We start from the raw sequence: 121896 nt of genomic DNA, 5'->3' as shown, positions 1-121896 counted from the left end.
CCTGTAAGATCTTCATTCACTTTATGTTGCCTTTCAAGGACAGGAAGGAAAAGGAAATCAATGGAACACCAACAGTAATACAAAGAAATTACAAGGAGGGTTTAACCAGTGCCTACTCTATCCAAAACAAACAAAAATAAACTGGGCTGTGTAGTCTGCTTAGATGTTAAGAAGCTGATCGTGTTTCCTAGCAGGGGTGTCTGGATCACAGGACGGGCTGAAAAAATGTAGAAATCCATTGACTATATCAGGGGTCTCTGAACTAATGCCTGTGGGCCACATCCAGCTCGCAACTAGGGTCAGTGGCATATCATCAATGTGCACTGATTGATGATTAAGGTCAGCACAGACTGCCTATGATCTACACTTTGGATGTAAGGAGAGGACCTGATGTAAGGGCAACACTGAAGGAGGATTCTGATGGGGACTCTGATGTAAGGGCAACACTGAAGGAGGATTCTGATGGGGACTCTGATGTAAGGGCAAAACTGAAGGAAGATTCTGATGGGGACCCTAATGTAATGGGGGACTGTTATGGGACCCTGATGCAAGAGGTCTGGGGACTCTGATGTAGGGGGGCACTGATAGAAGGGCAGCCTCTGATGTAAGGGGAACTCTGTTGGGGACCCTGATGTAAGGGGGGGAATCTGATAGGGACCCTGGTGTAAGGGGAGACTTTGATGGGGATACTGATGTAAGGGGATTCTGATATAAGGGGGTAATCTGTTGTACGGGGAACTGTGATGGGTCCCTGATGTAAGGGGGGACTTTGATGGTGACTTAAATGTATGTGGGGACTCTGATGGTAACCTTGATGTAAGAGGTGACTTTGATGGAAACTCTGATGTAGGGGGAACGCTGATATACTGTAGGGACGGACTCTGATGTAAGGGAGACTCTGATGGGGACCCTGATGTAAGGGGGGGGGGACCCTGATAGGGACCCTGACGTAAGGGGATACTGTGATGGTGATTCTGATGTAGGGGGGACCCTCATATAAGGGGGAGAATCTGTTGTATGAGTATCTGTAATGGGGACCCTTTTGTAAGGGGGAACTGTGATGGGTCCCTGATTTAAGGGGGGACTTTGATGGGGACTCTAATGTATGTGGGGACTTGAATGGAGACCTTGATGTAAGAGGTGACTTTGATAAGAACTCTAATGTAGGGGGAACGCTGATATAAGGGTGGACTCTGATGTAATGTAGACTCTGATGGGGACCCTGACATAAGAGGATACTTTGAAGGGGACTCTGATGTAGGAGGGACCCTCATTTAAGGGGGGAATCTGTTGTATGGGGAACTGTGATGGGGACCCTTTTGTAAGGGGGAACTTTGATGGGGACTGTAATGTATGTGGGGACTCTGATGGAGACCTTGATGTACGAGGTACCTTTGATGTAGACTCTGATGTAGAGGGGACACTAATGTAAGGGCAACCCCTAATATAAGAGTACCTCTGATGGGGACTCTAATGTGTGTGGTCACTCTGATGGGGTCCCTGATGTAAGGGGGGACTTTGATGGGGACCCTGATGTAGGGGGGACCTCATATAAGGGGAGAATCTGTTGTAAAGAGAACTGTGTGTGTATGTGGTGACTCTAAAGGGGTCCTTGATGTAAAGGGAGACTTTGATGGGGACCCTGGTGTAGGGGGCACCCTGATAGGGACACTGTTGTAAGGGGGGGAACTCTGATGGAGCATCTGATGTAGTAGGAACTCTGATGGGGGACCCTGATGTAGGGGGGGAATCTGATAGGGACTCTGGGAGACTTTGATGGGCATGTAGGGCGGACCCTGATATATGTGGGGAATCTGTTGTATGGGGAACTGTGATGGGGACCCTTTTGTAAGGGGGGACTTTGATGGGGACCCTGATGTAAGGGGATACTTTGATGGGGATTCTGATGTAGAGGGGACACTGATATACGTGATATAATGTGTGTGGCAACTTTGATGGGGACCCTGATGTAAGGGGATACTTTGATGGGGATTCTGATGTAGAGGGGCCCCCTATATAAATGGCAAATCTGTTGTAAGGTGACCTGTGTGTGTATGTGGGGACTCTGATGGGGTCCCTCATGTAAAGGGGGACTTTGATGGGGACCCTGGTGTAAGGGGGAGATACTAATGTAGGAGGAACTCAGATGGAGACTCTGATGTAAGGGGGGACTTTGATGGGTGCTCTGATGTAAAGGGGACCTCTGAAAGAGACCCCTACATAAGCAGGACTCTGATGGGAATTTGTTTCAGCCTGTGAATGTTTGTAAAATTCCCAATGTGGCCCTCTCCCTGCCTTAGTTGATGCTCTGAATTGTATTTCAATGTATATTCAGCTGTTTATCTGGAGTTGAGTCGTCTGCAGTATTGCTGTAGTCGCTGTGTATATGATGACAATTCTCTATAAATGGCTGAATGCTCTCATTAGAAGCAGCCCGCACCCCTCCCTTGGTGGAGAAGTGTCAGCAATGCTCAGTGTTTCCTGTGTGCAGATTGTGTCATAGCTGGTGAGGAAACACTTCCGGCCACACAAGCTGTGATGTAGAGCTCTCTGGATTTATAATAGGTGTAACCTGCTAAAAATACAGCAAACGCATGGCACCATGCTGAATGCACGGCTATGGACCACTGTGTCCATGCATCCCATAATCCCACTCAGAACCATGGAACGTGTCCAGGGAAGCCGGCTCTACTGTCTTCTATAGTTGTGTTGTATTGGTATGATTGTTATATTTACTTTACATAGAAAATAAAGGCAGAGAAAAGACCAAGTAGCCCATTGAGTCTGCCCCATTTGTTTTTTTTTTTGTTATTTTGTTAACTTTTTAGTCTGAAAATAGATCTCTGATGTCTGAATCCACTTACTGTTGACTGACTCAGTGCCTGGACTGGAAGTCTATTCTAAGTATCAACCACTTTTTCATCAAAATAAAACTTTCTAAGTTTAGCGTCGCTTGAAAAAAAAAATTCTAGAAAAAAGGAATTGGTCTTTAAACTATACGTTGCATTAATGCAATGCTTTTGTGTGCACTAAAGAAGCCCATTCATTGTGAGGGTACCATACCTCACCAATTTTGCATCAAGGAAATGAGCAGCACCAAAAGGTACGGTACGAAAATGAATTTCAAGGAAGGTTCACATCTACGCAGGTTGTGGTTGATGAGTTTTTCTTGCACATTTTGTGATGCATTTTTGATGCATTTTGCTTTTTTTTTTTTTTCTCTGGCCAGTAGGAAAGTATTTCAGTTCTGTTTATGTAGTGCAACTTTGATGCTACTTTGATGCTACTTAAGAGCCAGAGAATGTAAAGTCGGATCAAAGTTGCATCAAAGTCATACTTTCTTATTAGTTAAAAAAACATCCATCAAATACGCAACTCTTGAGTTTTTGGTGCGGATCCATTGAAGTCTAATACACGCAAAACCGAATCTGCTGCGGGAAAAAAAAAATCCCTGACCCTTTCCTAAGAATCCCTCGGCTCAAAAAGCACAGATGTGAACTAGATCCATAGGAAAGCATAGTCAGTGTTAACTGAGAGGGTGGAGCTCCACTTTAAGATGGACCTTTTATATCAGTGCAATGCATTTCAGGAGCTTCAAAATCAAAGGTGTTCAAAGTCTCAGAGTTCATTTTATTTAGAAAGCAGCCACAGCCTAAGTAAAAAAAGCCTGTCATCTGCCAGCATGCTACAGGGAAGGTTCCTTTGTATCTGCAAAATCTAACAGGTATGAGAGAAAATCTCCATAATGGGACCACAGACAGAAACAAATGCTTCACATTTTTAACTTTGAACTCTGTACCTCTCTGTTAATCAAAATAAGTTGTGCAGAAGCTAAGCTGACTATACATTGTGCAAATGTCAGCCAGCTCCTAATGAATAGGAAACATTTTACTAGGAGGGTGACCTTATCAGCCACCTCCTGCCCAACATCCTTTGATTAAATATCCAAACGCATTGAACACTATTGTTGGCCAAGCAGCAGCTACATCTAATCAGATGCAACCACTGTTTGGGTACAGTGAAGGAAATAAGTATTTGATCTCCTGCTGATTTTGAATGTTTGCTCACTCACAAAGTAATGATCAGTCTAAAAATCGAATGGTAGGTGTATTGTAACACAGAGAGACAGAATAGCAACAAAAAACATTCAAAAGAAATGCATGTCTAACAAATGATGCACTGATTTGCATGTTCATGAGGGAAAGAAGTATTTGATCTCCTATCATTCAGCAGGATTTCTGGCTACCAAGTGTCTTTCATACAGGTAACAAGCTGAGATTAGAAGCAGTCTCTTAAAGGGAGTGCTGCTAATCTCATTTTGTTACTTGTAGAAGAGACACCTGTCCACAGGAGCAATCAAACAATCAGATTCCAAACTCTCCACCATGGCAAAGACCAAAGAGCTGTCCAAGGATGTCAGGGACAAGATTTTCTTTGTGAGTGGGCAAACATTAAAATCAGCAGGGGATCAAATACTTATTTCCTTCATTGTATCTTGACACCTAGTCTGGCCGACTGTTAAAATACAAAAGCCGCAGTAGGAGATCCATCTATTCACACTGTATAGTGTGGATGGAGGAACTGATTACATTATTTTTTTGTTCAACCCGCAGGCTGAACCAAAAATGTTATCAGTGTATTACCAGCTTTAGCCCTCATGCACACGGGATGTTTTGATAATGCTGGTAATGTTAGCTGTTTTTCGGCTTTTTTTTAGCATTTTTGCATTAGCGTTTAGCGGCATTTTGCTGTGTTTAGCAGCGTTTTTCCAAGTTTGCATTATTTAATGTATTTATTTACAAAAAAAAATATTTTTTTTTGGTCCAAAAAAGTCCAAAAACGTTGGTTTGCTGCGTTTTACGTTTTGCCCCGTTTTTCAGCGTTTCTAGATATTTCCTAGTCCTGGGTTTTTTTTCCAGCCCAAAAATTTTTGATCACAGTCTATGTGTGCATGGATACGTGGGATAACATGCTGGGGGGTTTACTGGCTGTAGAAAAAATATCAAAAGCCAACTGTAAAACTGGACTGTAAAAATGTCCAGTGTGCATGAGGACTTAGGGTCCAAGCAGACTGGTTTAAAAAAAATGCTGCTCCCAGAGGAGTTTAGCGTTTTGCCTATAGAAGCAGCTAGTATTATCCTATGTGTCCATGCACATTAGGTCGTTTAGGGGCATGAGCTCAGCGTTTACAGGCAGAAGAAATAAAAACTTCCTGTTTTTTGTTTTTGAGAGTGTTTTCTGACAGAAAAAAAAAACGCTAAGTCTAGGTTCACACAAGGGGCGGACTGACCATTTGGAAACTCGGGCACTGCCCGAAGTCAGTAGGGGGCCCCATGAGATGCCCCTGGTATCTTTTTCATAGGCTTTTTTGAGTTTGGGCAAGGACACAGGGGCCCCATGATCCCCTATTGTCCGGGGACCCCATGAATTGTCAGTCCGCCCCTGGTTCACACCTATGTGTTTTCCGTTGCGTTTTCCAAAAACACACAGCAGTCCATTTAACATGACTTCCTATGGGACACATTCACATCCTGTTTTCACCCGATGCATTTTTTGGAACGGGACAGGGACTTTTTTAAACGCAAAACGTTGCGTTTTTGGTTCAATATACTTCAATGGAAAGGCTGCAGAAATGCATGTAGCACATTTTTAATGCGATTTGCGTTTTGATCTGCCCAGCAATAAGTTATAACAAAAAAGAAAACAAAAAAACGCATCAAAAATGCATGTGCAAAAGCGCACTGCAGAAACGGATCAAACGGAAACTGCATAGGTTGTGAACCCAGCCTTAATGCTCCTAAACATTGCCAAATGCTCTAAAGGCTAGTACAAAAACGCTCAAAATTTGCATTTTTTTCCTGCCAAGAGCACTGGCGGTTTTTTAAATCAGTGTGCATGGACCCTTAGACCTCATTCATACGGGCATGCCTATCTGTACACCCAAGTAAAGAGCCGTCTTTACCTGCACAGGATGCATAGGTGTTCCATAAATCAAGTGCTGGCAGTCCCATTCATGTCTATCGGGACTCGGACAAAGCCACTGCATCCCAATCTGACAGTACGGGTTTGTAGCCCCAAACACAGATGTATGTTATGGGACATACACTGGCATGGATGTCAAAGTGGGACCAGCAGCTGTGCATCTCATGCGGTCAAAGAGGGCCCTTTGTATGGGTGTAGGGAGATGAGGCCTTAAGCTTTAAAGAAGAATTATGGGCAAAAAATGTTCCTCCCATGCAGTGGAGCTGTGCCCGCAGTTAACTGTCTGTTTTTGTCTAGGGCAGGGGTAGGCAATCTGCGACTCTCCAGCTCTTGCAGGACTACAAGTTCCATCATGCCTCTGCAAGTCATAGCTGTAACTGTCAGTTTTGTAATGTTGCAATGCCACATGGGAAATGTAGTTCCACAACAGCTAGAGAGCCGCAGGTTGCCTACCCCTGGTCTAGGGGATATCAGAACGAAGGTATACACTCACCGGCCACTTTATTAGGTACACCTGTTTAATTGCTTGGTAACACAAATTGATAATCAGCCAATCACATGGTAGCAACTCAATGCATTTAGGCATCTACACGTGGTGAAGATGACTTTCTGAAGTTCAAACCGAGCATCAAAATGGGGAAGAGAGGGGATTTAAGTGACTTTGACTCTGTTGGTGCCAGGCTGGATGGTCTGAGTATTTCAAAAACTGCTGATCTACTGGGACTTTCAAGCACAACCATCTCTAGGGTTTACAGAGAATGATCCGAAAAAGAGAAAATATTTAGTGAGTGGCAGTTGTGTAGATGAAAATGCCTTGATGATGTCAGAGGTCAAAGGAGAATGAGCAGACTGGTTCGAGATGATAGAAAGGCAACAGTATCTCATGTCATTATGGACCAAAATCTCTGAGGAATGTTTCCAACACCTTGTTGAATCTATTCCACGAAGAATGATGGAAGTTCTGAAGGCAAATTGGGATCCAACCCGGTACTAGCAAAGTGTACCTAATAAAGTGGCCACTGAATTTACTTACCTAATCTGCCAATCCTCCAAGTGCAAGACCAGTCCCTGATGCTTCTGCCCCTGCATGCTAGTGCTCTTCTGAATGGACTGTTCCTGACGTCATCACGTCCATAGACTGGATCTGGATATGAGGGCGACAAGGTGTGGACATGGGGGAGCGCATTTATTTCCAGAGGATCAAAGGATCAGGTAAGTATAGCCTACACAAAACGAAAAGTTAACCCATGCAGTGCAGGCCCAGCCCTACTGCATGGGAGTTTTGCTTTAAGTTAGGCATTAATTCCACATATCTGACGTTTTGTAGGGGTGTGGGAATTTTACATGCGTATTTGTGAATGGCATAATAGGCTCTCTTACATAAAACTAACTAGTATTTAATTTTTTTTCCTGGGCCTTTATGGAAAGATGTTGGGCTGGTTGGTTTACTTATCCTGCTTAGCAGGTTATCTATAATTAATTCGATAATTAAAATCCCAGCACACACCTGTTATGGGAATTTAACTCTTGATGGTAATAGTTGAACAAATTCCATACAATATACAGACCACTAGGAATCAGAGAGTGTCTAGGCCCATTTATCTGCATCTTGGTAGCTCCGTGTATCCATGAATGACTGTCTGGCATTGTCATGTCCTGTCATAGTCTGTCTCCTCGCTGTCTGCCACCGTGTTCAGCATCAGTGACAGAGTTATTAAGGCGTTTCCATTTGTCACTCACATATGGTTTGGCTTTAGATTCCAAGCAAGTGAACCTCATTTTCCCAGCTAGAGTACAACAGACTTTCAGAATGAGTGTCAACTTTATAAGCCACAGTTATTGCTTATGTGAGATTGATGAATAGTAAGAGTCGGGAAGAGAAGGTGGAGTATTGCAGGTTGATCATGTCTAGTGTGAGAATGATTTCCTTCTATTCCATCTACAGTATTTCATTTTCAGCTCTTCTGTCAGAGAACTTCAGGAGGGAATGATGAGGAGGATGTGAACTGAGAAAATGAAGTTTATGGAAAAAGAAGAACTAAATTCTTTCTCAGCTGTCAGTTAAGGGATGATTGGAGAGACGGGTCTGTAGACCATCCAAACAAAACCAAAAGAACGCAAAACACAAGATTTCTAAAAGAAATGAACATTCTGTTGAGACAGTGAGACTCATCTGCTTGCGGTGAGTGGAGACCCTTCTTTACAGCCCAGGACATGAACTTTGCAGGGGTGGTTGGGGCAATGCCAAGAAGATACCATGCAGAGGAATGCTACCTGACTGCTCTCTGCCACTCAACCTGGAGGGGATGTAAGAGCCACCCAATGAATTCACCAGAATTGGCCCAGTTTTGCATTCGGCTCAGGAAAGTAGACCAGAAGCTGCAAGAGATGAGAGCCATCTACCAGGGGTCAGGTGAGAGAGTCGGGGAGACACTGGAGTGGTCCACTGTACATGATCATCAGAGCCATGCAGTACATACAGTAGTTCAATTTCAATAGCCAGTGGAAGGCTTTGACACAGGACAGTTGAATAACACAGCAATTTCTTTATATTTCTTGGGAACTTTGGTGCTGAGATTGTTGATTTTGGATTCCCAAGTTTTGCCATCATTCACAGAGGTTTAAAAAGAGTCTCACTCATCCTGTAAAATTACTAATTTATTTTATATTATGTAGAATGTAATGGGAGGAGGATGACTCCCAAACAGGAAAGGAGAGTTAATACTAAGTGAAAGAAGGAACCTGAGGTGTTGATTCTGCTTTTCATGTACTAAAATGAAATGTTAAGATTAAGGTGCATGTAAAGGCAATTCTTTTTAGTTTTGATCAGAGTTCAGTATCAAAAGTTTCCATTGCTATCTGTGTCCTTGCTGGGGAGATTCACCCTTCTATTTTTGTATATAAATAATAGACAGTGCCAGTGGATGTGTATATATGCAGAAGGGGGGAGGAAAATGAGCAGTTATTTAATCCTTGGAAACCAAGGTGATATATAAAGGTGAATAATTAATTAGAACAGCGCTCCTCACCAAACTATCTCATACATGCGCAAACCCTCTTTGTAATCAAAAATATATCTACATCATTATTAGTGCAAAAATACTCTGCTGTTTAAAATGTGTAGTGACCATCAATAATTTGGAAAAAATTAAATCTATACTCTGTGCAAACCTAATTATTATTTTGATGTTAGATCTCTCCATTTACAATCACAACAATCTCATAATTTATCATAATCATGTAAAATAATTCATACATATATAATCATACTAGTGTAAGTAAGTGACTATATAAAAAAAAAAAAAAAAAACTTCTGATATAGTCCCTTACTTACACTAGTATGATTATATATGTATGAATTATTTTACATGATTATGATAAATTATGAGATTGTTGTGATGGTGGATGGAGAGATCTAACAGCATAATAATAATTAGGTTTGCACAGAGTATAGATTTCATTTTTTCCAAATTATTGATGGTCGCTACACATTTTGTACAGCAGAGTATTTTTGCACTAATAATGATGTAGATATATTTTTAATTACAAAGCGGGTTTGCACATGTATGAGATAGTTTGGTGAGCAGCCCTGTTCTAAGTAATTATTCACCTTTATATATTACATAGTTACATAGCTAGTCTGACTGAAAAAAGACAAAATTCCATCCAGTTCAACCATAGAAAAAAAAAAGTTATGATCCTATACCCACAGTTGATCCAGAAAAAGGCAAAAAGAAAAACCGCAAAGCATGATCCAATTTGCTCCCTCTGGGAAAAAAATTCCTTCCTGATCCCCCAAGAGGCCATCGGATATTCCCTGGATCAACTTTACCTATAAATGTTAGTATCCAGTTATATTCTGTGTACCTAGGAAACAATCCAGGACTTTTTTGAAGCAATCCACTGAGCTAGCTGAACCCATGAGGGAGTCTATTCCACATTTTCACAGCTCTCATTGTGATTACCCTTCTATTTGTCCTGGTGACCATTGTCAATGATCCTGAAAATGTTGGGAAATCCTCCAATTGCAACAGCTGGCCATGCACTAATAGAAATTTGGCTGGTTTAGTAGGACCAAGCAAAATTTCAATCATTGTGTAGCTAACCCCACTCAACAGAAGCCAATGTTTTGCTTGACTCTTGTCAGTGGGACATGTTGGAAAATTCTCCTTGATCAGTGGCTGCAGCAAATCAGCTGCAGCCACTGATCAGTGAACTCTGACAGTGGAGAGTATCAGTCAGTATACAATGTCGCAATGGAGGGGAGGGATTTGTGTGAATGGAGAAATGTGCAATTGGCTGAACAAAAATAAAAACTAATTCTGTATGGCCAGAGAAATTTCCAGTCATATATGTTGTATCTTCAGGACAGGAAATGAGGGAAAATCTCCTTATTCCAGCATAGCCCTAACAACTCTTAAGGCTCGTTCACACCATGTTTCAGAGATGTCAGTTTTTCTGCACGCGTTCTGAAAGGGCACAACAAAATCATTTGTTCTCTATGTGCCCTGTCCACACTACAATACTAGTATCACTTGCAGATTTTCTGTGCAGGAATCTGCAATGTATGTAAAACTCATTGAAGCGCACATGAGAATTTATGTAAACTGATGTCTCTGCAAGTAAAATCTGTGTGTCAGTTTCCGTCGGTTTTTCTGCACGTATGGTGTGAACAAGGCCTGAAAAAGGCTCCGTCTAACAGCTATGCTTACTATTCTGAGTTAGGCCTAATTTAGACTTGCAGTTGGGGGACAGCAAAAAAGTGTGGTTGAGCTGCGTTTTTGCTGCCTGCCAACCACCCCCCAATCCTTTTCACAGTGAGAAAGACTGATCCTGTTACACAAAGACTGTCCAACAAGTAGAAATATTTCTGGCAGCACTAATGATCATTTCTGATTTTGGAAATAACCCCTAGAGCAGGGGTAGGCAACCTGAGAGCCGCAGGACTACAAGTTCCATCATGCCTCTGCAAGTCATAGCTGTAACTGTCAGTTTTGTAATCTTTGCAATGCCTCATGGGAAATGTAGTTCCACAACAGCTAGAGAGCTGCAGGTTGCCTACCCCTGCCCTAGGGTATCCCAACACTCCCCAGTGCTCCCTGAGGCATTGTGTTGGATGTCAATATAGGAGAGGGATTGGGCTGTTTGTGGCCATTCTTGGAATGCTAATGTACGATTGCCAATGCACACATTCCTGAAGAAATGGCTAAGCAGGCGCTACATTGACCATCGTCTGGAACCGAAGGCATAGCAACATTCATCAGGGGTCTTTTTCATGCCGCAGCCACAATACCCGCAACAAAGTTGACCCAACATGTAGTGCTCAGCGGGTGGCAAGCTCCCCAAATCCTACACATTCAAGCAAATGGGAAAGCACCGCAAATGCCCTGCAAACAAAGGCAATCCATGTAGCAAAAATGGGGTTAAAACAAAGTATAAATAGGCATCGCATTGTTTCTTTACTGCCTGTCAGTAGCCTCTGAAGTGTGATCTGAATGCAGATGGGACTTCGGAGGCAAGGGAGCTTTAGACGCACGTGTAAATCTACCCTAAGAATGATGCAATAGGCAGAGTACTTACCTATTTTCAGGACTCTCTGGTCTGGTCATGGGAAATGGCTCCCCTGTATCGTCCAGCATGGCTGCAAGCAAGAGGAGGGAGCGCTGGCAACAGATGGGCTATTGAAGCCTATATGTAGCCGTTGTTGGAATGCTTTCTTCTCTCTCCTGCAGCCGCCACTAGCTTACATAGGTGAGATCACATAACTGGACTGAAGCAGGCTGACAATAGGTAAATAAATAGATGTACATCTTTCTTCAAATCACATTCGGCTCAGCAGGGACCGGCTGAGATTCGATCCATCTGTGGGCAGGCTGATTGTACTGATCCATTGATCGACTTGGGTAAAACCAGCATGTTGGATTTTTCGCATGAGATTATTGGCACTGGCTATAGCCACTAGCAATAATCATTGGGTTCTCCCTGGGGTGAAAACACAATAGTTCTGTGGGAGGGATTCTCCCCCAACACTGACTGTGTTGATAGGAGGATCGAGCGATTTTCTTTACTGCAACCCCAGAAAGAAAATCGCATAGTCTATGGTCTGGCTTACACCGCTTAGTAAGCATAGGTGTTAGGAGGGTGGAGGGGACATTTTTAAGAGTAGTTAAGGTTAAGCTGGAATTCCACTTTAACTTTTCTCTACTCTGTCAAAAACATACAAAAATAATTTGACTTTGCATACAATTGAAAAAAGCTGAATAAAAACAGAAAATGGGAAAAATCACCATTGTGACTAATTATGTTTTTAGCTATTATCCTCTGGGTAAATTAAGGACTGCATCTCTTACCTGTCTATGGGAAACAACTCACTTTTGTTGCAGTTTTATTTTCTCAAATTTTGTAAAAAATAGAACCAGATTGTTTTTGTTGGCCTGACCCTTCAAAAAGTGGGACACCGAGAATTAAAACCAGCTTCCCTTTTTCAAAAATGGTCAGGGATTTTAAATGTTTGACTTCCACGCTGTCCTTGATAAAGAACATCTACACAGAAGCATTGATTTTTATTAAAGGTCTTATTGTCCATCTGTTGTTGAGGTCCTTAGACTTCATCATTTGGGGGTTCCAAAATATTACAAATTTAGGGCCTGTTTTGACGGACTTCAATGGGCAAATGCAGCACACTTTTGACATTGACCTAAGGGCCTGGATAGATGGGCTTTAGTTCGCTTTAGTTTATTTCAATATAAGTCTATGAGAATGCAAAGCCGCCTTGAATCAGGTCAAATGCAACCCAGAAGAGGGTTAACTGCACTTGTTAGTGAATTCTGGAGGATCTCCGAACCATCTCAATCCAATTGATGCAATTGGCATAAGTCCAAAATGCATCTACATAGACCATTAAAAACTTCTGAGATCATTCAGAATTTGTTGAAGATGAGAAGTAGTTCTGAAGCAAACAAAAAACCAGCTGACACAGGCCCGAGGATGGCCATAGATTGACAGATGCCTTAGTATGAATGAAGTGTTTGAGAGATCTGCCTATATTGCAGTGTTTCTCAACTCCAGTCCTCATGGACCCCCAACAGGTCATGTTTTCAGGATTTCCATTATTTTGCACAGGTGATTTGATCAGTTTCACTGCCTTAGTAATTACCACAGCTGTTTCATCTGAGGGAAATCCTGAAAACATGACCTGTTGGGGGTCCATGAGGACTGGAGTTGAGAAACACTGCTATATTGCAACATATAGGAGCGCTGGGTCTTGCTGTAATAGAAACATAGAAGAGTGATGGCAGAAAAAAACCAAGTGGTCTATTTAGTCTGCCCCATTTTTTTTTTTTAACCTTTTTGTTTGGGTATTGTATAGTGTCGTATAGTATATGTTTAGACAATTGTGACACTAGCAGTAGGAAATAATACTCTTCTATACTTTTTGCCGAAGGGAAGGATCAGTGCCTGATCACGCAGAGACTTTCCAGTGACAGCTGAGGGGTACCACTAGGGCCCTATTAATGTAAGCCATGCTTGAATAGCAAGCACTTCTTGCAGAAAAAAGAGGTTTTAATAACTCCCTAGCTCTTAGTACTGTTTTATTATTAAACCATGATATCCCAGCCAAAAAAGGGTTTAACAAATCTGTTCTAGACCACAATTTAACAACAAATGGCTGTCCATTGACTAATAAGGCATATTGGGATTTATAGTTCCTTGGCGCCAAGTTGCCAGCCGACAATGACCTTTACTTAGTAAAAAAAATAGGTTACACACAGCAATCAGAATATTTTTAGTCTGACAGCTGTATGCAGTAGATTAATGCTGTAAGTTACACTACATTCTTTGGCATGGCAAAGGCATTTATTACTCACATGTATTACTTAGTGCACATGAACTATGCACGGGCATTTAGTCCAATCTTAAAATATAAGATTTGTCCTTACACACTTCTGAAAATGTGCAACTGCTATCATAACTGAATGTTAATTCTGAAACATGAAAAAAAAGTTTAGAAAAAAGCAAGATTTGTAGAGATCATGATAAAAAGATGGGCTGCATTCAAAGAATGTCACCAGCATACCATGGATCTCCAGAATGGGTCCAAAGCTTTATTCAGTGGTCACATTATTACAGCGGAAATAATGTTTCGGAGCTTCACAGGACCCCCGATGAATGTTGCTATGTCTTCGGTTCCAGCCGATGGTCACTGTAGCACCTGCTTAGCCATTTCTTCAGGAATGTGTACATTCGTAATCGTACATTAGCATTAGAGTGGCCACAAACAGCCCAATGCCACCCCTGTATTGACATCCAATACAATGCCTCAGGGAGCACTGGGGGATGTTGGGATACCCTAGGGGTTTTTTCCAAAATCAGAAATGAACTCTAGTGCTGCAAGAAATATTTCTACTTGTTGGAAAATCTTTGTGTAACAGGATCAGTCTTCCTCACTGTGAAGAGGATTGGAAGGTATTGATCATATGTACATTGCTCTGGTCTATAGGGTGAATAGCAGAAGAAGCAGCAGCTGGTCCCAGTCATCTCAAGTTATGCCTTCTGAATTGAAAACAAGTGCTTCCAATGTGTGCATTTTATAATGCACATTATAATATATAGCATGCTTCTAGCGAATTGATTCTGGTGATATCAAGTATGGAGGGTCAATGCAAACAGGTATAATGGTGCTGCTAACTTCTTCCAATCCTCAGCTCCACCTGGTGCTCAGCCTGAAAGACTGCTGATGCCTCTATGTACTGTGAACCACTGGAGGGGCAATCGGCAATATCCTTTATTGAAATGACATGAAACAGCTGTAAAACAGCCAACACTAAGCCATGACTAAGGCCTGATGGCCGAAACGCGTTGGCTGTTTTACAGCTGTTTCATGTCATTTCAATAAAGGATATTGCCATTTGATGTTTACCCGAGTGCCGACTGTCCCTCCAGTGGTGAAGTATGGAGGGTTCCTACAAAAACCAAAGTCTATTGAGGTTAACTTCAAAGTGGCCTAAAATATGGGATAACATAGCCCAGCTGAGAAATTAAAATGGTAATAGCATTCTTCAAAGCATTTCACATATGAACATATACCATACATGCACTCATTCGATATATTATACAAGGGTGAGCAAATGTATAACATGCTTTCTTTCTTCCCCCTTCTCTCCAATGTCGCACCACCTTATCAGGTCTTTTCTCCTGTGACCAGTCTGAACTCAAGCTATCGGAACTGCTCCAGTCAGTTGTATTCCTCCTTTTCAAATACCCAGCTCTCAAAACCCACTGTGTTCAAGAAGCCATGACCAACCTGATCAACAGAGTGCGAGGTATGCCTCTACACCCTGCTATCAAAAGAAAAATATAAACTCAAGTATAAGTAAAATAACAAGCTATAGTGTATGGCTGTATTGATACTATAGTGTATGCTTTCATATGGGTGAGCTAGTGAACTGGATCCGTCCATCTCACAAAAAACGTTCATTAGTCAGATAGGCAGCGCTCACAATAGCGAGTGTACCATCATGTTGTTTGCACAAATCTACAGGTATATTTACATGATAATGTATAACTTGTACAATCTTGACCAGTGTTTTTTCTTTTATGGCAAGAGCAGGGCTCTTTTCAGCGGAAATGCAGTTCCGGCACCTCCAGCACTGAATGCATGTGATGGCACAGGGGTGTGCTGGATGGTGTATTGATGGTGGCTGCTGGGGGATCTTTTGTCACTGGAGGGGATCTATTTTTGCATGATGGTCTATTGTTGCTGGAGAGGTCTATTTTTGCTGGAGAGAGATCTATTGTTGCTGGGAAGTCAATTGTTGCTGGAAAGGATCTACTGTTGAGGGAGGTGTCTACTGTTGCTTGCTGATTGGAGATCTGTTGTTGCTGCTAGGGGTTCATTTTTGCTGGGGTAGTATATTGTTGTGGGGTTTCATTGTTGCTATTTTTGCTGGCTGCAAGGGGATCTATTTTACTGCTTTTTTTGTTATTGTTAACAAATTCCATACAAAATTATATCCGGCTCTGTATTCTCTAAAAGGAGTGCTACTGGGAGATGGATAGGAGTTGGAACCGAGGGACATTGCTCGGAGGTGGGTATGGGGTGGAAACAAGGGGTGACTCAGGATGAGGGAGTTCCTGTACCTATTCTCTGAGAACAAAACCCCTGGGTAAGAGTAGTTGAGCTATAACGGAATGGATGAACTCCTTAAAGTGGAACTTTACTCTCTCAGTCAACATTGACTATCCTTATGCTGCTGGCAATAATAAATAGATAGGAAATTATATCATATTTACTTCTTTTAATTTATTTTCATATTTCTTCAGTTAATTCCTGGTTACCAGGCCTAGGCAAATGATGTCATACATCCCACGAGTCTTCAGGATGGGAGGAGGGATTTTCTAGGCTAAACACACCCTCCAGCCTGCATGCCTGAGCTAAGGGCAGTTGGATTCCAAGACATAAATACTACATGAATCATCTGCCCTTACACAAGATGGCCCCAGACAGAAATGCTAGGGGGTGTTTTTCAAAGTGATTTCTCAGCAAAATAAAGCATGGAGACATGGATGAATGGGGGTGTTTGCTCTGAGCATTAAAAATAAATGAAATAGCATTTTTGGTTTGTTGTGCTCAGATGCAATGTAGTTTAATTATAATAGTGTCTACAACATGTAAGACTAGTTCCCTGCTGGACTAAAGAACACCTCCCTCCCTCCTCACCTCCATAATCCCCACAGGGGAAGGAGTGCTGAAAATGTAAACAACGGTGTTATGCAGATGAGGAAAGGGGTGGTGTTCTGTAGTCCAGTAGGGGAAAACTCAGGAAAGGATGATGACACTGCTTAGTCCATAGTCACTTTGATGGCCTCCAGTGAGAATCGGTGGATTACTGTCAGTGAAAACTGCATTCGCATAGTATGCAAACAGCCTTCTTCAGAATTAATGGTCAGCGCCACCACTGTTTGCACATAGCCTCTCATCTGAGCAGTTACATGTGTATAGAGCCTCTTACGGATTATGGACCCAGACAGTGTGGGGGAGTTTTACTAAAACTGGAGCACTCAGAATCTGTTGCTGTTATACACAGTAGCCAATCAGATTATAACTTCAGTTTGTTCAATTAAGCTTTGACAGTAAAACCTGGAAGCTGATTGGATTCTATGCAGAAGTGCATCAGATTTTGCACTCTCCAGTTTTAGTACATCTCACCCTTTGCATCCAGGTATGGCATTTTTGATTGGACACAGACTGGCTGCAGGTAATCACCCAGCCTGTACATGTCCATAGCACAGCAGCCTCTGGATGCAGCAAACTATCTGCCCTTGGCCACCCATGTGAATGTAGCCTTAAGCCGGCAATACATGAGTCGAATTCCGACATAATTTTCTTTGGAAAATCTTTTCTAAGAATTTTCGTTTGAATTTCGTACCATTAGTGGGTCACAGAAACTGCCAATTTTTGTGTGACCATCAAATTTGAGTGATTGGGAAATGTTTTTAAAAATGAATGAATTTCAAGTCAATGATGGAAGAATTGTGCAAGAAATATAAAGCTGTGACCTGGCAAGAAAAGAAAATTTTTGCCCACAAAAATACTTTTTTGTAGCAACATGAGGAGAAATTGATGGGTTGGTTGGTTGAATTTCAAAATCAATGGTAGCACCATCGGATTCCAAAACACACGAAATTAGATTTTCTAAAGAAAATTCATTTGGAATTCAACCTGTGTATGGCCTGCATTAGGATTAAAGTGCAATAGAGACCGAGTTGTGAACCCACTGGATTTCTGGCAGGATCAACTGGTATTTTATGTAGTTGCAGCATTTTAAAGAAACAAAACATAAGCTCCGTGGAGCAGGGCCCTCCTATCTCTCGTTACATTTTAAAGCGCTGAGCAAACTGTTGGCGCTATATAAATCCTGTATAATAATAATATAATAATAATAAAACATAGAGAAAAGTGTGTGTTTCACAGAAATGTACATAATAATAATCTTTTTTTTTTTTTCATATAATTGTAAATGTTTATTAAGGGTCAAAGCCCAAATTTTTAAAACAGAACACAATTCAACAATAACACATTGTGTATAAACGTTGCAGTGACAGAAATCTATCATTAGCTTAGAAGAAAACAAGATCAAATAAGACATGAACATACGTGAACAGCGTGTCATTCAGTACTCTTTAAGAACATACATCATTGCAAACCTGCACATCTGTAAACTACAGTAATTTGCATTATTGCTCAAAGGCATATTGCTTATAATATAATGTCCAGACCAGGGGCGGACTGACCATTTGGAAACTTGGGCACTGCCCGAGGGCCCGGGGTCAGTAGGGGGCCCAATGAGATGCCCCTAGTACCTTTTTCATAGGCTTTTTTGAGTTTGGGCAAGGACACAGGGGCCCCATGATCCCCTATTGCCTGGGGGCCCCATGAGTTGTCAGTCCACCCCTGGTCCAGACTATATAAGAGGAGGGTGTAGAGGAGGGGAGGAGGGGGATTTACCAAAAGGAGAGTGATCCCATGCCCCCCAAATAGGGTGGAAAATATCAGAGTGTTCATCTACTAAGGCTGTAAGATGTTCCATTTCCCTGATTTCAGAGATCGCTCTTAGGCCCCATGTACACAGGATGATGGAAACTAACTGCTGGAAAACGTAGGTTAAAAAACGTTTGTTTATCCGCATTTGCATAACATGTTTATGTGCATTTGCGTTTAGAAGCATTTTTTAAAGATAAACACAGGAGAACCTCCCAAATGCCCAGAATGCACTGAAAAGTGGGAAATTCTTAACTATTTCAGACTGTTTCAGAGGAATACAGAGAGTAGAAGCAGAGACAGCAGTATGTTTTGATATTAGCTTAGGCGTGAGTTGCTCATTAACATTTCTTTTGTTTCCAAGGGTGGGAAAGGTGTCTGCTGGAGGGAGTCATTAAGGCCACCTGGCAGGGGGTCTTCATGAGGAATGTGAGGTGTGAATGGTCATTACCATATCTTTTGTTTCCAAGGGTGGGAGAGGTCCGAGGTGTGAATTGGTGGGAGAGGTCTGAGGTGTGAATTGGTCATTACAATGTGTGACAAGCTTGGTAGGAACATCCTGTTTTCAGTGTTTTGTCCATCTGAGTACCTTGAAAATGCTTTGCATTCATTTTTCATGATGAAAAAAGGCTCTGGACAGCATCTGGAAATGGAAGAGTTAAAAAAAATTTCAGACGCAAACGCTTATAAACACGATTTGCAGCGTTTACAAGCGTTTTGCTTTGAAATGCTGATAAAATCGACTCCTGAACGCAAGTTTGGTGCGTTCAAAAAAAACGACTGTAAACTCAAATGCCTGTAAACAACTGTAAACGACGATGTGTACATGGACACATAGGAAAACATTAGGGTGAGTTCAGGGGCTGCTGAAAAAAACGCTGAACAGTTCCTAAACGTGAGTTTATCAGCTGCAGTGTACATGAGCCCTTAGAAGGTGAGTTTTCGAGGGTACATCTGCTGATTTCCAAAAATGTGGTATCACCCTTCTGGCAGCTGTCAAAATGTGCACTCCCATTTAGATGGTTTGGGGATACCCCTGAAGGGCAGGCCCAAAGATAATATAGCAGATCTAGCGGCATGACAACAGTAAGTACTTGTTCCAATACCGTTTGAACCATGACCCAATACCCCATAATCTGCGGGCAAAACCAAAAAATGTGTGACAGTGTACCCACTCCTACGCATCTCCAGCATCTATCAGATAGACTTGGGTTAATTGCATGGAGCACTATGGGAGATATCTTTTTTTTTATAAATATTTGACCTGATATACACTTAAAACTAATATTCAGGAGATGAGGAATTTTAAAGTAAACCGCGAAAAATCAAAGGGATTCATGTAGCATAATTATTGAGAACTTTGGCCTTTGCTGGAAATCAGGGACAATGGGCAATTATGAGAGTGCAGCATCCCAATTATATTAGGAAGTAGTGTAAGCAGTGATCAGACCCTGCCCCTCCGTATGAGAGTCTCATCAGAGTGATTGCAATGCTCAGCACTCTCACTTTGCACTTCCTGATGTGATGTCTGCTGTCAGGAAGCTGTGGCTGTTTGTCACTACATCACTGAACCCAGGTTCTGCAATTGATAGGGGTGGCCACTCCAACTGGGCCTGGGAAGATGGCGACAGGCCGAGGAGGGGGTAAGAAGCTGAGCAACCTGCCCTGCGTACTTGTCATAGCTCGGTGTTTAGGCTCTCCATCGTTGTTTCTGTCTCGCTCTAGCTTATATACTTGTTTGCCACAACTTGTTCCTCTTTCTCTTTCATCATCATATAACCCATGGTGGCTTGTACAGCTGTCCTATACGCAGAAGATTTGATGTGTAGGTCGCACAGGCAGTGTATATTCAGGAAGGCATACATGTGATGTGACATGCAGCAGTTTTCTTAGTGAACATGCGTCCTATTTATTGTGTTGAAGCAGTTTAGAACAGAAACTAGGAATTTGCTACCCTATCACAAGAGCAATGGGGGGCAATGTACACCCCAAAATTCTATATTCCCCAAATCGTTTTAGCAGGACAGAACATGGTTGATACAGGTTTCCTTATCCAGTAGCAATCAATCAGATTGACTACATTGTCCAAGCATACCCAAGTCCTAGGATGATCTGGTATGCCAATTTAAACCATAGTCAGAAATCTGGCCCCACCTTTTGCTGATCCCAATGACTTTTTGAAGGACTATCACAGTGTTGTGTGGCTTAACTGCCCAACTGTAACAAAGAGGGTGAGCTGTTTTGTCAATTTTAACCAGCTTCCATAGTGAAGAACTTGGTCCCACCTTCTTCTGCCCCACAAGACTTTTTGTTGGACCATCAATGTGTTACGTGACCTCACTGGCCAGTTGAAAGTCATAGAGAGGATGAGCTGGCATGCCAATTTTTACCAGATCCAACAGTAAAGAAGCTGACCCACCTTTTCCTGCTCTCCATGACTTTTTGTTGGATCATCACTGTGGTGTGTGATCTCACTGACCACTTGTAAGTCAGAAAGAGGATGAGCTGTTGTGCCAATTTTAAACAGCTCTTACAGTCAAGAACCTGACCCTACTTTCTCCTGCTCCCCATGGCTTTTTGTTGGACCAACACTGTGGTGTGTGGCCTCACTAACCAGTGGTGAGTCACAGAGAAGATGAGCTGCTATGCCAATTTTAACCACTTTTTATAGTCAAGAACCTGACCCCAATTTCTCCTGCTCCCCATGGCTTTTTGTTGGACCATCACTGTGGTGTGTGGCCTCACTAACCAGTGGAGAGTCACAGAGAAGATGAGCTGCTATGCCAATTTTAACCACCTTTTATAGTCAAGAACCTGGTCCCGCTTTCTTCTACCCCCCCTACAACTTTTTGTTGAATCATCACTTAGGTGTGTGGACTATCCGGCCATAGTCAAGAATATGGTCCCACCTTCTGCTGCTCTCCTCGACTTTTTATAGGACCATCAGTGTTTTGTTTGGCGTCACTGACCAGCTGTGAGTCACAAATGGTATGATCTGCATGTCAATTGTAGCCAGCTTTTATAGTCAAGAACCTGGTCCCACTTTGTTCTACCCCCACAACTTTTTGTTGAATCATCACTTAGGTGAGTGGCCTATCCGGCCAGTTGTGAGTCACATAGATGATGAGTTGATATGCTAATTTTTACCAGTTCCCATAGTAAAGAACCTGTCCCACCTTCTACTGTTCTCCACAGCTTTTTTTTGGATCATCACTGTGGTGACTTATCTGGCCAGTTGGGAGTTACAGGGGCTAAGGTAACAAAGGCCACACTCCGCTCATAAAGCCAGTAAAAACTTTCCATAGAGTGATAGCGGTAGAAGAGGGATTGACTACAGTATACAAGTATAGAGGTGAATGACTCTTACGTGAACACTATATGGCCAACGTGTGTGTGTGTGTGGTCATAGGGAGTTGATGAGTAGCCTTACACGAGGGTGTTTGATGGTGGTTATTAAGCTTTGATATTCAGTCAAAATGTTTACTCCAGGCTTCAGGAGTCCCAGGACACGCAAAAGGAAAACTAAAACTTACATTACATGCCAACAGACACTTTAACGAGTTACATAACACTTCAGGAATGACTTAAGGAGAAATGTCACCTTGCCCATGCAATGGAACAGGCATTCACCAACCTATACAGTACTTACCTAACCCAATGTCTCTTAACATGTCCTTGCAGCTCCAAAGCTGGCAAGAATACTTCCAGGTTAATGAGGAGAATGTGACCTGCTCCTCTGTGACAATGCCCAGGCCTAGTAGCCAATCTGATGACTGGGGGAGTTATATAATTACTCCCCTGGATCAGCGACACAGCTGATTCGAGTGGCAGCCGAGAAGAAACAAGGAACTGTGAGTGAGCGCAGGTAAGGTGGCATAGGCAAGGCACCTCTTTAAAGCCCAGACTTGTAGTTCATCTGTTTGCAGATCTCTTTGAATGAATGACCTGGCTTTGCAGGCTCCACTAACACAGCCACGTCGATTTCAAATCTGCCAGCTGCTGCGGTGACAAGAAACAAGTATGCAGCTAGTGAAGTTGGGATACCCTGACCTACATATATTTTCTCCTTGTCAAGAACATATGTAGCCACCTTCTCTTACACAGGGGCTACTGTCAAATTTAGTTCTGCTGATTTATAGTCTACTTGTTCATTTGGTTTTTCCCTAAATCCAGTGGAGCTTTGGCTTCTACCTTCTGCTAGTAGGTCTCACTTGCACCTCTGGTATTAGTATGAGAAGCTATAGTAGAACTAATTTATGAATATGTATGCTTCCCCTAACCAACCAATAGGAGTTTCCTGGCCACTGGTGCATGCTAAGGAAGAGTATAAATTTATGGGGAGGGCCAAGCAATCTCTGTTCCACCCAGGCTCTGGCCTGAGGTGAGTGAATGTGGGGCAGCTAAGTCATTAGGCCTCAAGCCTTAGGTTTATACATGTGCTTGAGGCTCTGTAATCTGGGAGCCTGGATGAATTGGAAAGGAACTGAAGAGGCCTGAGATGAAGTACCAGAGGTCACTCTGACACATGAGGTAGTGGATGAGGAACTTGTGGAGAACCTAGAAAAGGCTCTTTGGTTTTGGATAAAGTAGGGAAGGGTTTACCTTTACTTTCTGTTCCAGAGAAGAAACAGAAAGTGAGAGGCAGTCTCTGCAAAGAGAAGGAAGTGTCCCTCCTAGACAGCTGTCTTCTGAGCACTTGTACTTATCAGAAGATTTGCCCCCAACTCATTGATTTCTGGTGGCATAAATAACAATCAGCGCAGCATCCGGGGTCTCCAAACTTTCTAAACAAAAGCTGTTTACTGTCCTTCATACTTTAAAGGGACCAGGGGATCAGTTGGAGTTGAAAATGTCCCGGAGTCAGTGGACAATGGTAGGCAATATCTCAGGCTTGGTGGTCCATGGGTGTAAAAAAGTAAAACAAGGACAAGTGCCCCACCATTAGTGTCAGTAGCAAGAATCGTGCCCCATTGTTGTTATCAATGGAAGGAATAGTGCCCCATCATTGGTATTAGTGGGAGGAATAGCATTCTGTTGTTGGTGTCAGAGGGAGAAATTATATTCTACTGTTGGTCTTAGTGGAAGGAAGGATGCCTCATCATTGTTGTCAGTGGAAGAAATAGCGCCCCATCGGTGGTGTCAGTGGAAGGAATTGTGCCCCATCGTTGGTGTCAATGGGATCAATTATACTCCACTGTTGATCTCAATGGAATAATGCCTCATCATTGGTGTCAGTGGGAGAAATAGTACCACAAGGGCTGGATAAAAGCAAGCAGAGTTTCGCAGCCGGCTCATGGGCCGCAGTTTGGAGAATACTGCCTTGTACCATACCAAAATTAAATCAGTATAACTTTCACATAACAGTCACATAGCAACTAATACCACAGACAGTATATTGAAGTGACACTAAGTGATATCCTTATTTTTTAAAAATAATCCATACACATACAATACCTTTATAGGCCCTCAAAACTATTTTTTATGAAATTGTTTCTAAAAAAGGAAAAGAAAAAAGAGTGTGATGCATCATTGCTTACAGCACATCTACACCAGTCCCTTCACAGCGCACACCAGTGACTGTGGTATTAGACAGCAGCTGGTGTGAACAAGTTCTTAAGGCTTGTTTGCGCTATGTATGCTGAGTTTCATTGATCTGCATAAATTAATGCAAGCTCAATGCAAAGATCCTGAGAAAACAATTGTTTTCTATGTGCCCTGTTCACACTATACATAAATGTCAGCAAGTCCCTGCACCGCATGCCACAACACCACAGTACATTGTGATGCAGCATGGTGCATTGAGTTAAAAGAAATGTTTTATTATAACATTTCAATAAAGTTTAAAGAAAAAGTAGAGAGTGTGATGTGTTGTAACATAATCATCTCCTTTACTGTCCTCATTAGGTGGATTACTATAGACCTAAGCTCATTATGTGACTGTTTTGTCTATTATGTGACATAGAAGCACCACTTAAAATATGGTAATGGTGTAGGATCCTAATACCAGTCTATACATATGTGGCGAGTTTCAACATTACACAGTAAGGCACAAGGATTGTGGAGAAAATAATAGATGTTTTAAAGACTTTCCAGAGCAGGGCAGTCTGCTTTGGTTCATATGGACAATTAGGCCTCATTCACACGGGTGTTGAGTCCCTTAGACCATTATTGGGTCTTGTGTTTATAAGGCTGTCAAAGAGGACTGTCTCCCATGGGACTTTAATGCAGCTACAATAGAGGCCCATGGGAGACAATCCTCTGTAATTATAATTCAGGGATGTAGCAGCCCCCAACTCACGACAATCTACTCAACCCTGTGGTGTTGATAAGGCTTGAGCTACCAGGCTACCAGGTGTGCAGGCTGTCTATGTAAGTGTATTGGGACGCAGGTGACAGACAGTGTGTGTTTGGGGATACCCACCTCTCTGCACACCTCTCAAGTTAAAGTTAAACCCAGGACTCTGCATTCACTATATCTGATCTCCCACAGTACACAGAACATGGAAATGCAATTATTTTAGTAACTATAACCCGCTAAATACCTTTTGTCATCAGCAGCATATAGCAGTCTTGTGACTTCTATCAGTGTTCAGCAGAGCACTGGTTACAGCTTGTAGGAGGAGTTTTCATTCTCCCCTGATTGTCCTATGAGGCTGCAGGACCCCTGACCCTCTGTTTGGACAGTGCTGATTGGTCCTGTGTTGATCACATGCACTCTCCCAAGAAAACGAAAAACTCTCTAGCAATACACACCATCTGAGCATGTACAGCTTTCCCCTAAGGCTCTGTTCTATCAGGAGATGGATTGGGGACAGTAGAAGAAGGAGAGGATCAGAGAAGACAGGATCAAACAGCCTTTTAACACAATGCAGAGTATTAACCCCTTAGCTTCCACAGTGAGCATAACAAGCATGCTTCTTTGCATATACAGACTGATTTTACTGTTGTGGGTTTAGTAACACTTTAACACAAGCAACTGTGCCCTTGCAGCCAGTCTGCAGGCCTCAACCCCCATGTGAATGTGGCCTTATAATGCTCAATCTGCCCTGATTTGTCTGATAATTAGTTTACAATAATATATATTGTCTTTACTATATTACCACATTACTGACCAATTCTAATTACCTCTGCAGGACCCCAACGTTCTTGTTGCTAATGGAAATGGCTGCTATTTAGAAGGAACAGATTGTGACCTGTCCCTCGATCCCGTGGTGTCCTCCCCGCAGCCCGTTTCGTCCAGTGTTCCCAGTGCCGGCATCTTCAGTGTGGGCACCCAGCTATGACTGCTTGTGACTTCACAGCCGGGTGCTCACTGTGCATGCGTGAATAGCGCTGCGCTTTCTCAATGGCCCCGTAGTCTTCTGGGACCTGTCACGCGTCCAAGAAGACTACTGGGAGGGGGAGCAACTTCCTCTTCCAATTGCCCAGGCGATTGCAGCGGAAGTGAGAGCCGATACCTGTCCATTTTGCATACCTGCCCCCCCACTCCCCAAAGGTGCCAGTCCCTAATGGGGAGTGGGGGTCCAGTCTTTAAAGTGGAACTTCCCCTTTTGGGTGGCTCTCTGCTTTTAAAAAAAAAAAAAAGTACGCCCAAGCACATAATATCCCTTCCTCAAAAAAATCTGAGTCCCCGACCTCCACATATACGCACGTATGAACATAAACGCACGCGTCCTCAATTGCGATACACATTACATATCGCCATGCACGCCGGCGTGAGAGCAAAAAGTCTAGCACAAGACCTCCTCCATGACACTAAATGATGACCTGTAGGGGCTTTTGAAGCATCGTCTATAGAAAATATAGGGCACTGCAGTGTGTCGCCATTTCACAGGCACACATAAATTTAAGGTTTGACATGTTAGCATCTATTTACTTGGAGCAACTGCCTCTTATTTTTTTTTTACCAAAAATTCGGGTAATTTACTGTGTTTGTTTGCCCTAAAATTAATTTTAGTGTGTTTTTTTACTGAAATGTTGTATTTCCTAGACCTTTGCGATAATATTGTGTGACATAAAAATTGGAACTACCACTATTTTATTCCCTAGGATGTCTGCTTTCAGAAAATATATCATGTTTGGGGGGTTTGTGTAATCTTCAGGTCTAAAAGGATTTTTAAATGTGTGCAGAAATGCAAAAACGGCTCTGGCAGTGAAAGGGCTAAAGGTTATTTTTCTGTCCTGTTGCTCTGTTTGTGTGGCTATTAAGCTCGCGTTCACACTGATGCAGTGTGGAATTCACAGCGTTTTCAGTATGAATTCTGCACCGAATCAAAATTGCACCTCGTTCATGCAAAACCGCTGCGAGTGTATGTTAACCCCTTGGCGCTGGCGCCTCCCGGTCTTTTAAGGGTTTCAGAAGCCGGGAGGTGGGGCGGGGTTTAGGGTCATGTGACCGCCGTGACACGCTGTCCCTGCGGTCACATGATCGGGAAAGGACCCGATCAAAAGAGGAGATCGGGACCTTTCCGTGAGTACTGGACATGTGTGCTGGGAGCACGCAGGGGGCGCGCTCTCAGCACATATGTTCTTTTTTAATAGAACGCAAATGTGCGGCCACTCGGCGTCTAGTCCCAGGTGCCGGGAGGCCGCCCATTTGCGTTCGGCTGGCGTGAAGAGGTTAAGTTAACAACACCCCGAAAGCGGTCCACAAATCGTGGTGCGATGTGCAGGCGTAAATTCCCATGCGATCCGATTCTAGTGCGGACCAAAAAAAGGGTCCTGCAAAATGTATGGCTCCAATCACACCGTACACAAATCGTATGTGATTCGCACAGGAATGCGTGTGCGGTTCCTGTGCGAATCACATGCGATATACCGCACCGCATATATGTGAACCTAGGCTAAGTCTACAGACCAGTAACGGGTGCTCTGAACTTCCTACCCCTCTCTCTGGTGTTTTTTGGGAGTGAGCAATAAACTTCCTTTTTGTTTTTACCTAAACGTACTGGCCGCCCATTTGTTCTCATGTCCCACTATGCCTCGCCCCTGAGGGGAAATGTCAACCCACCCTGTCTCTGGGGGTTACCAACATTCCTCTGGGGGTCAAGGGTGCTACATAGAATGGATAAAACCTGTAAACTTTCAAAATTTTGCATTTTTTTTTTTTTTCAGATTTTCAGGTGTTTTTAAGCCCCTGTAGGAACCACAAAAACACCTGAAGCTGGAATAACCATGTAAAATGCTTGGAATATGCTTTTGAAACTCTTGTATATGAGAACAACAAAAACACAAAATAATGCGAAAATAAAAACATCTACAAATGGCTCTGCTTAGGCGTGAATGCAAGTGATTTGTAATGCAGGTGTTTTATATGAGTAGATACACACAGTTGCACAATTGTTCATTATTTATTATTTGTTTTCTTTGGACAGGGTTTGTATTAACAGTCACATAAAAGGCTTAGGTCTATGGTAGTCCCTATAATGAGGATGGTGATGGAGATGATTGTGTGAATAGCATGTCTATGCTTTTATCTCTATTATATCTATGAAGGCAGCCATGGTTGTCACACCGGCTGAATGTCAAACAGGTCTGCCTTTAATTATCTCCATTCCATGGTGGATTGATGTGATTAGTAGTTTACACTATAAAGACAAAGTTCTCTGTGCTTTGTTTTATGTTCACGGGAAATGGCAAGGACATGGCATTTCCGGCAAGATCAACAATATTTTTTTTGTATCTTTTAAAAATGTTCGTAACCCTTTGGCGCTCACCGGCTCCTGGTCCTTTAAGGGGTTCTAGAAGCCAGGAGGCAGAGGCAGGCATTCGGGTCATTTTACCGCTGTGATTGGCTATCAGCTCCCAATGGCAAGTGTAGCACTACCCCCTTAGGAGTCACTAGAAAATTTGGTCCCCCTATATTCCTGTGCAGCCAGGCATCACACATCTTCACCAAGACTTGCATCCAGTGTCAGAGATCAATCCATGAGCTTTGGTTTTGTTGTTTTTATTTAGGGGATTTGATCTGGGATAGGGTTAGGGGTGTACAGGATGTCCATTGGCTTTTTCATAGGCTTTTTTGGGTGTGGGCGAGGACACAGGGGCCCCATGATCCCCTATTGTCCGTGGGCCCCAGGAGTTGTCAGTCCGCCCCTGCACCTTAGTGTACCACCTCACACTCTAGATGAACTCTTCTTCTTCACCCAGCAATCTGGAGGTATCCCTGAACAGGGGATCTGGTGTCTGTTACTTTAAAACTGGACAGTCCCAAATAGGCAAAGAATCTGGTTTACCACCAGAGTGCTCCTTCCCCTATCTACCCAGGGGGTGCAGCGGTACTCACTCAGATCCTCTCCTGTGCCTCTAATGGGTTGGTGGCTGCTACCAGGCCTTTTAGCTGGGCCACACCTTCCCTGCTACACAGGTGGCCCTGGCATCTGGGGGCTAGTGAGCTCTGAGCTTTCCTCTTTTCCAGCTCCAGGCCTGCAGGTAGGCCCTTTCCCATGGGCCCTCTTGCAGCCTCCTGCCTTCAGCCTCATGTCTTCCTCACTATCTTCCACCTGAACTCTCCTGACACTGAGCAGGCTCCAACACTTTTAAGGGTGTACCAGCTCCTTGCCATGCCTTCTGTTGGGAACTGGCTAGGATCCCTCAAGAGTGCAAGCCAGCCACTCCTCAGATCCACCCATTGTCTCTAGACCTTCCTCCAAAGCCTTAGAGCAAGGGGAAATTGCAGAGGAGCTGCCATGCAGAGCCACTCAGCTCCTGCCCACAATTTGACCCTCCTCTCTATCAATTGAACACTAGCTTCCCCTAGCTAACTAGGAGAGCACTACACAAGTATGCATCAGAAGATGACTGATCCCCATCGGCTAACGTGCTGAGAGTGTGCAGGGAGCATAGTAAGTAGTTTTAACAGAGTCACAAATATGTATACAGTGTATGGCCAGCTTTAGTCTGAAAAAAAAAATGAATGGTGGTCATACATGGTGCGATAAAGCTGAATGTTCAATGTCTGATTTGACAAAATGATCACTGAGAGTTGGACAGTGAGATGTAAATGGCATGGGCAAGCAATGAGCAACTAATGATGATTTAATTGTCTGATCAATGGCGTTTTCACCCCCCTGTGAGCCACTTACGATTGATCTACATGTAAGGGCGTGAAAAACACCATTGATTGACCATGTTCAATAGATTTTTTTCGCCATAGCCAATCTACTTGGGTCGAATTAAATCATCACTATAAGTTGCCCATCATTCCACCTTGCCATTTTATGTCTTGCTCAATGGTTTTGCTAAATCTGACATTGATTGTTCAGTATTAACGCACCATGTATGACCACTGTAATGTAGCCATCATAGAAAAGATCTGGTAAGCTGCAATAAATTACATTGTTTCTTTTGAGTTTCAATACACTTTTAGGCTTAATTTTATATTCGCCTTGATAAAGTGGAGAAGAATCAGAATCAAGATTTATTGTGAAATGTGGCCCCTTTTGAGGGTGTTCCTCAAACTGGGTGTCACTGGGACAGGGATTGCTTGGAATCACCCCAAAGGGGACACAGACAGTAACCCTGAAAGAGATGACAGAAATTCTAACCCTTCCTTACTCTACCCAATACAAAAAAAGAGCTGTGTTTTAAAATCTGGACTGTGTGGAAAATAACTTTAACCTCTTTGTGGCCGCTCCCAGCACACATGTCCGGTACTCATGGGAAAAGTCCCGATCTCTTTCGATCGGGATCTTTCCTGATCATGTGACCACCGTGACAGTGAATCACGGTGGTCACATGACCCTAGAACCCTGCCCGACTCCCGGCTTCTGAAACCCTTAAAGGGTTCATTTAAATGTATTTCTCAAAAGCTACAAAAGATATAAATCCACTGTCTGTGCACCTAATGCCTTTGTGGTCCCCATATAAAGGTAGCAGTAATGTCATTAATGTGCTGTACAAAGCCTGTGCAAAGAGCAGAGCTGTGGGAGGGACCAAGCTGGCCCCACCCACTACAGGCTGCCTGCAAAAAACTACAGAAGGGGCGGAAACAAGACCAGTCAACCTGCACAAGAAAAGAAAGCAGCAGTGACTGGTCTTTGCTACAGGAAGCTCCTGCACAGAGGTAAAGGTTCACATTGGATTAGATCTGGAAGAAATACCCAAAGTACACCAAGAATCAAGGAAGAATACACATGATGAATGTATGTAGACAATATTTGCTGATCCAGGAGTTCAGCTTTAAGATTTTAAGAGATTTATAGCTTTTGTCACTTGCTACAAGCATGATTGTGGTATGTGTACAGTGTTGTCTTTTGTCCTCTCTGTGTATTGTAATACAGATGTGCATATGTAGCTTGTATTATACACAGAGCGGTTGTATACTGTATACTATGCTGGGGATATGTGTGTATGGCAGCGTGCAGGGGACTGAGCTACATTTTACGTGTGATGGTATAACCACATCCTGCTTCTCATGTAATAAAACTGGCTGTCTGCACAAACATGTCTCTCATATAGAGGTGCGATGCTCTGACTTAGTTTTGAAAGATGCTTATACACAGTCATCCTCTGACACCCCATCAAAGACCATTGGGAGAAAGATGCAATCAAAAAATATTCTGTCTGCTTTGGATTTTCAAGTATTTAAAATTCAGTTTCAGTTTAATTCAGGGTAAATACCTGGTGATCCTGTCTTGTTTAAAGAATATGTAAACCCAACTTTTTATATTCTTGATATGTGCCTACTGTACCATGTGCTTCTATGAAAAAGTACCCTGTTCTCTTTGTATTGCTTTATTGTGTGAAATCCCTGTTGTTCCTGCCAGTCCCTCTGCTTTCCTATTAAAAACTGACCAGACTAGGCATGAGAACGCAGCGTGGTCAGTCTCTAGCTGTGCTGAAAACACAGCCTGCTCCAATGATCATACTTGTCCTGACATGCCCCCCTGCACGGCAATACACTGGAAAGATCAGTGTACTGTAGTTTCTCTAGCCTCACCTGCAGCTGAGAACAGAGGGTATGTGGGCACTTAAAAAAAAAAAAAAGGGGAAAAAAGGTATTTATAATGTTTTTAATATCTATATGCAAATTTTTAACTTTCATTTCTATTTTAAACTGTATGGGTTGTTTTATACTTGAAAGCAGAGCTCCACCCAAAAGGACTTGTCCCCCACTCCCTGTTAAGGATTGCCACCTTTGAAGAGAGGGGGAGGGGGGAAAAGGTACCTGATTTTGACAAGTACCCACTCCCACTTCCACTCAGACTGCCTGGGTAAATGAAAGCTGAAGTTCACCTCCCCAAGCCCCCGCAGTCTTCTGGTACATGTGACAGGTCCCAGAAGATTGCAGGACCATTCACAATGTGAAGCGTTACTCATGCAAGCACAGTGGGTACCCGGCTGTAATGTGAAAAATGTTCACTATACTGAGCAGCTGGAGGTTCATTCAGCCAAACACCCATTTGTTCTCCGTAGACCATACACAGTACAGAACTTTTCCTCATATAATTTCCCCTGCTGGTCGAATGTTCTTTACCTATTACCTCTCATGTTTGAATGTTCTTGAGTTAATTTTCTCTTAGGAATGAATGTCAGGGGTTGTTACATTTGCCCAATGAAAGGCTACAGAGGAAACTACTACGCACGTATCACAAACATTACAGGAATGATTCATTATGCTCGCATGGATGTTGAAACATTTGCAAAGCACATTTTTTATAAATAAACCCCATAGTGCAGGTATGCCCCATCATAGTCCATCCTGAGCAATGATGCACAGTCTACACTGGAGAGAACAGTGCATGTAGACAGGGGTGCAGGACATCAACAGCCCAACAGATGCAAAAATGGTTAAAAAAAAGGGTGACAATGGTATTATATGAAAAAAAAGGCAAGTGTTTATTATTGTTATACAGGATTTATATAGCGCCAACAGTTTTCTCAGCGCCAGGGGTGGACTGACCATTTGGGAACTCGGGCACTGCCCGTGGGCCCGGAGTCAGCAGGGGGCCCCATGAGATGCCCCTGGTACCTTTCATAGGCTTTTTTGGGTGTGGTTTGAATTTGGGCAAGGACATAGGGGCCCCATGATCCCCTATTGCCCGTGGGCCCCATGAGTTGTCAGTCTGCCCCTGCTCAGCACTTTACAATATAACGGGAGACAATACAGCAACAATACAGTTCAATACAAGAGGTTTAGGAGGGCCCTGATCCTTGGAGCTTACAATCTAAGTGTTTATAATACACAGATCCATCTGAGAACCTTAAATGTTGGATATACACCCTAAAAAATGTTTTAAAAAATATCTGAATTTCTAGGACGTATCTCTTAATCCTGAATCTATCCCCTGCTGCTTCTCCCACCATCACAAATAATGTTAATTTTGAGCTGTTGAAATGACAGATCGGAATTGGTAAATATTTTCATAGAAGGAGTGACTGTCAAAATGCAATTATCTCTGTGAATAATGGCACCTTCAGAACATTTTCAAGCTTTGTTGAGTAAGTGCAGTTTAACAATTTATTGATTTATTGTATTTGCTATTTTATTCATCTGTAGATCAAATGTACAATCTTTGATCAGCATATGACATCAGTTGGGCAGCACAATGGCTAAATGGTTAGCACTTCCACCGGGCAATACTGGTTCAAATCCCAATCATGGCACCACCTGCCTGGAGTTTGCATGTTCTGCCTGTGTGGGTTTCCTCCGGGTACTCTGGTTTCCTCCCACACTCCAAAGACATGCTGGTAGGTTAATTGGCTCCTGTCTAAATTGGCCCTAGTATGTGTATGTATGGATGTGAGTTAGGAACCTTAGACTGCACGCCCCTTAGTTAGGGACCGATGTGAATGTACAATATATATGTAAAGCACTGCGCAAATTGATGGTGCTATATAAGTACCTGAAATAAATAAATAGTTAAAGAAACCTTATAAGTAAATAAATATATTCATATTTAACACCTTATTATTCTTAGTTAACCCTAACCATTCCTCATTAACTCCTTCCACCCCTCTCCCCTTAGCTATTATTTTTCTGCTTATTTCTTTTTCCTTTTGTTTATTTTTCAGTGTTACATAAAACTTTGTATTGTAATATTTATGTATCACTTCCCCCTTAAGGGTCGCTGAGTTATTTTTGGGCTCCCTGTCACTCTTGACCCCACTCTGAAAGCCCAACCCCTGCTGACACCACCGTACACTGCTGGTCAGAGTAAACCTACTCAATATTACCGTAAAATAGACTCGCACATCATTTAGGGGGGGGGGGGGTCAGCAACCAGTGGATTGTGATCTACCAGTAGATCTTGGCCTGGTGACTGGTAGATCTCGGTCAGGGCTTGCTGACCCACCATCCCAGAGCATCGAACAGGGGTGGTGTTTTTTTTTTTTTTTAAAGTGTAATATCTGCAGTGGCACACTCTCTGATCAGCCCCCCCACCCAGCCCAGTACAGTACCCCACTCCCACCCCTGCTCAGCCCTGCACATGCACACAAGTTGGGGGCAGGCAGGCCACACTATGAGCTGCTGGGTGAAAGCGGTGGGCTTGTATGTGGATCTGGAAGTCAGAGGGCCTGATGAGTTTCCTCCTTTACATACAAACCTACCACTTTCACCCGACAGCTCAGATTGTGGCCTGCCTGCCCCAACTTGTGTGCACATGCAGACGGTAGCAGGAGAGAAGAGAGAGACAGCCACCATCCAGCTATTAGATTTTGGTGTGCGGTGGGAGCATCTTGGCGCACGGTAGAGGTAGTGGGGGGCCCCAGGTCAACTTTTGCATCGGGGCCCACAAGCTTCAAGCTATGCCTCTGGATCCCAGGTACTTTCCTTCTCAGTTCAGGACTATAGTTTTATACTGGTTTTACTGCATATGATGGAGCTCCGTGAAGCTTATTTAGTCCTTCTTCTAATTTGAGGTCATGTCTTGTGTTATTGATCTTAGTTTTATATTGAAAATACTGCCTTCCCGAACCTTGGTTTTAATTTTGTCTCCTCTTTTTATTCTTTCCTCAAGACTGTACTTGCATTTTCTGATATGTTTTAATACTAAAGCTGGACTTAAAGGCCCCTTTCACACGAGCGGACCCGATCGGTCCATCCATAGACTTCTATGGACCAATAGTCTGCTGACATCCACCGGCATTCGATCCGATCCTGTATGCCAAAAACAGACAGATGGGGATCTATTCCCCATCTGTCCAGCGGATCGGATCAGATGACAATTGGGTGGAAACAGACAGGCGGTCCGTTTTCATCCGACCATCCCATTGAAATCAGCAGGCAGTGTCTGTGTTTGTTCTGCAGCAGCAGAGCAGACAGAGACCTGTCATCCGCCTGCTCAGCGGAGATCAGTGGGGAGATCCCCCACTGAGCAGGCAGAAAGGGGCCAAAGGCATCAAAATTTGTCCAGTTCAGATAACTAAAGATCTATATAGGGGCTCAGGACCTTCTTCCTCATGATGGTCTAGTGATAAAGATCTATATAGAGGAATCAGGACCTCCATTCTCCTGCCGGTGACCCCTCTAGTGAAAAATAAATATCTATATAGAGAAATCAGGACTTTCATTCTCCTGCTAGTGACCCCTATAGTGATAACTAAAGATCTATATAGAGAAATCAGGACCTCCTCCTTCCTGCTGGTGACCCCTATAGTGATAACTAAAAATCTATATAGAGGAATCAGGACCTCCTTTTACCTGCTGTTGACCCCTGTAGTGATAGCTAAAGATATATAAAGGGGAATCAGGACCTCCTTTTACCTGCTGGTGATCCCAGTAGTAATAACTAAAGATCTGTATAGCAGAACCAGGACCTCCTTCCTCCTGCTGGTGTCCCCTCTAGTGAAGCATCCTAGAATTCTATTCACTTTCTCCACTGTTAGGCCATACTGTTTGCTCGTTTTGCAATCATCTGAAATAAGCTCCTTCAAATATTTTTCTTGTGTAGTTCTGGTCAACATTGTTCACCCAATATTGTACTCTATCCAGGGATTCTTCTTTCCCTAGGTGCATTATTTTACATTTAGAAACATAGAACTGCATTTTGCACGCTTTGACCAATATTCCAGAAATGCCAAACCATGTTTCATATTTCAGACACCTCCAAGGATATCAACCCTATAGGAAACATTTGTTTAATCATCAAAAAGACATACCATACCCATTAAACCTTTATAACTTAACAGTTATATCACACACAAGCAGATTAAATAAAACAGGACCTAGTACCTAGGGGTACACCACTAGTGACTGGTCTCTGTTCCAAATGAATTCCATTTAAAACCACACTCTGGTATCTATCCTTTAGCCAACTGCATATCCGCTGAACCACCCAAGGGTTAACTTGTACAACTTTTGTATTAGATCATTATGTGGAACTGTATGAAATCCCTTGCTGAAATCAAGTTATGCTATATCCACAGCACCACCCTGGTCCAAAACATTTTTATATTGTGGAAAATATTTGATCAGATTAGTCTGACATGATCTACCCTAAGTAAAGCTACATTGGGTTCAGCAAGTTGTGTATTTTAAATGATCAGTGATCCCTCTTTTTTGAAGTAATTCCATTCATTGTTCTACTAGAGATGTAAAACTCACTGACCTGTAGTAACCAGCTTCTTCCTTACTACCCTTTTTGTGGATAGGTACAATATTAACTGCCTACTGATGATGGTCTGAACACCCCCATGTTCGGTTTGCGGTAGAACATTCAAAGCTAAAGAAAGTTCTACCGCGAACATTATGCAAGTCTATGGGACTCGAACTTATAAATTCAAATGTGCCCATTTTGAAGGCCTATATGCAAATTATTGGCCATAAAGGGGGTATGGGGACTTGGGTACTGCCCTGAAGGACATGAATCATTAAAAAAAAATGTCAAAAAATACCATTTTTAAATATTGAAAATTGCCCTTAAATATCATGCCTGGGGGGTACCCTTAAAATACCTGCAAAGTTGCATATCTGCACAACGAATAGAATGTGCTGCAGCAGGACTGACAATTTTTAAAAAAATTATATTTTTATAAAATAAAAAATAAACCAGCTTGCCTCCCCCCTCCCAATCTATACCAGACCCTTTAGGTCTGGTAAGAAGGTTAAGAGGGACCCCACAGTAAAAAAAAAAAAATGTTTACGTGTGTGGGGCTCTCCCTATCAGCCATTGCAGACCCTTTAGGCCTGGTAGGACTTTTAAGGGGAACCCCACCCCCCAAAAATGTGCTGCAGCAGGACTGACAATTTTTAAAAAAATTATATTTTTATAAAATAAAAAATAAACCAGCTTGCCTCCCCCCTCCCAATCTATACCAGACCCTTTAGGTCTGGTAAGAAGGTTAAGAGGGACCCCACAGTAAAAAAAAAAAAAATGTTTACGTGTGTGGGGCTCTCCCTATCAGCCATTGCAGACCCTTTAGGCCTGGTAGGACTTTTAAGGGGAACCCCACCCCCCAAAAATGGGGGGGAAAAAAGCATGAGGGGCCCTCCTAAATTCCTACCAGACTCTTGTTCGAGCACAGGCCTGACAGGCCAGGAAAGGGGGGGGACAAGCGAGTGCCCCCCTCCCTGGACCTTACCAGGTCATGTGCCCTTGACCTTGGGACAGTGTCCCCATGCCGATGAGGACAAGGGCTTCCTCCCCACAACCCTAGCTGGTGATTGTGGGGGTCTGAGGGCAGGGGGGGCTGGGTAGCATCAGGGTAACCCTACCCATTAATTAAAGGGTTAAAAGTGTGAAAAAATAGGACCAGACTTTTGAAAAAAATCCTTATTGACCAAAAAAAACAAAACAGCAGTTTTTGAGAAGGCCTTTTTTCAAACAAAAAAAAAATCCGAAAAAATGGTTCCAGCGTTGTAATCCATCGATAATCACAGTGGCCAGCATTGTTACGGGCCCACTGACCCGTCCGCACCCGCTGAACACTCACTGCAATCTGACATTTGCGATTCAGATGTAAAAAATTGGGCGGAGCTTGCAGTGATGTCACAGCTAGCACTGGCCAATTGAGTACATGTGACCAGCAACTGTCATAACTGTCATTAACAATTGGGTGGAGCTAGCGGTGACGACCCCGTTAGCTCCATCCTATTGCCTTGAGACATGATTTTCCAAATTCACTGAGACTTTGGCCAATCATTGCTCTTATTGTGAGCTCACCTGTGATTGGACAAAGCATTGCACCTGACCTGTTGTCAGGTGAAATTCTTTGGCCAGTTACAATGTACCTCCAGAGTGCATTTAATTGTGCGGCACGTGGGCGAATGGCCCGCCGAATGCCCCAGATGTTTGTGTGTTCAGCAAACACATGAACATCCAATGTTCGAGTCAAATGTACGTTCGACTTTAACATATAGACCATCTTTACTGTCTACCAGTCATGAGGGATTCCCATTAGAAGAGATTGAATAAAAATATCCCTTAATGGTAACAACTGGACCTAGAAGTTCTCTTGAACTCTGGGATGAATACCATTAGCACCCATTTTATTATTAATCTTTACATGGGTCAGGTCCTCTGCTACCCATGTCTCTAGAAAACCTTCAATTCCCCCCTCCCCTCTCAAGTACCCCCACAGCCATAATCTGTTGGTGCTGCAGGGTTCATACGAATGGCTGGAACTGCCACAGACACCCATCAAAAGTGCTCACTATGCCCGTCCTTTCTGCCAAAATCTTCCATTCATAGAGGCTGTACTGTAGCTTCCATCAATGAAAACTGTCCTATGAATAGAGGACAGGCAGATGAATGAAAGGTACTCCTCCATTCATGCCACAGATTGGAACCCTTCATCTCTGTTGGGATGCAGTGATCTCTTTGCTGGGAAGTAGAGCTCCCCAATCAGCATGGAGCAGGGGCTCTCTGCTGATTAAAGAATATGTAAAATCTGATAAATGTATATATCTGATTTAAAGTGAATGTTCAATTGGAATTTAAAGCTTTGATGAGATTCTAGTGAATGGGTTTACATAAACTTTAATAATACAGTCTTTGGTTTTCTAGTTTTGGAAAGAGTTTGGAATTGATGAAACCCAAGTTAGGTGTTTATTTTTGTCATCACTGGCAAAGATTATTCTTCAGAATTGTGGCTCTCCTACGTAAAGTACTGGGTTCCTTGTGTCATTTCAAGCACAGAATTAGTATTTTCTGTATGTCTATGTGGGTGCTTTTGTAAGCAGGGGTTAGGTTCCTTTTAATTATAACTCCTCCTGATGGGTGGAGTTGTGGGTCATGTTGCCTGTTTAAGGCATGGGAAGAATCTTGAGAGGGTCAAACAGACAACTTGGGGCCAGGGAAGAGAGTACTCAGTCTTATGTGCCGATGAGGAAAACTACAGAATTCAGGTACCAGGATGGGAATCAAGATAATGGATTGTGAATCTTTGAAGTCAGTACTGTAATGCTCGTTCCTACCATCATTCAGTGATGTGACTGAACAGATTACTAATGCCATTATCTGGGAAATGTGGCTGCCACTGAAATGGAACTCCTGCTGCTATGTTTAAAGTAAATAAGTTTTTTTCACAACCAGAAACCTTTGTGCGATGTTCTTCCAAGAATAATGTTTGTGTACAGCCAATGCCTGGGGAGAAGAGTTATGTGAATCTAGTGGTGCAAGCCTGGTTGTTTCAGGAGTGGGTGGTGATAGAGGAAAAGGAGTCACCTGTCTTATGGTAAGAGAAAACCCTCTCATGTAACATGTGTCAGTTGGCCTGGGCCCAGGCTCATGGTGGTCAGTTGGAATTCTGGAGCTTCCATCTGGAAGCCCTCCTATGTGTGTATTTCTGGATGAGACATTATGTAGCACTACCCTCTTAGGAGTCGTTAAAGTTTTGGGTTCCCCTATCATCCTGCACAGCCAGGCAACATGTATTTTCCACACAGACTTGCATCCAGGAGACAGTAACCAGTCCTTGAGCTTTTTTTTTTTTTATTAGGGGAATTAGAACTTGGATGGGGTAAGGGGTATATGGGATGCCTAAGGGTAATGGCAACAGAGGACAATCTTCCTGAAATATGTACAAGTCTTTACAGCACAAATTCTCTTCCGGAAAGCTAGCCAGCATCTCCTGCAGTGCCATCCCAGACCCCAGATTCTCCTAATCCAGTTCTGGGTGAATCCCTGAGCAGGGAATCCAGTATCTGCCACATTAAGGGTGAGACAGGCCCGGATAGTAGCTAATCCAGTTTCCCACTGAAGTGCTCCTTCCTTTTACTGGCCTGGGGGTGCAGGTCTACTCACTCACTCTTTCTCCTATGCAGCTGCTGGGTTGGTGGCTGCTACCAGGCCTTCTAGCAGGGTCGTTCCTGCTGCACAGGTGGTCCTCACTCTGGGGGGCGCTCTGAAGTCCCAAGCTTCCTCCAAGCAACCCTGCCTGTAGATGAGCCCCTTCCCATGTGGGCTCCCTCCCAGCCTCCTGCTCTCCAGCCTCACTTCTCCATCTTCCACCTGAACTCTCCCGCTCCTCCTGCTGAGTAGGCTCTGTCACTTTTAAGAGCTGTCCTGACCCCATGCCAAGCCTCCTGTTGGGGAGAATCCCTCAAAAGTGCGGACCAGCCACTCTTATTGCTTCTCGAACTTTCTGAAAAGTTCCAGTGCAGGGGGAAGTCATAGAGAGCTGATCTGCAGAGCCTCTCAGCTCTAACACAATTTGACCCCACTCTGACTGTTACACCTGAGCTGCTACTCACCCCATATCTAAAGAATCAACTCTAGCTCCCCCTAGCTATCTAGGAGGGTACTACAATTATTTTGGAAGTTACTTTACAGTTAGGGTTCATTGTCAATGGTTCAATGTTTTCTGTAAAAAGCTGTGGAAAAAGCATCAGGGTCTGGTTCATTACTTATCAGCTGATGCACTTTCTGTGTTCTGAGGAAAGGTGCAGGGTCTGCATCTTTTTAGAAGTGATTACCCTTGGGGAGTAGCTCACCAAAACTTATATTTCTATTTCAGAAGATGCCTAAGAGGATGTTTTTTTTGAGTCACATGTCAAGTTGTTAAGGAGCCAGCACCCACTGGTGTCCTAACAACCAGCTGTCAGCAGAAGTGATGAGTCACTGGTTGTTAAGGAGGCAGCACTCGTCAGGTGACCCCTCCCCCCTTCTTATTACGTCATTGACCATATTTGGACATGTCCATATATGGTCAATGGTGTCACCAGGTGACCCCATCCCTTTGTTATCTTCATCAGCAGGGGAAAATGGAATGTCTTTCAGCACAAGACAAGCAATGGGAGCAGTTGGGTTCTGGCGGGAGTCAGGGTTTTTTTCATGTAGGTTGGTGGCTGTCGTTCAGAGTTTGTTTTGTTTTTTTTTAAACAAAGGACTTGTTAATTTTGGTTGTGTTTTCTGGGGTACATTCTATTTCTTGTGGATAAGTAGGGGTACTATGTACTGTATCTATGGATTTAGGTGTCCCCTTAATGTTAAAGAGGGCTTCCAGATTCTGATAAGCACATACCCACAGACCCTTACAACCACCAGGCTAGAGTTGTGGGGAAGAGGTCCTTGTCCTCATCAACATGGGGACAAGGAGCTTTGCCATGGGGGATCCTGCTGGCAATGTACCCCCTACCATGGTGAGAGCATGTGGTCTTGTATGGTTCGGGGGGCACATGCTCCTCCCCCTTTTCCTGGCCTGCAGGCTGCATGCTTGGATAAGGGTCTGATGTGTATTTTGGGGGACCCCCTTAAAATCTGTACCAAGCCCAAAGGTTCAGCAATGAAAAATGCATGCAAAAATGCACCTAAAATGCATATTCATTGCATTAAAAAGTTGCGATGTTTATTTTTGAAAAATGCAAGCTGTGTTTTTAAGTGCACCGGTGTGAAAGGGCCTGTGTTTTAGAAGTGCTGGAACATTTAGGATATTTGCAGCCTAATGGCTCCCTACTTATCAGAAAGATATAAAAGTATTATCTGCAAAATGAGCAAATCGCCGCAATGTGCTTTATGAAACCAGAAAAAACTGCCCGTGTATCCAGGTAGAGAAGAAACTGTGATTACTTCAATGTTGCTTTTTCCCACCTGTATAACTACAGTGCAATGTTTCTGTTGTAGATGTCAATGCACAAAGTGGATCCTCGGAAGGCCGTAAAAGATTCAGTGAAATATTTCGAGATCTGGATGCCTTAGAGATAGGCCTCGGCAATGAGTAAGTGCCACGTTTTTTAAAAAGGTCAGTCCACCCACAGCTGATATATCAGTTTTTGGTATTTCCTGGAGAGTTACAGCCAAACTCCAGGCACAAATACTTTAAATATGTTCCCCAATAGCCACAAACAAAATAAATCCACTTTGTGTACACCAAATGCCATCGCAAACCCAAATGTTCCCTTGTGAAAGTAGTGCTGACATCACTGTGCTGTACATAGCCTATGTAGAGAGAAGACCCAGCAGCCCCAACCAGGGGCGGACTGACCATTTGGAAACTCTGGCACTGCCCGAGGGCCCGGCGTCAGTAGGGGGCCCCATGAGATGTCCCTGGTACCTTTTTCATAGGCTTTTTTGAGTTTGTGCAAAGACACAGGGGCCCCATGATCCCCTATTGCTCGGGGGCCCCATGAGTTGTCAGTCCACCCCTGGCCCCAACCACTACAGGCTGCTTTCAGAAAACTACAGGAAGGGGCAGAGACAGGACCAGTCACCCTACATAAGGAGATAGAGCAGCAGTGACCAGTCTTTATTACAGGAAGCTCCTGCACAAAGGTAAAGTTCCACACTGGATTACTTCACAGATTTGGAAGAAATACACAAAGAACATCACATTTGCCTGTCCATAGAGCTTGTGGGTTGGGGCCTAAGGGGCCCTAGTGGGACACACTGGAACTGTATTGGCTAATGCTCAAACCCTAGGCAGGAGCTGTGGTCATGTGAAATCAGCATTAAGGCAGGACTCCAGACTTGGACAGTTAACTCTTTGTAATTTGTGGCCATACTTCTCACACTGGTAACACTAAACATAGTGAGCACAACTTCTGTTAGAGAGCACTACATTCCCAGATGTGCAGCATTTCTGAGCTGGTACCACGGAGCCTGTACTGGTCTCCACTAACTCAGCAATCCCGTCACCTCACTTCCAGTAACTGATCTGACTGTTGCTACTGGATAGAGCAAACACACTTCTCCATGCTTGTTCTCCTCCCTCCTGAGAGCCCTCTTCATGTCCCTCTCTCCTTCATGATTCTCAGGCCAAGTCCATAGGCACTCTGCGCCACAAGGTCAGTTCCAGTATGCAGGAACCAGTTGCTAATGGAGGTGCCAAGATGAACACTCCTTCACTACCAGAGTGTCTGACACCCTTGCCATGTCACCCGTCTCCTGGTTGGTTGGATGGTTTACCAAGGGACACAGATATGGTAGTTCTTAGCAATGGCAATATAGTCTCCTCTGGACAGCATTCTATTGGTTAGACACTTTACTGTATCTTCTCTAACCTCTTCAGTCCCCTGATGTAAGTCCTGTTCTTTGATACACCATACATGCACTCCTTTAGAGACTTCAGACAATTTAGATGAACAACAAAGATCCTTTACTGGCATAGTTAAAGGCAACAAACACACAGTTCTCAAAGATATCTTCCATACATTCCTGTACAGAATTATCCAAGTGCCCTTGAGGTAGTCATACTTGAGTTAGCAGCAAAGTCCATAAAAGTAATCCTTCACAAGGCAAGAGTCCATTTAAGCAGTAAACCCCTCAGAGGCAGCGAGCAATCCCTTAGAGTCCATGATGTGGCAGTATTCCCCTAAAGGTAACAAGTCCATGCAACAGGTATTTCAAGGCTAGGTAAGTCCTCAGGCTCCAGACCCCATAGGGAACTTCGACTGGATTCCCAATAAGGGAGCACAGACTGACAGAGTTACAGCTACATCTTAATAGTTTTTCCCTACCCAACCTCTAGGAGCACAAATGAGCCCTTATGTATATGGAATGACCGGTAGGGGGAGCTAACCATATGAAAAAGAGCGGGAAACCTGGCCAGCAGCGTTAACCCTTCTTTATCAGATTCACAAGCCTAACAGGTAAATCAAGGACAAATGTTTAAACAGGTACATTGTAACATTTGGTCTGAACACATAATCACAGTTGAGTCAGGTAACCCCAGAGCGTGAACAAAACAATAGAAAAAACTCTTAACCATTTGGAAGCACCTGCTTACAAGCTGCATGGAGATTCTGATCAAGTCCGCTTGAAAAACTGACAGCTGGACCTGTTCAGAAAACTAGTTTGAAAGGGCCCTAAGGGAGATAGTATTAGCTATGTGAATACTGGATACTAATGCGCTTTGTTTTGCATAGAACGGTGGACATGTTCATGAATGATACTGGAACTTCAAACTCCGAGGCCCAACCAGATGAGGAAGAAGAGCCTCTGGTGAGACAGATCTGCTATTCATTATTAAGAAAAGCTGTTTTAGTTATTGTGGATTTATTCCTGCACAGTAGTGGGTTATTATTGTGTTTACACCAAGCCTGGTTGTTCTAATTTACAAATGAAAGCTGACACTAAAGCTACGTTCGCACTAGCGTTGTGTGCAGGCGGCAGAATGGCGTTTGGGAAGCGTTTTTACCGCTTCCCAAACGCCTCTAACAATTCTGCACATTGCGGCACATGGTGCTGTTCTAACGGGAGCGTTAGCGTCGCGGCAAAACAGACGCCTCTGGTCGAGTCAGGAGGTGTTGAAGCCTCCTATTCTAGTCTATGGTGCCGCTCCGAAAATGCCCGGCCGGCGTTTGTGGCGTGTTTGCGGAGCAGTAACACCATTTAAACTTCATTATAAGCGTTTTCAGAGCGTTTTTAACGCTCTGCAAACGCCTAGCAACCGCCGCTAAACCGTGCACGCGGCGTGTTTGCCGAGCGTTAAAAAACGCTCCGCAAACGCCGGACCAACGCTTGCCAAATGCTATAGGGGCGTTTGGCAAGCATTGGTATAACAGTCAAGTGTGAACGAGCCCTAAGAGGCTAGCAGGGCTTCCTTCAGCCAGTATAGCAGTGCATGGTTTCTGAATATTTTGGATTATATATTTGATTATATTGAATTTAGAGTAATTATGCATTCTTACTATATGGTTTGCAGTGGTGTATATTGAGTATGTTTACACGATTGCTGTGGCACTATAGTGTTTGCATGCTGCACGTGTGGCACTGCCTCTAAGACCTAAGATAATACACTATGTCTAGATTTTTCTTTTTTTGAGGTATTTGAAAAGCATCTGGGATTCATCTTCACTGTGTATGAGTGGGTACCTATTTGTCAAGATCTGGATGTAATTTGGACAATTTTTCACAGTTTTTTACGATTTGGGACATTTATTTGGACTTTGGGTATATTTTAAGTCGGTTGATATATGATATTGGTACTTCAGGGGAAGGATTGTGATACGACTTTAATGGGTATTATATTGAATTTTTTGTGTGCTGACTTATAGTTATTGTGGTTTCTGAATATGCCACCTGTATTGCAAAAGTTAAGTGCAACTCTACATTTGGTGAGAAAAAGCAATTCTACTTTCTTATATTACTACTGGATGCAGTGTTACCCTTTTCTATTTTATTCCTATTTGGTGGTTTGCGGAGTAAAGCCTGTCTACACCCTATGCGGTTAGGTTCACATCTCCGCGTTCCTGCGGGCTGTGTTTTGCACAGGCACGAGAGCCCATTCATTTGAATGGACTCCCGTGCCCCGGGACATGCAGGGAAGAAGTCCCTGTACTTCTTCAGAAAACGCAGCCCACACGGGAACCTCGGTTCCCAATACGGTTGTGATTTCCAGTGCGGGCGGCGTGCCATTAGAATTAATGGAACCCGCCCGTGGGTCCACATTCCTCTGTGCAGATTTTTGTGCGGATCCGCAGCGGCACCACCCGCACATATGTGAACCTAGCCTCACTGGTGCCGGCCTCAATAGGTTCAAACTAACAATTTCTAGGATGGGAATAGTTTGACACTTCTCCCTCTTTCTTCCAGTTGTCTGGCTGCTATGTCCACACTTTGGTTTCAGTACTTTAAAGCCCAAGTCCAGGAAAGCTGAAAGCCCAACTCTGTGCAATAACAAAAAAAAATTCCCTTGAAGTGGAGCTGTGCCCACACTGCAAGGGTTAAGTCCTTGTTTTGTCTAGGGGAGGGAAGAAAGCCTTATACTCACCTGATTCACTTCTCTACCACTAAATGGCGCTCCTCCTCGATCCAATAGTGGACTGTTCCTGCTCCTCAAATCCACAGCAGGGCTATGGAGCCTGCTCTGGGCTTGTATTGAATCCAGTGGGTCAAACTAGCATCCAGATAACTAGCAAGAGCAGCTTTCGCTTTCATTTCATGAAATACTCACTTTAAAGATCCCTGAAGATATGGTGGATGTCATAGGAGACATCCCCATTACTAGAAGGTAAAAGCACTTTTGTGCTGCCTCCTAAAGATAACAGACACTTCAATACCTATTCCAGAAAGAAAAACTTTATTATTCGTGCAGTTGTGGGTTATGTGTCTCGAGCCACAACTTAAAGTACCATCAACAGACAATAGTCGACAGACAGAAAGCAGAGAAGCCCAGGGGGACAGAGAGGGACTGTAAGAGGTTGAGTTGTCTACCTTTTTTATTTCAAGATTTTTGGGGGTGTATTTATGATTTATGCTAGTTTAATTTATTTGTTTTTGGGGGGTTTTTTCTTAATTTTTGGGGGTTTTTGACTGTTATTTGTGTGTGGTCACTTTAAATTTGTAATTTTCCTTCCTCCCTTACTGTTTGTTTTTTGGGTCTTGTGAAATATAAAACCTACTACAATAAGTCTAATAAGGACCCGTTTTTTTGGCGCACGAGTAGGACCAGGATGGTGGAAAGAACTTCCTTCACCCTGAGATGTTTAAAGTGACACTGTCTCTGTACTAAATCTTCCCAGGCAAACCCCTGGTCCCTGCTGTTGACCTCCACATCATTACAGGACATAAGCTGGCCATAGACACAGTAGAACAAAATCCAGCAGGGACCAGCCAAATTTCAATCTGTGTGGCCATGCCTGTTAGACAGAAGTCGATTGTTAGAATGACTTTTGTCAAATGGGCTTGCTGGAAACTTCTTTTTGATCAGCTGGCTGCAGCCGCTGTCAGAATACAATGTCCTGGCAGGGGAAGATTCCTCCATTCACCTCGCTTTTGTGGATGGAGGGATCCTGTTAAAAAAAAAAATGATTGATGGTCAGCTATAGAAGTGATGTTAGGATAGATGGGAGGATACAGTGAGAGCCACGCGGCACACAAAAGAAAGGAGAAAATGGTGGGGAACGTCCCACGTCGGTCTTCTGTTAAATTTGTACTGCCCCCCCACTGCATAGGTTAAATGCTTATTTGGCTTGAAAGGAAAGGAATAATGTGAAATACATGCCTTATTCCTCATTTCTGCAGGCTTCCTCCCCTTGTTGTAGCTCTCTGACATCACATACAATGCAGGGCAATTGTCTTGCATTGTATGGAGGGCAGCGAGGGCTTTTCTACATTCTGGAGCCTTGGACAGCAGAGGAAAGTGGTGACTGCTGGGGGAGTGAGGAAAAGGGTAAGTATTTGAACTATTCCTATTCCCCAAGGCAGAAACAATTCAGTACTGTCCGTGATACTTTTTTTTATTTGCACTAACATACAATTTTGAGGACAAGCTTTCGGGGTATGTCCCCTTCTTCAAGGTCTAAGCAGTACTATTACAAATCACAAAGTTTAAGCACAATGTTAGAAGGGATTGAGAAAAAAAAAAAAAGGCTACAGATAAGATACATCAAAAGCGAGGGGGGGGAGATACTACACTCACACAGAGCTTTAGCTAATAGATAGTCATAAAGCTGTCGGATAATGGTTGAGGAATCCCATGTCCAAGTTAAGGCCGTTATCTTTTGTGTCAAATAGAATTATCATTCTTAGTTCAAATGTTTTTCTTTCCTGGATGGATTGAATTTTCCTTTCAGAACTAAAATATTGAGGTCTTCCATATTATGGCCTGGTTGTGTGAAATGGTGTCCTACAGGTGTGCAGAGGTCACCTTCTTTATGTTCCTTGATGGTATGTCTGTGCGACATATTCCCCAAGGCAAATGAGAAGATACTATAGATATATAAGGGTGCATTAATGTACACTGAAAGTATTTTGAATGGATGTTCATTGTAAATATACAAATGCTTCTCGTTACTGGACTTGTTTTATACTCATCTTTCTGTAATATACAGATCAGCACTCCGCTGGAACTTACCCGGGCAGCATGTGACAGAGATGGGATGGCTGTATCCAGTGAGTTTTACTTTATGCTGATCTTTCAATTACATAGTTAGTCAGGTTAAACAAAAACTCAAGTGCATCTATTTCAACCAATAGAGAAAAAAATAAATATAAAACCTCCATATACAGAATCCTATGTCCACAGTTGATCCAGAGGAAGGCAAACAAATCCCAATAAAGCATGGTCCAATTTGCTCCAGCGGAGGGGAAAGAAATCTTTCCGGATCCTCCAGGAGGCAGATGGATATTCCCCTAGATGAACAATCTCTATTAATATCCAGTTATATTTTCTACATTTAGGAATACATTTACAGTTCCTTGAAAAAGTATTCATACCCCTTGAAATTTTCCACATTGTCATGTTACAACCAAATGTATTTTATTGGGATTTTTGTGATAGACCAAAACAAAGTGGCACATAATTATGAAGTAGAAGGAAAATGATAAACGGTTTTCAACATTTTTTACAAATAAATATGTGAAAAGTGGGGGGTGCATTTCTATGCAGCCCCCCTGAGTCAATACTTTGTAGAACCACCTTTCATTGCATTAATTTTCCATATTGTGTTGCGCTCCTATTAAGAAGTATGTCTTCTATACCACTGGTCCCTTAATAGCACCCAAAATTAATAATGTATGATCAAATAGTCTAATTAACAAAAAAAATGTATAAAAAATATGAAAAAGCACATGTGTATACAATTACTCAAAAAATCTTAATATAATAATCACTTATATGAAAAATAACTAAATGTGAATACTAGTACACTCTTCAAAAGTACATGATGTTGTAACATAAACGTGATAACAAATCAATAATACACCATGATTAGTGAAAAAAAGAAGAAAAAATATATAAAAAATATATGTGATAAAAAATATATATATATAATATCAAAAAAAATATATATATGTGTACTACAAATTAATAAATGTGTAAAAAATATATATTTAATAATGTCCTTATAATACAGTGACTCTGTGCTTGATTTAATTTTTAAAAAGGATAAAACACTATGTTTGGTAATTTGTCCCCACATATGGAGAAACGCATGGAGAGGAGAGCATAAGGGGATTGGAGTTTTCGTAAGGAGTGATTAATCCCGGAAGGGTTAATCAATGGTAAAGGATATCCACATTCCATAATCTATAAAGGAGAAATCTCATCTAAGCAGGTTCCATAGGAGGTGAACCACAAGCGCATATAGCCTAATTGCAGGCAGATAAGGAGGTGAGCATACATCTGCACTAATTAGAGGATTCACAAAGAGTCACGGATTCATATACAGTCACGGATTCACAAAAAGTCACCGATTCAAGATTAAATCAAGCACAGAGTCACTGTATTATAAGGACATTATTAAATATATATTTTTTACACATTTATTAATTTGTAGTACACATATATATATATTTTTTGATATTATATATATATATTTTTTATCACATATATTTTTTATATATTTTTTCTTCTTTTTTTCACTAATCATGGTGTATTATTGATTTGTTATCACGTTTATGTTACAACATCATGTACTTTTGAAGAGTGTACTAGTATTCACATTTAGTTATTTTTCATATAAGTGATTATTATATTAAGATTTTTTGAGTAATTGTATACACATGTGCTTTTTCATATTTTTTTATACATATTTTTTTGTTAATTAGACTATTTGATCATACATTATTAATTTTGGGTGCTATTAAGGGACCAGTGGTATAGAAGACATACTTATTAATAGGAGCGCAACACAATATGGAAAATTAATTTTATGTACACAGTGGTAGTTGTGTGTTGGGTGTGTGCGATCCAGATATACTTGAGATATACTGTGTCCATATTGGCGTCTTGGGGGGTAGTTATTTGGTGGATACAACTTGGCTCGCAAGTCATATAGATATCACCTTTCATTGCAACTACAGCTGCAAATCTTTTTAGGTATGTTTCTACCAGCTTTGCACATCTACAGAGTGACATTTTTTCCCATTCTTCTTTGCAAAATAGCTTGGATGGAAAGCGTCTGTAAAAAGTAATGTTCAAGTATTTCCACAGATTCTCCATTGGATTTAGGTCTTGACTTTGACTGGGCCATTCTAAAACTTGAATATGCTTTGATCTAAACCATTCCATTGTAGCTCTGGCTGTATGTTTAGGGTTGTTGTCCTGCTGGAAGGTGAACATCCACCCCAGTTTCAAGTCTTTTGCAGACTCCAAGAGGTTTTCTTCCAAGATTGTCCTGTATTTGGCTCCATCCATCTTCCCATCAACTCTGACCAGCTTCCCTGTTCCTGCTGAAGAAAAGCATCCCCACATCATGATGCTGCCGCCACCTTGTTTCATGGTGGGGATGATGTGTTCAGGGTGAAGTGCAGTGTTAGTTTTCCTCCACACATAGAGTTCTGCTTTTAGGACAAAAAGTTAAATTTTGGTCTTATCTGACCAGAACACCTTCTTCCACATTCTTGCTGTGTCCCCCACATGGCTTCTCGCAAACTGCAAATGGGACTTCTTATGGCTTTCTTTCAACAATGGCTTTCTTCTTGCCACTCTTCCATAAAGGCCAGATTTGTGGAGTGCACGACTAATAGTTGTCCTGTGGACAGATTCTCCCCCCCTGAACTGTGGATCTCTGCAGCTCCTCCAGAGTTACCATGGGCTTCTTGGCTGCTTCTCTGATTAATGCTCTCCTTGCCCTGCCTGTCAGTTTAGGTGGACGGCCATGTCTTGGTAGGTTTGCAGTTATGCCATACTCTTTCCATTTTCGGATGATGTATTGGACAGTGCTCCGTGAGATGTTCAAAGCTTGGGATATTTTTTTTATAACCTAACCATGCTTTAAACTTTTCACAACTTTATCCATGACCTGTCTGGTTTGTTCCTTGGCCTTCATGATGCTGCTTGTTAACTAATGTTCTCTAACAAACCTCTGAGGGCTTCATAGAACAGCTGTATTTATACTGAGATTAAATTACACAAAGGTGGACTCTATTTACTAATTAGGTGACTTCTGAAGGCAATTGGTTCCACTAGATTTTAGTTAGGGGTAAAAAGTATAGTAAAAAGCTATTTATCATTTTCCTTCCACATCACAATTATGTGCCACTTTGTGTTGGTCTATCACATAAAATCCCAATAAAATACATTTACCTTTTTGGTTGTAACATGAAAAATGTGGAAAATTTCAAGGGGTATGAATACTTTTTTAAGGCACTGTAGCTCTTTTTTTTTTGTAAACAATCTACTTAGCTGGCCAGAACTAGTTCTTGAGAGAGTCTATTCCACATTTTCACAGCTCTTGCTGTGAAGAAACCTTTCCGTGTTTGGAAATTAAATATTTTTTCCACCAGATGTAAATAGTGCCCCCTTGTCCTCTGTGATGACCTCAGGGTGAATAGCTCTACACCAAGTTCACTATATGAACCACTGATGTATTATACATGTTGATCATATCCCCACTGATGTATTATACATGTTGATCATATCCCCCCTTATGTATTATACATGGAGATCATATCCCCCCTTATGTATTATACATGGAGATCATATCCCCCCTTATGTATTATACATGGAGATCACATCCCCCTTATGTATTACACATGGTGATCATATCCCCCCTTATGTATTATACATGGAGATCATATCCCCCCTTATGTATTATACATGGAGATCATATCCCCCCTTATGTATTATACATGGTGATCATATCCTCCCTTATGTATTATACATGGTGATCATATCCTCCCTTCTGTATTATACATGGAGATCATATCCCCCTTATGTATTATACATGGTGATCATATCCCCCCTTATGCATTATACATGGTGATCATATCCCCCCTTATGTATTATACATGGTGATCATATCCCCCCTTATGTATTATACATGTTGATCATAGCCCCCCTTATGTATTATACATGGTGATCATATCCCCCCTTATGTATTATACATGGAGATCATATCCTCCTTATGTATTATACATGGCGATCATATCCCCCTTATGTATTATACATGGTGATCATATCCTCCTTATGTATTATACATGTTGATCATATCCCCCCTTATGTATTATACATGGAGATCATATCCCCCCTTATGTATTATACATGGTGATCATATCCCCCCTTATGTATTATACATGGTGATCATATCCCCCCTTATGTATTATACATGGAGATCATATCCCCCCTTATGTATTATACATGGAGATCATATCCTCCTTATGTATTATACATGTCGATCATATCCCCCCTTATGTATTATACATGGAGATCATATCCCCCCTTATGTATTATACATGGAGATCATATCCCCCCTTATGTATTATACATGGTGATCATATCCCCCCTTATGTATTATACATGGAGATCATATCCCCCGTTAATCTCCTCTTCTCAAGAGAGAATAATTCAGTTCCTCTAATCTTTCCTCATAGTTGATCTTCTCCATGCCTCTTATCAGTTTGGTTGCCCTTCTCTGTACTTTCTCCAGTTCCCCAATGTTCTTTTTGTGAATTTGTGCCCAAAACTGAGCTGCATATTCCAGATGAGGTATTACTAATGATTTGTACCGGGGGTAATATGATATCTCTCTCTCTCTCTCTCTCTCTGGAGTCTATACCTCTTTTAATACAGGAAATGATTTTTTTTATTGCTTTAGAAATTGTCAACATCAGATCTAGGTTATCCAGATTCAGTGCAGTTTCTAAGTCCTGATCCCCCCTTCAACCCCGCTCAGCCATTCACTGGCAAGCCCTGTGTACTGCTGTTTCTCCTCCCCCAACTGTTATGCAGCTGAGAACAGAGGAAATGTAATCACTTGTAAAAAAATGGGAGAGAAAAGTGTTTATAATGTTTTTGTTTATCTTTTCTTAAATGTTTTGCCTTTCATTTCTATTTTAAACTGAATGGGTTGTTTTACAAGGTAAGGGTTTACATACACTTTAAGTTCCTTGGAAGCCAAAAGTAACAGAAGTGAAAGAAATCCTATTCCTTTCCAAACGTCTAAAAAATAATTTTGGCAGGAGTTGGCCTAGTACAGTCATTTATTGCGTTCCTGAGGCCATGTTGGATAATCATTGTTTTTTGAATATTTGCCATCTCTAGAGAAGGCTTCTAATTAGCTTCATGCTATAAAATCACTGTCATGAAGTGGATGCCAAGAACATGCTCAGCAGAATCCAAAAACTGTTCCTCCTGAGCTGCAAATTAGGAACTTTTTTTTTGTTAATGTCCTCTCTTTCTGTCTACAGTAGAAGAAGCAGATGAAATTCTCATCCATAGTGAAGGAGGAGTGGAATCTGCCCTGAACTACGCCAAGCGCTGGTGTAAATATATCCGGGAAGTACTGGGATATATTGAGAAGAGACTCAGCTACGGTATGGTCCTTACAATTACCAGACAGTCCTTGATCAATGATAGTATTTTGTGACACCATATCCTTTACTGTATGGGAAATTATATATAGATCCTCATTGCTAGCTAGCTGGTAGGATGCCTGGAATGTGGATTCTAGTTAGCCATTGCAAATGTGAACTTGTTATATGAAGATAATTGCTTTACTGAAGACCTCAGAGCAGAACATAAATTGAGCTATGTGAACACAAAGGGGGAAAGTTACTAAAATTGGAGAGTGCAAAATCTGGTGCAGCTCTGCAGAGAAACCAAACAGATTCCAGGTTTTTTTTTGTCAAAGCATAATTGAACAAGCTGAAGCTAGAAGCTGATTGGCTACCATGCACCGCTGCACCAGATTTTGCACTCTGCATTTTCAGTAAATCAACCCAAAAGAGACATATGTTTTTTATTGTGGCAGTCTCAGATTCAATTACTGCCACCAGAATGTGATAATATTACACTCTCAGCTTTACCCTGCACAGAGATTCTCAAGTTTGTGGAAGAACAGTCTTAGCTCCAGGAGCCTGAAGGTGACTGTCACTGGGGCAGGTTGTCTCTGCCGTTAATCCATTACATATATAAATGGTAGCCACCTACACCATTACCAGCATCTGCTGCAGCAATCCTGACCTTCAGGAAATATGTGACACTAGCTGCCACACAAAGACAGGAATGTAACAGAGCTTTAAAATTCAGTAGCTCTTAAAAAGGCAAGGATTCTTTTATTTCTGATTTAGAGCATTCAAACCACATGCAGTCCAGTGCATTTTGAATCTGTATCAAAAACACAACAACAGTAAAGCCTAAAAAATGGAACTAATGCACCCATCACATTTGATAATCTACAATATATTTAATCTTCATTTTTGGGTTTATAAAGGGCTTTAATTCAAATCTGATATATGAGAAACATATAGGCTGCCATTGCTAGCCTATATTTTAGAAAATGCCAGGTGCCTGGCTGTCAGGCTGGTTTCAATATTCTAGGTATTTTTTTTTCTATTATATCTTTTATTAATTTTTTTTTATACAAATAGAATGTCAACACACAGCTAAAAAAAAAACAAGTGGAAAAACGTCACTCATATATCCCAATTGCATCATAACATCTTATACCCCCCCCCCATAAATACCTATTCTAGGTATTTAAACAAAAACAAATCTGCAAATTAGGATTTCTGACCATCCAAGTCTGCATACTTGTTCTGGCTTGTTGAGTTAGAAAATACTAAGACAGAGGGTCAGCATAGAGGCCAAGCATCTTGGACTTTCCAAAGGAACTTAGTAGTGGCAACTCTTGTATGTCAGACTGACAGATTTACTTTAAATCCCCAAAGTTGAGAAGAGTTAGTCCCCCATCTGGGTGATTTTCTCCTACTACACCAACAAAAACACTTTTTGTAGTCCGTGTAAAATAAGAGTCTTGAAGTTGAACAAAAAGAGAAAAGAAGTCTACATGTTCTCTTTTAGAAGGAGTTTACATCAAAGACATCAAACCTACAAATTATTTTTTGTATTTCAATGATTTTTATTAATTTTAAACAGTATAAAACAGAGGCAACAAAACACACCCACGCACGGGCTATCAATTGCACCAATAAGAAAGGCATAATAGAGCAGACAACGCTCTAATTCCAATAAGGCAAAACGTATGCCCACGCAGGGGCTATCAGTGGCACATAGGTTACAATAACATCAGTAAGACTCTGACTATCGCAACTAAAGACAAATTATTTTTTAAGATCCCCAAGTTTGGTTTGTTTCTGTGATTCTAAAGAGGTAGTTAAAAAAGGTAAATGGCTGATTATGCCATGATTAGATGATGTAATTAATTTTTAACCAGCAGATAATGCTGTCCTGTTGGTCTTATGACTCCTGAATGTCATGTCAGTGACCTCACTTTTCCCAACCTTAATTAAGAACTAAAGCTGTCTTCTCTTTCTGCTCCCCCCTCCAGTCACCAAGCTCCCACTGCTAAGCTGACATCACTGTGCAGTGCCGTTAGAGCCTGACTGGCTCACAGTGCAGCTCCTTCCTTGTAGTATTACCACTGGTGTGCAAGAAATTACAGGATGCTAATATAAAAGCATATTTGGGTACTTCTACTAGCTATATAATACTTGCTAAAATACATATAGTATAGTGATCTTTAAAGAATGCATACGGGCTCCTTTAAACTTGCCCAACCTGCTGATGATGATCTTTGGTTGCGAAACGCGTAGGCAATGGCTTAGCCTGTGATGTCATAATGCGCGTCCATTCCCAGAAGTGTGGCATTCTCTGCATGTGTATCTCTGTACTCACTGTGTTAGTACCTCTTCTGCCGTGGAATAAAGTGATTTATCCTAACCATATTACACTATGTTGGCCTCTTTTGATTTTTTGGGAGGATAATTTAACCCTGCGTGGTGCACTGTTAACCCTTGGAGTAAGCCAAGGGTCTCAAACTGGCTGCCCTCCAGCTGTTGCAAAACTACAAGTCCCATCATGCCTCTGTCTTTGGGAGTTATGCTTGTAACTGTCAATCTTGCAATGCCTCATGGGACTTGTAGTGTCTTGGAAAAAATGCATTGTCCACCTTAGCTAAGACAAGAAAAATATGAAAGCAAGATCCAGCAGGGTCTTAAGGTGGTTGTAAACCTCATGCATGAAATATGAACAAAGCATATCCCTCTATAGGGCATACTTGTCTCAATAAAGAGCACTAAGGGGGAGATTTACTAAAAGTGGTGCTCTCAGAATCTGGTGCAGGTGTGCGCAGTAGCTAATCAGCTTCTAACTTCAGCTTGTTTCTATGCAGAGCTGCACCAGGTTTTGCACTGTCCAGGTTTAATAAATAACTCCTTAAGTGTCATTTCTATCTGCTTCCTTGTTTCTCTGTTATCAATATAATTCACTTCTGACAAGTTTTCCTGACACCAAAAGAAAAATGGTGACCGGGGAGGGAGCTCCAGCAGATTGACGGCTGCAGCTCTGTTCCTATTTGCTGTGTGGTGGGGGCTGTCTCTTCCCTCCAATCAGCTCTCAGAGCTCTCCTCACTGAGCTATGCAGTGTGTAATTTCAGTTCTCTGACCCCTTTTTTCTGAACTCTCAGACAAGCTTTATAAATTCTGAATTTTTAACTGATTTAGAGAATAGAGGGCTGCAGAAAAAGAGGTGCAACTTATGTAGGAGGATTTGCTTCATCTCTGTGTATCATTTGAGGCCAGTCACTTCACTGGGTATATGTAAGTGTTTACAACCACTTTAAGTTCATTTTACCATATCATATCATACCTTGTGAGGTCTGAGGAATTCTATTGTATGTATAATAGATTTTTGGTGAATTCCTTTCTCCCCTTCACAGTCATTCTCTCTTCTCTGCAGAATCTGAATATGCCAAGAATACCATCCGATTATGTGAGTCTGCACGGAGTGCCCTGGGCCAGCAGGTACTGAGACGGTGTTCACAGCTGTGACAGCTTCTAATGCTACCAGGAAAATGAAATGATTATTACTGAGTTTAGGATTGTACATGTGGTTCTTGGTATGTGACACCTCTGGATTGAGGGGGAATGTTATTATTATACAGGATTTATATAGCGCCAACAGTTTGCTCAGCGCTTTACAATATAACGGGAGACAATACAGCAACAATACAGTTCAATGCAAGAGGGTTAGGAGGGCCTGATCCTTGGAGCTTCCAATTTAGGATAGGTCAACTCACATTTCTTTGTGAAAAAACAGGCTCATAGGGTGCAGTCTCATAGAGGTAGAGGAACGGCTGTGTCCTGGCTATGACAGCCATGTCTGTGCTCAGGAATCGTGGTAACAGGAGAAGAAAACCTGGCCGGCATGTTGTCTCCTAAAGATGGCATCTGGAACGCACGTTGAGGCACAACATCGGCGTCGGTGTGATGACCAGTATGCATAGCGACGCGTTTCAGAGCATGCGCTAACCTCTGAGGGCAGAAGCACACTCCTTTTGTCAAGCTCTGCACCCTATGAGCCTGTTTTTTCACAAAGAAATGTGAGTTGTTCTATATTTGACTCCTATTAAATAGTGGTTTATACTGCACTTAGAGGCGCTTCGTTTCTTTTCTTCTTCATGATTTCATTTGATGCTCTGTATGCACAGCCCACAGTAGAATAAATCTTCATGTTTCAGTGTCAGCTTGTGTTAAGACATGATGCATGAAGCCTGACACTGCACAGGTTAATGCCTGACCTCTGTCTGTAGTGAGAGAAATTACGCTTCCTGTGAAGAAACAACATATCCCATAATCCCTGGGTCTCTCAGTCTACTGCAGGTGAACGCTACACAGATACAAACAGGCAGAGCCATTAACCTAGAGATCATTGTGCAGTCTTTCATTATATTAGTACACCGACAATTTTGTGATGCAACAGAGGAAATGGCAGGGCCATGAATGAATGCTGTATTACCTGGAACAAGAAGTTGCCTGTCCCTGGTAAATAGGGACAAGCTAGGTGAATGAATACATGGACATAAGGGAATTAATCAGCCATGACACTACAAACAGCATCCACAACATGTGAACCCATCATTACAGAGTAAAGCAAACAAGTTGCACAGGAATTATATGTACACTAATACCTTGTTAAAACAACAAAAATATTTTAAAGTGTGCAATGCCTTTAAAAAGAAATGTAAATACATGCCATGTTAAATTCATGGTGGCTGAGATGTGTAAAGCATCACTTGCAAAGCATGCCCTCTCCAGCAAAATGTCAGGCTGTAGCTGGGCAGTAAAAACACAGCTCAACTGCTTATTCATACCTCGCCAGCCAAAGAGGCCTGGAAAGGCCTGTCCACTGCCAGCATGCAGCTGAGAAGAACCAATGCTCTTTGTGTAAAAGCACTGGTCTCAGTGGTGTCACTAGGGTTGGTGTTACCTGGTGTGGCAACACATGGTTTCACTCTCCACCCCCCCCCCCCCAATCTTTTTTTTCCCCATATAACACTATTTACTATGCTTCAGTTATGAATGGATGCAAGAGTGATCAGTACCAAACACTTACTGTGTCCATTCACTAAAGGAATGGTCCAGCAAATGACATATATACCGGCCTCTTCCCCTGCTCTCCATCCTGAGGATTAGGATTCCCCCTGTGTACCTGCAGCAGCCAGCAGGAGAGGGAAACTGGTGGAGCTGCGGGAGGGGGGCCCAGGCACACAGGGAGGAAATCGGATATGAACATAACATGAAGGAGGATTGGTGCGGCAGATCGGGAGCAATTACGGAACGATGCCCTGTGTCTGTGTCTCTCCCTACAGCAGCTGAAAGCTGGCGGAAGGGAGAGGGGGAGAAACTGGCTTTCAACTGCTGCAGGGAGAGATACAGGGCACCCTCATAGCCATGCCACTGACTGGTCTCTTTACAGAAGTCTGTGACACCTCCTACTAAGTCAGATCTACATATAACTCTGCAAACAGTCAAGCTCATGGTCCATGCTGAATGGAAAACTCTGGCTCTGACTTAGAAGGGAGCATCTTAGACTTCTGCAAAGGAATCACTGCTTCTCCACAGCGAGCAAGAGTCCCACTCTACAGCATGCTGGCAGAGGACAGACATTTCTACTCATGCTGTGGCTGTTTTTTTAGGAAAACAAACTGAAAGACTTTGCAGACCTTTTGATGCTCTTTGAAGAAAAGTGAAAGTGGCTTTTCTGGCTAATAAAGTAACAAGCATCCTGAGGTGTGTGTGCATGTGAAGGATCTTTCATTTTAAAAAGTAGAAATGGAGTACAGGTTCACAATAAAAGAATCATACCTTTCTACATAAAGATATTTACAGAGGGGAAAGGAGAATTCAGGTAAGTAAATGGATGAATCTTGGAACCAAGATAGCAACCCTTGGTGGGTTTTCATTGAGGTTCCAGTTGACATATAGTTTATGATCCATGTTGACCTTGACTGAAGCTTGTTCTATGGTTGGCCCATCCAGCACATAGGCATATAGACAAATTATTCCTCATAGTGGGTTTTGGTTTAATGTCTACTCAGACTGCACTTATCTTCAGATGAACAATGAGATATATATATTTGGTGGATGTGTGTGCTTCTCTTTGACCAGAATGAATTACAACCATGCATATTATCTACCGTTTGTTACTCTTTCCTCATTGGCCTTCAGCTTAGTCACTGGAAGAGAAGCAATTTATAGAATTGTCACTCTCCTAGCAAAGTAGATATTGGTATATATGGGAATATACTTAAATCCAATATGTAGTTTTCTTCTGGGGACCTCCTCAGTGATTCAGTCTGTGTGGACTTTTGCAGCAATGTATGCCTTTACAAGATGTCTACCTCCTCCATCTGGACCATGAATCCCAGACAGGATCCTCAGCCCTTGAGACAGTCGCTCTTCTACAAATGAAGAAGTATTGCCTGGTGAGCAGAGAGATCAACAATTTATTAACAAATGATGACTCATTGATGATGATGGCTTTTTAACCCACTGAATTAGTTACAAGCACCTCACAGCTCACATATTAATGACTGCAAGATGCCAGATCTTCCTTAGGCTTACATTATGCAATTTTCTTTCCTACAACCGTGGGTTGCGAGAAAGAAAATCATTTGATTGGAGTCTCTCCCGCAGAGCTATTGTGTTCTCCAGGTGGGGGAGCCGTTGCTTCCAGGAGAACACAGTGATTACTGCTCGCAATAATCGAATGAAGAATCCAAAAGGCTGGTTGTACTCAACTCGTATAACAATCAACTTGGGTACAATCAGCCTGTCCAAAGGTGGTTCAATTCTCGGCCGGTCCCTGCTGAACCAGCTGACATTCAAACCATCTATGGCTGGCTTTGGATCTACAGCCCCTCAGGCAGGTTTAATCAGCAGCATTTAGAGATTAGAAGGTTGGAAGAGCTGATAGCAAGACTTTGAAATATAGTCAGTAAATTTCAGAAAACATGGGTCAGGAGGGATCAGCCTTACTACGGCTCCACCAAACCACCCTCCCTTCTCCCTTGAAGTTTATACAACCCCCTCTCCTACTCCTTAACTGATCTTGACAGGATCTTGTCACCATGACTATTGATTTTAAAATAAATCATCCCATTATATTATATGTGCAATTAAGGTATGCCATGTATGTATTGATTTTAAAATAAATCATCCCATTATATTATATGTGCAATTAAGGTATGCCATGTATGTTATTCACCTGTGAAAGCCTCCTTTGTGTAGACTTTAAAAAGCCGTGAGACTGCTGCTGCATGCTACCATCTTGGATGTGATGTCAGCAGAAGACTCTGAGATGTCCTTCTATAGTATTGCCTTTTGTTCCTCCCCAGTTATATAGGGAGGGAATGGGAGGAGCAGGGGAGCTGGGTCAGCACACAAAGTAATCAGATCCTCCCAGAGAAGGAGAGGGCTATGATGTGCAAGGAGGGAGAGGACTGTGCTAGGTTATTGACTCTCCTAGATCAGTCAGATTTTTTACAAGATTGGCAGCACATTGTAATTGAATATAAATCCTTTGCAGAATGGAAAACACTGAAAGTCAGCATACTTTACTTTTCTGTGTTTTTAACCTGCAATTTTTTTAAGCTGGTACCAGGGTCTTTTTGAAACTCACAAAGAAAGACCATTCAACACACTAGTTATCTGTGAAATGTTTGTTTTTTACATGTATTTCTTTTACTCAGTTGATAAGTGAAAATTCTTACCTATACATCACCAAGAGATGAAGCAGATTGTACCATGAGATTAACATTTTATATATAAATAGTCAACATGTCTGCTTTGTAAATGCCTAGATTTAACTATAATCATCTCTCTAAATCATGTACACAATGCATACCTGTTATTTGCTACCACTGACTAATGAAAATTTGTATTCCCATTTATTTTACTGCCCTATCTCTTCATCCACATTGTTTGTATTCATAGAAATACAAAAATATATGTAATTAAAGTAAATGGGATGGCAATCATTTTTACAAGGAGGACAGTAATTACAGCCTTATGTCTCCTATAAAAAAATCATCTAACCTAAAATAAAAGTTACAATTACCATTTACATACAAGTATGGAGGATCCATTGTGTACCCAGGTGCTAAATAACATTTTATTCATTTTTTTGTGTATTTTTTTTTTTGTTCTGTGTTTTCAGACGTTGCAGGCTAGGGGAGACATACCATGGGTGGCATTTGGTAATTTTTTGATGGGATTGCAGACAGTCAACCATGTGTAGAAAAATACCTAATATTGAAACTGACTTTATTTCAACTATTTGGTTCAGATAAGTCATCTATTACATACATACACTCAATATATACAGTGTATATACACCAAACATATACACTGACAATAGAGTTAAGAGTCAGTCCACCAAAAATTGGTATATTAGTTTTTGGTAGATATTGATGGAGGGTTAAACCACATGGCAGCTTTTTTATATGTTCTGGGGACTTTATTGGTGAGATATCTGCACAGGTTAATGAGTATGCTACACACCTACCGTAGTCATTGCGGGAGGCTTCCATCAGGGGCGGACTGACCATTCGAGCACTCGGGCACTGCCTGAGGGCCCGGGGTCAGTAGGGGGCCCCATGAAATTCCCCTGGTGTCTTTTTATAGGCTTTTTTGGGTGTGCTTTGAGTGTGGGCAAGGACACAGGGGCCCCATGATCCCCTATTGCCTGGGGGCCCCATGAGTTGTCAGTCCACCCCTGGCTTCCACTCTCCTTTTTGAGCCTTATGGAGAAAGCAACAGGAGGAGGAAAACCCCACAAAAATGGGCTGGGAACCCCAACTCTCCCAGGTTAAAAGGAACAGAGCCTGGATTTATGCCAGAGAGATGTCACTGTTTTAGTATCCAAGACACGAAGATACCACGAGCTGAATCAGACCACCTATAACTAAAATATCACCTTTAGGTGGATTGACCCTTTAGGAAACAAAGATCATTAGCTCAGGAAGTACACAGAGACCAAGCAAATGATTAAGATACAGGGACGATTTTCAAACACGCTATAGGACGGAAAACTACCCATGCCTCATAGTCAAATGTCTTTCAGCCTCTGTCAGCAAAGAAGACGGAGATTGAGAAATGGCGGAAGGAGTTTCGAGAGCAGTGGTTAAGGGAACAGAAAAGAATGGTAAGTTATATCACCTGTGGTAAATCCCTGGCTTGTATTTATAATAACAGGAATAAAAGAGGGAATGATGATCAGTCACTCAAAATAATCAGAACAACAAAAGGTCATATCTTATCTGGGTATTTTTACTTACTGTGCTTTCCTTATATGTTGTATTTAAAAACTAGCTGGGTTTTATTAAAGAAAGTTAATTAAATTCTGACCAGTTGTGACGGAGCATTATGTTGTCTCTTCACCATCTATTTTAACCCTGTAAATACTACCCCACTGTGCTTCAAACACATGGATTGGGCACAGTTGCTGCAGGGTGGTTGTGGTGTCATTCACTTGTATGGATCACATTCATAACAGCTCTGTTTTCTATACCAGTGAACTATGATTGGCCCACAGCTATCACATGGGACCTGTACCAATTACAGCACCCTGTACCATGTAAAATAAGCATGCAGCTCTAGAAACATCATAAGAGCATAAAACATACATAAAACATGTATGAAAAAGTCCAACTATTGTCAATATAAAATAGATGACCATATTGTGGTTATGTCATAACCTTTAGCAGCAATCAAAGCACATCAAATAAAATGAAACAGGTAGATATACACACAGAGACGTTATACAGGTACACATGTGGAAAACGTCCAAAGTTGGCGTTTAAAGGTGCATAAAAGTGAAGTAGAATTCAATCAAAATAGATAAGTGGAAATCCGTGATAATGGTGTTGAGATAAATGAGCGTAGATTGCACTAACCAGAGAGTACATTAGGACCAGCTCCTGGTCATCAACATCTGGTAGCTGGAACACTGGATCATCTAGTGAGCATCAATTGGGTAGGCAGCACACCATCCAAGGCATCCAGGCACCAGGAGTACACTTGTTCAAACACAAGGGGGAACCACACTTGTAGATATTGCGGGGTCACCACAGATCTCCTTAGAAGGGAGCCAGAGCAGAAAGAATTTCCATAGTGTAGTACTTTTTATTAAATAACAAGGTAACAGGTAAAAACAAATACACTCACATTTAAAATGGATTTAGCAGCAGTAAAAATGGCCGCCGGCCATCTACCTGGGCCGTGCGGTGTGACGTCACTACATAGGGTAGCTTCCTAACATGTTTCGTGCGCCTGCACGTTATCATGTGGTTAGCTGTAGCCAATCACAGATCACTATTAATCACAGCTGTTATAAATGAAACTCATTCATGACCGTTCAAAGCATTGTTGTTACAATGATCATCATTGTACCAGCAAATAAAGTGTAAAAAAAATCCCTGATCACCCTCCCCCCCAGAGTAGTACAGTGTTACTATGGTGACACTGAACTACTCAGATGAAAGCATGCTACAAAAAGGAAAAAGTAGAGAAATGAAAAAAATTGTATAAGAAAGATTTTAACAGTCGAATACAAAATTATTTACAATTCTTTTTAGTTTTCTTTTTAACATTCTGTCATCAGTGAGTATCCCTGATCATCGTCACACCAGTCATATGATGAAGCTGTACTGCGCTGATGACAGTATGTAAAAAAAAATTTTTTATTGAATCACTTTATTTTCCAAAAAAATTTGACAAAAAAATTACAACATCAATAAACTCGCCATGCTTCTTACTACATACCTCAGAATGTCTACTTTCCAAAAAAGGGTCATTTGTACTGTTCTGGCATTTTAAGGGTCTCAAAAAATGAGATCTACCATCAGTACATCAGTCCTGATCAATTTTCAAATATGCTTATACTGTATATGATATTTCAATAGACGCTATAACTTTCATACAAACCAATTAATATACACTTATTGTTTTTTTTGTTTTGTTGTTTTACTAAAGACACGTAGCAGAATATATTTTGGCCTAAATGAATGAAAAAAAATTATTTTTTTATTTTATTTTTTATTGGATATTTTAAAACAGAAAGTAGAAAATATTGTTTTTTTTCAGACTTGTTGGTCTCTTTTCGTTTATAAAATAAAAAAATAAAAAACCCAGTGGTGATCAAACACCACCCAAAGAAAGCTCTATTTGTGTGCATTTTTTTTATAAATTTCATTGGTGTACAATGGTGCATGACCGCGCAGTTGCCAGTTAAAGTAGAGCAAAAATGGCCATGTCATGAAGGGGGTAAAAGCTTCCAGAGCTTAAGTGGTTAAAAAATATAAAACATGGGGAAATTTGAATGTATGGCAGGGATGTAGTACATGCTTTTAGTTTTTTTTTGCATTGACATATGCTTTAAAGCAATTTTTTATATAATGTTTACATGCTTGCTCTTTCATATTGTTGTTATAATACATTTTATAATAAAATAGAGATTTTTAGGTAAGCCACTAGATATAGCAAAGCCATCCTGGTGACCAGATTTTTCACTGCTGCGGTTAAGGGGGACATATAGGTCACCTCCTTTTCCTCATTCTCAGACTGGACTGTGAAGAAGCAGCCGCAGACTGATGAGATAGATAACTGCATTATTTGGTGTTCCCTTTTTTTTGCATTTTTTAATACCCCTTGAGTATTTCCAGAATTCACCTGTGTCTATGAACTTGATATTAAAGAAAATATTATACCACCAAAAGTCAACTAACTCTCTAATGCTGTAAAAGTATGTTCCTCTCCAGCCTAAAATTAGTTTTTTCCTTCAGTCAGACACCCTGAGCTCACTGCGCAAGGCTCGACAACAATACATACAACGTTGTGAAGATCTGGAGAAAGCCAAACTACTAAGTGCCAAGATTGAGGAGGAGCAAAACATGGGAGGCCACCCAGGAAGTGCAAATAAACTGGTTGAGAAACGCAGAAGATCCCGTGAGGAGGCCCAGACCAAAGTAAGACTAAAAATGCATCCGGAAGCATTAAACCAATCTTTCTAATTACAAGTTGGATTATAGCCTCATTCAGCTTAAGTGGCCAAGTTCACATATAAAAGATAATTCTGTTTTAGTTGAAGGTAGGTAGCATACATCCCCCTAATGGGCTTTTGAATGTGTGTAGGACCTCACAGAACTCTAGTCTTGATCAGTTGCACACCACTGAGCATTTGCATAACACATTTTGCACATTGCCCCTTGACAAAGCCACAATTTGTGGTGAAACAAGTAGGGAAGACTGTAAAGTTGTGAGGTTTATTAGTTGAGACCTAAAGGTTTTAGTATAAAGAAGAACAAGTAGCTGCTTTGTTAGTGTTAGTAAAATTTAAACATTTCCTGGAACCCTTGGTCTCCAAATAAGTGGTGGCAAAATATAAAATTAAGCTTGCATTTATTTAGGCTTGTAAATATAAGTTTTAATTAGAAAAGTTAAGAAGTTATGTTTTATGTTGGAGGGGTAGACATATGGTGATGAATATTGCAATAAATTCACATCTAATAGGGGTGGCAGACAGCTCTTAATGGCTTTGGTGGGGCTGGAAGAAATCTTCCCATGGGTCCCAGATATCTTACTATGCATAAGTTCTGAACCACAACTAGAAACTAACTGGACCACAGACAGGGTGAGAGAGATATCACAAAATGGTACAAGAATTACAAATCAAATGAATGTTTCAAATTTACAGTTTGCTTTGGATAGATATTTGATCCATTCCATACCAATTTTCCTAACTATCGTTCAGTCCTTTTTCTATTTTAGATGTCCAGTATGGAGTAAACGTGGAAATGTAACTTGTTATACAACTGTGATGTAACTCATTAAAGGGTTGTTTAACATGATCATTTATGGAAATCACAGTGCTCCTTGTTCCTTAAGAATTATTCAGATGCAGTAAGGATAGGCTCTGGCATGTTTGAGGGTGTTAGAATTCTTTCAAGCTTGTTAAATGAGAGGTGTTATTGCTTAAGGTCTTATGTTAGTCAGTCAGAAAGGTTTTGGCATGTTTCTAATGACTCATAGGCTACATTCTGTACTATCTATTACATGTCAGGTGTTGCTTGATATTGTAAGAATCCCTTTAAGTATTGTTATTTGTAGGTTTCCTATTTAGTCATGTTTTAATGGATCTACTGTGGGCTGTCATTGTTGGACAGCAGTCTTCTTGTCTGTGTGCACCCTCACAATACGCTGCTGATCTCTAGCATTTTGAGAATTTTCTTAATTTAAAAAAGCAGGTGTCAGATTTGGCAGAATGCAGCGCATGAAGAGTGTTCATCAAAAGCAATACAGCTAGTTTGACAGTTCAGGGATACCTGACCCTGACAACCTCAGTCTGTGTTTCAGATTCGATAAGCACAGCCTCCATAAACATATTTGCTACATAACTGTGTGCTGGACCTTCTTTGGGTGTCTTTGCCCCAGTTGTTCTGGATGAGAGTAACATGGTTCAAGGTGTAGAATGATGATATCAATGCCCAGTATCGGTAATGTTGCTATATTTTATGCACATGGGGGGCATCCAGATATGGTCTTGTGTGTAAAGGACCTTCCAGTGACTCTTAGCAGGGATTAGCAAAAACATAACAAGCCCAGCAATGATGGGTGGATGCCTGATTTGTTTCTGTGTGACAATGATAGCATTGATGCTTGGAAGAAACCGGTCTATTGGAAAAATGATTGTATACAATATCTCTTCAAATATGGAAAGTTGGAAATATGTTTTCCACTTAAATAAAAGCATACCCAAACCCACGGTACCGCTCCAGATCTGCTCCTTTCATCCCACACAGACAACCATGGTGCTGGCTACCAAAGCCCGTCTCCACCCACATGGAAGAAAAATATATTTAAAATGTATTTTAAAAACATTCTTCCCAATATATTTCAAAATCTATTTTACTTATATATATATATATATATATATATATATATATATATATATATACTGCATGTTTTAAAAATATTCTTCCCAAATATATTGCCATATATTTGGAATGCTACAATTTTGGCCATATTCCAATATATATATATATATATATATATATATATATATATATATATATATGTGTGTGTGTGTATATATATATATGTGTGTATATATATATATATATGTGTGTATATATATATATATATATATATATATATATATATTGCATGTTGAAATGCGTTTTTATTACAAAATATATGAAAAATATTTTAAAAATACATTTCAAATATACTGTATGTCTTTAAAAATACAAATCTACATTTTTGGAATGTAATAAAAACGCATTTCAACATGCAATATATATATATATATATATATATATATATATATATATATGTGTATATATATATATTGAATATGGCCAAAATTGTAGCATTTCAAATATATGTAAAAATGTTAAAATTACATATATTTGTAAATGCATTCCAAAAATGTAGATTTGTATTTTTAAAGACATACAGTATATTTGAAATGTATTTTTAAAAATATTTTTCATATATTTTGTAATAAAAACGCATTTCAACATGCAATATATATATATATATATATATATATATATATATATATATATATATATATATTGAATATGGCCAAAATTGTAGCATTTCAAATATATTTTTCTTCCATATGGGCACTCTCAGTCACAAGTAAAAAATATAAGCCACAGTCCAAAGCTTAGCTCTTCTTTCTGTATTTAATTTGTGAGGAAAAAACTGCAAACATTGATGTCTCCCCCCAACGTTCCTTGACACATTTCATCATTGCTGGCTTGCTCGCAGGTTGGTTTCAGGTGGAGACATCAATGTATGCAATCTTTTATTAACAAATTAAACACAGAAAGAAGAGCTAAGCTTATATTGTTTGCTGGTAAATAAAAGTATGCTTTAAAACTTGTAGTGTTTGGGCAATTCCATTGGGACGTCATGTCCCTAGGATTCTCACAACTCTAGGGTGCTTTGCAGTAGTAAAGCATAAGGCATGGGACTGCCTGGCATAGAAGTTCTAGGGGAGATATGCTGTTGTTGTTCTCAAGACATTAAACAAGGGGTTGGATATTTCACCCAACCAGAACCTATCTCTGTAATCCGTTTTGTGTGGATTAAATCTTAATATGTGAATCTGAAAAAAAAATTTCCTTAAATTCTCTGTTCTATATTTTGTGCCCATACCCCAGTATCAGATTAATGTTATGACGGTTTATTCATATATAAAGTTCCTCTATTATTTTATTATATTTGCATGAATAGGGTTACTTACTGGGGTGTTAGTGGAGAAACTACAACCTGGAACAAATCAAAGGTTCACTATAGCTGTGCTAATGATCTATATTTTTTCCCATGTACTAGTGACTTTTTTTTTTTTGCTCATAGGCACAAGAGGCTGAGGTCCTGTACCGAACCTGTGTGGCAGAAGCAAACGGCAGGAGTGAGCAGCAAGAGAAGGTCCGCCAGAGAATTATATCCCACATCAGGAAACTCATTAACCAGGGAGACCAAGTACTGAAAGAGGTAACGTTTAAATATATTTTTAAATAAACCTGAACTTCCAACAAACAGATGACACAGTTAACAAACATGTAAATGAGCTAAAACAAGATAAATGTATTTCTGATCATTCAGATTAATCTTCAATAGCACCGCTGCCATAGCAAAGCCAGGTCAAAAACCTTACCTTGCATTAAAGAATTCAGCTGGATTCTTGACATGCCGCCAGCCTAATGACTGCATTATATATGAACAGCCAGTCTACGGAGTAGATTTACTAAAACTGGAGCACTCAGAGTTCCGGCGCAGCTGTGCATGGTAGCCACTCAGCTTCTAACCTCAGCTTTTTTAATTAAACTTTGGCAATAAAACCTGGAGGCTGATTGGTTTATATGCAGAATTGCACTAAACTTTGCATTCTTTAATTTTAGTAAAGAATCCCCTGTATGTTTCCTTAGGCTTCTTTCACACGGGCGTTCCATATATCCGTTTTTCATCTATCCGTTTACAGATGAAAAACGGACACCTAGGTATTTCTATGGACTAGCGGAGGTAAACAGATGATCATCTGTTTATATCCGTTAATGTCCGCATCCGTTAACATCCATTTTTTTTATGGAATAAAACTCTATTTGTAAATGTACATACGGTCTGCTTTTGTAGTGGTAAAGGATGTAAAAAACTGATGTGAACTGATGAAAAACTGATGTGAACTGATCCATTTTTTCTTGGAAAAAACATGACTGAACTGATGAGGAAAACGGAACACCCGTGTGAAAGGACCCTTACTCAAAAATGTTTTGCCCAAAAAAAAAGAGATAGTTATTACAATATATGCTCTTGGAAAATGAAAAAAAAAAAGTTCTCAATATCCAGGACCATCAAGTAAGTCTAACCGTGTTAATTTTTATTGCTGTCCTTTACCTGCTTACCTGCTGCCGTATAGCAGATATACTGCTACACGGTGGCACGGGTACACAAAATCACGTGTATCCATGGCCACGGATGTCAATCACCGGATCCCGGCCGGTGATTACCCGCCGGCGGCTGGTGATTACCAACAATTACCGACGGGGTGGAAGATTGTTTTGTTTGCAAACAGTCTTCCTCCCTGTCAGCTCGGGCACACTGCACAGCACAGCCATCCCGATCAGTGTGCTTACAGCCAAGCACACCCCCCACCCCTTAGTAAAACACTCCCTACACACAGTTAACCCTTTGATCGCCCTTCACATTAACCCCTTCCTGCCCAGTGTCATTAGTACAGTGTCAGTGCTGTTTTTTAGCACTGATCATTGCATTGGTGTCACTGGGGATGTCAGTGACACCAAGTTAGTTCCCCCCCAGAGTGAGAATGATTGCTGCAGTCCCGCTAAAAGGCACTGATTGCTGCCATTACTAGTAGGGGAAAAAAAAATCCCAGTATCTATACCGCCATTTGTACATGCTATAACTTTCACGTAAACCAATTAATTTACACGTATTGGGATTTTTTTGAGCAAAGACATGTAGCAGAATACATTTTGGCCTAAATTTATGAAGAAATTAGATTTTTTAACTGGACATGTTTAACCTCCCTGGCGGTATTCCCGAGTGTAGCTCGGGGTTAATTATCAGTGCCAAAAGCGGTAACCCTGAGCTACACTTGGGATTACCCTGCAGCGTTGCTCAGGGATTCCCTCCAGCACTTACCTTGTCCTGCGCTCCCGCGATGTGTCCCCTGCAGCGTCCCGACCACCTCCTCCGGCGATGCCGGCATCCATCTTCTGGGTTCCGGTCCCTGCGACGTCGGGACATACGGGGACGGAACGGCGGGAAATTTAAAAATTTTAAAAACTGCCATTCACTAAATACACTAAAATCACATAGTATAACATTACTGTATCAAACCATTTCACATACATTTTGTCCCGAGTGCTTTGTCCTGTGCCCTGCCTGCATTTTTACCATTCTTTCTGCCTGGAAACTGAGAAACGTCCATGGCGTCCAAAAAGCGTCCCTTTAGGTCAAAAGCGAACAGTGATAGTAAATCAGAACCACTTGCAGAATTGAGTGATAATGATTCGTGGGGAAATTCGTCATCAGACACTGAAAATGATTTTGCGACTAAGCTCAGTGATGTGCGAACTTGGCGCTATATTTCAAATTTCAGTGTTTTTGGTTTGATTATATTATTGAATTAAATTTATTATTATATTATTATTTTTAATCATTTATTATATTATAATTTATGATTTCGTGTTTCAAATTTTATCATACCCGGGATGTTTACTAGACTCTTGTTCGGACAGATTTCAATGAGTTATTCCTAAAAATTACAGGCCTACAATAAAAAACTACATATTTCCATGCAAAAAAATGTACCGCTTTGAGCACAGAAATATGGACATAATCAGACTGCTAGGGAGGTTAATAGCAAAAAGTCCAAAATATAGTTTTTTTCTCAAAATTGTCGGTCTTTTTTTGCTTATAGCGCAAAAAATAAAAACCTCACAGGCGATCAAATACCACTGAAAGAAAGTTCAATTTGTGGGAAAAAAAAGGACGTAAATGTCATCTGGGTGTGGCATTGCATGACCGCACAATTGTCAGTTAAAGTAATGCAAAATATGGCCTGGTCAGGAAGTAAATCCTCTGGAGGGCAAGTGGTTAAAGGATAAGTTACTGAGTCATCAGATTGCAGTCTCCTTCTGTTTACCGATAAAGTTGATTGCAGATCTAAACCTCTCTATATGAGTTTTCGCATTGATGACATCCCTTCATACAGTATGTGCATACTCTCTAGGTGAGATCACAGTTGGCTGGAAGGAATAAGCAGAGAGCATGGACATCTAAAGGGATACTATGAATGCGTTCTTTGATATCATCAGCACAATGCTCTCTGAGTGTTATGGCTTTCTGCAATAGGTGCCACCATTCTTTCCTATCTTTGGCTTCTTATTTCCCTGATTCATATCTTCCTTTAATGTCTAGTGATTTTATAAAGCCATCATACTCTGAGTCAGTCAGAATGTCTTTATCCACCTAATATTGCTTCTCGGATCCTATTTGAAATTCAAATTTCACTCATCTCTTTAATATAACCGGACCATTTTAGATTAGCAATACATATTAATGATGATAGTCTAGCATCCTCATATTTTTTTTAAAACTCATTATATCTTGTTCAGCACACTCTATTCTCAAATAAACCTCCACATATTCCCCAAAGTACTTTCTTTCTTTCTTTTCAAATACATTGAGTCTTTTCTTATCTGCCGGAGACAGGATCTGACTTTCAGCTCCATATATGACAATTGGTCTTTAAAAGGGTTTTATTCCGCTTAACATTTGTTGTCCTTGATAGTAAATGGAATTTTAATTATTACATGCCATAATAACATCTACTGGCAATTACTGTACGTGACTTGTTTCTTCACCAATTTTGTTCTCTGAATGTTCGTTTGTACCAATATTAGAGGAAGATTTCACCTTCCTTTGTCCCTGCCTTGACTTCATCATTCTTAGGCACGCACACTTGGTACTTCTTCTGACTACAAAACTCACCCTTATGCAGGCCATAGATGGGGAGAAAAACTGCAGATTTTTCTTTTAAAAAACGAAAAATCGGTTGTTCAAGTGGCCGACGTTACCATCAATGGTAAAAAAAATCGGCCGATTTTCTACCCGTCTAGAGCCGGCAAAAAGTGTCCCTGCAGAGAGCTCTGCTATTTCTTTGACAGTTCTCTGACAGTTCCTTGACATTTATAGAAGTTGCAACAATGTATCTATTTGTTTCCATTTAGGATACAGATGTTTTTATTCGGAAACAAATAGATACAATGTTTCAACCGCTGTAAATGTCAAGGAACTGTCAGAGAACTGTCAGAAATAGCGGAGCTCTCTGCAGAGACACTTTTTGCTGGACTGGAATTCTTATTTTCATCCTACTTCTTCTTCTTCTTCTTCATCCTCATCCTCATCCTCTTCTTATTCTTCTTCTTCATCCTCATCCTCATCCTCGTCTTCTTCTTCATCATCCTCATCCTCATCCTCTTCTTCTTCTTCATCCTCATCCTCTTCTTCATCCTCATCCTCTTCTTCTTCATCCTCTTCTTCTTCATCCTCATCCTCTTCATCCTCATCCTCATCCTCTTCTTCTTCTTCTTCTTCTTCTTCATCCTCATCCTCTTCTTCTTCTTCATCCTCATCTTCTTCTTCTTCTTCATCCTCATCCTCTTCTTCTTCTTCATCCTCATCCTCTTCTTCTTCTTCATCCTCATCCTCTTCTTCTTCATCATCCTCATCCTCTTCTTCTTCATCATCCTCCTCCTCCTCCTCTTCTTCTTCTTCATCCTCATCCTCTTCTTCTTCTTCATCCTCATCCTCATCCTCATCCTCTTCTTCATCCTCATCCTCGTCTTCATCTTCTTCTTCTTCATCCTCTTCTTCTTCCTCACCCTCTTCTTCCTCACCCTCTTTTCTTCCTCATCCTCATCCTCATCCTCTTCTTCTTCTTCTTCATCCTCACCCTCTTCTTCTTCCTCATCCTCATCCTCTTTTTCTTCTTCTTCTTCTTCTTCATCCTCATCCTCGTCTTCATCTTCTTCTTCTTCATCCTCTTCTTCTTCCTCACCCTCTTCTTCTTCCTCACCCTCTTCTTCTTCCTCATCCTCACCCTCTTCTTCTTCCTCATCCTCACCCTCTTCTTCTTCCTCATCCTCACCCTCTTCTTCTTCCTCATCCTCATCCTCTTCTTCTTCCTCATCCTCATCCTCTTCTTCATCATCATCCTCATCCTCTTCTTCTTCCTCATCCTCATCCTCTTCTTCTTCCTCATTCTTCTACTTCATCCTCATCTTCATCCTCTTCCTCTTCTTCTTTTTCTTCTTTTTGTCTTCCTCTTGCAGGTCACTGCTCATGCGCAGATTTTTTATCGGTAAAAAATTGGCCGATTTGCCCACTAATTGCCGCGAAAATCGGCCGATCGGCAAAATCGGCCGATTTTTTTCCAACTTTACCGAAAAACAAAAACGGCCAAAATACCGAAAAACGGCCGACCAAATCGCCCACTAACGATCCGAAAATCAGCCGATTTTATTTTCGGCCGAAAAATCGGCCGATTTTCGACCCGTCTATGGCCTGCATTAGATCTTGAAAAAACAACTTTGACAAATGCATGGTCTGTGGTTTGTATCTGCTCCTCTTATAATGGTCTTCAGCGGAACTTAAAGACCAATTGAACTTTAAATTTAAATCAACTAAATACATTCCAGGTTTATCAAAACAAAACGTGTGCAAAGTCTTACAGATTGTTTCCATTAAAACAACAGCCACAGCCTTGGTAGTAAAGCCTGTCCACTGCTAGAATGCTGCAGAGTGTGTCAGGATCTGGATCACCTGCTTGTGGCACTGTGGTTCCCTGGGTGAAGGGTTGTAATTCCAGTTTCTTCTAGCAGCCAGCAGATCCCAGTAATCAGTTTCCACCTGATGCTGGCTGCTGAGAGGGTATTTAGCTCCTCTCCTATTAGTGCCTCTCACTCACAGTGTTTTGCTTGCTGTCAGATACTGCTAGCTGTTATCATGTTCCTTTTCCTTCCCTGTATGCAGTAACTGCTCCCACTTCCCAGTTTTGGTTCCCCGTTCCCATCTGCTCCCTGCTCCTCCGGTGTTACCCTTGTTATATACAGTACATTGTATATAGTTAGTTGTTAGAGAGGATTTCTGTTTGTTAGGTTAATTAGTTTGGTATTCTGTCACTGGGTTTTGGTTCACTTATATTTTCATGTTTGCTGTATGCCGGTGTTTTAATGAATTTTGTTTCACTGTAAATAAATCTCACTTAGCCACTTCAAGTCCGGACACTTTCACCCCCTTCCTGTCCAGGCCAATTTTCAGCTTTCAGTGCTATCACACTTTGAATGACAATTGCGCGGTCATGCAACACTGTACCCATATGAACTTTTTAGCCTTTTTTGAGACAGATAAAACTTTATTTTGGTGGTATTTATTCACCACTGGGAGTTTTCTTTTTTTTGCTATATAAATGAAAAAGTCCAAAAATGTTTAAAAAAAAAAAAGTGTCTTTTATATAAAAGTTTGCAAATAAACAATCTTTCTTCACAAATCGTGGCCAAAATGTATCCAGTTATCTTTTTAATAAAAAAACAAAACAAATGAGTTTATAGCCAAAAATTATAATTTTTATATTTTCTTTTTACATTTTTTTTTTTTATATTATTAATGTATTTTTTTAACATACTGTCACCCTAGCAGTACAGTGTCACCATAGTGATACTGTACTAGTTGTGGGGGGTGTTGAAGATTTTTTTTTTTTTTACACTGATTGCTTTTACACCCATAAAGGCTGTAAAAGCAATAATTTCTCCTTCTCTCTGGCTGTATTCTTGCAGCCATTGAGAAATACTGTGAGAGCTGTGATTGGTCACAGCTTGTCACATGGTACAAGGCTGTTGTGAATAGCCTTGTACCAAGTAACCTTTGTGATCATTCACAGATTTCACTACTAGTAAGCAATGATGTCAGGAAGAGACATCTTGCTTACTATTCATGTGATCATTGATTGCTCAATCAGTGATCACATGATCGGGACCTCACACAGAGATCCCGTACAGCGATCAGTGTTCAAGGGAGCGTGCACAGCCTGTAAATGCGGGTGTCATTTATGAACGGCCACCCGCTCCTGCACTGCTCCCGCCCGACCATCTATGTACAGGGGCCAGACGTGAAGTGGTTAAAGTATACACAGCCTGGTCCCAGTTTCCTGGGTGTAGTCATGCAAATCTGGCCATCCCCGCTGCTGATTCCTGACAGTGTGACTAGCTTTATGTGGGGAAGAGGTGATATTTTCGGAGAGGTCTGACATACCTCTATGGTATCACTGCCAGAGTTCTCCATTCAGCAGGGAACACGAGCTTCACTGACTGTAGAGCTATCGGTTTGACATTGTAGGGATATGTCTGACCTCTGCAGAGAGACCACTGATTCCACACAGAGCGCAATGACCCGACTCTGCAGCTGCTGGCCGGGGACAGGCTTTTCTACTCCTGCTTTAGAAAGAAAACAGACCGTAAGACATTGAATGGCTTTTGTTTTGAAACACCTGGAGTTTATTCAGCTATGGAAGTTCTCCTAGAATTATTCTACGAACATTAAACAGCCATATAACACATGTACCTTGATAAATGCATAGCACTTTGATTGTATACCAATCAGTATTGGAAACTGCTGGATATTTAAAAGTTGCACCGTGCAGCCCATGGTGTCATTAAAGCGGAGTTCCACCCAAAAGGGGAAGTTCCACTTTAAAGATTGGTTCCCTGCTCCCCATTAAGGATTGGCATCTTTGGAGAGCGGGGGGGACCCGCTCCCACTTTCACTGAAATCGCCTGGGCAATCGGAAGCGAAAGTTGTCCTCCTTCCCTCCCTCCCTGTAGTCTTGTGGGACATGTGACAGGACCCAGAAGACTACAGGACCATTCAGGAAGCGCAGCGCTACTGAGCATACGCAGTGGGTACCCGGATGTGAAGCAGCAAGCTATCACAGCCGGGTGCCCACACTGAAGATGCCAGAGCCTGCAATACAGGACGGCCGGTGAAACAGGCCGTGGTGGGGGCACTGCGGGATGGAGGGACAGGTCAGTGGCTGTTTTTTAAAAGTCAGCAGCTAAAGTTTTTATAGCTGCTGACTTTTATTTTTTTACAGAGTGAGTGGAACTCCGCTTTAAGCCCTTGTCAAGCTATCTAAGTCTTTTATAACATCAGGGCACAGAGGAAGTGTTTCCCAGTTAGGCTGTGCAATCAAAAGACCAAGATAGCATGGGAAGGGGGAGACTCTTTCTGTGAAAAAATATTTTCCATGAAAAGAAAAAAACACAATGAAAAAAGTAAATTAATAAAAGTATGCAATTAAGGCTGGCCATACATTATACAATTTTCTTGAGAATTTTGCTTTAGATTTACCAAAAACCATATAATATGAGGTCAAACCTAACAACACTTTCAACTGTATCCAATTAGGCAGGCTCTTGCACTACATAGTTGAAGGTAAATCTAAAGGAAATTGGACAGACATTGGACAGAAAATTGTAAGAAATTTGTATAGTGTATGGTCAGCCTAACAATCACATTTACAGAAAAAATAAAATACACACATACAAATAGCACTATATAAATAAGATAAATACACCCCATAAAAAAATTCACCCTGTAACTAAAACCGGCCATAGATGGAGCGATATTTTTTTTCTGATACCATGGGTTGCTTGATTCCCTCATCGACACAGTCAGTATTGATGGTTGAATTCCTCCCATGGAGCCTGGCTGTTCTCCTGGCTGGGACACCCATGAGACACACCATCCACCCATCGCCCTCCCGCCGAAGATCACAGTGATTGCTGGTAGTGGCTATAATAGCAGCTAGCAATAATTGCATGTAAAATCCAACAGGCTGGTTGTACCCAAGTTGATAGATCAACCATTCAGCCTGCCCATACATGGTTTGAATTTCGGCCAGTCCCTGCTGTACTGGCCAGGATTCAAACTGCCTATGGCCGGCTCAAGAGGAAAAAAGTGGGTTCTTTTTTGTTTAATCTAATTTCTCCTGTGCAACACTATAAACAAAACTGTGATTTTCCACTTCAGTGAAATTGCACTGACAACAAAATCAATAAGCTATTGTTGAAGCTAATTGATTTTAATAGTCCCTAAATGTCCTTCATCTGTTAAAACATGGTCTCTTCTTCAGTTCTAATGAGTAATAGGAACACACCCCAGCATTTTGAAAATTAGAACTGAAAAAGTGTCTCAGGTGAGCTACAAAACGCCTTCAGTCTAACAGAATAAGTCCAGTTGAATGTGAATTTCTACTACTAGATATTCTAATAAAATGTTTCCGATGTGGTGTTCTCCAGGTGGCCCCTTTTTGTAGTAAAACAAACTCATGGGAGATATTGATATTGTGTAAGTCGGCATGTTCCCAATGTTCACAGTCCTGCCTCGAACTTGTTCTGCACACTGTAACCACTTTTTGTGCCTGACACTGTTGTGTTATTAATATGAATCATTACAGGGCTGTCTTTAATCAAACATGAACTCGGCTTTTATTTTGACATTGGCGTTGTGGGATATACACCCAGTCCTGTAATATGACTCCAAACATTCATATAATTCCATTATCTCACTATAGTCACCACATAATATTCATTTTGGGTATCAGTTCTGGATTCATGAGTTCACCCGTGTTAGGGGATACGTCATAGGACAACACAGCTAATCAAGACTCTTAAGGCCACATCTCCTGATCGTTATCATAAGCCGAGCCACAGTATGACCTCCATTACCTTGAAAAGCTCTTGATAACAGTAGGGAAGCCAACAGCAAAGTATTACACTCATAGTGTAAATGGAAATGAATAGTTTTAGACAACAGGGCTAATAAGGCTTTTCAGGGGAAGCAAGCTGAGAGTCTTCCCACCAACTTGTCTTTGATGACTTTGCTAAGCCTTTAGAATAGCTGGGACCAAAGCGAAAATACCAGAATGGAACTGGAGGCACAAGCAGCAGCCGCCATCGAAGAAATGCTTCTAGCTACCGACAGATGTCATAGGTCACTACAATGAGATCCTCAAGTATCACCTGTTTTTGCCAATGACTGGTAGAAGAACAAGACTTGCTCAACGCAGTTCATAAGACTTCGCCCTGTCACTTGCTTGAATCTTTTCAGCTCTTCTTTCTCAAGATGTCAATTACTGCACTGCAGTAGGACCTCCTGGCTATCTCCCATTCAGAAATGCTTTGTGCTAACATAGCCTACACTCCATACCAACTCCAAGTGCTAGACTTTGTGCTTGCACTGTGCGCAGTCTTTCCAACCACTTTTTTTGTCTAACCAGGCTTTCCAAACCAATGCAGACTTATGAGATGAGCTCTTGAGCCTCAAAAAACCCTTTCTAATTTGCTCTCCTGCTCACAAAGAGAAAGTCCTAGACAGAGTCCTTGCTACATACTGCTGATGCTAGTGAAAGGCACATTATATTTGTGGTGCTGTTGGGCGCAAGTCCAGGCTATCTTGGACAGAACTGCACAGAGAAGATAAATGAATCGAAAGCAAAGGTAAGTATTTCTCCAGTTGGACTGCACTCAGGGTCCGGTTGGACTGCACTCAGGAGTGTGGGGACATGCCTTAAAAGATAATTTTACAATCTAGGGCTACCCTTCCAATACTAAAAGATATGCTGTTGGAATCCCCTGCTTCCATCAGAAAATATAGGTATCATAGTTGCAGAACTTTGAGGGTATCCTGCTTGTACAGCAATGCCCTTACCAAACAAGCTTCACTTTTACATGATACAGATAGGCATGTTATGGTGGCACTTAGTCTTCAACAAAGTAATGGCTGGATTAGGGGAAGGGCCAGTGAAATAAAATAATCTGATGTGTGATTTAACCAGCTCAGGTCCGTCCATATTTAGAGGTTTTAGTGGATTTGTAAGCCATGATACTGAAATCAACCATGTTGTATTGTTATGTAATATTAGGCATTATATAATTAGTAATTATATTTCGAAAATTGTGAATGTTCTGCATTGCTAAATGTGTAAAAAAAAATATCTTAAACCTCCCTTAGTTGCAGTGCTGGCTGTTTTGCAATCTAGTGATGCCAGTCCTCTGTTGTGGAGCCACACCTTGCCTACTTAGTGCTAGGATGCAGTAGTGCCAACCCTAGAACATAATGTATATGCCGCCTAATGCTACTTGGCCTTTCTGTTTAATGTAGGAAGGCGGGGTTGACATTGCGTAGCTACAGTATGTAAGGCATGCACCCTCAATACAGAATACATACCTCCCAACTTTTTGAGATAGGAACAAGGGACATGTATTGGCAAAAGTATCTGGCATAGAACACACCCCCTGTCACACCCCCTTAAAGGGAAATTAAACAAAGAATAATATTAGTTAAACCCCCAAGTGCTCAAGTTTCTTGTGTATACACTACATAAACCTTATGGATCATCCCCTCCTCAAAACAAATTGCACAGACTTATACTATATTGCCAAAAGTATTGGTCGGCCTGCCTTTACACGCACATGAACTTTAATGGCATCTCAGTCTTGGTCCGTAGGGTTCAATATTGAGTTGGCCCACCCTTTGCTATAACAGCTTTAACTTTTCTGGGAAGGCTACCCACAAGGTTTAGGAGTGTGTCTATGGCAGCAATGGGCAAACTACGGCCCGCGGGCCGTATACGGCCCGGCGGACCTTTTAATCCGGCCCGCGGAGCTAGGCTCCCGCTAGGCTCCTTTCACAGTCCGCCCTGAAGACCGGTGTAGCATGAAAATCTGTCTCCTATGAGGATCTGTCCCCCTCGACGTTTCTGCGCATGTGCCGGAGATCGCCGATCGGCTGCTAATGCCTGAAACTGGCACATGCGCAGATACGTCGAGGGGGACAGATCCTCATAGGAAACAGATTTTCATGCTACACTGGAACGGCGCGGGAGCACGGCGAGAGGAGCGCGCGGAGCAAAGGTAAGTGAATTGACACAGGGGGGACTTGGGGACTTAATATGGGGGATGAATTAATATGAGGAATGAATTGCTATAGGGGGGATGAATTACTATAGGGGGGATGAATTACTATATGGGGGATGAATTACTATATGGGGGATGAATTACTATGGGGGATGAATTACTATATGGGGGATGAATTACTATGGGGGATGAATTACTATGGGGGATGAATTACTATGGGGGATGAATTACTATAGGGGGGATGAATTACTATAGGGGGGATGAATTACTATATGGGGGATGAATTACTATGGGGGATGAATTACTATGGGGGATGAATTACTATGGGGGATGAATTACTATATGGGGGATGAATTACTATATGGGGGATTAATTACTATGCTTACTATGGGGGAATATTACTATACTTACTATGGATGACACATACACATCATTCATCTACTCTTGGTCCGGCCCCCGGGTCCAATATATGAACCCATTGCGGCCCTCAAGTCAAAAAGTTTGCCCACCCCTGGTCTATGGGAATGTTTGACCATTCTTCCAGAACCACATTTGTGAGGTAAGGCCCTGATGTCGGACGAAATGGCCTGGCTCACAGTATCTGCTCTAATTCATCCCAAAGGTGTTGTATCAGGTTGAGGTCAGGACTCTGTGCAGGTCAGTCAAGTTCCTCCACCCCAAACTTTCTCATCCCTGTCTTTATGGACCTTGCTTTGTGCACTGGTGCGCAGTCATGTTGGAATAGTAAAGGGCCATCCCCAAACTGTTCCCACAAAGTTGGGAGCATGAAATTGTCCAAAATGTCTTGGTATGCTGACGTCTTAAGGAGTTCACTTCACTGGAACTAAGGGGCCAAGCCCAACCCCTGAAAAACAACCCCACGCCATAATCTCCCCTCCACCAAACTTTATACTTGGCACAATGCAGTCAGGCAAGTACCGTTCTCCTGGCAACCACCAAACCCAGTCACGTCCATCGGATTGCCAGACAGAGAAGCGTGATTCATCACTCCAGAGAACACTTCTCCACTAATCTAGAGTCCAGTGGTGGCGTGCTTTACACCACTGCATCCGATGCTTTGCATTGCACTTGGTGATGTAAGGCTTGGTTGCAGCTGCTCGGCCATGGAAACCCATTCCATGAAGCTCTCTACACACTGTTGTGCTAATCTGAAGGCCACACGAAGTTTGGAGGTCTTTAGCTATTGACTCTGCAGACAGCTGGCAACTTCTGCGCACTGTGCGCTTCAGCATGTGCTGACCCCGCTCTGTCATTTTACGTGGCCTACCACTTTGTGGCTGAGTTGCTGTTGTTCCCAGTTGCTTCCACTTTATTATAATACCATTAACAGTTGACCGTGGAATATTTAGTAGTAAGGAAATTTCACGGATGGACTTATTGCACAGGTGGTAACCTATCATGATACCACGCTTGAATTCACTGAGCTCCTGAGAGCAACCCATTCTTTCACAAATGATTGTAGAAGCAGTCTGCATGCCTAGGTGCTTGATTTTATACACCTGTGGCCATGGAGTGGATTGGAACACCTGAATCTAATGATTTGGAGGGCTGGTCCAATACTATTGGCAATATAGTGTATATACAGTCAATCACAAATGGCTCTCTTATGCCCAAAAATTGGTCCAACAAGCAAAAAATGTCTATAAAGCAACTTGTGTGCTATAAGTAAAACTGCTGTTTCTATAAATCCAAGATAAGGTCACTGTCATATATCTTGTCACAGTGTCTTTTGAGACTACTGTAACTCGGGTCAGCCACAAATGAGATGTCTTCGTGACATGTACAATCTATATGTTCTTATGGGGTTTAGTAACATTTTTATCTATCATAATTTTTTTATATGTGCTGCTGCTATTACACATTGTCGTATACTCCGTGTTAAACTGTTTCAGCAAAGCTTACAATCTAATATCTCTAACAATTTTGCCACCATGCTAACCATCCCAATTGTATTGTTTGTCTCCTCACAGGTGACCCAGAATCTTATGCATATGAAGAGGACACAGTGTGAATCTGTCCCCTCAGGCTATGGAAACCTTTTTAGCACTTGTGAACCTTATGAGGCTGGAGATCGATATCTTCAGTTCATTGTGAGCCTGCCACGCAAGCATACTGAGCCGGAAAAATTCACCTTCCAGGAGTACATGCCTGCAAGCCAGAGGTGATGTCAACAGACACTTGGGAAGGATTCTGGACATTATATTTTGGAAGAGGCACAATTCAAAAATGTGTGGGGGGTGGGGGACAAGATTAGACCTCACAAAGCAGATGTTTCAGTTTTGGGTAGTCTTTATATTTTGGGGGGGTCTCCAAACTCTCTAAACAAAGGGCCAGTTTACTGTCCATCAGGCCTTGGGGGGGGGGGGGGGGGCAGACCTTGGCTTGTGAAAGTAGGATATTGGTTGGTGGTCAGTAAGAGTATAAAAATACTTTTGGGACAATTCATGTTGGTCATGTGACCACATATTGCATGTGATACTGAAAATGTCAATTCACTGTTGCTAGTATGCGGTATTTATCGCAAATAGCAAAAACGCTCAGCAAATACCGCATAAAAAGATGGTAAAGTCAATTCACAGAAGGAAATAATAATTAAATGCATGTGGTAATTAAGTAGTGGTCCGGGTATGCAGTATATACTGGTTAAGGAGCGTGCGGCCATCGGCGTTCTTAACAACCAGCAACTGTGATGGTTGTTAAGGATCCAACAGCCGCCACGTCCTTAATAACCGATGAGTCATCAGCTATCAGCGGGGTTTCCCGCTGACAGCTGAATGTAAGAAAAATAATTGCCAGCAATTAAAATAATAATTTAAAAAATGATGTGGGGTCCCCTCCTCCATCCATACCAAGCCCTTCGGGTCTGGTATGGATTTTGAGGGGAACCCCGACACCAAAATTTAAAAAAAATGGAGTAGGGTCCCCCCCAAAATCTATACCAGACCCTTATCCGAGCATGCAGCCTGACAGGTCAGGAAAGGAGGGGACAAGCCAGATCCTGGCCTCCCTATGTGAATCATTATTATTCACCGAAAAAAAAGTGTAGTGCAAAAAACACAGGAGGCAATTTTTGACAAGTCCTTTGTTAAAAAAAAAAAAGATAAAAATGTCCACTGGTGTAGATCCATTATCAACCATGATGCCAGCTGCCACTGAAAAAAGAAAAAAAGATAGGGTCCGCTCCCGACGAAAGCCCCAACCATCTGACAGCTCATAAATAACTAAGGGGCGGAGTGATCACCAGGTGATCCCACCCCCTTGTGACATCATCAACCCAGCTCCCCAGTCGATGATAATGATGTGCCCAGGTGATTAAAATTAAATGACAGGTGGGCAGCTGCACAGACCTTCAGAGATTTCCAGGCACATCTTCAAGGGTTCATCCATGGTGGACAGATGCACATATAGGAATGCAGTCTCTCTGGCTTGCCCATGTGAATGAGCCCTAAAGGAATACATTGTACTGCTCCTTGACTTCATGTGCAGCTTTAAGGCATCCCCAAGCATGTTTTTTGAAGGATTTGTGTATTTTCCATGTTGCCTTTACGTTGCATTAAAAGACCCTTCTTGCTTAACTTATTATTTTCTTTTCTTTTCTTTGCATTGACATATGTCCCCCATGTCAGAGCCCAGTTAACCATGCAGTTTTTTTTTAAATAGCTTGCAGTAAGATTTAAAAGTCAAAGAAAAATAGAAAGATTCTGCTTCTATAGACTTCAAAAGGGCTTGGCAATACATTTTTGCGGGCTTCCTGCTGGGTTTGCCAAAGCTTCTGAGAACAGATTTGCTTGGTTTGTACATCCTAAGATCTAACATGTCCAGCCTTTTATTTTGCAGGTCGTCCCCTGGTGGCAAAAGGAAGAATGCTGTGCAGCTGGTCAGAGTGTCTTCCTCTTTGTCTGACCTGAATGTCAAGACAGATGATATGACAAGGATGTCTGCAGGTGAAATTTTCATTTTATTGTACATAGTATTTCCTTAAAGGACAGGTACACCTGGAAAAAAGCCAAATGCACAGTGTTAAAGGATACATGTCAATGTCTCTTTTCTTTTAGGTGAACGAGGCTCATGGGGAAACAAGATTTTTCATAATGACTCTGAGAGTATTGGTGGCAGCAGTGAGCCCAGGTCGCTGGAATCTCCTACAGAGAGTCCAGGTGATGAGATTTAAAAGGCATACTAAACAATAATTAGCCAAGGGGGTGACAGTATACTAAATTCTGAATGCACTTACTTTTAAAACTGCTGGGGCTGTATTCAACATAAGAAACCCGGCTAGGTCCCAGTAGATGCTTTAGAGTCTACTGCAAAACAGAATAACTTGGGGGGAAGGAAGTTGGGGACCAAAAAGATACCTTAAAACGCAGGAGCTCTGGGCTTAACCTCTGGACAATAACTGCATCAGTCATACCAATTGGGTCCCTAAGCATGCAACAGAGATTCCCTTGGGTAGCAGAGTTTAAAGCTGGGCCCCAAGTGTTGTTGTCTACCTAGTCCAGTGGTGGGCAACCTTTTTTTTTAACTGAGCCAAATCTCGCCAAAACCCCAATTGAAATTTATTTTGAGAGCCACATTTTTAAAACTGAAAATACATCCCCCATATAGTAATTCATCCCCCATAGTAATTCATCCCCCATATAGTAATTCATCCCCCATATAGTAATTCATCCCCCATATAGTAATTCATCCCCCATAGTAATTCATTCCCCATATTGTGTCAATTCACTTACCTTTGCTCCGCGCGTTCCTCTCGCCGTGTTCCCGCGCCGTTCCGGTCTTCAGGGCGGACTGTGAGAGGAGAGGAGTTCGTCACACTGCCCCGCCTACATCCTGGCTGCTCCGCCTACATCCTGACAGCCAATGTTTGCCACGCTCCGCGGGCCGGATTAAAAGGTCCGCCGGGCCGTAGTTTGCCCATTGCTGGGCTAGCTGCAGAGTCCTGACTTTTGGGGCGGCCGCCCGAGAGGAGGGAGGGGAGCGGGCACCCGGCACACAGAAGAGCCGCATTAAAGTGTGTAAAGAGCCGCAAGTGGCTCGCGAGCCGCGGCTTGCCGACCACTGACCTAGTCTATTACAAAAGTCCTCTGCATCTTCATAACATTGACCAAATGTGCAGGAGAAGGGGAGGCAAACTGTGTAAGGTAGTAAGGGGTTATAGAAGTTGTAGGGAAGGGGGGGTTCGCAAGAAGGCTTATGAGGGTTGGTGATGTTAGGTTCAGAATAGAAGAGCATGGGCATATTAGCTGCTTTGGAATTTGTTCTGGTTCTAATTTGTTAAAGCCAAACCCGTCCCAATGTCATTCCGTCTACTTCCTGTAAGCCCAGACCATTAAAGACATGCACACAGGAGAGAGGAGAGGTAGATTTGGCCTCTGAAGTGGAACTGTGACCAGAAACAAAACTAAATTTAATACGAGCCATCACTGAACTCTGTAGCTGCAACCACTATGGAATAATTTATCCTCAAAACTTCTCCCCTCAGTAGCTCAGCTCTCTTTCTATCAGTGAGTTGGTAGTCTCCCAACTTTGTTATAAATACATAGCAGGTGCATAGGAGTGGGCACAGACAAAAGTGCTGAAGCCTGATTTAAAGTACATTACTCAAAAAAATTAAAGGAACAGTTTAAAAACACATCAGATCTCAATAGGGAAAAATATCATGCTTAATATCTATACAGATATGAACTGGACAATGTGTTAGGAATGTAAGGATGCCCTATTGTTTGATGGAAATGAAAATTATCAACCTACAGAGGACTGAATTCAAAGACACCCCGAAAATCAAAGTGAAAAAATGATGCAGCAGGCTAGTCCATTTTGTTGAAATTTCATTGCAGCAACTCAAAATGGTCCTCAGTAGTTTGTATAGCCCACATGTGCTTGTATGCAAGCCTGTCAATGTCGTGGCATGCTCCTAATGAGACGACGGATGGTGTCCTGGGGTATTTCCTCCCAGATCTGGACAAGGGCATCACTGAGCTCCTGGACAGTCTGAGGTGCAACCTGGTGTCGTCGGATGGACCGAAACATGATATCCCAGATGTGATCTATTGCATTTAGGTCAGGCGAGCATGGGGGTCATTCAATGGTATCAATTCCTTCATCCTTCAGGAACTGCCTGCATACTCTCGCCACATAAGGCCGGGCATCATCATGCACCTGGAGGAAACCAGGACCCACTGCACCAGCGTAGGGTCTGACAATGGGTCCAAGGATTTCATCCCAATACCTAATGGCAGTCAGGGTGCCATTGTCTAGCCTGTGCTCTGTGTGTCCCTCCAAGGATATGCCTCCCCAGACCATCACTGATCCACCACTAAAACGGTCATGCTGAACGATGTTACAGGCAGCATAATATTCTCCACGGCTTCTCCAGTCCCTTTCACGTCTGTCACGTGTGCTTAGGGTGAACCTGATCTCACCTGTGAAAAACACTGGGTGCCAGTGGTGGACCTGCCAATTCTGGTGTTCAGTAGCAAAAGCCAATCGAGCTCTATGGTGCTGGGGAGTGAGCACAGGGCCCACTAGAGGACGTCAGGCCCTCAGACCACCTTCATGAAGTCTGTTTCTGATTGTTTGGTCAGAGACATTCACATTAGTGACCAGCTGGAGGTCATTTTGTAAGGCTCTGGCCTTGCTCATCCTGTTCCTCCTTGCACAAAGGAGCAGATACCGGTCCTGCTGATGGGTTAAGGCCCTTCTATGGCCCTGTCCAGCTCTCCTAGAGTAAATACCCGTCTCCTGGAATCTCCTCCATGCTCTTGAGACTGTGCTGGGAGACACAGCAAATCTTCTGGCAATGGCACGTATTGATGTGCCATCCTGGAGGAGTTGGACTGCCTGTGCAACCTCTGTAGGGTCCAGGTATCACCTCATGCTACCAGAAGTGACACTGACCCTAGCCAAATGCAAAACTAGTGAAAAACAGTCAGAAAAGATAGAGTAGGGAAAAAAATGCCAGTGGCCTCCACATGTACAACCATTCCTGTTTTGGGGGTCATCTTATTGTTGACCATATAGTGCACCTGTTGTTAATTTCATTAACACAAAGACAGCTGAAACTGATTAACAACCCCCTCTGCTACTTAACTGACCAGATCAATATCCCAGGAGTGTAATTGACTTGATGCTATACTCCTGATTAAAAAGTGTTCCTTTAATTTTTTTGAGCAGTGTATAACCAAAAGCAATTTTTTTAAATTTTTGATAAAGTGGAGACAGATATAACGTGTCATATTTCATTACTGTTTGTGTCCCATTACAGTGATTCATCCCCTGTGTTTGTCCTGTTTACCATTATCACAAAGGGTGGAAGTGAAAAAAAATCCCACATTCTGGGTTGTTAGAGCACAGGTATAGACATGAATTCTACCAATGAGGACACTAGTTCTGATGGTGACCATAGTGACAGCCAGGGATTTTCTCACTTTGGAGGGATTTCCTCTCACTTCCTGTTTTGGTCCTGTCTCCTATCTTACATCAGGGTCCAATTATGTCAACCTAAACCACTGCAAAGGAGATGCAGTGACTCCCAATAATCAAAATCCTTGTGGAATGCCCTTGGCTCTCAGTAGTTCCAACTGTCGAAAAGCAGAGAAGGGTTTGGACTGCTTCAATCTTCAAGTTAGTTCAGGTCAGCTTATCATAGGCGGAAGTACATTTCTTTCTGAGCCTAAAGGAATTCCCAGAATCACAGGTGTGCCCCCAGGGGACAATCCTTGGGACCTCTCTGGGGGAAACTCCTCAGGTAACCTCTAGAAGAGTTAAGTGTTCATAACTTCTGCCCCTCTGAAACTTGGTTGTCCTAATCTTGGGACCTGTATGGCTTGTTAACATATAACGATACGTCTAATTGCAGGAAAGTGTGGTTTATATTGTGCTGTGCTGTGCTGAGTGCCACAAATGATACCATCCTGTGTTATTCTAATTCATACAGGCCACTTTGGCAAAAAAGTTGCCAAAGCCTCTTCCACAGGGACCATGTCCTCTGATGACCCAGATGAAAGAGATTCCTTTCATGCAGAGGATGTTGGTGAGTAGCACAATGAGCAATCATAAACAGCTAACAATGGTTACTCTTTCTAATCAAGTTCTCTTTGTGATCACACAGACTCTGTTGATGCCTCCTCTGAGAATGGCTTCATGCTGCCAAGCTTCGTCATGTCACCAGCTGCCCAAAGCCACCGACTTCGACGCACCAGAGTGCCAACCAAGTGCAGGGAATGTGAAGGCTTCATGGTCTCTGGTGTGGAATGTGAGGAGGTGAGAAACAAAAAAAAAATGATTTTATCAGTGCTTAGCCTTTTTGGTAATCATTTACAAGCTTAAAAATCATTTTATATCAGGTTTAAATTATGTTTATATATCTTTATTTTACAACAAATTTTGATTTCAGGGTGCATTAATGACATTCTATTTGAAAACCCCTCCCTCTTCCTGTGGTGATTCCCAGGTGCTCTCATTCCTCTGGGAAGCCCGGGACCATGATAAGTTGTTGGGATGGCTTGCTGCATAGGAAATGGAGGAACATCCTTTCCCCAATCTCCTCTGTGACAAATAAAATCGGAAGTGACAAACTCCTTAGGTTTCAGGGCTGTCATTCCTTGGCTGTTAAAGCCAGGGAAGCAGCTGATCAAACAAGATCTATGTGTGATCAGCTGCTTTGAAGGGCAAGGGAGATATCAGGGGTCTAATAGACCCCTTTATGATATATTCATAAAGAATATCCTTCACCTGCTCAAAGCTATCACAAGTGGGCTTGCTCCCCACCTATGATAGCAATAAAGTTAAACAAAAAAAAACTTATAAATAAATAATAATTTAAAGCATCCGCATGGTCCAGCACATATATGTAACTGTGATTTTGTCACATATCTGAGGTAATACAATAAGACCAATATATGGCTAGGGCCATAATTCACAATTATATCTAAACTGATAACCTGTTAAGGCTTTTAAAGCTTCATCTATGGACAATTTTAGATCCTATAGCGCCCTCCTCTAGTTAGGCTGCTAGGTTTAATTTTAGTTTTTGGCTTCACTCTAGTGAAAGGAGCAGTAATTGTTTTACCTGTTCAGGATTTCCTAAGCTGAGTGTTTGATTTCTCCCACGTGCTTCCAGAAGAAACTTCCACAATAGTGAGATGCAGATGACCAGTATAAATGTTTATCATTCCCTGGAAGAAGGCGTCTAGGTGGATGGGGAGGTGATAAATGTTTTCGAAGCTGTGGGAGAGTTTTCCTTCCTCCCCATGGAGGGTTCCGGTCCCCTAGGGAGCTGCTGCCCCAAGGAGAGCTTCTGAGACAATAGATTGCAGTCTGGGCCTCAGCAGGAACTTGGTCGAGGGCCTGTTGAAGATTGCTAAAGTACTGTATTTGCTGGAGGGCACTGCTCTGAAGTTCTGGGATTGGAGAATTGTTTTATCTCCCTCATTGAGGATCTGGTTGGCAAACAGCCATGGGACACTGTGAGTAAAGACCTTGCTTGTGCAAGGGCCAGAGGGGAACGAAGTGCCAGAAGTTGCTATATAGACTGGGACTACTTATAGAGTCCACCTAGGAGAGTTCTAGATGTACTATTACCTTCAGGAAAAGTGGCTATAGAGAAGATTAGGGAAAAGTTTGTCTTCCATTATCGCTATTGATCATTTTGTGGTATCCTGTGACCCTAAAACCCTATCCTATTAAAGTTCTTCCGCAATAAATGCTAAAAGGACGTACCCTGAATTGTCAGTGTGTGTGGATCTGTGTGATAGGCAGCCTCTGTACTAGTAAGAGAGAACCTGTGTATCTACAGCGGCCCCTTTGGGGGTAAGCACTACAGTATTATAGTTTGTTGCCATTTCACAGACATGTACAATTTTAAATCTTGACATGTTTGGTATCTATTATTCAATGCAACATCATCTTTTATACCTTACCAAAAAATGGGTATTATATTGTGTTTGTGTGCACTAAAATTCATACAAGTGTATTTTTTTCTTGAAAATTTGATTTAAAAAATGGCTGCACAAATATCATGTGTCATTAAAAAATGCAACAGCAATCATTTTATTTTTCAGGACCTCTGCTTTTTGAAAATATAGAATGTTTGGAGGTTCTTTATTTTAACATTCTTTTGTTTGGAAGTCCTTTTGAAGCAAAAATTGCAGATTTTAAACATATATGTGAAAAATGTCAAGATCACCCCAGACTGCTAGTGCGTAAACAAAATACCAGCTATTTAACCACTTGACCGCTGGAATGTTTTAACCCCTTCATGAGCAGGGCATTTTTTGTTATTCAGCACTGTTAATTTAACTGGTAATTGTGCGGTCATGCAACACTGCACCCAAATGAAATATTTTTTTTTTTCACACAAATACATCTTTGTTTTGGTGGTATTTAATCACCACTGGGTTTTTTAGTGTTTGCTATATAAATAAAAAATATGGAAAATTTTGAAAAAAGTTCTTAGTTTTGTGCTTTAAATTTTGCAAATATATTGTATTTCTTCATAAATTTTGGCCAAAATGTATCTTAATACATTCCTTTGGTAAAAATATACTACATTGTTTTACATTATTTAGTCTGTGTGAGAGTTATAGAGTCTGCAAGCTAATATATATATATATATATATATATATATATATATATATATATATTTATAGTGTGTGTGTGTGTGTGTGTGTGTGTGTGTGTGTGTGTATGTGTATATATAATTTGAAAATTGATCAATACTGATGTACTGACAGTCAATCTCATTTCTTGAGACCATTAAAATGCCAGGATAGTACAAATACCCCCCAAATTATCATCATTATTATTATTATACAGGATTTATATAGTACCAACAGTTTATGCAGCGCTTTACAACATGTGGGCAGGCAGTACAATTACAATACAATTTAATACAGTAGGAAGCGGAGGGCCCGGCTCATTAGAGCTTACAATCTAAAAGGGAGGCTCAATTGGTACTAAAGGTAATAACTGTGGGGGATGAGCTGGTGGAGAAAATAAAGTACAGATATTAGGTGGGGGCAGGAAAGGCTTGTCTAAAGAGATGGGTTTTCATGGATCTTCTAAATGTAGCCAGAGTAGGAGACAGCTGGACAGATTGGAGTAGGGAATTTCATAGGGTGGGAGAGACTCGGGAGAAGTCCTGGAGGTGAACATGGGAGGAAGTGACAGGGGAGCAGGAGATCTTGGGAGGAACAAAGAATGATTTGGTTGGTATTTTGAGACTAGGTGATGTAGTCGGGGGCAGTTGTGGATGGCTTTGTAAGTTGTTAGTATTTTGAAATGACTTCAATGGGAGAGTGGAAGTCAGTGGAGGGATTGGCAGAGAGGGATAGCCGACACTGAACGGTTGGTAAGGTGGATGAGTCTGGCAGCAGCATTCATGATGGACTGAAGGGGGGATAGACTATGTAAAGGTAATCCAATGAGGAGAGAGTTGCAGTAGTCAAGGTGAGAGATGACCTGGGAATGAATTAGAATCTTTGCAATATCATTGGTTAGGAAGGGGCGTATTTTAGAGATGTTATGTAGGATGAGTTGGCAAGCTTTGGACAGTGATTGGATGTGGGGCTGAAAGGATAGTTCAGAGTCCAGGATTACACCTAGTACCCAGGCATGGGGGGACAGGTTGATAGTTGTGCCTTCAATCTTGACAGAGAAGTCAGGGGAAGGGGCACGTGGGGAAGGAAATATTATGAGGTAAATTTTGGATAGATTAAGTTTGAAGAAGTAGTGTGACATCCAGGCTTATTTGTCTGCTAGTAGATCAGTGATGCCCTCTTTTTGGAAAGCAGACAGTCCAAGGTATTTAGTAAGAGGAATGCTGAGGTTTTTGAAGTTGTAATTTTTTTTCACAATTTTTTTTTAAATGAAGAAAGTAAATAAAATTTGGGGTTTTTTCGCAATTTTTAACATACTGTCATTAGCGCAGTCCAGCATCATCATATGACTGGTGTGGCAATGATTAGGGATACTGACTGGTGACAGTATGTAAAAAAAATTTTTTTTTGTTTTTATTAATTGTTTTAAACATTTTTTTTTTTTTTAAACATTTTTTTTACTACAGTGACATTGTACTAAGGGGTGATCAGGGATATTTTTTAAATTGCAGTGACTGCAAAACATTCAGGATGATGGGACACTGAGCTCTCTTTACTGCCAATTTAATCATGTTCAGCTGAGTTATTGGTTGCTTTTGTTTTTCTTTTTAGTGCTATTTGACTTGTCACAAGAAATGCCTGGAAAGTTTGCTTATCAAATGTGGTCACAGTAAACTGCCCAACAAAGTTCCCTTATTTGGTGTGGATTTCTGCAATTTCCCAAGATACTTCCCCGAAGAGGTGCCCTTTATCATAAGCAAATGTACGGCTGAGATTGAGATAAGGGCATTGGGACAGCAGGTAAGGAAAGACTTTGTCCTGGAACTTTTCTAAAGTTGTTCATAGCATAGGATTCATTCTCTGGTCAAAAAAATCTGTTCTTAGTATAAACTCTGTTACTGAGATTTCCAATACTAGCTCATACATTGGGTCATTTAAATTTGAGAAGCTGAATACACACCTGAGGTAAAAAAAAAAAAAAAATTTAAAGTAGGTTTTCTAAAGTTTTTCCACATTTTTTTTCTCTGTCTTGCGTTCTAGGGCCTGTACCGTATCAGTGGAGCGAAAGCCCGGGTGGAGAAACTTCTGCAGGCATTTGAGAATGGACGTCAGCTAGTGGACTTGTCTGGCCATTCACCACATGACATCACAAGCGCCCTCAAACACTTTCTCAAAGAGGTATGGTATAACCAAAGAGGGTTTTGAGAACAACCCTAGAATGTGAAAGTACAGAGTTGGGGCACTACGTATATACAGTTAGGTCCATATATATTTGGACACAGGAACAATTTTAGTTTTTTCAGGTATTTACCAAAACATATTCAAGCTATAGTTATACAATGGATATGGGCTGAAAGTGCACACTCTCGGGTTTAATTTGAGGGTAAGTACATCCAAATTGGAGGAAGGGTTTAGGAATTACAGCTCTTAAGAGTAGCCATCCCCCTTTTTTCAAGGGACCAAAAGTAATTGGACAATTGGATCAAAAGCTGTTTCATGGCCAGGTGTGGGCTGCTCCTTCAATATTTCTTCATCAGTTAAGCAGGTGAAAGGTCTGGAGTTAATTCTAAGTGTGGGATTTGCATTTGGAATCTATTGCTGTGAACCTGTGAATCATGCGTTCAAAGAAGCTGTCCATGCAAGTGAAACAGGCCATTGTAAGGCTTCAAAAACAAAACAAATCCATCAGAGTGATAGCAGGGCATATCATTGTCAAAGTTTACAATCAAGAGAAGACTTCACAAGAGCAAATACAGAGGGTTCACCACAAGGTGCAAACCATTCATAAGCCTGAAGAATAGAAAAGCCAGATTAAACTTTGCCAAAAAACATCTAAAAAAGCCAGACCAGTTTGGAAACCATGATTAATCTGTACCAGAATGACGGGAAGAAAAAAGTGTGGAGAAAGCTTGGAACAGCTCATGATCCAAAGCACACAACGTCATCTGTATAACATGGTGGAGGCAGTGTGATGGCATGGGTATGCATGGCTTCCAGTGGCACTGGGTCATTAGTGTTTATTGATGATGTGAGAGAAGATAGAAGCAGCCGGATGAATTCTGCAGTGTTTAGAGATATACTGTCAGCCCAGATTCAGCCAAATGCAGCAAAGTTGATTGGACGGTGCTTCACAGTACAGATGGACAATGATCCAAAACACACTGCAAAAGCAACCCAGGAGCTTTTGAAGGAAAAGAAGTGGAATATGTGCAATGGCCGAGTCAATTATCTGATCTCAACCTAATTGAGCATGCATTTCACTTGCTGAAGGCAATACTAAAGGCAGAAAGATCCACAAACAAAGAACAACTGAAGACAGCTGCAGTTAGAGCCTGGCAAAGCATCAGAAAGGAGAAACCTAGTCTTTGGTAATGTCCATGGGTTCCAGACTTCAGGCAGTCATTGCCAGTAAAGGATTCTCAACAAAATATTAAAAATGAACATTTTATTTATGATTACATTCATTTTGTCCAATTACATTTGAGCCCCTGAAAATGGAGGGACTGTGTATAAAAATGGTTGCAGTTCCTAAAATTTGTACTTGATATTCATGTTCAACCCCTTGAATTAAAGTTGAAGGTCTGCACTTCAAATTCCTTTGGATCGTTTCGTTTTATTTTACTCTGGTGGCATACAGAGCCAAAATTATGAAAATTGTGCCTGTGTCCAAATATACATGGACCTTACTTTATAGTCTATTATATAGCACAGATTATTTACAAAGGCATTTAAAATCCAAATATTACATCAGGAGGGGCTTATTTATGATTGCGTTTGACTTTAGACAGCTGTCCACAAGAAGGTCATAAAGGCAGATTTGTAATGCTGAGATTACAAACTGGTCAGTTTTTAGTGCTAAAGATTCAGGCACCAGATAGGGTAAGTTTCCTGCTTAGGAGATTCAGTGTTAGCTGAAGCTTTAGGATGGCATTCCTTGGGCTTCCCAATTACTGGAAATTACACTACAGACATGAAGTTCCACCAGAGAGAGCATTACATTGGGAATAACACTAAACATTACCACTTAGTGGCAGAAATAATAATCACAGTGCAATATATGAGAATGTGTCAGGAGCCGACTGGCAGTAGCCTCTAACGACCCACAGGCCGGAATTCCTCAGGGCGCGGAGTCTAAGCCTCAGTCTGCTGATTCACCAGAGCCCCTGATGGTGGGGATGGACTTGAAGCAGCCTGAGACCAGATCGCGACCCCCGAGTACAACCAGCAGTGGTAGAGGCAGCCGCCAATGGCGGGTGGCAGGTGAGAGCCAGATGTGAAGAGGTAGTAACGTAGTCAGATGGGCCAGGTTGGTAACAGCAGAGCAGACAGTACAGAGAGGCAGGCACAAGAATAATCAGGTCACAGGCCAGGTTCAGCAACAGGAGGTCAGACATTCAGGATCAGGCAGAGAAATGGTCAGAGCAGGAGAAGACAACAGGATCAGGGTCAGCAACAAAGCAATCAATAAGCAGGAACATTCAGGAACACAGGAACAAGACCATACAGCAATTTGGTGATGCACAGGGCAGGTTTAAATAGTGCGCCCTGTGCTCTCATTGGTGCCAGGCGCGCGTCCCCGATCGCGAGTGCACAAGCGCGGCCGCTGCCACGGGTGCCTAAGCCCCAGTGCTCGCCGGCTAATGCGCTTCGGCGTACTGTGCATGCGCAAACCTGTGTGATGCCGTGATCCCTGACAGAATGGTTGTTGTACCTATGTGTGTATGCTAACACCCCCACTAAACAACTACTTATACAAGTCCTATCTTTTTTCGGAGCTCTTCAAACTGTGGGTATGGTAGTAGTTTTGTTACAGTATCTATCTTCCTATCAGTTTTATAGTATTCAAGCACAATCACATTTTGTTCCACAAGGTCTCAGAGGTAACGGTGCCTAATTTCAATGCGTTTGGTTCTGGCTTTGATCTTTTAAACCTTTGCAAGCTTTATACATCCTTGATCATCCTCATAAAAAAACTGTTGGCTGAAACTTTGTTTCTCCAAGATCCTGAAGTAGCTGCTGCAACCAACTATGTTTGTCTAAACAGCATGCTAACATCTCCAGTGTACATATGTGCCTGCTGCAGCTCTCTATGTTACAGATCACATTGCTTTAGGGTCAGGAAGGCGTTATTTAAAGAACGTTCCCACATAGAAGAAAAATATATTTGAAATATATTTTAAAAATATTCTTGCCAAATATATTGCCATATATTTGAAATACTACCATTATATAAATTACATACATATATATATATATATATATATATATATATATATATATATATATATATATATATATATATACATACTGCATGTTGAAATACACTTTTATTACAAAACATATGAGGAATATTTTTTTAAAAAAATTTCAAATATACTGTATGTCTTTAAAAACACAAATCTACAATTTTGGAATGCATTTACAAATATATGTAAAAATAAATTTTAAAATGACTTTTTTATGTAAAAAAAAATCTGAAGAATATATTTCAAAAAAATATATTTTTCTTCCATATGGGTTTGCTTACTTAACAAAAAACTAATTGGTGCAAACTGACATAATTCATGAGATTACCAAAGCACAAGTGATAATAGTTTTGTGTTTTACTATTACTAGTTACAGTGGTGACATTTGCCATGTTCCCTCCAGCTCCCAGATTCTGTGGCCACCCAACACCTGTATGAAGAATTTATGGCTTTCTCAAGAGATTTCCCTGAAGAGAGGAAGGACCCAGAGATTCAACAAGAGGCCATTCAACGCATGAAGGATATTCTTTGCCGCCTTCCACCTAGTAACTACAATACACTCCGCCACCTAACAGCACATCTGTATCGGTAAGGAGGAGGCATTCTCATTACAAACTTAGATCCATTGTATTCAATGGACCCCTATATCTGTGAATAAAACTGAACCCTTGATTTGTTGATCTGGAATCTTTAAAGCCGAACTTCAGAAAAACAGAAACATAAATAAATTAAAAATAATTTATTAAAAAAAAAAATATATATATATATATATATATATATATATATATATATATATATACAGTGGGGATCAAAAGTTTGGGCACCCCAGCTAAAAATTTGTATTAATGTGCATAAAGAAGCCAAGGAAAGATGGAAAAATCTCCAAAAGGTATCAAATAACAGATTAGACATTCTTATAATATGTCAACAAAAGTTAGATTTTATTTCCATCATTTACACTTTCAAAATAACAGAAAACATAAAAATGGCGTCTTCAAAAGTTTGGGCACCCTGCAGAATTTATAGCATGCACTGCCCCCTTTGCAAAGCTGAGACCTGCCAGTGTCATGGATTGTTCTCAATCATCGTCTGGGAAGACCAGGTGATGTCAAGCTCAAAGGTTTTAAATGCCCAGACTCATCTGACCTTGCCCCAACAATCAGCACCATGGGTTCTTTTAAGCAGTTGTCTAGAAAACTGAAACTGAAAATAGTTGACGCTCACAAAGCTGGAGAATGCTATAAGAAGATAGCAAAGCGTTTCCAGATGTCAATATCCTCTGTTCGGAATGTAATTAAGAAATGGCAGTCATCAGGAACAGTGGAAGTTAAAGCAAGATCTGGAAAACCAAGAAAAATATCAGACAGAACAGCTCGCAGGATTGTGAGAAAAACAATTCAAAACCCACGTTTGACTGCACGATCCCTCCAGAAAGATCTGGCAGACACTGGAGTTGTGGTACACTATTCCACTATAAAGAGATACTTGTGCAAATATGGTCTTCATGGAAGAGTCATCAGAAGAAAACCTCTTCTACGTCCTCACCACAAAAATCATCGTTTGAACTTTGCAAATGAACATATAGACAAGCCTGATGCATTTTGGAAACAAGTTCTGTGGACCGATGAGGTTAAAATTGAACTTTTTGGCCGGAATGAGCAAAGGTACGTTTGGAAAAGAAGGGGCACAGAATTTAATGAAAAGAACCTCTGTCCAACTGTTAAGCATGGGGTTGGATCAATCATGCTTTGGGGTTGTGTTGCAGCCAGTGGCACAGGGAACATCTCAGTAGAAGGAAAAATGGATTCAATAAAATTTCAGCAAATTTTGGATGGTAACTTGATGCCATCTGTGAAAAAGCTGAAGTTAAAGAGAGGATGGCTTCTACAAATGGATAATGATCCTAAACACACCTCGAAATCCACGGGGGATTACATCAAGAGGCGTAAACTGAAGGTTTTGCCATGGCCTTCACAATCTCCTGACCTCAACATAATTGAAAATCTATGGATAGACCTTAAAAGAGCAGTGCGTGACAGACAGCCCAGAAATCTCAAAGAACTGGAAGACTTTTGTAAGGAAGAATGGGCAAAGATACCTCAAACAAGAATTGAAAGACTCTCTTGGCTGGCTACAAAAAGCGTTTACAAGCTGTGATACTTGCCAAAGGGGGCAGTACAAGATATTAACTCTGCAGGGTGCCCAAACTTTTGCAGACGCCATTTTTTCGTTTTCTGTTATTTTGAAAGTGTAAATGATGGAAATAAAATCTAACTTTTGTTGACATATTATAAGAATATCTAATCTGTAATTTGATGCCTTTTGGAGATTCTTCCATCTTTCCTTGGCTTCTTTATGCACATTAATACAAATTTTTAGCTGGGGTGCCCAAACTTTCGATCCCCACTGTGTATATATATATATATATATATATATATATATATATGGCCTGTCTTGCCTGCCATTTGTATTTGTGTGGGTCAGAGTAGGAGACCTGACTTTTTAATGCTGCAATTAAGTGACACTTACAGGTCTTGTCCCTCCCCTAGCTTGTGACTGGACAATTGTAAGAGAAGCAACAGACTGATGAGCTCATCTCTCTGATACCCTGCTCTCTCTCCTCTTATCACTGTGGGCAGCACAGTGGCTAAATGGTTAGCACTTCCACCTGGCAGTACTAGGGTCATTTGTTCAAATCCCAGCCACGACACCTCCTGCATGGAGTTTGCATGTTCTCCCTGTGCCTGCGTGGGTTTCCTCCCACACTCCAAAGACATGCTGGTAGGTTAATTGGATCCTGTCTAAATTGGCCCTAGTATGTGTATGTATGAATGTAAGTTAGGGACCTTAGATTGTACACCCCTTGAGGGTTAGGGACTGATATGAATGTACAATATATATGTAAAAGCGCTGCATAAATGGTTGGCGCTATATAAGTACCTGAAATAAATAAATAAAAATAAAATCAGCATGTCCTTGTTAGCAAATAGGAACTGCAGGACAATGGTCTGGCTTGTGCTGCTTCTTCCTATCCAGTTCTTTGTTCTGCTGTTCAGGGAATGAAACAAAGCTAATACCAAGTCAAATGTAGGTACTTAAAGCGATTGTCCAGTCTCCTATGAAAAAACTGTCAACAGCTACAAAAACTATAGCTGCTGACTTTTAAAAAAACAACTACTCACCTGTCCCAGGATCCAGCGGGATATCTACCCCAGCCAGGTTCACTGTCCCCAGGGCCAACATAAGTGTGGGCACCTGGCTGTGACAGATTGCAGCTTCACAGCCGGGTACCCTCTGTGCATGCGCGAGCTGCTCTGCCCATTGTGAATGGTCCTGCAGTCTTCTGGGTCCTGTCACGTGTCCCAGGGGACTTCAGGGGGGGGGGAGAGCTTCCGTTTCCAATCACCTAGGTGGTCGGTGCTAACGAGGGAGTGGGTACCTGTAAAAATGGGGTCCACCCAAGGGTGCCAATCCTTCACAGGGAGTGGGGGACCAGTCCTTAAAGCAGAACTTCCACTTTTGGTTGGAGCTGTGCTTTAAACTGCTTGAATTTAAAAAGATACATTGACTGATGTATTATTGAATACAGAGCTATGTTATCTGCCTGGCACTCAGCTTAAAGAATATCTGAATCCAGGAAATAAAGGAGGTAAAGATTAAAACCCCTGGCAGGTTGATTTTGTATTGTCTTTGTCTTGTTGGGGAGATTTTCCTTCATATCCTGTCTGAAAGATGCAACAGAAATGAGAGGAAGTCTCTACAAAGTGAAAAGATTACCTCTCTTAGATAGTTGCACTTGAACAAGTGTCACTATTACAAATTTCATCTCACTCTTAGTTCCAACAACAATGACATGTGAGCATGTGAGCGCTGTTCTGTGAAGAGGTACTGTGAGCCAAATACAGTGTTGATGCAACCCTGGGGATGTGTCTACTATGACCTGGGCTCACAGGAAGTGGGTTGAATGACGCTGGATGGTACTGGACCTTGGATTGTTTAGTCTGTAAGGAAACAATACTGGAGAGGTGAGTATCTCACCTGGAAGGAACTGCTCTTTATCCAAAACTAAAAAGTCCAATGCAGGTACTTACACTGCTTGGCAGGGCTGTTGTTCGAAACCATGGGGCCCCATGCAGCCAACCTCAAACCCCCATCCCCCCCCCCCCCCCCCACACGCACACACACACACACACACACACACACAAAAACACAGTTTACTATGCTTTAGTTATAAATGAACACAGTGAGTGATCAGTACCAATCACTCATTGTGTTAATTCAGGATAGGAAGGGGCTGGTAAATGTGACATATTACCCCCACTCTCCATCCTGAAGGATCCTATTGTGTGCTCGTAGCTGTCAGCAGGAAGGAGAGGAGGGCAGCAGGCAGCACTACAGGGGTGGGGGCACACGGGGGCCATGGGCAGCAGGGGGAAACATAAGGTGCACTGGGGGGGTTTGGTGCGGGGGGGGCTATTACTGGAACCTGAGCCCTTGTATGGCTTTCTCTGCAGCAGCTAAAAACCAACAAAAGGGAGAGGAGTACAAGCTAGCTTCCAGGTGCTGCAGAGAGAGCCATACAGGGCGTCAGTTCCAGTAATAGCCCCACTGTTGCGCCCATCACCCTTCCTGCCCACATCCGATTCACCCAGCTGCCTGGCCCCCCCTGGCTGGACTGGGCCCCATACAGCAGGACTGGTGGTCCCCCCTTTTCTACAACCCTGCTGCTTGGCTTTTGGGTTTAGAAACATTTTAGAGCTCAACTATGAGCAGATGAAAAAACTACCCTTGTGCTGCAAGGGCTAAATGCTCATGTATGCCTATGGTACCAGGAAAAGGCACATTCACTTACATAGTACCATATCCCTTGCTACCGCAGGCTCCTGCATCCATTGCACTAGTCCCCCTGCACCCGTTTCTCTTTGGCACTTTGGCTGATGAACACAACTGTGACATTATCATGAGCAATGTACGGCTATCAGTCCTGCATTGTAAGCAAGGAAGGTGAGGACCACCAACCAGCCAGAGCGTCACAGAGAAGGGGTGAGTGGGGGAGTCAGAGATATGGGAAGTAAAAGTGTTTATTACATTACATTAAATAAAAATGAGCATTTAACTCTCTGCACTGCACTCAGCTGTAAAGCCCAGATCTGGGAAAGTTTAAAATGATCCCTTGCAGTGGGGCTGCGCCAGCACTGCAGGGGTTACCGGCTCATTTTGTATAAGGGAGAAGAGAAGTGCGTTTACTTACCTTATCCTCTGCTCCTCCAGCAAATGGCACTCCTCTGCGCTCCAGGACTGTCCTCTGCATCATCCTGTCCAGTGCATGGCTATGGGCCCTGTACTGGTCTTGATGATGTCAGGACCTTGAATTGTATTGTGGAGAAGAAGGTGTTGCAAGGACCCATCTAGCAGCACAAAGGAGAGGAGGGTCAGCTAAATCTTACCTAGATCTAAAAGAGAAATTTTTTTCAGAGTTGGACTTTAATATATAAAATACACGTGTGATTTCATAGGAGCAGGGCCCTCCTAACCCTCTTGTATTGAACTGTATTGTTGCTGTATTGTCTCCCGTTATAGTGTAAAGTGCTCAGCAAACTGTTGGCGCTATATAAATCCTGTATAATAATAATATGTATATTTCAGATACTGGAAAATTTTAATGAACTATTGAAATCATTTGAGTGTGCAGATGCAACCTATCCTCCCCTTGTTTGCTTTCAGTGTTTCAGAGAGATTTGAGGAGAACAAAATGAATCCTAATAACCTGGGAATTATCTTCGGCCCAACGTTGATTCGTCCATCTCCTGGACAGGACAAGCCGATGACCTGTCTGCTGGATTCTGGGTACCAGGCACAAGCTGTCGAATTCCTCATCATCAACTACGAGAAAATATTTGGGATGGATGAGCTTCCCATATCTGGCCACCAGGGGACAGCAGAGGAGCCTTCCGAGGCAGAAATGGATTCTGTTGAACTACTAGAGTCAGAAGTAAGAGAAATGATTGTACTCAGCAACTTTACTGTGTTATATAACCTGATGTAACCTCAGATGTTTGCCAAGTACCCCACCTCTGAAGCTTTGCACCCAGAAAGTACCCTTTAAGTTTCCTTACATTCTTTAAAGCTCAAATCCAGTCTTATTATTTTTCCCCATCCCTGTAGCAGGTCCTCTCCTCTGTTGAAACTGATTACACCCAATTCCTTGCAAACTTGCATCTCCACAACATAATCATTTGAAGCTGCAGCAGCTATCATAAAATGTCATTAAACTCAAATCTTTATAAACTATTCATACAAGCTAAATTACCTTGTGTTCATACTCACTTTGCCAGTAGAGTGTTCGTTTTCTGTAGATTACAAAAATCCTGGTTGATTCTGCTGTTCGCTGTCCCTACCTTCTTTTCTGTGTCCCCGCTGGAGCCTGATATTGTGTAAACCACCCATTTCCACATCTACTGAGCATGCTCCAGATCCAGTTCCTTTCCAAACAGTTTATGTGCTCATTTTTCCCATCTCTGCAGCCTACATGACTATAGTCACACATGTGGCCATATACAATCTGGATAAATGAGAGTCCCCTCCCTCCTCCTCCTGGTTCTCATATTGCTAAACACTATGGGGGCAGGATATAAGATGGTGTCTGATGGAGGCTTCACCTCCTTGTTAGTTCCACCGCATACACACCATAGACACAGGGTTGACGGGTGTATCTTACAGTGAAAGATATGGTCAACAAGCTTAAAGAGCATTTTCACCCTCTGAAACCTGATCCCTCCTCCAGTCCTCTGCATGGATAACGCTTTGGTATAACATTTTGCAAATAAATAATCTTTCTTCATAAATTTAGGCCAAAATGTATTCTGCTACATTTTTGGGGTAAAAATAACCCAAAACAGTATATATTATTTAGTCTGTGTGAAAGCTATATAGTCTACAAAGTATGAGATTTATATTTGAAAATTCATCAGTTGAGACCCTAAAATGCTGGACGCTGATATGATGTATGGCAGTGATCAGAACGTTATGATGACGTATGGCTGTGATCAGGATGCTGGTATGACAGTGATCAGGACATTGGTATGGCTGTGATCGGGATGCTGGTATGACAGTGATCAGGACATTGGTATGGCTGTGATCGGGATGCTGGTATGACAGTGATCAGGACGCTGGTATGGGGTGTTCAGGATGCTGTTATGGGGTATGGTGGTCATCAGGAAACTGGTATGAGGTATGCGGGTGATCAGAATGCTGGTATGGCGTATTGAGTGCTCAGGATGCTGGCATGGGGCATGGTGGTGATCAGGATACTGGTACAGCGCATAGGGTGATCAGGACGCTGGTATGAGTATGGCAATGATCAGGATACCAGTATGGGTATGGCAATGATCAGGATGCTGATATGGGTATGGCAATGATCAGGATGCCTGTATGGGTGTGGCAATGATCAGGATGCTGATATGGGTGTGGCAATGATCAGGATGCCGCTATGGGTGTGGCAATGATCAGGATGCCGCTATGGGTGTAGCAATGATCAGGATGCTGATATGGGTGTAGCAATGATCAGGATGCTGATATGGGTGTGGCAATGATCAGGATGCTGATATGGGTGTAGCAATGATCAGGATGCTGATATGGGTGTGGCAATGATCAGGATGCCGCTATGGGTGTGGCAATGATCAGGATGCCGCTATGGGTGTAGCAATGATCAGGATGCTGATATGGGTGTAGCAATGATCAGGATGCTGATATGGGTGTGGCAATGATCAGGATGCTGATATGGGTGTAGCAATGATCAGGATGCTGATATGGGTGTGGCAATGATCAGGATGCCGATATGGGTGTGGCAATGATCAGGATGCCGATATGGGTGTGGCAATGATCAGGACGCCGATATGGGTATGGCAATGATCAGGATGCCGATATGGGTATGGCATTGATCAGGATGCCGGTATGGGTGTGGCAATGATCAGGACACCGGTATGGGTATGGCAATGATCAGGACGCCGATATGGGTATGGCAATGATCAGGACGCCGGTATGGGTATGGCAATGATCAGGACGCCGGTATGGGTATGGCAATGATCAGGACGCCGGTATGGGTATGGCAATGATCAGGATGCCTGTATGGGTATGGCAATGATCAGGGTGCCAGTATGGGGTGATCAGAATACTGGTATGGGGTATGGCGGTGATCAGGATACTGGTACTGCGTATAGGGTGATCAGTGTGCTAGTATGGCATATGGTGGTGTTTACGACACTGGTATAGCATATGGCGGTCATCAGGGTGCTGGTATGAGGTATGGCAATAATCAGGACACTGGTTTGGGTATGGCAATGATCAGGATGCCCGTATGGGGTGATCAGAATACTGGTATGGTGTATGGTGGTGATTAGGGTGCTGGTACAGCGTATGGGGTGATTAGGGTGCTGGTACAGCATATGGCGGTCATCAGGGCGCTGGTATGGGAGTGATCTTGACGCTGATATGGTGGTGATTAGGACATTGGTGTGGTGTATGGCCATGTTATTGTGTGCACTGGGACAGGTGACAGGTTTGGCTGTATTGTATAGACCATAATGGGCAGTGATCAGGGACATTGGGGTGGCTGGCACACCACTTTGCGAGTGTACATGCTGCCTGACAGGCTGCTGCTCACTCACAAGCTGCTGCATCCCTTCTTTGCCCTCACACTGAGAGCAGAGGGAACCGATCTTCACTTTCACTTTCAATGTTTACAATGTGAGTGCTGTGATTGGTCACAGCAGTCACATGGTAAAACACCATGGGATCACCTGGACTTCCGGGTGCGTGCTCTGTGAGCCGTGCAGGAGCTGAGGATGCAGGCTGACATACAGGTACGTTAGACCGCATCCTCAAGGTTTCCGTCCGCCGTCTATAGGTAATGGGCGGACGGGAAGAGGTTAAGCCTATCAGCATTAACTGTGTGAACAATTTCAGTTCTCATCGATCCTCTTTCTTCCTGATTCGTACCGTGGATGCACAGCCTCTCACTGCTATTAGCTTGCCTTGGCATCAATCATTTTTGTTTTTTGTCATGTGTGGGCATAATCAGTAGGGCTGACGTCAGTCAAAGTACTGGTTTTCCTGAGTATTTTCTGAAAGCACATATTCCTGACATTCCTTTAGAAATGCATATTAGCTGTGAAATCTGCTACACTCTAGTGTAGTCAAGCAAGTAGTCAACAGATTGCACATCTAAAGTCTGCAGCACCCAGTGTCCATCAGAGGAGCATGCACATCTAAAAGAATGCCAGGGATTTGTTCTTTCATATAAAATTCATGCTGGGATGTTTACAGGAGCCTACTTGCCCTTCCCACCAAACTCTATATCATCAGAGAGCAAAAACCAGCAGAAAGACCCAGTAATTATGTCTCATCAGAGGTACTTCTTGAAAACAAAATAATTGGAATAGAAAATGTTAAATGTAGGTTTATCGGGGGGAGGGGGTACAAAAAAATGTATTATATGTATACAGTACACTTCTGTTTAATTATTAAAAAAAATAAAAACTTACTGGAATGGGTTTTACTTGAGATGCAATATTTACCATTTTAAGAGCAGGTGTACTGAGCTTGTCCGAAGTGTCCCAAATATTAATATACTGGTGACTACGCACCAGGACTATACAAAATATACAGATCCAGGCTGGATCTAGTACCTTCCACACTCGTACACCCCCCCCCATCCTAATATTGCTAGGACTATCCTGACTCTGTTATTTTTACTTTTTATTCAATATTAAAAGTTCTGCGCTGAAAATGACTACAGCTGGCAGTTAAATCCGAAGGCTAATATAATGATGACATTCTGCTCCCTTTTCTATGGTTGAATGGGGTGGATGCAATATTGTTGTTCAGCATTCCATCAAGTCACTTCACCAAGGATGTAACTTTAGTTATTGTGGACTATGCCAGGGGTGGGCAACTGTGGCCCTCCAGCTGTTGTAGAACTGCAAGTCCCATGAGGCATTGCAAAACTGACAGTTACAAGCATGACTCCCAAAGGCAGAGACATGATGGGACTTGTAGTTCACCAACAGCTGGAGGGCCACAGTTGCCCACCCCTGGACTATGGGGTTGATTTACTAAAGGCAAATAGAAGGTGAAGTTCCACTCTGGAAGTGCAGTTGCTCCAGGGCTTTGTAAATGAGATAAAGATTCACTTTGCAAGGAATACCCAATCACGTGCAAGGAAAATTGAGAAAAGCACTTTTGCTTGCACATGATTGGATGATGGAAGTCAGCAGAGCCTCTGCTCATTTATTAAGCTCTGGAGCAACTGCTTTTGCAGAGCGCAACTGCACTTTGCAAAGTGCACAGTCTATTTGCCTTTAGTAAATCAACCCCTATATGTCTCCTATGGAATCTAGGAGCATGGGGGACCTAGCATTATCTAGATACAGTGTGATTTCTGTGGATAACAATAGCAATTGGCAACTACATTTGGATAAAATGTATGTATATACTGTAAAATGTGAGAACCTCTATACAATTAGTGTTGTATATCACTAGAGAAATTTGCTGTAGAGACTGCTATGGAAAACTGACAAAGTAGTACTTACTTTTCCACTCTCCAGTACTGCACTTCATCTTCTCCTCCACTGCTGACTGTCACTCCTTTAGTGAATGACATCCAGCATCATTTAACCCACTTCCTGTGAGCAGGGCTGCTGTTAGAAATCACGGGGACTCCATACAGCCAACCTGGCAGTGCCCCCTTTCCCACAAAAAACAAAAAACACACAGTTTACTATGCTTCAGTTATGAATGAACACAGTGAGTGATGGGTACTGATCACTCATTGTATTGATTCAGGAAAGGAAGGGGCTGGTAACTGGACACTGAAGGATCCTTGTGCAGCTTGCAGTGTATTGCAGTGTGCTTGCAGGTGCTGGTGGGAAGGAGAGGAGGGAAGCCAGCAGCATTGCAAGGATGAGGGGCCTAGGCAGCAGGGGAAACATATTGTGCACAGGGAGGGTGATAGGTGTGGCGGGGGGGGGGGGGAGTTGGGCAATTAGCGGAACCGATCCCCTGTATGGCTCTCTCTACTGTAGCTGAAAGCCAGCAGGACAGGAGAAGAAGCCGGCTATCAGGTGACTGTAATTGCCCCCAGTTGTGCTGGTCACCCTCCCTGCCCACATCCTATTCACCCAGCTGCCTGGGCCTTCCTGCTGGCCTGGGCCCCGTACAGGAGGACTGGTGGTACCCCCTTATCCACAGCCCTGCCTGTGAGCTGCAGAGAATGGCAGTCATGCCACTACATGGGTACCATCCTCTGCAGTATGCAGAATTGCTGATACCAGGACAAAATAGGAATCATTAAAGATGTCATGTGATTGGCCAGAAAACGGTTAGAAAAAAGGAAGAATTAAAAAAAAAAGCATGTGCAGGGAAATTCGCATCAATATATTTGCGATAAGTCTCAAAACACATACAGTCGTTAACCTACCGAACTCAAGTACAGTTTTTTTTGCAGTTTAGAGCTGTGCTGATGCCTGTTGCAATGCAGTGACAGTTGGAAGAGATAGAAAGGGATGAGACAGAAGAAAGATCAAGAAGGAAAAATAATGTAGATGCAAAAAAAGACATAGAAAAATAAAAAATAAAAAAAACAATTTAAGAGAATTAAAAGGATTAAGAGAGGTTAGGTAAAAAAAGGGAAAGGAGACTAAATTGGGTAATAGATATAAATAGGTAATTAACTAATAGAAATTTTATCATATAAAAATAAACGATCTAAAAAAAATATAATAGTACTATAATATATAAAAGTATTTTTCATGGAAGTAATTCTGTATTGGTAATCTGTTTTAGGGTCCAACAGAGGGTGCTGAAGCTTGTCCTCAACCACCAGGTAACTTTCCATCTGTCTGTAGTGTTTTAAACTCAATTAATTTACTTCTGTACCACAAATGAGTTAAAGGTGTTCATATTGCAATTTCTTTTCTTCTAATTCTGTCTCCTGTGTTATACAGTATTTCATGTTATTTTGGAGTGTAGAACACAGCAGATGTTCAGATAAAAGCACTGGCTACATTAACACATGTATAGAGGGTTTCTTGGTAGCTCCTATACCTCTGTTTAGGACCCACTACCCTATAATCCTACATAGTGTAAAATGTTGCAGATAAGGGAATGTTTTCATTAGCATTTTATTATGAATAGGGAGATTAAAATCATTTTTGTACCTCCCAACATGTTTATTATTTAATAGGAAAACCTGGCTCACCAGGAAAATGGGCTGTTCCCCAGTAAAGGGGACTGCCAGTACACAGGTCCATTATGATCGTATAACCAGCCTAAGCAGGTACTTCAAGATGTGGGTAAAAAATGTTCTTTTCTTAGAACAGATTCCCAGCATTAAAAGGAGCTAGGCTCTTCATCAAATCCAGAGGCCAAATGGGAGGCATCTGTGATTGCAAGGGTTTATGTTTCCTTTTCTTGCCCCAAGTAAGCCTATTAAAGTGTAATTCCAACCACAGCTGCAATTAGAATCTAGGGTTCCGGTCTTCCCTTTATTTGTTGAAAACATATATTTATATATCTTTCAACCTTCAGACTCAATATAAGACTGGTTTCCATGTATTTATTTGTTAAACCATTTATTGGATTGCTAATAAAGCCCTGTTAAAGGCCTTGGGCATGGCTTGACAATTTCACTTGTGTATATCACTTAGCTGCACTTTTCTTCTTGGGTCAATGGAGATAGCAAAACATCTATTTCCTATCAGAACTTGGCTCATGTTTTAACAAGGCAGCCCATTTGTGGTTGGTTCCTTCTTGATGCATCTGCCCTATGGGTAAACAGGCTAGTATTAACACAGTAGGGGTCGCACATGCCTGTAGCCCAGTCTAGGGTTCCTCCAGAGGTCTCTAGGGGTTCCTTTCCTTGAGCTGTGGCTTATTGATGGTGCCTGCATAGTTCTGGGGTCAATGACACTTAAAAGAGACAGCAACACCAATATGTCTGTCCATCTTACATTCTGACCTCCACTGTAAGTAGGACATTGTACCCACTGACTTTGAATGTAGGGTGCATTTTTCTTACTGACCCACAATGAATTGGTTTCAACAGGGATTTTTCTAGACCTGCAAATTGTTTAGAAGGATCCCTGGGGGTAATAAGATTGAGAAAGGCTGCTGTAGACTATATGCTATAGGGATACCAACATGTGTGCATGTATTTTTTATATATATATATATATATATATTTATATTATACACATATACAGTATATATACTAACTGAGTTGATTGCTACAATCTTCTTTTGTTTGAATCAGAAAATCGAGGTTGTCTAGATCCATTGAAGTAGTAGTCACCTTCAACTGGACTTGTTCTGTAAAGGTGAAGATGTTGCACAACTCATCCAGTTGGCTTGCTCCTATCTTATAAGTGTCAGGAACATGTCCAGTTAAAAGTGACAACTAGTACTAGATATACCATGGCTTCAATAATTGAGAACCTTTCCCGGCAATCACCAGTAAAGTAACACATTTCTGGTCACCATTGTCTCTCTTTCTAGATGTAGATGGTAAACTTGGTGTTGGAGTCTCCCAGGAAGAAGACGTAGATGTTTCAAATGCAACTTACTCCAGAGGTCACTTCAGCCGGCTACCAGTGAAAGTAGCTCGAGGGGAACCAATTCGGAGATCTGATAGTGAGGGTGGCAATCAGCAGTGAGAATGACTGAGCTCTGTATTAAAAACAGTTACTAATCAAGTGTTATGTAAAAACTAGAAATGAAGAACACCTAGGATCTAAAACTGTCCAATCTGAAATTTTTACATGACAAAGAGAATTTTGGCTTAAGCTTTCTCTAAAGTGCCAGTGAATGGTGAAATTCACAGAAGTGTTCTAGAACAAATTATATATTTTTTGGGCGATCATCAAATATTATATAATAAAAGTCGACTTATTTATTATTTTGTGAAGGCGTTAGATCCCCTTGGCATCTCAAAGGCCAGTACTGGCGTTGCCAAAGGTCAACAGTTCTTTGTGAACCTGGAAAACAACTGCGTGTTTATAAAACAGATAAGAATGAGATTAACGTTAGTGAATGCAAGGTGGATGCTTACAGAAGACACTATTAGAAGAATCTCATTTACGTGGACGAATGTGGTTGGGCTTATGACGAAGAAGACCATTAGATGGGCAACGGTGATTGGCTAGTAGACACTCCTAAATGTAGTAGGAATTGCCCTGATTTTCCTGGGACAGTACTAGTTTGCCAATGGAAATACATATTTTGAAAAGACTTTTTGACTTTTTCACAGCTTTATTTGCATAAATCAGGAAATTTTTTTAAGACGTCTGGGTATATTTTCACTGTAAAATGACAAGATGGGAATCCCTGAGAATGGATGTGTTCAACATGTCATCATTCTAAAAATCATTGTGTCATGTGGCGGTATGTAACAATCCTTGGAAATTCCTGCGCAAGCGTTTTATGTTTGTTTATGAAATATTGAACAAGAAGTCAGTGAAAACATATTATTTTACAAGCTGTTACTTAAAGTTGAACTCTAGGCAGATATAAAATACGAAGAGTAATATAGCTTTGTGTTCATTAATACATCATGTATTTTTTCAATGTATTTTTTTAATGCAAACTAGTGTAAATATCTGAATTTGACTTGTTATCAGCTGCTTGTAATCCCCAATACAGCAGACTAGGAGAAAGAGGGGCTGAACTGGGAGCCAATCAGGTGTGGAGTAAAACTGCTGCCAAAGAACATGCTAATAGGAGAAGAGAGCAAAGTGAGTAGGAAGAAGACCTCATTAGTCTGCTTCTTCTTTTTCACTGTCTAGTCAGCAGGCTGCAGGTGGAAAAAAGGAAAACAGTGCATTCCTTGATAAAGCTGGCAATACACTTGTAGATTTTTGAAGGAATATTCATAGGAACATTCATATAAAAATTCTCAGTTTGCTTGATAACTTGATGAAGGTCGTTTGAAAGTACTTCAGAATTTCATTTACTTTATCCATTTGTTTTTGGAATGAATTGACTTTTTTGCCAAACAAAAAACTACATACACTGTTAGAAATTTGTTCATTGGGAATTTTTAATCCTGCTCCTTCAACTTTTCTTGTCACTGTGATTGAAGACGAAGGTTCATTTGACCCGATTAGCCATTAAAAAATTGAAAGAACATTCCTAATATAAAATGTAAAAAATCTACTAGTGGAAGGCCACCTTAAGGAAACATTTTCCCACAAATTTTCTTTTCCTTTTTATACCCCCCCGAACAGATGTTGCCCAATTCCCACTTTGCTTTACTGAATCTCGCTCCGAGGTTCATGATATTCTTCCTTGTTTCTTGTTCTGATGTCTGTGTGACATTCAGACCTGTAGACATGGGTTGGTAGCTGGATAGTATGGGTTGGGTAGATGTCTACCAGCCCCATAGAAGTCTAGTAGGCTGACCTGCACATGTGTGGACATTAAATGAAAACAATACCTTGGGCCTTGACTAGGTAGGTTGAGCTAAACCCGCTTAGGGGTGTGAGTAAGGAAACTGTGGGAACATTTCCTACTTTTTAAATGGAAGTGATGTCAACCAAAGGTTATGCTGTGTGTCAGGGATATGTGATCTCAGGACTGGATGGACAGAAATACACATTTGTTGGCAGGTAAAACAGCTCCATATATATTTTATTTGGATTTAGCTATTTTTCTGGAGTTCAGCTTTGAAGAGTCTAATTGTATAGCAGAGCAACATTTAGGATATGTGTGAACCTGGAAGAACCCTGCAAGAATTGTAATATGTATGGATAGCTTTGTGCTCCCTTGGAAGTCACCTCTCAGAATGAGTCTGTTCTCTATGTCCATGTTTTAAGGAAAGGACAGTGTACTCATGTCTTAGCAGCTGGGAACAAAGTACTTTTCTTTCCAGCTTCTTTTTCTTTGTTTCCAAAAGTCTTTTTAAAGAGCAAAGTGTTACAAACATTTGAAGAAAACTTAAGTCTGATGGAGGAACAAAAGCAAAACATAAGAATGTCTGCTAACGTTATGAACAGCACCAAATGGCATAGACTATAAAGTAGTGCACAGCAGTGGGGTCTACTGCACCTAAGCATTACATTCCTTCAGAACATCCAAATGGGATGCAGTCCAAATTCCAGCAAAGATCACAGTAGGACATTCTAAAACGGAACCATCACAAAATTAGTGAAGCCAAAATGGTACCGATAGAGAACTATGATCCTGAGTTTAAGTGTCTTATAGCCAAATCTGAAGATGGATTGAAGAAAAGAATAGAAGGAAAGGAAAGAAGAAAAGAATAGAAAGAGCAAAGTAATAAGAAAAGGGAAGCTCCACTGGACTGCAATCCCACCGGAACCCCACACACACACACACACACACACACACTGTCCACACACACATATCAATCCTTGTATTGCAAATATTGGAGCCAAGAGTCCCAGTTTTTCTCAAAATTGGACTGTTTATCTAATAAAATACTGCCCAATTTTTGTGGATTATAATCCATAAAAGCTTGTTCTTAGTGACGGCCAGCTGAACTACCAAGCATTTCCATGGTTTAGCTATCATCATTTTTTGCCAGTAAAAATATAAATAATATTACATTTTGAGTGTGTTTAGGGGTGTCCATTACCGGCTCATTCAGGAGCGCCTTTATGGCAGTTTTAGGTAAATTGAGATGCCACAGTGTGAATAAGTGTAAATATGCTGATCCAAAATTACTGAACCTTGGGGGAAGTCCACCAGATATGATACATGATGCTCTTTTGCCCACAGCCCTGAAAACAAAGGGGTGATACCCACGGATACATTTTGGTGAGTCTGGAGGAGACCAGGTACCATATAGAGAGGACTTTATAGTTTGTCTCAACCAATGCAGTGTTGAGGATGCCTTTATGTAGTCTGTCCACCTATTTTCCCCATTATCTGTGCCGAGATCTGCCTCCCACGCTAGTTGGTAGGATAATTTTGTGGTGGACATTGAGAAGAATCAATCTAGCATCGAGATGCCACCCTTTGAATATGAGTTCTGCAAAGATCTTGATTCAAATATGGTACTGGAACGATATCATCTGTTAATCTTTTGAGTGAATGGATGTAATAAAGTATCTGCTGGAGGTGATATACTTCTGAAGGCGGCAATTCGAATGTCTGAAGGAAATAGTCTGGTCCAACTTCTTTTTCTTATTCCCCAATCCAGTTGGGAGATATAGTGTTGTGTTAACCTGGCCAGCTCATACTGCAAGAGAAAAATGGCTCCTGATATAATGATACATTTGTTACACGCTTATAAAGAATGTGGCACACAATTAATGAACCTCCAGAGATGTCACATGGCATGCATCTAGCAAAAAATGCTGAAAACTTGTTGGTTGGCTGATGCACTGAATAGGTATTTGATGCATTTACAGCTCTGAACCCCTCTGTACCCAGCATTCTTTTGCATCTTCTGGGAGCCACACAAAATACTGCTGTAAATACAGTGAATGTTACAGACAATGGTGAAAACGAATAAATAGGAAATGTTTAAGAGTCATGAGCACATATAGTGAAAAAAGTTGCTTGGCTGCCCCACTGTGTAATGAAGATGAGACGAGGGTAAGAAGTTTGTATTCAAAATCAGGAAAGAAGCCTAGGGTGACAACACTACTCTTTAAAGGTTGCATTCATATCTATGCCCTGCACTAACATGCATAAAAATGCACATACTGCCTGTTAGTGCCCTGCAGTGACATTCACTGTTCATGGCACCCCGATGCACCTTGCCAATGCATCTGTGTTGCACCACAATGCATAGTAATGGACTACCATGCATTGTGGTGCTCTGCTTGAGAACAAGTATATGCACCTTTGGTACAAGAGACAGACCATTCAAATGATGTGAAGTTTTAATGCAATGTGTGTACAAATGCACATCAATGTGCATGTGTTACTACACTGAATAGATGTGAACCCAGCCTAACACATACAATGCAGATTGTTGGTGTTGTGACCCTAGGACATGAAGTGTGTTACTGACAAGACCACCAAGTGAAAATCTATAAAAACCTTAAAAAACTAATACAGACAGAATCACTAAGAACTAGTAAGCTGCCTTCTATTAAATGTGTGGTCATTGGCTTTAAAACACTTGAAGGGCTTGTTCACACACCAGCATTCCATTGTAGTTTTCAGCACATGTAAACGGGCAGCATTGTTCTTTATCAGAATAGCCAAGGGTTCCGTTTAGATAACAATGGCTACCCAACATGCCAGTGATGGATCATTCACCATATTTGTTTTAATTAGGACTAACCCTTATATACACTAAGGGCCCATTTACATTTGTACATTGTGTAATGCACTTGTGTTTATGCGCGTTATGATATGCGCTTACGTCCATTGAAATTAATGGGTTTCCGATGCATCAAATATCAGACATGATCTAATTTTTCTCTGCAATACGATGTGATGCATTGCCATGTATTTTATTTTATTTTTTTTTATTTCAGGTACTTATATAGCGCTGTCAATGTATGCAGCGCTTTACATGTGTTGCAGTGTGTTACAATGCCTCTGCATTGCCTTAGCCCTGCAGTCATGCGGGCCACGATTTGCGCAGGCACGAGAGCCCATTCATTTGGATAGACTCCCATTCCCCGGGACACGCAGGGCAGAAGTCCCTGCACTACGTTGGAAATCACAGCCCACACAGGAACCTCGGTTCTCAGTATAATTGCGATTTCTAGTGCCATTAGAATTAATGGCACCCGCCTGCGGGTCCTACATTCCTCTGTGTGGGTGGTGCGGCTGCAGGTATTTGTGCGGGTCCCACAGCCGCACCACCCGCACAGATGTGAACCAAGTGTTAGCGTGTTATTAAAAATAAATGGCACTGCAACACATCAAAACGTAGTATATTTTGCCGTGCATTGCGATTACGCACATGTTAACACATGCATTCCTGTAATACATAGATGTAAATCATCTCTAAATCTTCTTTTAAACCTTCATAGTTCTGTCTACCTCTAACTGATAAAAAAATAGAATCTCAGTTGTGTTTGCCTATTAGCTACTACATACTCATGAATTCTGGTCTCCAGACATAGCAGTAGGACCTACATTATATGGACAGAGCCAATGATTGGCAGCTTCTTCATGAATAGCCAATCAACACTTCTGCTTGTTGCCAGATCCTGCCTCCTGTCATGGCGCTCTTCTTGGAACAGAACCCAGTTGTGATTGAAGGTCAATACAACAATGGTATTTTTTTATCGGTTTCTTTCGGACAGCAGCAAGTTCATAAAATAGATTTAGTGCATATTAAGACTTAGACAATTTAGTATAAACTGCTTCCGGGTTAAAAGAAAACTCATCTTGAAAATATTGTTGTCATAAAATATATACATTTGTATTTTAACACCCTCATGTTACAATGTCTATTTTGTAAAAAAAGAAACCAAAAAATGTATATGTGGTGTTATAAAGAAATAAATGTATGGATCAGTTTTCTTCTCTTTTTTTTTTTTTTTAATTAACTTACCTCCCTTAAAGTGGAACTGCACTGCAACTCCGCACCACAAACCAAAAATTTAATTTAAAATATTTAATTCATATTTAATATTCAAAGCAAACTCCCCCATCAATCCGTATCTCCACTCTTTATTTATCTGCTGCTTAGAAATCGTTTTGAAAAACACCCCCTTGCATTTCTGGCAGTGGCCATCTTAAAGGTCGTTTTCAAGGGCAGATGACTCATACAGTTGCAAGAAAAGTATGTGAACCCCTTGGGATTACGTGGAGTTTTGCATGAATTGGGCATAAAATGTGCTCTGAACGTCATCTAAGTCACAATAGAAGAACACAGTCTGCTGAACATAATACTACACAAGCATTAGATGTTGCCATGGTTTCATTGCACATAACATGTAAACATTCACAGTGCAGGGAGGAAAAAGTATGTGAGGCCCTAGCTTAATGACTTCTCCCAGAGCTAATTGGAGCCAGGAGTGAGCCAACCTTGACTCCAATCAGTGTGATGATATTGGATGTGTTGCTGACAGCTGTCCTGCCCTTAAAAAACACACACCTGTTTTGGGTTTACTGGTTTCAAGAAGCACTGTCTGATGTGAACCATGCCTCGCAGAAAAGAGCTCTCAGAAGACCTACGATCAAGAATTGTTGACTTGCATGAAGCTGGAAAGGGTTACAAAAGTATCTCCAAAAGCCTTGATGTTCATGTATCCACGGTAAGACAGACTGTCTACAAATGGAGAAAGTTTAGCACTGTTGCTACTCTCCCTAGGCGTGATCCTCCTGTAAAAATGACTGCAAGAGCACAGTGCAGAATGCTGCATGAGGTAAAGAAGAATCCCAGAGTGTCCGCTAAAGACCTACAGAAATCTCTGGCACATGCTAACATTTTTGTTGACACATCTACAATAAGGAAAACATTAAACAAGAATGGAGTACATGGGAGGACACCACGGAGGAAGCCATTGCTGTCCAAAAAGAATATTGCAGCACGTTTGAAGTTTGCAAAAGAGCACCTGGATGTTCCACAGCACTACTGGCAAAATATACTGTGGACAGGTGAAACCAAGATTGAGTTGTTTGGGAAGAACACACAACACTATGTGTGGAGAAAAAAAGGCACAGCACACCAACATCAAAACCTCATCCCCACTGTAAAACATGGCGGAGGGAGCATCATGGTTTGGGGCTGCTTTGCTGCTTCAGGGCCTGGACGGATTGTTGTCATTGATGGGAAAATGAACTCCAGAGTTTATGAAGACATTTTGCAGGAAAACGTACGACCATCTGTCTGCCAACTGAAGCTCCGCAGAGGATGGGTGATGCAACAGGACAATGACCCAAAGCATACAAGTAATTCAACAAAACAATGGCTGCAACAGCACAGAATACGCCTTCTGGAGTGGCCCAGTCAGAGTCCTGACCTCAACCCGATTGAAATGCTGTGGCATGACCTTAAGAGAGCGATTCACACCAGACATCCTAAGAATATTGCTACACTGAAACAGTTTTGTGAAGAGGAGTGGTCCAAAATTACTCCAGATCGTTGTGCAGGTCTGATCTGCAACTACAGGAAACGTTTGGTTGAGGTTATTGCTGCCAAAGGAGGGTCAACCAGTTATTAAGTCCAAAGGTTCACATACTTTTTCCTCCCTGCACTGTGAATGTTTACATGTTATGTGCAATTAAACCATGGCAACATCTAATGTTTGTGTAGTATTATGTTCAGCAGACTGTGTTCTTCTATTGTTGTGACTTATATGACGTTCAGAGCACATTTTATGCCCAATTCATGCAAAACTCCACAAAATCCCAAGGGGTTCACATACCTTTTCTTGCAACTGTGTATCATTTACTTCCTGGAATCCATCTGCCCTTAACTCAGGCCTAGGCCTAGGAAGAAATGTAAAAAAAAAAAAAGGTTTAAAACAAGTACATATGATATAGAAGCATAAGGATTACAAATATTTCATGATGATTGAGAAAGTGAAGTTCCGCCTTAATTGGTTGTAAACCTCTGACATGAAATATGAACAAAGCATATCCCTCTATAGTGTGTACTCATCTCAATCCAGAGCAGGGTTGTCAGCTGGCCAAAAATTTACAGACCGTTTATAAATTTCAGACAATGTATAGACTGCCCGTAAATGTCCGTTACAGACAGAGGCCGCCCCCGTAAAAAATAAAGCAGCGGGCTGGCTTAGAAAATGAGCATTCGCAGTTCGGTAGCTGCCAGGCCCCTCAGCTGGCCTCGGGTGGGGGGGTCTGGCCTTACGTGGGGTAACGCAATGGCGCCCTTTACAAATTTACAGCAGGGCCAAGGAAGCCAGGAGAGGACTCTAGTGGGAGCAATGAGTGGGAGCAGTGAGTGGATGATCATGCCTGGGAATGGGCAATCCTGCTGTCAGTGGCACGCACCTCCTCCTTCAAAGCTTCCGAGTCCCAGGCACAGGATGACAACCCTGCACCAACACTTCCAACCTTCAGTGCCCTGTGCCACGAAGACATCTCTGAAGGGATCAGTTATTTTCCTAAAGGGAGATCAAAGGGGTCTGAAGCTGCGATCCATCTGTTGATGAGTAAGGCTAGAGCATCCTCCCCACCACCTAGCTACATTCCCCCTCTTCTGTCCACCTAGCTCTGCCCCTTTCCTCCTGGCTCTGTCCCACTTCTCCACCCACCTGGCTCCATCCCCCCCTCTCCTCCTGTATCCAGTCCGCATCCTCTAACCACCTCCTGTATCCTACCCACAGCCTGTAACCACTTCCTGTATCCTGTCCACAGCCTGTAACCACCTCCTTTATCCTGTTTGCAGCCTCTAACCACCTTCTGTATCCTGTCGGCAGCCTCTAACCACCTCCTGTATCATGCCTGCAGCCTGTAACCATCTCCTTTATCCTGTCCGCAGCCTGTAACCAACTCCTGTATCCTGTCCACAGCCTTTAACCACCTCCTGTATCCAGCCTCTAACCATCTCCTGTATCCTGTCTGCTTCCTGTATCCTGTCCGCACCCTCTAACCATCTCCTGTATGATGTCTGCAGCCTCTAGCCATCTCCTATATCCTGCCCGCACTCTCTAACCATCTCCTGTATGATGTCCACATCCTCTAACCACCTCCTGTATCCTGTCTGTTTCCTGTATCCTGTCCACAGCCTCTAACCACCTCCTGTATCCTGTATGCAGCCTCTAACCATCTCCTGTATCCTGTCTGCTTCCTGTATCCTGTCCGCACCCTCTAACCATATCCTGTATTATGTCTGCAGCCTCTAGCAATCTCCTGTATCCTGTCCTCACCCTCTAACCATCTCCTGTATGATGTCTGCAGCCTCTAGCCATCTCCTGAATCCTGTCCACACCCTCTAACCATCTCCTGTATGATGTCTGCAGCCTCTGACCACCTCCTGTATCATGTCCACAGCCTCTAACCACCTCCTGTATCCTGCCTGCAACCTGTAACCACCTCGTATATCCTGTCTGCAGCCTCTAGCCATCTCCTGTATCCTGTCCGCACCCTCTAACCATCTCCTGTATGATGTCTGCAGCCTCTAGCCATCTCCTGTATCCTGCCTGCACTCTCTAACCATCCCCTGTATTATGTATGCAGCCTCTAGCCATCTCCTGTATCATGTCTGCAGCCTCTAACCATCTCTTGTACCATGTTCAGTTGTCCACAATCTGTAACCATCTCCTGTATCATGTCCACAATCTCTGACCACCAAGTTGGAGTTGAGAGAGGACCATCTGACTGAGCCCTGCATGGTGCACCTGAGAGGAGGCCAGTGACAGCATCGCTAGGCCTGTCTGAGGTGGAGGGGGGGGGGGGGGGGTCACTGGTGTAAGGGGGAATGAATACAGTAAGGTAAGGGGGGGCACTGATATAAAGGTTCCCTCTTATATTAGTGGTCACCAGAGTCCCCCCCCATATCAGAGTTCCCAGAATTACCCGCTTAAATCAGTGTCCTCAGAGTTCTCCTTTGCAGCAGAGTCTGAAAGATTTCCCCTTACAGTGCAATGTGGAACTCTATGGATCCTGAAGTAAAGGGCAACGCTGCAGACCCTGATGTGGACTGTGATGTACAGGGGGCTCTGGTGACCAGACACAACCTTATATCAGAGTTCCCCTTTACACCAAAGTTCCCTTGCACTGTAAGGGAGAATCTTGCAGACTCTGATGTAAGGGGGAACTCTGTGCTGGGTTATATTAACCTGACCTTCATGTAAACGGAGAAATATGTTTTTTGACTTTTGTTAGAACATAAACATTGCTAATTGCACCAGCTATATGTTTGTAACTTAAATATTGATATTTGCACTGTTTTGCACTTAAAACGGCCTTTTTATGTACTTTTTATGACGCATCAGTAAAAAAGTTAATGAGTTTAAAATATGTGCTGTTTGTAAATTCTGGGCGTCCTGTCAGTAAGTTTCACTTTTAGCTCCCCTCCCCCTGCTTTACAGAGCTGGGAGATCCTGTGTAAATTCTATACTTTGAATGGCTGTAGGGGAATACAGCTGTAGATAAACAGGTACAACTAATGTAGGAGGATTTGTTTCATCTCTGTGTACCACCTGAGGTCAGTTACTTCACTGGGTATAAGTAACCCTAGGTTCACAACTAAGCGTTTTCCGCAGCATTTTGCAGAAACGCAGTACAGTCCATTTAACATGATTTCCTATGGGACATATTCACATCTCTGCGTTTTCACCCGATGCATTCTTTTGAAAGGGTCAGGGACTTTTTTGAACACAAAACGTTGCATTTTTAGTTCTATAGACTTCAATGGGAATGCTGCAGAAAAGCATGTATTTCATTTTTACTGCGTTTTGCATTTAAAATCTGCCTAGCAACAAGAAAAAGAAAAAAAAATGCAAAACGCGGCAAAATGCAAAGCAAAACGCAATGCAGATACACCTCAAAGGCAACCTGCATAGGTGTGAACCTAGCATAAGAGTTTACAACCACTTTAAATGGTAGCCAGAGAAAAACAAACACTCAGATGAAACCGATATTTAGAAATACATTTACCAGTTGACAAAAGATTTGTAAAGTAAATCACATTCTGTGCATTACGTAAAGCAGTGAGAGTGACCTTCTGTCTCCATGTCCACTCCGTGCCACTGGTCTTTCTTGGTGTCACATAAAGGCAGCCTATTCATTCTGAATGAGCTGGCATCACACCAAAATGGACCAAAATTCAGACATACACCATTTTTTCTGATGCAGCGCACCACAACGCATAGTATTGCATTTCTGTGTCTTCTTGTGCTATGCAATGCATGTGGAGCTGTGTTGGGATAGTACATTAGGATGCCATTGAAAACTAGAGTCTTTACAGCACACTAACATATGTAACCTGCATCACTTGGGCAATGTGCATGTTAACACGCATGATCCTTCAATGTACTGCAACAGAGAGGTGAGAATAAAAATACACTTTATATACAAAGTACTTACAAAAACAAGTAGCCACTAGATGGCAGCAAGTATTAAACAATATACACAAATTGGTACAAAATCAGCTGAGCATTTTTCATGTCACCTGTGGTTGTTTGTATTGTATCCACAGTCAAAACATAGAATACAGGTTTACTTGATTTACGAACGCCTCGGTTAACCAATGAAAATCCATTGAAGATAATGCCTCGGTTTACAAATTTTTTTCACAATACGAAGTAAGTTTTCCCAGGATACATTGCGCCTGGGAGGTTTATAGCTCCGGCTCTGTGCCTTTAAAGTGCACTATATAAAGAGTTTTGAACAGATAAAACTTTTTTTTACTTTTTTCTGACCCCCGGAATGGATTAATTCGTTTTCAATACATTTAGAAATTAATTTTTAATCATGTCCCTGTACAGTATTTATGCCTTTAAAATGCACTTTATAAAGAGTTTGAACAAATAAAATACCTTTTTTTTTACTTTTTTCTGACCTCCGGAACAGATTAATTAGTTTTCAATGCATTTACGAATTAATTTTTAATCATATCCCTGTACAGTATTTATGCCTTTAAACTGCAATTTATAAAGAGTTTTGAACAGATAAAAGACTTTTTTTTTTACTTTTTTCTGACCTCCGGAACCGATTAATTTGTTTTCAATGCATTCCTATGGGAAACCGTGTTTCGGTTTACGTATTTTTCACAATATGAAACATCCCGGAGAACGCATTAAATTCGTAAACTGAGGTACGCCTGTAATAATCTCTGAGGCCCTTTTCACACAGGTGGATTATCTATTGCTCTCTATGGAGGTAGTTTAAAAAGTATTTGGAAGTCAAGGTGAGCAGACGTGCCCAGGACTAAGCAGACAAATGGAAAAGAAAAAACTTGCAGATTGCTAGGTGTCTGAGGAACATGGATTCATCCTGCAGGACCCTCTGGATATTGAATGTTAAGAATATGG

General features: G+C 41.8%; 1 protein-coding gene across 2 annotated transcripts; it reads left to right on the top strand.

Moving 5' to 3' along the window:
* Positions 1–7910: 7910 nt before the first annotated feature.
* On the top strand, positions 7911–115467 carry GMIP (GEM interacting protein). 2 transcript variants are annotated; one of them, XM_089651759.1, is made up of 22 exons: positions 7911–8395; positions 15168–15305; positions 41530–41623; positions 43770–43845; positions 47679–47739; positions 52978–53103; positions 56490–56554; positions 59407–59517; positions 62157–62237; positions 64876–65058; positions 68459–68596; positions 82095–82285; positions 83962–84068; positions 84180–84281; positions 88061–88156; positions 88235–88386; positions 92334–92522; positions 92763–92900; positions 96372–96556; positions 101693–101960; positions 107810–107849; positions 109520–115467. In XM_089651759.1, the coding sequence occupies exons 1-22, from the start codon at positions 8197–8199 to the stop codon at positions 109675–109677; spliced, it is 2898 nt and encodes a 965-aa protein (XP_089507885.1). In that variant the 5' UTR covers positions 7911–8196; the 3' UTR covers positions 109678–115467. The 2 variants fall into 2 exon arrangements, with proteins under 2 accessions (XP_089507885.1, XP_089507884.1); XM_089651758.1 differs by lacking the exons at positions 7911–8395; positions 15168–15305 and adding an exon at positions 20040–20166.
* The last annotated feature ends 6429 nt before the right edge of the window (positions 115468–121896 follow it).

The sequence above is a fragment of the Staurois parvus genome, unplaced genomic scaffold, assembly GCF_062004578.1.
Source record: "Staurois parvus isolate SC_StPar_1 unplaced genomic scaffold, SC_StPar_1.0 ptg000662l, whole genome shotgun sequence".
Taxonomy (NCBI): Eukaryota; Metazoa; Chordata; class Amphibia; order Anura; family Ranidae; genus Staurois; species Staurois parvus.
This window is presented reverse-complemented; position numbering and strand designations above follow the sequence as displayed.

Coding starts and splice junctions, on each gene's coding strand:
- GMIP (XM_089651759.1), top strand. CDS start 8,197: ATGAACTTTGCAGGGGTGGTTGGGGCAATGCCAAGAAGATACCATGCA. Junction 68,597..82,094: donor GAGACCAAGTACTGAAAGAG/GTAACGTTTAAA, acceptor GTCTCCTCACAG/GTGACCCAGAATCTTATGCA. Junction 96,557..101,692: donor CTAACAGCACATCTGTATCG/GTAAGGAGGAGG, acceptor GTTTGCTTTCAG/TGTTTCAGAGAGATTTGAGG.